Here is a 144,179-nt window from a genome sequence, read left to right on the forward strand (position 1 = left end):
GCGTGGATGCAGAGGCTCGACCTGGCCATGCGCGGCCTCGGCCACGCTGGGCGGCGAGGGGCGCGCGGGCTCGGGCGCGCGGGGCCCTGACGGGAGCGTGGGAGGCGGGGTCCCCGAGTGAGCCTGGGCGGCTCCCTCCCGCGGGGCAGCCCTTGCTGGGAAGTCCCCGGTCCCTCTCCGGGCCGCAGGGCTCGCGGCTGCTGAGTCAGGCTCGGCCGCGCTCCCGGCCAGCTCCCGCAGGCCGGGCCCCGGCCGCGCTTGCTCGGGTTCCTGGGGCCTGGGCCGGGCATAACCTGTGGGTCCCGCGTTAAACTTGCAGGTGCCCATGGCGTCCGACCGGCTGCTCAAGGTCAAGTACCAATGGGGCAGCGGCTGCGATGGCTTCCCCAACAAGCGTAGCTGCACGGAGCCCGAGGCCGAGCCCGAGCCCGCGGCTGCAGCCGCCGCTTCCTCCTCCTCCTCTTGCTCCTCCTCTTCCAGGGCTTCCCCGGCCTCTGTGGATGCCAAACCTCCCCCTCCTCCCGGCTCCAGCCGGCCAGGCAAGGGCAAGCCTACCTATGGGAGAGGGCCCCGCAGGCCTCCGGACGCGGAGGCCCATGGCAAGGAAGAGGTGACCCCCAAATACCACCTGGCTGGAAGTGTTCCGGCCCTCCTCGCCAACCCCACTGTTCTGATTCCTCAGGTGCGGGTGGGGCTAGCAGCCGCACCCTGCTAATCAAGAGGACAGGAGGCCTTATCTCTCCCATAGAAAGCCCTTCCCTATCTGGCAGCCCCTCCGCCAAAGAAATGTGCACCTTACGGGATGAAGCCTCCCACCGGAAGGTAGGTGACCAAAGAGAGGGGGGTCCCCGACACGTTCAATGAGCAAGAAGAAGGTTGAAAAGGGCCACACCTGGAGGCCCTTGGAGCCTCTCAGAGACTGGGTTCTAATTTCCTAGGGCCTTTAGAAGGAAGAAATGAAGAAAGAAAAAGTATTCATTTTATAGACCTTATCTGACACAGGTTAAGTGACTTGCCCAGGGTCACAGAGCTAGAAAGTACCTGATGCTGGGTTTGAACTCGGGTATTGCTGGCTCCAGGCCCAGCTGCTCTGTCCACTGGACCACTTAAGTTGAGCTTTCCCTTGAGAAAGGCCGGTACAGACTGGATACAGGGCTTGTTTGGGATCAGCTGGGCTGGAGAGGTGGGGAGGGGGGAGCATCAGCTCTTTATTTGTAAGTTATTGTTTGTTAGCATTTTGCTTTCTTAACTTTCTTGTGTTGTGAGGCATCTAGTTGCAGTAGATGGAGTGCTAAACCTAGAATCAGGAAACTATGAGTTCCAGTCTGGCCTCAGACAGTAGATGTGACCCTGGGCAAGTCTTTTAACTGCTGTCTGCCTCAGTTTTCTCATCTGTAAAATAGGAATAATAGTAATAGCACCAACCTCCCAGGGTTCTTGTGAGGATAAAATGAGGTAGTATTTGTAAAGTGTTTTACAAACCTTAAAATGCTTTATAAGTACTAGCTATTATTATATAAAATCTACACTGGACTGTTTACTCTGGGACCTCATAGTGTAGAGGTGTAACCTTCTGATCTGGATGGGACTGAACATGAGTAACACTACCACCTTGATTTTACTGCCTACCTCACTAGGTTGTTATCAAGTTTAAGCTTAATAGTTTTGGCCAGAGGCCCTCAGGCCTCATGCAGCAGCCCTCTACTCTCTGAAGTGTGGCCTGAACTAGAATAAAATATAATTAGGAAATATTTAACAAAATAAAAATACAATGAAACATAAATAATGTTATATTAAAAACTAAGTCATAATGCTGTCAGCATGGATCCTAGTTAAGTTTGACATCACTGATTTAGACTATTAGGGCCTTCCCTCTCTCTGATACTGGAAAGAGTAGAGGGTGGATTTAATAGGGATTGTTTCTCTTTTTTGTTAATGCAGATAATACAAATCTTTGGCATGGGTCCTCGGGGGTGCTTAATCCCTGTTCATTCCTTCCACCTCCATCTCCATTTGGTGTGGCCTGAACTACTCATTTTAAAATGATTGGGAACTGAAGAACTTGGTTAACCACATCCCATGTGCTGATCCCTTTCCTATCACAGCACCCTAACTGTGTGGCCACACTCCAGGATAGCCTTTGCCATAAAAAGTGGGAACAAGCAGGGAATCCAGAGAATACACCAACTGACCTTCCATTAATGAAAGGCCAGGTTGGAAAATTCTTTGGCTGGCTGACGAGGAGTTACTTCTGTGAGCCAACGCTGTCCCTCTGTCATCACTCCCACCGTCTGATCAGTCTTAGGTGATCAAAGTGATACAGAGAAAGTGGTTTCCTGCACTCTCAGGTACCAGCAAGAGACACTTGGAGCCGTAATGGTCCTTCAGAGACTCTTTTTGTGAAGTATCTCCAGGCACCCTCTTCTTCCTTTGCCCCGTTCAGCATCTTCTTGGTGCTCTCTTACCCTTTTAGATTGTTGTTCGTCCTTCATTCTCAGAGAGATCCAATGACGTCATGAGAGTGCTATCTTGACTCTTTTAGAGAGTGAGCTCCTTGATGTCAGGGACTGTCTTTTGCCTTTCTTTGTATATCTTAGCATATAGTAGGGGCAGCTAGGTGGCTTACTGGATAGACTACTGGGCCTGGAGTCAGGAAGACCTGAATTCAAATTTAGCCTCAGACATGCACTAGCTATGTGACCTGGGTAAGTCACTTAACCCTGTTTGACTCAATTTCCTCATCTGTCCAATGAGCTGGAGAAGGAAATAGCAAATCTCTCCAGTATCCTTGTCAGGAAAACCCCCAGTTGGGGTCATGAAGAGTTGGGCATGACTGAACAACAACAAAAGGTCCTTAATAAGTGTTTATTGACTGATGACCAGTTGTCGTAGATATTGCAGAATTAAGTCAGGTATGTGTTGAATTAGGTGTTTTCTTTTTTTTTCTTTTTTGGCAGTTGGGGTTAAGTGACTTGCCCAGGGTTACACAGTTGGTAAGTGTCAAATGTTTGGTGTGAGGCTGGATATGAACTCAGGTCCTCCTGACTCCAGGCCCAACGCTCTATCTACTGCCCACCTGAGTTTTATTGTCCTTGATTTCTCAGTTGACCCTTGGATACTTGCATTTATCTTCAGGACTAAATAATTAATTTTATATGATGCTTGTAAAGAAAGCATTTTATGAATCTTTTTAAAAAATAAGTTTTATTGATATCTTTTTTTAGCATCATCATAATTTCCTCCAATATCCATTATCCTCCCAGACAGTCATTTCATACAAGTAATATTTTTTAAAGACAAAAAAAGAGGAAAAAATCAGCATAACTGATAACAGCATACCTCTGAAAAAATATACAATTTCTACATTCACACATTGTTCTCTTGCCTTTGCAGACAGATAGGTGGACGTTTTCTCATTTCTCTTCTTTGCAGCCATGCTTATTCTTTGAATTTTGCAGCATTCACTTTGAATTGTTTTGTAGCTGTTCTTTCCATTTACATTGTTGTAGTCATTGTGTATGTTGTTTTCTTCACTGCCCTCCTTCACTCTGTATCAGTTCATTTAGATTCTTCTCATTCTTCTCTGTATTCAGTATGTTTGTCATTCCTTACAGTACAGTAATGATCAATTACATCCATGTACAATAGTTTGCTTAACCATTTCCCCAATTAGTAGGTATCTACTTTGTTTACAATTATTTGCTGCCACAAAAAGTGTTGCTATAAATATTTTGATGTAATATGAGGACTTTATTCTTATCAAATGGCCTCTTTGGTGTAGAAGAATCTCTTGGTCAAAAGGGTATGGGCAATTTAGTCACCTAATTGCATATTTCCAAATTGCTTTCCAAGGATTTTATGAATCTTAACCTAGTGAGGTAGGTAGTATTATTATTCCAATTTTACAGATGAGGAAACTGAGTCACAGAGCAGTGAAGTGACTTGCTGAGAGTTATACAGCTAGGTCAGTAGCAGTCAGAGCTGGAATTTACATCTCCGTGTGGATGACATTTTACATCTTCCAATCTACTTCCTCTCCTAAATTGTCTAAGCCTGTTAATGGCATCACCATCCTCTCATTTCTAGGCTTTAAACTTTGAAATGATTTTTGCTTTCTCCTTTTCCCCAATGTCATTAAAACATGGCTTCTTGCTTTGTGTCTTCCCAGGAAGTACTTGTACTTTAAGATAAATTTTTCCAACCAAAAGATTCTTTTAACTGGTGCAAATGTGTAATGTGTGGAGCAGGGAAGGTCTTTAATTTGCCAGTTGGCTCTTCTGGCCCTCTTTTCTCTCTTCCCCTAGCACACACCAAAAAGAACAGGAATCCAAAATTTGGCAACCCACTTCTTAGCTTAGTTGTCTCTTCCCTCTCCCTTCCACTCCTTTTTTTCTTTCCCCAATCCACCCCCAAAGTTACATGTCTGTGTTATTCAAATAGTAATCTAATTGGTCCTCCACCTCTGATGCACTCCATATGTTATCATTAGGTTTTTCAAGAGCAATTATTTTATCTTTTTATAGCTCAAAATCTTTATTAGCTCCCTATGGCTGCACAGCACTTAAATCTAATTCTCAGGCAAATCAAGACATCACCCTCATGATGTCATTGGGCTTCTTCCCGAATGAAGGATGAACAACAACAATTGTTGGTTGCTTATATTTTGTAAGACGTTTTGGTGTTTGGGACCTAGATTAAAAGAAATTAAAATTCTGTGTCCCAAAGAGATCATAAAAATGGGAAAAGGATCCACATGTACAAAAATCTTTATAGCAGCTCTTTGTGGTAGCAAAGAATTGGAAATTGAGGGGATGCCTGAACAAGTTGTAGTATATGAATGTAATGGAATACTATTGTACTGTAAGAAATGATGAATAGGCAGACTTCAGAAAAACCTGGAAAGGCATGTATGGACTGATGCTGAGTGAAGTGAGCAAAATCAGGAGAATGTTGTACACAATAACAGCCACATTGTGTGATGACTGACTTTGATAGACTTAGCCCTTCTTGGCAATGCTATGATCTAAGACAATTCCAAAATACTAAAGATGGAAAATGCTGTCCACCTCCAGAAAAAGAACTAGAGTCTGAATGCAGATCAAAGCATACTATTTTCTCTCTTTTGTTGTTTTTTTTCTCGTGGTTTTTCCCTGTAGTTCTGATTCTTCTTTACAACACGAATAATGTAAAAATGTGTTTAATATGATCGTGCATAAAAATTTAGAAAAATTTAAACTCACAATCTTACAGAAGTGAATGTTGACAACTAAAAATAAATTTTAAAAACTAAATTAAAATTTTTAAAATTTATTTGTTGTTTTTTCTTTTTTTTCAAAAAGCTGGGATAATTTACTTTTTGTCCTGTGCAAGTTTTCACTTATGATTTCTTGAAATATAGCTCTGAAAAAACAGGCTTTTAAAAAGCCCATTGTGTTTCAGATGGAGCTGTTTGACTATGCCTTTAAACTAAATCACTCTGGCTCTTATTGAATGGCCAGTAATAGCCCCCAACCCAAGCCTTTGTGGCTCATTGTTTAGGTTTTGATGGCTTAGATTTAGAATGAGTGTAAGTAGCAATTGTTTTCTATTCAGACTAGAAATTCTAAAGGTCTTCTCAGAATGATAATTTTAAAAAAAATTTTAAATTAAAAAAAATTATTTTTAGGCAATTTTGGGTTAAGTGACTTTTCCAGGGTCACACACCTAGTAAGTGTTAAGTGTTTGGTCTGAGGTGGAATTTGAACTCAGGTCCTCCGGACTTCAGGGCCGGTGCACTGTGCCACCTAGCTACCCGGGGATGATCATTTTACAGTGGTAAATTGGGCCATCTTTTGTTTCAGTTCTTACCTAACCCGTAGTCATCGAATGGGTGTTGCCTCAGATAAACTGAGGCTTGAGAAAGACCTAATTTAGAAAGGCCAAGGTCACCCACTGCATCCTGGGTCGTTGCCACTTGTTCTGACTTTTGTCTTGCCACTGAACTTTGATGACTCTGGAGGGAGAGAGTGAGGCTGGCAACTTTGCCCAGTTATTTCTTACAGTTAGATTGCAACAATAGATAATTGCCTAAGAATGTCTTTGACAGAAAGCATAGCATAAAGCAGTGCTTTAAATGCCAAACAGGACTTTTTATCACTGAAGCTTCTTAACCAAGACAGCGACATGGTCAAACCTGTACTTTAGGAAGATCAATTTGGCGTGTAGGGTAGAAGACCTTGGGGTTAGGAAGACAATCTGGGTTCAGATTCTTCATCTGATATTAGTTGTGGAATCATGATAGTAGTACCCTAGGAAACTCTGATGATAAGATACAGATAAGATGCTAATATGCACCAGAGCAGGGAGATTCCGTACCAAGGAGTTCCTTAGTGTGGAAGCTGCTGAACTCACAGGTTCCAAGAAAAAAAAAATTAAGAATTAAAAATGTAAGGCACCTCCTCTTCTATTATTTTTATATCTCCCCTGGTGGAGCCTAGAATCACGTTAACCAGGTGGTAGGTGATCAAAAAGTGTTTGTTGAAATGATGCCAAAGATTATTGGAGTTATAAACTGATCCAACCATTCTGGAGAGCAATTTGGAACTATGCCCAAAGGGCTATAAAACTGTACATACCCTTTGACCCAGCAATACCACTACTAGGTCTGAATCCTAAAGAGACCAAAGAAAAGGGGAAAAGACCTATATTTATAGCAGCTCTTTTTTTTTTTTGTGCTGACGAAGAATTGGAAATCAGGGGGATACCTATTAATTGGGGAATGGCTGAATGATTTGTGTTGGAATACTATTATGCTATTAGAAATGACAAGCAGGATAGTTTTAGAAAAACCCAGAAAGACTTATATGAACTGATGCAAAGTGAAGTGAGCAGAACCAAAAGAACATTGTACATAGTAACAGCAATACTGTAAGATGATCAACCGTGAATGAGTTAGCTATTCTCAGCAACACAATGATCCAAGATAATTCTGAAGGACTTTAGATGAAAAATATTATCCACCTCCAGAGAAAGAACTGATGGAGTCTAAATGCAGATCAAAATAAACTTTTATAAAACTTTATTTCCTTGGGTTCTTTTTTGGATCTCTTTTCTTTTGTAATATGGCTAATAAGAAATATGTTTTACATGACTGCACTTGTATAATCTATATCAAATTGGTTACTGCCTCAGGGATAGGGGAAGGTAGAAAGGGAGAGAGAGAAAGTTAAAATTGTTTTTACATGTAATTTGAAAAAATTACATAAAAGTTTAAAAAAAAGGAATGCCAAAGGAACAGAACTTTTTTCTCCTTCATTTGGAGATAGAGGTTATGTCAGGTGCAGTTGCTGGAGCCCTTAGGATTATTAGATGAAAAAGTGAGAACTACCAACGCTTGCCACTTTCTCTTGGCCCCCTCTATCTTCTTTTGTCTTCTTTAGATTTCATTTCAGTGGGGGGTATCACTTCTAGAGAAGAGGAAAAAAAATATGAACTTAAAGTTGGCCATGTAACATTTGATTTTAAAAACCAGTGGTGTCAAACTGAAATAGAAATGGATCCCTGAAGGTCACATCTTGACTTGGAAAGCCACAAGTTAACATTATCTGTGTTGTATTGTATTTTTATTTATTATGTTAGACATTTCCCAGTCACCTTTTAATCTGGTTCTGAAACACTCAGGAGTTTTGGGGACTGCAAATTTGACACCTCTGATGTACATTGTTCTATTAAGATCGACATCTACATTCTAGCAAAGTAGCATGCTCCTGGCTTGGCTGCACCATGGGTGAAATTCTTTTTTTTTTTTTTTTTTGCTTTTTGGTGACACAGTTGGGGTTAAGTGACTTGCCCAGGGTCACCTAGCTAATGAGTGTCATAGGCCGGATTTGAACTCTGATCCTCCTGACTCCGGGGCCAGTGTTGTATCCATTGCATCACCTAGCTGTCCCCATGGGTAAAGTTCTTTTGATAAGAATGCATTTTAGATTTTTTTTTCTTCTGTTGTGCAGGTTGATCCCAAGGATGACTCCTACAGCTCTGAGTTTCTAGCTGATGCCGAGAGTCAGAGTAGTTCTGTGGAGGAAGCAGGGGTGACCCAGAAGACGAAGAGGAAAGTCAAGGACCAGGGGTCCACGGTGATCTACCTGAAGGCCCTCCAGGGCATCCTGGGGAAATCCATACCAAGAAAGAAAAAGAAAGAGACTGCGAAGCCAGAGCAAAACCAAGATTCTAGCCCTAGAAGCAGAGCAGAGCCCGACAAGAAGAGTGTCATGGTTTCCTTTCCAGTTAAGGAAAAGCATCAGCACCTGCCGGACAGCAGCCAGGAGGAAGATGAAGTAGACAGAGGAAATGTCACTAGCGTAACAACGGTTAGGGACTCTCAAGGCAATTCAAGTGAAAATCCACCTGGTCACCCAAGGACTGTCGTGGAAAAAAGCACAGAGCCCCACTCAGAAGGCCAGAGGGTGAGTGGGACTCACATTGTGCATCCCCTGTCTGTTCTTTGATTAGCTGGTGATGGGTTTTTTTGAGTCTGGCATATTCAGTTCCACAAGCGTACTACTGTGTACTAGGTGTCAAGAAATAATACAAAGATAATAATGAAATAGTACTGCAAGGAACTTACATTCTGTTGGAGGAGAGGAGCAACATGCACACAGATAAATAAAACAAAATATGGACAAAATAAATATGATAGTATTTATATATATTTGGAAAGGGGGAGGGGTAGCAATTTGGGGAATCAGGAAAGGCTTGGGATAGCAGCTAGCAATTAAGCTGGGTCTTTCCAGAGCCAGAGGTGAGTAGGGAGAGCATTCTAAGCATGAGTGAGGGGGAAGGCCCTGTGGAAGATGGAGGCAGATAGAAGTGTCTTATTTGGGGTACAGCAAACAGGTCAGTCTGGCTAGATTGTAGAGTGCATAAGGGGTAACAATATTTTAATCTGGAAAGATAGGTGAATTGATGGGCCAAATTGTAAGTGCCAAACAGAATTTGTATTTTGCCATAGAGGCAAGGAGCCACTGAAGTTTCTTGAGTGGAATAGTGACATGGTCAGACATACTTTTTAAAAAAAATTTATTTATTTTTAGTTCTCAACATTCACTTGCACAAGATTTTGAGTTCCAAATTTTCTCCCCATCTCATTCCCCACTCCACCCCAAGATGGCTTACATTCTGAATACCCCTTTCCCTAATCTGCCCTCCCTTCTATCTCCCCCCCTTATTTTATCCCCTTCCCCTTTTATTTTCCTGTAGGGCAGGATAGCTTTCTATACCCCATTGTCTGTATGTCTTATTTCCCAGTTTCATGTGAAAACAGTTTTTAACATTTGTTTTTAAAACTTTGGGTTCCAAATTTTCTCCCTTCCCCTCCCCACCCACCCTTGTTGAGAAGGCAAGCAACTCGATACACAGGCTGTACATATGTGGTCATGCAAAACACTTCTATAGTAGTCATGTTGTGAAAAACTGACTATATTTCCCTTCATCTTATCCTGCCCCTGATTTATTCTGTTCTCTCTTTTCACCCTGTCCCTCCTCAGAAGTGTTTGTTTCTGATTACCAACTCCCCCAATCTTCCTTCCCCTCTATCATCCCCTTGCTGTCTTATCTCCTTCCCCCCTATTTTCTGGTAGGGTGAGATAGATTTCCATACGCAACTGAATGTGTATGTTATTCTTTCCTTAATCCAAAAACAATGAGAATAAGATTCACTCATTCCCTCTCACCTTCCCCATGTTCCCTCCACTATAAATGCCTTTTTTTGTCTGTTTTATGTGAGATAATTTACCCCATTCTACCTCTCCCTTTCTCCTTCTTCCAGTATAATCCTCTTTCACCTCTTAATTTTATTCTCCAAATATCACCCATTCATCTTCAACTCACCTTATGCTTTCTGTCTGTCTGTCTATCTATCTATCTGTCTATCTATACGTATAATTTTTTTCCCTCCAACTACTCTAATACTGACAAAGGTCTCATGAGTTACAAATATCATCTTTCCATGCAGTAATGTAAACAGTTCAACTTTATTAAGTCCCTTATGATTTCTCTTTCCCGTTTATCTCTTCGTGTTTCTTTTGAGTCTTATATTTGAAAATCAAATTTTCTATTCAGCTGTGGTCTTTTCATCAAGAATGCTTGAAAGTCCCCTATTTCACTGAGTGTCCATTTTGTCCACTGAAGGATTATACTCAGTTTTTTTTTAGGCAACTGGGGTTAAGTGACTTGCCCAGGGTCACACAGCTAGTAAGTGTCAAGTGTTTGGTCTGAGGCTGGATTTGAACTCAGGTCCTCCTGACTTTAGGGCTGGTGCTCTATCCACTGCGCCACCTAACTGCCCCTCTGCTCAGTTTTGCTGGGAAGGTGATTCTTGACTGTAATCCTATTTCCTTTTCTCTCCAGAATATCATATTCCAAGTCTCTTAATGTAGAAGCTGCTAAATCTTATGTTATCCTAATTGTGTTTCCACAATACTTGAATTGTTTCTTTCTGCCTGCTTGCGATATTTTCTCTTTGACCTGGGAACTCTGGAATTTGGCTAAAATATTCCTAGGAGTTTTCCTTTGAGGATCTCTTTCAGTAGGTGATCAGTGGATTCTTTTAATTTCTATTTTGCCCTCTGGTTCTAAAATATCAGGGCAGTAATTTCTTGAAAGATGATGTCTAGGCTCTTTTTTTTTAAATCATGGCTTTCAGATTAGTCCAATAATTTTTAAATTCTCTCTCCTGGATCTGTTTTCCAGGTTGGTTGTTTTTCCAGTGAGCTATTTCACATTGTTTTCTGTTTTTTGGTTCTTTTGGATTTGTTTTACAGTGTCTTGATTTCTCATAAAGTCACTAGCTTCCAATTGCTCCATTCTAATTTTTAAGTATTTTCTTCAGTGAGCTTTTGGACTTCCTTTTCCATTTGGCCAGTTCTGCTTTTTAAGGCATTCTTCTCCTCATTGGCTTTTTGGCCCTCTTTTGCCATTTGGGTTAGGCTATTTTTTAAGGTGTTATTTTCTTTGGTATTTTTTTGGGTCTCCTTTAGTAAGCTGTTGACTTGTTCTTCATGATTTTCTTGCACCACTTTCGTTTCTCTTCCCAGTTTTTCCTCTGCTTCTCTTACTGGCTTCTCAGAATCCTTTTTGAGCTCTTCTATGGCCTGGGACTGATTCATATTTTTCTTGGAGCCTTTGGATGTAGGAACTTTGACTTTGTTGTCTTTTTCTGGTTGTATGTTTTACTCTTCTTTGTCACCAAAGAAAGATTCCATGGTCTGACTTTTTTTGCACAGTTTGATCATGTTTCTAGCCAATTACTTGAGTTTTAAACTCTGTTAAGGTAGGGGTCTGCTTACAGTGTGGAGAATGTACTGTCCCAAGCTTTGGGGGTTTTGTGCAGCTGTTTTCAGAGAGGCTTCTAGGGACCTGTAAATTTTCCATTCTTCCAAGGTGGGGAGATCAAGGGCGAAGTGTTTATTCCTTTCCTGCCCTGTACTCTGGTCTATGAGTGACCACAAGCACTCTTTTCTGCCTTGGAACTGTGAGGAGTATTCTCTTTTCACCACCACTGCAAGCTCCACCATGCCAGCGCTCCTCCTTGCCCCAGGATCGCCTCCCAGAACTGTGACCCAGATCCAAGCACTTAAAAAGCAAGAGAATCCTGCTTCAGTACCAGCAAAGAGATCCCTGTAATCCCCCTCTGATCAGCCACTCGATTCCCCCTCTGAGGGCCAAGCTCTGAAACAGCTGCTGCTCTGGGGCCGTGTCAGGACCAGGGCTGAGACTGAGCTTCTCTCTCACTGAGGTCATAGACTTTTCCTACTGACTTTCTAAGTTGTCTTTGGCATTTGTGGGTTGAGAAGTCTGGAAAGTGCCACAGCTGCCTGTGATTCAGTCCCCTGAGGCCCGCTCCAGGTTTGCCAAGGCCTGGTTTTTGCCTGCATGCCCATGCTGAACTGCATTCCTTTCCCAGGCCAGCATGATAGACCTTTCCAATCAACCATCCAGGTTGTCTTGGGCTAAAAATTTGTTTTACTCTGTCTTTTTGTGGGTTCTGATGCTCTAGAATTTGTTTGGAGCCATTTTTCACAGGTGTTTGGAGAGGTTTGGGGGAGAGCTCAAGCAAGTCACTGCTTTTACTTGGCTATCTTGACTCTGCATGCCCGCACCCCCCCCCCACCTATACTTTTTAGGAATATGAATTTGGCAGTCATGTGGAGAATGGAATGGAGTGGGGAGAGGTTGGGCACAGGGCGATCAGTTGAAAGACAATTGCAAGAGTCCAGGCAGTGAGGATCTGAATTATGGTAGTTGTAGTATAGGTGGAGAAAAGGCAATGAATGCAAGTGATATTGTAGAGTTAGGACCAGTTAGACTTGGTAACTGAGTATGGAGAGTGAGGGAGAGAGGGAAGAAACAGGGTTGATTTCTAGATTCTAAACTGAGATGACAGGAACAATGGTGGTACCTTTGACAGAAGGAGGAAAGTGAGGAAGAAGATTGGAAAAGGGGAGGGGTTTGGGGGAAAGATAATGAACTCTGTTTGGGACACGTTGAGTGTGATTCCTATGTTCCAGAATGTTGTGGAGGCTGTTGGAGAGGCCAGTCTGGAACGTGGGAGAAGTGAGGACTGTGAGTTATCTGCATGCAGATGATAGGTGAATGCATGGGAAGTGACGAAATCATTGAGAGAGAAGACAAGAGGCCAGGATAGAGCTCTGAGTTATACCTATACCCTAGGGAATAGGACATAGGAATCCTAAGAAAAGAAAAGAAAAAGGAAACTGATAAGTATGGGTTAGACAGGCAGGAGAATCATGACAGCAATGTCAAAAGCCAAGGAGAAGAGAAGAGAATATTCAGAAGGGAAAGGGGTGGTCAAAGGTGCCAGATGCTACAGAGAGGCCAAGAAGGATGGAGACAAGGGAAAAGGCCACTGGGTCTCATTCAGTCATGGTTCTAGAGAGAGCAGTTTTAGTGTGCTAGTAGGGAAGCCATATTGCAGTTGAGGAGAGGGAGGTGAGAAGGTAGGGGTGATGAGTGTACGCCAGAGGTGTCAAACAGGAGTGTAGCCAGAACCAGATTAAAATGTAATTGGGAAATATTTAACAAAATGAATTAAAATACATAAAGTATAGATGATATTGCATTTTAAGACCAAGTTAATATACAGCCCTCAAAGGTTTTTATTCCTATTTGAATTTGACACCACTGGTGTAGACTGATTATTTTAGCAATCTTACGCTCATGTCCTAGGACTCCAGGGTGCAGATTCGTCTTTTTTCAATACATCTGGCCACAGTAATCCATGTACATCTATTAAGTGCTATGTTAGGCATCTTGCTGCTGTGATTAAAGTTGGTTTATTTAGCTTTCTTACCTTTGAGGTCTATTTAAAGTTTTACATTTGATCTATTTCCAAGTCTTCCTCAGCCTGTCTGACTAGAGCGAAAACAGCCATGTTTATTAATGACTAGAGACAAACTGGTGTAGTTGGAAAGTTTTCTGACTTCTAGGAGTCAGAAAACCTGGGTTTGATCCCCAGCCCTGCCCCTTCTAGCTATATGACAAATCATTTTCCTCTCTGACCTCAGTTTTTTAGTCTGTGAAATGGGGGTAATACCCTCCCTGTCACTCTCACTTAATTGTTGTGAGGCTCAAATGTGGTAACGTATAGAAAAAATGCTCTTCACATTTAATGGCTAGATCAATGTAAATTTATTTATGTATTATATTATTATACAGTTATTATGTAATATATTATTATGTCTGGAGGAAATAATGTGTTGCTTTTGGCACAATGCTTGGCTCGTAGTAGGTGCTTAATGAATGTTTATTGATCAATTGCTCTGAGTCATTAGGAAGTAAGTTGAAATATTCACAACAAATTATTTAACCTTATTTGTTGTATTTGTACATTAAAAAACAAACATACATTATGGAGAACTGTTCCTTGAGATGGGTACTGTATGCTGTTGGCCATCTCCAGTGGTCTTGAGCTGTGTCTTGCCCCTGGATTCAGATGACTCTGGAGGAGAAAGTGAAACTTGTGACTTTGCACAGCCCCTCCCTTAAATCCAGTTCACTTGCAAGTCATGGTATTACACTCCTGAGGTCATGGTCTTCTTGAGCGTAAAAGACAGACAACGAGTTCTTACCCTTCTTTCCTCCTCCCCCCATACTCTTCAGTCCAATGACACTGGACTCCTTGCTGTTCTTGAATAAGACACTCCATCTCCCAACTTGGGGCATTTTCACTAGCTGGCCTCCAGGCATGGAATGCTTTTCTCCCTCATATCCACCTCCTGGTTTCTCTGGCTGCCTTCAAGTCCCAGTTAAAATCCTACTTTCTACAAAAGGCCCGTCCTGATCCCTCTTAATTCCAGTGTTTTCCCTCTTTACTATCTCCAATTTATCCTGTATATTTGACATATATCTCCCCCACTGGACTGTGAGCTCAGTGCCTAGCACATAGTAGGTGCTTAATAAATATTTATTGACTGAATGACATATGAGACTCTTGTAGAACGCCTGACATTTAGTGAAAGAAGGTTTACTTAGCCACATCAGGGAAACAGTACTCAACAAAGACACATTATTGTTTCGTTTAACTTTCCTGTTTCATTGTTAGGCATCTGGATTGTCAGTTTTAAGCTTGAGGGAGGAATTTCTCTGTGTGCTGGCTTTTTATATTTAGGCCACTAGGAAACTATGTAAGTGGCCTGAGCCTTAGTCCCCTGTATCAGTCAGGTCTGAAAGATGCTTTCAATACCTTTTAAGTAAAAACCAGCCTGGACCACATGACATTTACTGCTCCTGCCATACTCCCCTTCATTTACAACTCCCTTCTAGTCCAGTTAGCCTGCTAATTGATCCTCATACCTAACATCCTATCTCCTGCTTGCATGCCTTTGCTTGTCCCTGGAATTCTCTTCTTTCCCCTTGCTTCCTTCAAAACACATCTTGGTGCCACCTGCTTCACTAGGGCATTCCTGATTTCTCTCAAGGATTAGCATTTTCTTCCTTCTAAACATAGCTTTGGATTTTCTTATCTGTGTTCACATAGCTTTTCATTAGAATGTAAGTAAGCTTCTTTAGGGAAGGGACTTTATTTTTGTCTTTGTATTTCCAGTGCATAGTACAGTGCCTTGAACTTAGGTGCTTAATACATCTTTGTCGAATTAAATCAAGTTTCTAATCTCTGTAAAGAGTTACCATCAAAAAGGATAGTTATGAAGATTCATTCATTTGTGGCAAGCATGGTGCTAGTCAGGACTTGGCTGCAGGTTTAATCCCAGGTCTGGCAGATTAGCTCTGCTCAGTTTTATGGGCATAGACTGTACGTGTAAGTCCGGCCAGCTGTTTGGGAATTGCTAGCTGGGGCAGAAGATGAAGGACAGCCTTCATTTTTGTCCCGTATGCAAGAGGGACTTGGTGACCGAGAATGTGAATGGTTCAGTCACAGAGCTGTTCTCTTTAATTATGGTCTGTAGCACAGTAACAGCTACATTGTGTGATGATCAACCATGATAGACTTAGCTCTTCTCAGCAATACAACGTTCCAAGACAATTCCAAAAGACTTGTGATGGAAAATGCTATCCACATCCAGAGAAAGAACTATGGAGTCTGAATGCAGATTGAAGCAGATTATTTTCACTTTTCTGTGTGTGTGATTTTTTTCCCCCTTTTGTTCTGTTTTATAACGTGACTAATGTGGGAGTGTGTTTAACATGATTGTACATGTATAACCTATATCAATTTGCTTGCCATCTTAGGGAAGGAGAAGGAGAGGAGGGAGGGGAAGGATAGAGGGAGAAAATTTTGGAACTCAAAATCTTAGAAAAAATGAATGTTTAAAACTATCTTTACATGTAATTGGAAAAAAAATACTATTTGTGTTATAGTCTGTAGCATTATCTTCATACGTGAAAGATAATTCATTGTATCCATGATTATATCTTTTGTCTTCCACAGCCTAAAGAGAGGGAGGTGGTGATAGAAAATCCTTCTTCAGAAAGTGACTGGTCAGATATGGAAGATATTTCCACCGTCGGGTTCTCCCAAGAGGATTCTGTTTCTTTGAACATCTCTGTAGTTTCAGAGCCTTCATCCTCCACCACTGATTTTGTCATGTACCCAGCTCACTTGTATGGCAGCCCTTGGCGTGACTATGCCAACCACTGGGTCGGCAGTTCCAAGCCTTTCTGTTATCCCTCCACCAACAGCATTGGTGATGCTTCGAACATGGTGGGAAGTAATAAGAGCCAACTCAGTGATGGCTCTGCTGAGGGTGCTAACAGCAAGCCCAGCAATACCTCCAAGTACTCGGAAGTGGCGGAAGGCAAGACCCTCAAGTCTTCTTCACTTCATTCTTCTCAGATATGGGAAGAGGAAAAGGTGAGGCAGAAAAGAACATTCCGTGAAGAGGCGCCTCGTTTTTCTCGAGAGCGTACAAATTCATCATACCGGGGAAGTAGGGGAAGCCACGGTTCAGTGGGCTTCATTGACACCCACTGTCACTTAGACATGCTTTATTCCAAGTTGTCCTTCCAAGGCACTTTTTCAAAGTTTAGAAGGATTTATAGCAGCTCCTTCCCAAAGGAATTCCAGGGTTGCATCGCTGACTTCTGTGACCCTAGTACCCTGACAGATTACCTATGGGAGGATCTATTGAAAGAGGACCTTGTCTGGGGGGCATTTGGTTGTCACCCTCATTTTTCCCGATACTACAATGAACGTCAAGAAAGAAACCTCCTTCAGGCTTTGAGGCATCCCAAGGCTGTTGCATTTGGAGAAATGGGACTGGATTATTCTTATAAATGTACTTCCCCTGTCTCAGATCAGCGAAAGGTAAGGAGGTGCTTCCCCCCCCCATTTTAGTAAGCCTTTACTGAATTATGATAATAACTGTGCTATTTTTATCTAGTGCTCTAAAGTTTACGAAGCACTTTACATGCATTATCTCATCTGACCCTCACAACAACCCTTTGCTGTATTTACTACAAATGTTTATATCCCCACAATACGCAGCCAGTTGTGTTGTTAAACACAAATTAAATCCAGGCCCTCCCTCTGACATCAAATTCAGGGCTCTTCCTACTAAACCCCACTGCCTCTGGAGTTTAGTTGCCATTCTCATAAACCATCTTGATGTTGTGCGTCCACTCGTTTTAGCCTGCTAGCTGCTCATTTCCTTTGGGGAGAAAAGAGATTGGGTAAGAAGGGGAGATACTGACAACACAGATTACCTCCGAGTTATACTCTAAACTGATGTATCAGCTTATGGTTTCATCTATTAGAGGCCTGGCAAACTATAGAATTGAAAAACCTAGTCATATTTTTTTTTCCTTTGGAGGTGAATTAAATTGCTGAAAGTTACTCTTTATTTACAATTCTTTATTTTAAGAAAAAAATATTAACACATTTAATACTTGAAATGACTGTGCTTTTTTTAATGTGGAGGTATTCCGCTTGTAATGAATTACAGAGATGGAAGGGACCCTTTAAGATCTCTCCTAGTTAGTTTCTTATGATAGTAATAACTAACATGTTGATAGCATCTTAACATTTGCCAAGTGCTTTACATCTCTTATTTCATTTTGTCCTCACAACAGTATTGTGAAGTAAGTGTTATGGGTTATATTATTTCTGTTTAACAGATTAGGAAGCTGAGGCAGAATTTGAATCTGTGCTTTTCCCACTACTCTGAGTCTAGGCGGCACTTGAGGTCAGGAGCACCTGAGTTCAAATGTGGCCTCAGACACTTACTAGCTCTGTGATCCTGGGCAAGTTACTTAACCTCCATTTCCCTCAGTTTCCTCAACTGTAGAATGGGAATAATAATTGTGCCTACCTTCCAGGGTTTTTGTGGGCAGAAAATGAGGTATTTGTAAAGAACTTAGCATAGGGCCTGTTACACAGTAGGTGCTGTAGAAATGCTAGCGTTATTTATTCACTTATTATTGTACCACACTGCTTCTCACATTGTACATATGAAGAAACTGAAGCTCAGAGCAAGGGGGTGGTTTGCTTGAGATCAGATTTAATGACAGCTGGGAAGAGAACCTGCCTCCTCAGCCCAATGTTTTTTCTGTTACACCATACTGCCCCTTGTTCTTTTTTTAAAAATAATTTTTATTGATATTTTCTGTTTCTTACATCACAATAGTAGCCATGTATCACTCCCCCTCCCAGAGAACTATCCTGTAAAACAAATAGTATTTTTTAAAGAGGAGAAAAAATCAGCACAATTGATCAGTACTTTGAAAAAGTCTGAAAACATGTAATGTGGGGGGCGGGACCTCCCCCCTCCACGAAGGGTTAGGTTGAAAGAGTCTCCTCATGTCTCCTCATTGAAGTCCTGCTTGATCTTTAACTTGTCACATTCACTTTTGATTTGTTCGTGTGTGGTTGCTCTTTCCATTTCTGTTGGTGTAGCCGCTGTGTATGTTGATTTCTTGCCTCTGCTTCCTTCACTCTGTATAAGTTCATATAGATTGCTTCTCTGTGTTTATCACATTCATCAGTTCTTACCGTACAACAGCATCCCATTGCATTCATGTGCCACTCTGTTTAGCTGTTCCCCGATTAATGGGCATCTACTTTATTTCCAATTCTTTGCTACCACAAAAAGTGCTGCTGTGACTATTTTGGAGTATGGGGGATTTTATCTTATTGATAGATTCCTTGGGGTGTCTGCCCAGTGGAGCTATTTGGAGTCTCTGGTTCAAAGGGTATAGACATTTTAGTCACTTTATTTGCATAATTCCAACAAAATTGTTGTATCATGTCACAGTCCTCCAATGTATTAGCGTGCCAATCATTCCACAACCCCTCCAACACTGACTGGTGCCATTTTTGGGGGGATCATTTTTGCCAATTTGCAGGGTGTGAGGTAAAACCCCAGGGTTGTTTTGATTTGCATTTCTCTTATTAGTGGTTTGGAGCATTCTTTCATGTGATTGTGAATAGTTTGCAGTTCTTCTTTTGAGAACTGTTGGTTCCAACCATTTATCTGTTGGAGAATGGCTACATTGATTTCTTTTGTTTTTATGCTCACTGCACTTTGCATCGCTGTTTTGCTTGGTTCCAGCTGCATGGAGCAAGCTCTTCACTTCTAATCTCAACACAGCCCTGTTGCTTACTCAAGCCTTGCCTGACACCACCCTCCCTCAGCCTCTTTGCTCCTCTGTTAGGAGGCCTCAGGGCAGAATACCAAACTCTTTCCCAACAGAGAGCAGAAACTGGACTCTTCAGCTTGCTCCACTCTGCATCTTCTGCCCTTCCTGGTTTTAACTCCATGGAACAAGATGCCCATCTGGGAACCCCCTGGTCCGTCCAGCCTTTTTCCTCTTCCTTTTTTGTGTGTTCTCTCTCTCTCTGTTAAATTGTAAGCTTTTTGAGAACAGGGACTATCTCTCCTTTTATTAATTGTATCTCCAGCACACTTAGCACAGTATCTGGCAGCACAGTATATGAACTCAATAAATGTTTATTGGATTATATCACTTTTGTTTCCAGATATATCCTTCCTCCACTCAGAGAGCCACCTTCTTTTTAATTAATTTTTTTCAATTGTCAAGCATTTTTTTCTTTTCCCACATCCTTCCATCCCCCCCCACCCCAAGAAAAAGATAAAACAAAACCCTTGTAAGAAATAAACACAGTCAAGCAAATTCCTGTGTCAGCCATGTCCAAAATGTGTATCTCATTCAGCACCTTTTGTTGGGGGGGGGGTTCGGCAGTTTAGAATTCCTCATCTTCATTCCTCTGGAATCATGATTGTTCTTTCAGTTTTTAAGTCTTTCAGAATTGTTCATTTTCTACAGTTTTGATGTTATAATATAAATTATTTTTTCTAGTTCTGTTAGAACTACTAGTTCATCAGTCCGTACAAGTCTTTCTAGGTTTCTCTAAAAAGATCTTTCTTCATTTGTTACAATTCCATTACACCCATATGTCATAATTTGTTCAGCTGTTCCTCAGTGTATGGGCACCTCTTTACTTTCCAGTTCTTTGTCATTACAAAAAGAGCTGCCGTCAATGTTTTTGTACATATAGGACTTTTCCCTTTCTTTGATCTTGGGATACAGGCTTAGTAGTGGTATGGTTGTGTCAAAGGCTATGCACTATTAATACCTTTTTGGGCATGGTTCCAAATTGCTTTCCAGAAGGGCTGTACTTATCCACCAACTCATGTACCTATTTTCTTGCAGCCCCTCCAGCATTTATTATTTTCCTTTTTGTCAACTTTGCCGTCAGATAATTGTGAGATGGAACCTTAGAGTTGCTTTAAAGGTCATTTTGCCAGTTGTTGGTGATGGGGAGCATTTTCTCACATGGTTATAAATTGCATTTTTTCTATTGAAAACTGCCTCTTCATATCTTCATATCTTTTGACCATTTGTGAATGCTTATTCTTAAAAATTTGAATAAATTTCTTGGAAATGAAACATTTATCAGAGAAATTGAAAAGATTTCTTTCCCCCAGTTAGCTGTTTCCTTTATAATCCTAGCAGCATTGGATTTGTTGGTGTGAAAGCTTTGTAAGTTTATGTAATCAGAATCGTCTTGTTTTCTCTTCTGGGATCTTCTCTGTTCCTTGTTTGGTCACCAACTCTTTCCCTAACCACAGATCTGTGAAATTCAAACAAATTCATTTGTTTATGACGTGACATCATATGTATCTAAATCACTATCCATTTGGAGCTCAACTTGGCATATGGTGTGAGGTGTCATTTTAAACCTAATTTCTGTCAGACTACTGTACGCTTTTCCCAGAAGTTTTTGGTAAATAGTGAATCTTTGCTCCAGTAGCTGGGGCCTACTAATTTATCCCTTTATCTTTCAGCCTGTACCAGATTGTTTTGATGATTACTGCTTTGAGTTCTCAGTTTGAGATCTGATATTGTTAGGATCCATTGCTGCCTACTTTTTTTCATTATTTCCCTCAAGATTCTTGACCTTTTCCTTCTTTGGATGAATTTTATATCCCCCCCCCCATTTTTTGGGATTATTATTCATTTTCCATTGGGCTGCTTTCATGAATTTCATGATCTCCAGAAACTCATTTTGCCAGAGGTCAATCCTGAAACTCATACGTCCTCAGCACTTCCTACCCTTAGGGACCCTCCCTCCCTCTTGGAGGGAAGGCAGGAGTTGGTAGAGGGTGTTCATCTTGGAGCACCTCTCAGATCCTCCGTCTGAAGGAGGCATCGAAGGCATTCACCTCATCACTTCCCCGGCTGGCTGTTCTCCTGGACTTCATGATTTCCAGAAACACATCATCTTCTTTTTTTCTTTTTCTTTTTTCTTTCCAGAAACACATCATCTTGCAAGGTGTTATCAATTCTAACATGCCTCCGCAGATTATTATTACCCAGCTCAGCTGCCAGACTTCATCTTGCCTCCCCCACCCCTTCCTTTTTAGCTTCTTTTTAATGTGTTGTCTTCTCCCATTAGATTGTGAATTCCTTGAGGGTAGGGACTGTCTTATACATTTCTTTACACCCCCAGCATTAGCACAATGCCTGGTACATAATAGGTGCTTAATAAATGTTTATTAACTGCCCCTGACACCAGATCTATAAAGTAATCTTTTAGTGGTTTCCGTCTCTTTTCTTTTTCTTTCTTTTCTTTTCTTTTCTTTTTTTTTTTTTTGGTGAGGCAGTTAGGGTTAAGTGACTTGCCCATAGTCACACAACTAGTGAGTGTTATGTGTCTGAGGCTGGATTCGATCTAAGGTCCTCCTGGGTCGGTGCTCCATCCAGTTTGCCACCTAGTGCCCCTCCATCTCTTTTAAAGAAGAATAAAAAAGAAAGGAGAAGGGGAAGGCAGTTCAGCAAATTCAACCTACATATCAGTGATCTGACTGTGTATGAAACATTCCCCCCAACCCCTGCTGCAAAAGAAGGTGTATTTTCCTGTCTTTTTGCTGGTGCTAAGCTTGGTTAGTCTAATGACAGAATGTTCGGTCTAATTATTTATTTTGGTGATTCACTGGCATTGTTTTGTACTCATTGTGTTCATTGTTTTCCTGGTTCTGTTTACTTCCCTCCATATATGTACATTGTAGTTACGTGGATAGGCCACAATTTGTTTAGCCATTTCTCAGTCAGGGGCGTGCTTTCATTCTTAATTTTAGTTGTTTTTTTTTTAAAGCTCCTGAGTACTAACCAAAGCTTTGATTCCAGTAATGAAAACATGTTTGTGTGTATTTGTGTGTTGTATTACTTTTTTTTAATCAAATGCACTAAAATCTGGCTGGTAATCAATACATTGTAGTCCTGGCTGTGTTGTAAAGGTGTAGCAGATTTGTGTTAGATGGATCAAATGTCCTGAAATAGCTTCTACATCTTGCTTTTTATCTTTCAGGTATTTGAAAGGCAATTGCAGCTGGCTGTAGCTTTGAAGAAGCCCTTGGTAATACATTGCCGAGAAGCAGATGAAGATTTACTCTCAATCATGAAGAAATTTGTGCCTACTGACTATAAAATTCATAGGTAATGACCTATTAGGAACCCTGGAACTGTTTTACAGCGAACAGGGAGCAGGCCTGAAATTGGGGAACTTCAGATCAAAGTTCTCTTGAGAACATTTGGAGTTTCCAGATGTTTTGGAACTTAGGGTAAGGCTGTGGAGTCGAGCTACAGAAGAATTCATTCTTGACCATCACATCTGTGGTACAACAGGGAAGTATTAGTTCTTGCAAGAAATACTTTAGCACGTTCAAAGGAAACTGAAAAAATGTTATTTTTCTGTCACCCATTTCCTCTGTTTTTCAGTTGACAAGTTAATTTCCCTTTTCAAACAATCTGTTTTTGATAAGAAACAGGTCCAAGGTTCTCTCTATAGGACCAAAACCATTAAAAGCAGGGAGGAAGAACACCTCCGGGTTTGAGCATAGTTTTCTTTTTCTTCTAGTCCAGTCCAATTTGTGCTGAGTGAAAAGTGTCCAGGACCTTTTGAGTCACAGATGGTCCTGGAAGTGATTTTTTTGTGTGGCTGGCTCTCTAGAGAAAGGCATGCCAATCTCTGACTAATCTGGAGTGGTTTTAACCCTTTCTTTTGGAAAAACTTACTTTGCTAACAGATAGCAAGAAGGTAAAACCTAGTGAAATGTTATGGCATTGAATAGAAAACTGCAGCTAGAGGTTCGAATTTAGATTAGTCATTGCTCTCTGGATCAAAATGGGGTAAGGTAGGCTTATGTGCTGATGAGACTAGAGTCCAGATATTTCCTCTGTCCTTCAAAGAGCAACTAGTCTCTGGTATAGGTGATCTCTCTCAGAGAGACAGAGCCTCTCAAAGGCTTTAGCCAAGCTGAGGTATAAGCAAGTGCCTTGAACAGACCTAAAGTCTAATTAAGGAAGGGTTAATAGAAAGGCAGAAAGGAAAGGAAGGGGTATGTCGGGATATGGAGCAGTGTTAAAGAGGACCGTTAATAATTGTTGTGGGTGTCCTTGGCATCCCCTCCATCATTTGTCCTTCCCTGCTCTTAGTTCCTGGTTGTACAAAGAGAAGCCCAGAACATTGTGACAGAGCCCGTGCGGGTGAGAAGATTGAGCGGCACTTTCTTTTTTTCTTTCTCCCAAAGGCACTGCTTCACTGGTAGCTATTCCGTCATCGAGCCCCTGTTGAAGCACTTTCCCAACCTCTCGGTGGGATTCACAGCACTTGTGACCTATTCTTCTGCCTGGGAAGCCAGGGAAGCATTGAGACAGATACCCTTAGAGAGGATCATCGTGGAAACGGACGCTCCCTACTTCCTCCCTCGTCAGGTAAGGCTGTCTGTAGGGGATGAGGGGTGGGAGATGGTGGAATCTGATTCAGGGCCTTCGATTACCAAGTTAGTTGTGTCTGGGGGAGGTGTGTTTGGAATGTGGTCATACCCCACAAGGGCAGCAGAGTTAGAGCCCAAGTGACCTCTCAGGACCCCACTCTGGGACCTTGCAGATCTTTCCTTTCTGTTGCTCTGCAGAACCAGAAGGCCTAGGGGGAGGAGAAGATGACGGGCAACCACTCTCTTCCCTTCCACCCACCTCCTGCTGCAGGCAGTGCAAAGTCCTACCCTGTAAAGGGTAGTCCAAGGAAACATGGGACCCTGCCTGTCACCCCGAGCCCCACATGACCTAGGACTCTCCCTGCACCTGCAGGTAAAGGGGTCTCTAAAGGGCAATCCCAAAGAGATCCTTGCTGGGGAAGGGGCATGGTTGGGGGTGGGGGTGGATGGGAATTTTATATTACTTGAATGATTCAGAAAACAAATGGTTGTTCTAAACCCTTGATGTCTTCCAGGTCCCCAAGAGCCTTTGCCAGTATGCCCACCCAGGTCTGGCCCTCCACACAGTTCGAGAGATTGCTAAGGTCAAAGGTGAGCCACTCTCCCAGACCTTGGCCACCTTGCGACAGAATACCAGCCGCCTTTACAGCCTTTAAGGGAAGGCAGAGGACGTTAGGGTTTTCATAAATCTACAACAAACTGTATTTTCTTAAATTTTTGACTGCATTTTTTTCCAGTACAGAGAATGTAAACATAGGATTACCCTTTAAGTCAGATTTGCCTTGAGGTGAACTTTTTGGTGGTTTACAACCTTCTTCCTCTTTCCCTCACACCTTTCCTGGAGATCCAACCATAGGGCACATACATGTCCCGCGGCCTGAGGCCAGCATAGAGGGTGCTTGGACTGTGAAGGGGACATCTGGAGAACCTGACGTGGTATTGTAAAGGAGGGAAGGAAGTTTTCTTAGAAGTCTCTTCACAGGCCCTTTGCTCCTGGGTGGATGAGAAACTCATTCAGAGGATAAACAGGAAGCTAGTGTGCTAGCTGGAACGTGCCTGAGGGGAAGGGAAAGTTGGGGTACCTGAGGGTGCAGAGAAGGTTGCTGAACTGAATCTCCACAAACTGTAGTCTGTGGTTAAACAGCATAAAGTTTTTCAATAAAGTCATCTTCCTAAGCAGGCATATATGGGTAATGTCACTAATTTTCTCTTTAAAACACACCTTAATAGGAACATCCTTCTGTAGGAAATTAACTATAAACTACTGTTTAGAGATTTGTGTCCTCATACAATTATATTGACATGCCATTGAGATTGTCCTCAGAGAGGATGCCACTTTTTGGCCTCATTTGTGTTTGAGTTGCTATGTTTGGCTCTTCTTCTCTTTGGCTCAATTACTAAGCAACAGAATGGTACACAGATGGCCAGCAGTGATTATTTTGACTGGTAGATACCTGGAGGACACCCCACAGAGGGTTTGCATGGGAGGAGGGTATTCCCTGACCCACAAGAAAACCCAAGGGCGAGTTTTGGGTAAATTTTAAAATGGTTGAGTTCAGTTCTCCACAGTGCCTGTCTATTGGTATCACTTTGGATTGCCCTGGCCTCCAATTCCCCCCTTTTTCTTGGACCATTGGACTACTACTGAGGACCAAGTACAGCTTCCACAGTTGTCTGTGACAACTGCATTTTGTTCTCAAGTTGAGTGGTGAATAACTTCTCCAGGTGTTTGTTTCTTTTCAGTGTTTTTCCCATGTGAAACAAAACAGACCAGCTGTCTTTTAAGCATGGAAGATATACTGAAGCCCGCTGTGTTTCCCTAAATCTTTTCCTTGTGTCAACATCTTTTCCATCTCTGTGTTAGACTGTGAGCCTATCGGGCCAGTGATGGTGTAATTCTGTGTTCTGTATTGTGTCTGGCCCCATCGTTTGGTGTTTTTTTAGGGCGTACTCATAATTGGCTCCCTGAAGTCAATATGACGGAGGGTTGTGTCTTGTCCTCTCTAAATTTAGAAGGATCTTTGATCTAGACCCTTCTTCACCAAACAGATGGGCTGGCCTGAGTGCTCTGTTTCTTAAAAGAAAGTTCATCTTAGTTGCAAATATCTAGATTTCACTTTGTTTCTGAGGTCTAAGAAGATGAGTGTTTTTGTGAGCTAAAAATGTTGTTGGTTTTTTTTTTTTAAAATTCTCATATCTGCTGTTTCCTCATCCTGTGCATGTGATGTTGCAGTCTGGTGCATTCACCACTGTTAGGAGACCTAGGTCGTATTGCCAGGTCTGGCAGCTCACTGTACCATTCATTAACTGCTCTGTGCCTCATTTTTTCCCATGTGGGAAATTGGAGGCAATCCTGATCCTCCTGCACAGGATTTGGGAGCTAGCTAACTCTGTTTTAAAGTGCTTTTATTGTCACCCATGTGAACTGCGAATACTAAGTACTAATCTCTACCAGATGTGAACTCAGTTTCACTTTCTACTTAGCACTATAAATGAATTGCTGCCTAGACCTGAAATGAAATGAAAAAATCCTGGTTGAGAGGATTAAAACAATGAAATGAGTGGAAGTTGGCAATCCCATGCATGACCTCCTTCGGGAAAAGGTGCTATGTAGACTTCAGGATTATTGTTTTACAAATCCTGTTCAGTGTCAATCGGTTATTTGAGGTTGACGATAATTGGCAGTATTTTCAACCCTGCTTTTGGAAAGGCCTGTCTCTCAGCTGTGCCACCAGAAGGTCCACCAAGTTTCCTGGTTCACTCTTTGGGAAAATAAAGTGATTCTTAAGCTATCTTCCTAGTTTTCCATGTTTGTTTTGGCGCTCTGTAAGTGGTGTCAGTGATGTGCAGAGATTGATGCCTGGCTTTATCACCTTGGGATGGAGTGGATGATGTAGAATTTCATAGGATGTAGAGCTGGAAAGAACCTTTGGAGCAGGAGTTCTTAGTACTTGGGTAGTCTGGTGAAACCTACGGTCCTCTTATACATGCATAAAGTAATATACATAGGATTACAAAGGAAGCCAATTATATTGAAAGTGACAAAAATTATTTTTCTTTATTTTTACAAAAATGTGTTTTTTGAAAAGTTCACAGACCCCAGGTTAAGAGCCCCTGTCTGGAAAATCATCCAAGTTCTTCACTTTACTGAGGAAGAAACTGAAGCCAAGAGGTTAAGTGGAGTATCAGGGCACACGCAGGAAGGAGAGGCGGGCGTGGCTTTCTCTTTCTGTGTCACATTTACATTACTGAAGCAAGATCATGAGGCATCCTAATTAGAATTTTAGCTGAGCCTGAGCAGGGAGAAGAAGCATTAATGATAGTTTGTTCTACAGTAGTAAGGCACTAAAGATAATCCTCTTCCCTGGACATCTGTCGAAGCCGGGCAGATTCACGCCCATCTGAGATGGTGTAGGAGGAACATAATGGACAGAGCATAGCTCCCATCTTCACCCAGGCGGTGCCCTCTTTCCTACTCAGGTGATGTTGATGGAGAACATTTTTGCCAAGAGTATTTGTAGCCCTGTCGATGCCTCCTGGAAAGTACGGTAAGGACATTTTTAAAAAAGGATGCTTGGAATTATTGGTATCTCATCGATGTCAGTGTCAAAGCTGAAAGAGCCCTTAGAGATAATTGAATCCAACAACCTCATTTTATGATAAGAAAAGAATTTTAGAGAGGTATTAGTTTGCCCAAGGTTACATGGATAGAAATTGGAATGGGAACAGGACTTGAACCCACGTCTCTTAATTTCCCCAGTGCTAGTGGCCTTAAACAGCTTATTTTATAAAATGCTTTGGTTTATCATCTGAAATTAATTCTCCTGGACTGTCCCTATTGGTTATGAAGAGGAAAAGAAACAGGGAGAAAGCTCTAGGGCACTAGGCATTCTTCCCCAGAGATGGCTTTATAACTGTCAAGCGAAGTAGGGCATTGCTTTTGGGAATATCAAGGACTCATCTGTTCAAGGGCTGCAGTCATCCACACTGCCTTAGGCTTGACAAAGCACTGTTGAGGTGGTCTGTGTAAGGTGAGGAAATTGAGCTTCTTAGCTTGCTTGCTTGGTGGCAGAACTGGGGCATAAGCCCAGGATATTCTGCTTCCTGAGTCAAGTGTGCTTTCTACCATAGCAGACTGTCTCTCCATCATCACTTAGCGGTTTTACTGGCTTGATGTGTGGCTCCTATTTTAGTAGATCTGTGTCTGTGAGTCCTTAATCATAAAACAGCCTCTGGTTTGGGGCTTTTATTATCGTTGATTAGATAGCCTTAGGATTTAGAGCTGGACAAGACCATGGAAGTCATCAAATCCAAGCCTGTGGTTTTATGGATGGCAGAACTTAGGTCTAGAGAAGGGAAGGGGCTTGCCTAGTGGCAGGTGATGGAACTCAAACCCAGGTACTCTGCCCCCAGTTCCAGTTATTTATACATTGTCCTACACATCACACTCTCAGCACCACTTCTGGGCTACTTGACTCAGGTCCCAACACACTAGACAGACACTTAGGGCATCCTGGGTCCTGGATAAGTATACGATTGGGTACTTGTCACCCAAATTGGTACTAGGTGCAGAGATGTCCTTAAGCATAGGTAAATGGTTGACTGTCCACCTCAGTATCAAGGAAGGGGCCTTCACATATCTTCTTCCTCCATCTGTTAGGATCTGTTAAATTCTTTCAAAGGGTTCAAAGTCATTCCACAATGATAAGACTTAAAATGCAAATACCTCTGAGAGAGGGAACTTGGCAGCTCATCTTCCACATAACTATGATGAAATAGATTTAAAAAAATTTTTTTTAAATTTTTACTGAGAGTAGGAAGGCAGGTGTTGATCAATTGCTAAGGTGCAACAGAAGACAACAGAACAAAGAAGGTCTGAGAACCTGGCCTCTTTCTTACCCACACTGGATGGTTATGTGGGAAAATATCATTAGAAAAGAGTTTCTTAGACTTGGGGCTAAGAATATGGATTTGGAGCCACTGAGGTATATACCAGGCTGCTCCACAACATGGTGGCTCCTGTCGCTTCATTCACCTTATATAATCAATACCAGGCTGGGGTCTTCAGGAAGACCTATACTTGTGTATGGTAGCAGTAGAGCGCTAGACTGAGTCAGGATGACTAGAGTTCAAATCCAATTTCAGACACTAATTGTGTGACCCTGCACAGGTCATATAATCTTTGTGAACTTGAGTTTCCTTGTCTATAAAATGAAGATAATAATTGTACCTACAGGGTTGTTGTGAGGATCAAATGAGATAGTGTTTGTAAAGCACTTGCAAATCTTAAAGTACTATAGAAATGCTAATTGTTATTATTAAAGACCTGTGGCTTATGCTAGGGTCCTTTCCAGAGTGGGATCTGTCTGCCTTCATCAGAGGCAAAATCTTTTCACACCCCCTAGACCAAAGTACTATTTGGAGATTCTGTGCTCCATAGAATTCAAGTTATGAAGGTACGAAGTTAGTGCTATTTATCAGGGTCAAAGGTTTTGAAATCTAAGTTTGTCTTTGAGCTCTTTCTCTCTTCCTCTTCCCCATTTATTTCATCATGGACAAGTACTCTGTACAAGTTTCTCCTTTGGTGGTCCACCCTCTCTTAAGTGCCCCAGTCTTCTGTCCTGGCTTCTCATCCCATATAAATCTGTCCTTCAGTCCTTGATTTAATCTTAAATACTCAAATGCTGTGATGTCATCAATTTGGAAGTTCCCTCCAGAGTCAATGATTGCAACCCCATTGTGTCTGCCCTTCCTATGTGATTGGCTTATCCATGTCCTCCCAAAAGTTCAACGTAGTCCTTCACCTTTTGGAACGGAGAGGGTATGAATGGAGCATTCACAAATTCCATTTGTTACCCTGCCCTTCCCACATGAGCACTCAGTCGTTACTTCTGTTGCATAATTCTGTGATGACCTCTTTGACTTCTGTTCTGTGTTCCTCAGTGTTACTTGTTGCAGCCTGCTCCCTCCCACCACCAAACTATTACCTTCGGTGATATTAACATTGAAGTATAAATGTAGACACCTTCAAGATACCATTTTTTTTTGAACAGTGATGAGGTCCTTAAGTTACAGGTCGAATAGGCAACATCCTGTGAATAGGGAGGATATGTTTTGGGCTCCTGAAAATCACACCACCTGGAAGATACCTATGTGAGGGTCTATATTGCTGCTCCTATTTACATAGTATTTAAAGGCTAAGAAAATGTTTCCCTCAGAATCCTGGGAAAGTAGATCAAGCAAGTATTATCCCTATTTTTAAAAAACGGGAGGTGGGGCTCAGACTCCTTCTACCACAAAGGGTGGAAACTCCTTCACAACTGATTTTTAGTTTATAATCTTGAGAGTTGACTAGGGCATTGCAGTTAAGTGGCTATCCCTGGTCACCAGATAGAGGACTTCAGTCTACGTCTTCTTGACTCCAAGTCTGCCTCTACCCACTATACCATATTGCCTCACCATTTAACAAAATTAAGTGAGGCTAATAGAGGAGATAATGGGCAGGGACTTACCACTAGTAAGTGTATGAGCTGGGATTCAAACCCAGGTTTCTCCTGACTCCCAAGTTCAGTGCTCTTTGCAGTATAACATGTAAGGCAGAGAGCTGGGAGGGCATTGGAAGGAGGGAGAGAGAGGGAACATAGACTCTTACAGTTCCCTTAAAATCCGATCACATATGTGGCCTACCTGGCCCCTGAGGTTAAGGGTAAAGCTGATGGCTATTGAACAGCAAAGCTCACTGGCCATCAAGTTCAATATCAGAAAAGTCTCAGTATGAGTTGTGATTTCCTGCCAGAAGATATAGAGGGAATAGGAAAGTAACAGTGAACTAGGGTAGATCAATTCTTTTCTCATTGACTTCCATATTAAGCCAGACAAATTTGTAGTCATCCACTGTGGTCTGGTGGGCTGTGACATCAGAAAGACTTTCTCTTCAGCTATGGCTTTTCCACTAATGAGTAATCTAGAAACAAGCCCTTCTCTGCATTTTGGAGAGTTCTGATATTTAAAAGAACCCCACCCAGAGGGAATCCTTTGTGAAGAGACTCTCCACCCTTTGAATAGCCAGCCCTTAATTTGTCAGTTTTAAAGAATTTGGATTTTGTCTGGTTTTCACTGACTAGGCACTTGTCCCTCGTGGAATATGTCTTCCTGATGCTATTGGCCAATGCTCAAGTTCTTTTCCAAGAATGTTACAGAATGCTTCTGGGATGAAATAAGTTCCCCTTTTGTGGTCTCAGGCTACAGTGAGAATTTTATTTTTCTCCCCGGCGTACAATTAATACACAGATAGGGGAAATTGTCAGGGAAGCAAATTTGAATGCAAGACATGGGATGATGCATGTTGGTTAGAAAAATGTGTGGGCTCATCTCTTCAGGGTGTCAGTTTTCTCCTGTATTTCCTGAAAAAGGAAGAGAAAGTAAGGTTAGTTCAAATGAAAATTCCCATGTGTAATTCTGCTTGCTGATGCCATTGAAAAAACAAACAAAACAGAAGGCACCAGTAATAGCTAGCCTTTACAGAGTATTGTAAAGTTGGGAAAACACTTTCCACTTTATCTCATATGATCCTCACTACAACCCTGGAGAAAGGCACTATTGTTATTCCCACTTTACATAGGAGGAAATGAAGGTTAGGAGAGCTTAAGTGATTTGCCCGGGGTTACACAACTACTAAGTGTTTGAGTTAGGATTTGAATTCCCGTCTTCCTCACCCTGAAACCCAGTGTTCTTATTTACTTTACCACCTGGCTGCTTAGATTGGAGAAGGCTAATAATGCTCATTTTTGGAGTCAGCTGACCCATCAGCAAATAACCATTGAGTGAATCACTGTCATTTGTTGAGTTCTTTAAGGTTGGAGAAGTGCTATGTGAATGATTTTATCACAACAACCCTTCCTACAGATGAGGAAAGTGAGGTAGGCAGAGATTAAGTTATTTGTTCAGGATTACAGTGTTGTAAATCAAATTTGACCTCAGATCTTTCTGACTCCAATTCCTGTCTTCTTTCCATTGCATCTTCTGTCTGCCCCAAGAACTTTCACAGCCATTGTCAGATTGCTTAGCAAAGTAATGAGCTCTTAATCACCGGACACATTGGGGTGGGGGAGGTTGGATGGCTAGCATTTGATGGAATATCATAGAGAAGATTCTTGCACTGAGTAAGACGTTGGACTGGTTGACCTCCAGGGTCACCTTGGAGCTATGATTTTATCATTCCTGAGTACTGATTTACCAACAAAAAGTCCCAAAACTGGGCCAGAAGAGGAAAAGCCAACTATGAGTTATCCAAATGGCTTTGGGTTATCATAGCTTTATAAATGCTATTATGATGTTGGTATTAATATAAATGAATTTAAGCTATTTTTAGATTAAGAACTGGATATGTCATTTGATTGGTAAAGGAACGCCAGGATGGGGGAGTTCTTACCAATCACGCCTACAATTTATAGTCAGAAAGCTGTCTAGACCCCAGGAGATTGTGACCTGTTCCCTTAGACTGTCAGTATGTGTGAGAGTTGGGATCTGCACCCTGATCTTCCTGGCTCTGAGATACCCTATCTTCTCTTCCACACTACCTCTTGAGCAGCTAGTCTCATCAACTCTAGTTATTATCTTTATTAAATACCCCAGAAATCCACTCAATCTGACTTAAGGTTAAGTTGGAGTCTTTGGTAGCAATAACTGACTTAGCTAGACTTAAACTATTTATCTCAGTTTCCTCATCTGTAAAAGGGGAATAATAATCACATGCCCTCCCTTCCAATCTCACTGGGCTGTTGTGAGGATGAAGGGATATAATGGAAAGTAAAGTATAAAGGCATATCAGAAATTGTTACTGGTACAGTTGGCTTGGGAATGGAGCTGTAATGAGGCTTCTACTGGGAGGAAGTGCCCTCTGCTGGCAGTGGGGAGAGAGTCTAATCCCATCACACTTTTCTCTCCTACTCCCTCTCAGCTCCTCAAACAGGCAGCCTCCAGGGGCTGGGGAAGGTAACATTATCCCCAGGGAGTAAGAAGGCAAGAGCTGTCCCAACTCAGAATTTTTCACCACTGGTCACATAGACATCCATGGGGGATTTTCTCTAAAAGTTCCCTATTACATAATGGCATAGGCACCCTTTACCTGTAAACTTGAGGGGTTTCAGACCAGACCTGGCCGAAGTGCTGAAATGATGAGGCCAGAGAAGTTGGGAATGGGGAGACGTGCACCTCTGAAGAATAAGACTTACCTACATTACAGTTTTGGTGAGAGTTATACCTGGCCCAAACTGTTCTTAAAATGAGAACCCCACCAGAAGAAGCTTAATAGCTAGCATTTTAGACAGCACTGTAAGGTTTGCAAAAACTTTTACATATGTAATCTCATTTGATTCTCAGGGTAGGCTTGACTACCTTGAATGAGAGATGATCTTCTCTACAAGACCCTTGTCTTAGTGGACAAGAGCAGATTTCTGTCTGGCATTTGAGCACTTGCATAGACTGGTGGCGCCCTGCTTTCGTAGCCTAATACTTTCTTCCTTGAATTCTACTTTAGCTACACTGAACTACTTACTCTGCACCCCAACACACCTTGGGCATTTTCCCTTTCCCCTGCCTTTGCTCACACTGTTTCCTATGCTGAGTACCCTCCCAGCCCCAATTTGCCTGTCAAATTCCTAGCTCTTCTGTAAAGCCCAGCCAACTCATATGCCATCTCCTTCACGAAATTTTCTCTGATCAATGACAACTTCCCTTTGCAGACTTTGTACTTTTGTAGTGCATTTGTTAGGTAGGTATTGTGTGTGTGTCATAATTTTCTGTGTAATGGGGGTCTGACCATTGAAGGCCCAGCTCTCAAAGAATATCTGTGCGAGCTCTTAAATGGAGGGTTGAACCCCTCCATTCCACCATCGTGAACTTCCAGAAGGGGTCTTCCCCTCGGTCAAACCCTTTCTTCCCCCTTCTCCTTATATATGCTTGTCTTATCCCCTCTATTGGCCTATAAACTTTGTGAGGGAAAGGGAAAATGTCTTTCCCAAAGCTTCTCTCATGCCCTGAGGCTAGCATAGTGTTTTGTACTCAGTAGGAACTTAATAAATAAATATTTGAATGTTTACATGAATGACCAAGGGCTTCAGTTATCTTCACAGATATCCTGACCTCAGAGAGTTGCATTGGAGAATCTCTAAGAGTCTCTCCAGATCAAATGAGATCATATATGTAAGATGTTTGGCAAACCTGAAAGTCTAAGTAAATGGTAGTTGTTGTTATCATTATTGTTTTTATTATCCTATGTTTAAGAAATTACCTTGGTTCTCTTCCAAAAGGATCTCCTGTAGGACCTTTTCCAGGGTGCGCCCATATTGCTGATACTGAGCCTCTGCCACTTTAATCCCAATGTCAAAGGGAGCATTGAACTAAAGAAAGGAGCAACCCCCACCCACCCGCCCACCCAAAGTGGGATTAGAGACAAATGAGACTTTCCTTGTTGGCTATCTGTTTCCTTTAGGAAGATTTCAGCATAGAAAGACTCTTCAAAGCCATATTCTTTCCAAGATCACACTCACTGGGGGCCAGCTAGGTGGCACAGTGGATAGAGTACCGGCCCTGGAGTCAGGAGAACCTGAGTTCAAATCCGGCCTCAGATCAAACACTTGACACTTACTAGCTGTGTGACCCTGGGCAAGTCACTTAACCCCAACTGCCTGAAAATAAGAAAAAAAAAACTGACCCTAAGATCACACTCATTGGAGAAGGGAATATAGGCAGCCCAGGGACACAGGAGTCACTAACACTGGCGGTTGTTGCTAAAAAGTTTGGCCTCCTCCTTGGTCAAAGTTTGTCTTTGGGCTCAAAACAACTAAACTATTCTCCCTTTCTTTTGTCCCTTGGAGTTTACCCTAGGGCTTATTCCCCCAGACTTGCTTTCAGCACCAAGAATTTAGCTAATAATGGTTCAACTTGTCCACTCTCCCCCTTCTTCACCCCCCCCCCAGGGCCATTCAAATTGTCTCAGCAGACTCTGGAGGATAAATCTTCAAAACCCAAAGGAATAAATCTCTAATGGTGGAATTTCAGTCACTTCAATTAGAGATGGGAGATATATTTTAAAGTAGGAAATCCTGCCTAGTGCTTTTAAAATCTCACTGAATAGTTCTGTGGCCAGTCTTGGGAGCGTGTGTGTTGTGTGTGTATGTGTGTGTGTGTGTGTGTGTGTGTGTGTGTGTGTGTGTGTGTGTGTGGTCTTTGACACCTTTTCTTAACATTTCCTCTTTTCACTTTTCTCTTTGCTTATTTTTTTTTTAACTCCTTCCTCCCTTTTTCTCCTCTTTTTTTCTATCCTGACCCAAATTGCTTCTAATAGTTCACAGGATTGCTTACCCCTTTGGTATCCCTCTAGGCTAATGAGTATCCTGAGGGCCTGGTCTAGACTCCAGAACACTGAACAGAGAATCTGGCTTTATTACTGGTGACATTAGTCAAGTCATTGACTCTGTGACTCTTTTTCCAATTTTAAAATGGGAAAAAATAGTGCCCAATATTTTCTCCTTGCCAGCAATGTCAGGAGATGAATTAAAGCACCCAGTATAGCCTTTTTTTTTTTTTAAAGGAGGAGAAAAAACTCTACTTGTAGTTTTATCATAGAATTATAGGCTTGTTAGTTTTAGAGCTCTTCTGATAAAGACCTCCTAAATCAAATATGGGATAGGGCGGGAGTGGAGGTGCCTTATACTGAATGACCGAAGGACCAAGGTCTTGGACACCAGGTCTACACCAAATGCATCATGCTGCACTGATCTGCTATCTCTTGGGTGTTCCTCCTTATCTACTGTCTTGGGATGTAATTACTGAGCTGGTGTGTCATATAGGAGCTGGTTTGATTCCAGGGGTCCAGATCTCCTGTCTAACCTCCCTGCTGACTTCAATATCAGTTTCTTGATGTTTGGAGAGACAAGATCCACATCAGTGCTATCCTACCATTATCAGAGGACTCTGGAAGTTAGAAGTCCAAACAAAATGGCATTTATCTAGGCTAGCAAATTTATACATCTTGCTCCTCTAATTTCAGGGATTTGAAATCACAAAAATCACCATTCTCTGTTGAATTCTTCTGTACTCTTGTACATCTTGTTCATCCTTTTCCATTGTACCCTTTATCCCCACACCCAAGCCTGAAAATACTTCCCTTCATCCTTAATGTCTCCTTTTCATTTTCTATCTTGCATTCACAGAAACCAGGGGTTCCCTCTTGAAGACCAGTGTGTCCATGGTTAAACCCTACCATGCTGGTTGGCCCTTCTTTCATGTCCCCCAAGGAGGAGTTGGCATACTCCTTACTCCTCCATCGCTCCTTCAACACCTGGCAGCCTCTCTTCCTATGAGCTTTACTTCTCCCATTCAGATCCTTCTTGCCTACACTTGCTTACATCTAAGGCATTCTCCCTCTTCTCAAAGAGTTCAGTATTTGCATCAATTTTATCTCAACCTCTTCACTTTCACCTCAGCCCCCAGCTTCTTACTTGAGGAGCTTGTATACATGTTAAAGACTCCTCAAACACACTGGTCTCTGAATTAATCAACTTTCTCAATTCCCATGACCTAAACCTTTATTCTTGGTCATCCACAGGAATGATCAAACCTTAGATCTCACCACTATCTGAAACTGGGTTGCCCTCATTTTCAGATTCTGAGGTTCTTGTCTCTGATCGTAATCTCTTGTCCTTCCATCTCTTCCTCTGAGTCACTTTGAAATCTGATTGATTATTTCTGCACCCTCCAGCCTCTCTAGTCCATCAACAAATCCACCACCTCTGCTGTCGCCCTATTTTCCTCTCTATGTAGGTTTGACCTTATTCTCCACTTTTGATTCCTTTGCCTTTTTTGCAATTGCTGTTCACAACTGATCAACCTTCGATCATCTCCACCATCTGCCTTCTCTGCTCATCCTCCTGAGTGGCTAGAAGCTGGTGTCATAAAAAGTCACATCACTGTGATGGCTGAGTCTACTATAAATTAATTTTATTTCATCTCAATGGGGTCCATATTGCTACATGGCAAAATGTGCATTCTCCCTTGTTGATTCTCTATCCCATTCCTCTCTACCCCATGAATTGTCCAAACCTTCTCTCAAGGCCCTAGTGGTACTCAACATTTTCCTTGATTTGCTCACTTCCTATTTGAATGAGAAAATCAAGGCTAAAATCAAGGCTATCTATTGTAAGCTTCCTTAGCTCCCCTATTCCACTCATCAAAACTCCTCTGCATCCATTCTTTCATTCTTTGCTCCTTTTTCTAAGGAAGAGTTGGTCCTTTTGTTTGCCAAAGCCAACTCCTTTACCTATCCTCTCAATCCTACCCCCTCCAATCTCCTTCAGAGGTTTGCTGCATTATTCATTCTCTCTACCCTTCTTGAGACTCTACCTACCCGCTGACTCTTTCCCTCCTGCCTCCAAAAATGTTCCAGTCCACAGCATTCTAAAAAATCTTTATTTGACCTTGTCACCCACCCATCATCTCATATCTTCTCAGTCTTACTCCCAAATTTCTGGAAAGAATTTCTAATGGAGACAAATAGATTGCTGGCTAGCCCTACTCCCTTGCCACCCACTAATTTCTCTATCCCTCACAATCTAACTTTCCACCCTGTCACTCTCCTGAAATTTCTCTCCAAGATCTGTTCACCACAAAAATCTGTTCTCCATCCTTCTCCTCCTTGAACTCTCTGTAGCTTTTTATCTCACTGACCGTCCATTCGTCCTGGATCCTCCCTCAGCTTGGGTGACATTCCTCTCTCCTGCTTTTCCTTCTACTTGCCTGGCTGTTGCTTCTCAGTTTCCTTTGCTTAGTCACCATGACAAGCCTTCACCTGCTTCTTCAGTCTTTTTTTTCTCTCTCTACTGTCTCGGTGAGCTCATCTCCCACAATTTTTAAGTATCATCTCTATAGAGATGATTCCCAAATCTACATATCTAGCCCTAATATCTCTCCTATAGAGCTAACTGCCTACTGGATTCATCCATCCAGATGTCCCCTAGAATCTCAGACTCTATATATGAAATTGAGTTTACTATCTTCTCCCCTAAACCTATCCCTCTTTCTAAACTTCCCAATTTCTATTAAAAGCACTGCTATACACATAGTCCCCCAGATTTATATCCTTGGAGTTGTTCTTTACTCTTCCTTCTCCCTCGCTCTCCATAACCTCCCAGCTGCCAAGCCTTAGATCTCTCTCCATCTGTTAACATTCGTAATGTCTCCACTGGTACAGCCGCCACCTAATTCAGGTCAGCATTGCCTCCTTCCTGGACAACTGTAATACCCTCGTAATTGCTTCCAGTTTCTTCCCTAATTCGTCCTTTACACGTGGCTTAGAAGAGAATCTTCCATAGTTAAAGGGTCTGGTCATGTCATCCCCACCTGAAAAAACTTTAGGGGGCTCCTCATTGTCTTCAAGATAAAATACCAGCTCCTAAGCTTGGCGTTTATGACGTCCTTCACGTACTGGTTCCCATCTACTTTGCCAGACTCATTTCAAACTACTTTTCCTTTCAAATTCTATGTTCCAGCTAACTGGACAGCTGTTTCCTGAAGCCCTGCCCATACATGAGACCATAAGTGGTCTCTTGGACTAGACTGTCTCTTCATTTTCATCTCTTAGACACTTTGCTTTCTTGAAGCCTGAGTTCAGATACCACCTCCTCCTTGGAGCCTTCCCTAATCTCTCCAGTTGTTAATTTTCTGTCTCCCAAAACTATGTACTATGCTTCTGTGTTTGATGGATCTCCCACCTCCAAAACCCATCTTCCAGTAGCGTGTAAGCTCTTCGAAGGCAGGAGCTAATTCATTTTTTTGGTCTTTGTATTATCAGTGAATAGCATAGTGCCTTGTACATAGAAGGCCTTTAATCAGCATTTCCCAACTTGAGCTAAACTGCTTTTAGAGCTAGCTGGAAGGGGCCTCAAGAGATCATCTGACCCAACCACTCGCCTTCAGGCAGTAGAAAAAGTGGAGTGACCTGCTCAAGGTTATACTAATGATGACAGCCAGGACTGGAACACAGGTCTGAATTGTGATGAACTGCTTTCTGTCCTTGGGTAGGACAAGGCCTGATGTCCCTTCTAGCCCTCTTATTATTCAGGTTAAATAATTTCATTTGTTCCACCTCCAATTGGTTTGCAAAAAGCAACTGAATGAAAAAGAAATACTGCTGACTTTAAGTATCAGGAGATTGGGATTCTAGTCCCACTCTGCCACTGACTCTGTGTGACCCTGGGCATGTCCCTTCCTATCTCTGGGCAGCAGCTTATAGATTAGATGACCTTTGAGGTCTTTTGACTCTGCCATCTTGTGTTTAGAGGCTACATTCTCACGTTGTGGTTAACAGATGATGATTAGACCACCTTCAAATGGAAAGAAAAATGCAATGGGCCCCTCTGGCAAATGACTTAGCATTTAGCTGGAGTCCATGGAAAGGGGCCAGATAAGTAGTGTTGTGCTGTACTGGAGAAAGAGAAGAGCACTAGGCTAGGAACCTGGAGATATGGGTTCTAGGCCTGGTTCTCCCGCTAAATCAAGGGGTGGATGACTATAGCTTGTAGTCTGGTGGCAGGGACCCACATAACTGAAAAAATAACTGTACTAGAAATCTGACTGCTGGTACCATGTATAAACGAACCCTTTCTTACCTTATGGATTGTACATGTTTGTGCATGTGGATTAAAGTTCACTTTTAAAGTGTCAAGAGCCGGAAGGGACCTTTGAGATCATCTAGTCCATCTTACATGTGGGGCAACCAAGTGGAAGAGCCAGGACTAGGAACCAGGTCTCTTGATTCACAATTCGACTATGCAATGCTATCCCTTTAACCTAGTCCCATTCTAATGTCTGGGCCCCCTAAGTAGACTGTATGGTACCTGAGAGCAGGGACTGGGTCATGTAATTCTATACTTACTGGTTATTGTGCCTGGTTATTGAATGATGGATGAGACACCTTTCTTCCTAATCAGTTTCTGCCTTCTCCTTCCTCTTACCCCCATCAGACTGTGTGGAAGCACCCACCTGGATTTCCAAACCCTTCTCTAATCCTTCTGGCTGGCTGGAAGAGTCTTCCACGTCACGGGGCTGAAGTTTGACAGGTGGCTTTCTGGATTCCTTCCGCTGTTGGAAAGACACAGAATGTTTCCTTCAGGGAGTGAGCCCCTCTGAAATCTCTCCCTTGTGTTTCTTTGTGGGTGGAGTCGGGTGAGGGGTTTGGGAGAATTTTGAGAAGGGCCCAGAGAGGTTACGTGCCTTGAACACAGTCACACAGTTACAACAGCAGAGCTGAGATTAGAATCCAGAACCTAGACAGCAGCCCTTTGTGGGTGAATGGAGGAGGATGGGTACTGGCCTGGATCTTTGGGTGCTCCGGGCTTAGGAAGCTGGAGCCCGCTGAGGCCACATCAATCCACAGCATGCTGAGGAGGAGTAGGCTGCAGATGACCACCTTGGGGAGCATCTTCTCCGATGGGACAGGAAGCAGCCAGGGCCTGAATAGAGAAAGGCAGGAAGACAACCCCTCCTTCCCGCCCTGGCTAAGAGATTAGCTATGTTCCACTGTATGACTCTGCTCAGTGGGCAGTGGGCCTGGTCCCTGGTGCCTGATACTCTTGGCCCCTCTCATCTCTCCTTCCCCTACTTCTGTGTTCTCAGGCTACTTTCTGCCTGATTTCTTTTAGCTGTATTGTATAACCTATGTCCCTAGAGAGATTTTCAACGAACGATGGATTTAAATCCAGAAGGGACCTCAGAGGTGATCAATCTGATCATCTTCCCCTCTCCTAATTTTTTTCTCCCCCCACCCTTCATTTTGCAAATGAAGAAACTGATGCTCAGGAAACTTAGGTAAATTGCCTAAATCAATCTATGAAAGTATTCCTAGCAAGGCTATTACATTGGCAACCTCAGAGATGGAATTCGAATCCAGGTTTCCTCAGTCCAGAGCCAATACTCCTTGCACTGGACCATGGTATGACTGATATTGAAGCTGGAGGGAAAATTTCTTTTTTGTTTTTTCCTGTCTTACACAGTAATTTCTCTATCTTATGACTTCACCTTCCAGTCTTTAATAACAACAACAAAAATTATAGCTAACATTTATATAGCACCTACTATATGCCAGGAATTGTGCTAGGTACTTTACAATTATCCCATTTGATCCTCACAACAAACCTGGGTCATAGGTACTATTATTATCCCCATTTTACAGATGAGGAAACTGAGGCAAACAGAGGTTAAATAGCTTGCCCAGGATCTCAGAGCTAGTGTCTGAGGTCACATTTGAATTCAGGTCTTCCTGATTCTAGGCCCCAGGGCTCTGTGCACTATGGTGCCACCTTTTTACTGAGTATGTGTTGGGAGCCTTGTGTGTTCCCAGATCAATACTGGGGAGTATTAGGATATTAGAATTGTTGTCAATAGTCATAATACTAGGATGCAGCAAAAGCAGTTGTTAGGGGAAGTTTTATATCTCTAAATGCTTACATGAACAAAATAGAAAAAGAGGAGATCAATGAATTGGGCATACAACTAAAAAAACTAGAAAAAGAACAAATTAAAAATCCTCAATTAAACACCAAATTAGAATTATTGAAAACCAAAGGAAAAATTAAGAAAATTGAAATTAAGAAAACTATTGAACTAATAAATAAAACTAAGAGCTGGTTTTATGAAAAAAACAATTAACTAGATAAACCTTTGGTTAATTTAATTAAAAAAAAGAAAGAAGAAAACCAAATTACTGGTATCAAGAATGAAAAGGGTGAAGCTACCACCAAGGAAGAGGAAATTAAAACAATAATTAGGAACTATTTTGTCCACTATTTTGCCCAACTGTATGGCAATAAATTTGACAATCTTAGTGAAATAGATAAATATTTACAAAAATATAAATTGCTCAGATTAACAGAAAAGGAAGTAAAATACTTAAATAACCCCATCTCAGAAAAAGAAATTGAACAAGCCACTGATGAACTCCCTAGGAAAAAATCTCCAGGGCCAGATGGATTTACAAGCAAATTCTATCAAACATTTAAAGAACAATAGTAATAATACTAGCTATTATTTCTAAAGCACTTAAAAGTTTACAAAGAACTTTGCGTGTGTAAACTAATTGGAAGTAGGAATGGTTTCATTTTTTGGACTTGTATCCTCAGCACATAGCCCAGCACCTGGAAAGGCTTAATAAATGCTTATTGGTTAATTTAAAGAAAGAATATTTGGGGCCTTTCAGAGAGCTTATGGCCTGCTTGAGGAGACAAGGCTAATTCCCATGAGATATTAATGTGAATAGCCTCATAATCAGAGAAAGATCTTTTGAGCTGGAAAGGATGCAGAGATTTATAGAATGTCGGAGGAGGAGTGAGCAGAGTGATTGCACCCCAGTCAGAGCCTGTTTTAACTAAAGCAGGGCAGCCCTATGTCAAACACCTCCCTTCCCATCAGAGTCTTCTGACTCTGGGGAGGAGAGTGAGAGTTTGGGACTCTGGTGGCCCAGGATATGAGGTGGGAGTGTGTTTGGGGGTGGAGGGGTTGCTGAAGGGATGTTGTTCAGCCGCGCCAAAGATAATCTTGGGCAGTGGGGCAGTGCAATTCCTGGGCAGCCCAGTGAGGAGAGGCATGTGGGTCTGGGGTACCCTGGACCACTTTCCAAACAGGAAAAGAGTTCATTTGGCATATTCTTCCCTGAGAGAGGGGTTACTCTGGGACTTCCAGGCATAGAGATTGGGCTGGTCTGGGGAACAGGATGGGGTAGCAGCTACATGGCCTAGAAGTGCTCTCTGATATCATAATCTATGTCCCCCTCCTCCTCCACCCAAAAAACCACCTGGATTTGCCCTGGATACCAGGATTCCTGGTGATGGCTTTGCATCTTGTCCCCACACCAATCTCTATTTTATAGGTCAGGAAATTCCCAGGACAGGGAAGCAGTTTGCTCATGGTCTGTGCAGTGAATTAAATCTGCAAAGAAATAAGCACATAGGTAAACTGATCAAGGAATCTTTTTAGAATGGAATTCATACCTGGAGGATCTCACAGACGACTTGACCACCTTCTGTTCCAGGCTCTTATATAGTGAGTAGAGTTTGTTCTAAGCCAACACTCCGCCTCACCCCCCCCCAAAACAGGCTGGTTTGCAGAGATGTTTCATGCACCCTGGAAACAACGTGCTGATGTCACCTTGATGGAAATCAAAACAAGGGAGGTCAGAAGGTCTGGAGGAATTACAGGGTTGGTTTGGGGTGGGAAGCATGTTCCAGCTGTCACCAGAAAGCAGAAGGACAGACATACCATCCATCCCTGGGAATGAGGACATCTAGGCCTACTCTTCTCTGGGTCTTAGTTTCTCCATCCATCCATCCATCCATCCGTCGGTCAAATCATTTAATAATGCTTTGTGCCAGGTATAATGCTAAGAAAGGCAAAAACACAGTCTGCTCTCAAGGAGCTCACGTTCTACTGCAGGAGAGAACGCATAACTATGTACAGACAAAATATAGATAGAGTAAATGGAAAAAAATCTGAGAGGGAAGGCACTAGCATTGAGGAGACCCAGGAAGGGTCTCTTGCAGAAGGTGGGATTTGAGCTTTCTTGAAGGAAGCTGAGGAAAGCGAGGAGGCAGAGGTAAAGAGGCAAAACATTCCCAACATAGAGGACAGCCAGGGAAAAGATGCAGAGGTGGAGTTGGGAGTGTTGGGTGTGAGAAGCAAGGAAGCCAGTGGGGCGGGATGGAATCTGATGGAAGAGTCTGGGGGCTGGGACAGGATGAGTGGAGGACACTAAAGTATGAGAAGATTGGAAAGGAGGGAAGAGGCGAGGTTGAAAGGACTTTAAAAGCCGAAAAGAGGCTTTTATATCTGATCCTGGAGGTAATTGGGAGCCTTTGGAGTTTACTGCGTAGGAAGTGACAGAATCAGACATGCATATGAGGAAGATCACTTTGGCAGCTGAGTGGACAATGGATGGAGAGGGGAGAGAATTGAGGAAGGGAGACCAACCAGCAGGCTTGTCTGTGCATGCACCAGCATCTGCAAAGTGAGGAGGGCTTAGATAGGTGTCAAAGGGAAGAATTTATACATCTGGACAACTTCCCTATCTCTCAAGTTTTTTTAATTGCATTCTTAAGTTAGTATAGTTTCCATTTTTCTCTTTAGTGTTGAAAAGCTATTTTTTTTTTTGTTTTTGGTGATGAGGCAATTGGGGTTAAGTGACTTGCCCAGGGTCACACAGCTAGTAAGTGTCTGAGGCTGGATTTGAACTCAGGTCCTTGTGACTCCAAAGCTAGAGCTCTATCCACTGCCCCACCTAGCTGCCCCTGAAAAGCTATTAATAATGACAACAACGACAATAGTAACCAACATTTATACAGTACTTTATAAATATTACCTCATTTTATTCTCACAGCAACCCAGGGAGCTAGGTGCTGTTATTATTATCCTCGCTTATGATCCCCATTTGGATCACATAGCTCTGGGGTGTCTGAGGCTGGACTTGAACTCAGATCTTCATCTATGGCTGCCGAATGATACTGGTATTTGGAAAGTGCTATGGAAAGAATCCGAGGTCTCATATGCTTATAAAAAGCAGGACCATGGTACTACTTTGTTGAATGCATCAGGATTGTCACCATCTTTATTCTGCCATTACTGGCTTTAGAGTTAGAGCTGGGTTCAAATTTGACTTTTGCTGTTTACTACCTGTTCGGCTTTGGGTAGGGCAGGTGTGTCTGAACGATTGATTTGGTAGCAGGGTGCATTAGAGTGGGGAGAAGCTGGAAGAGGAGGAGGCCACTGCAAATGTCCAAGGACCTATGGGAGGAGGGGGTGCCACTGTGATCGAAAGGTCATTGTGACACTGTGAGCTAGGTTGAACTTATACGATGTCAGAATTGGAAGTGACTTTAGACGTCATTTAATCAAGGGCCATTTATGGAGCCCTCATTTCATGGAGGGGGAAACTGAGGCTCAGAGAAAGGAACTAACTGGGCCAAGGTCTGCTAGTGGCATACGTGGAAGTGGTGGGATTTGAATACAGGTCTTCTAAGTCTGTCCCGTGTGGCCATGTGAAGGCTGTCAGGAAGTAAGGGGTGAAACCTGCAAAGGTTTCCATAGGCTGGAAGAGGGTGGTCTGAATTGGCATTGAAATGCCACTCTCTCCCAATATTTCTCCTACCCACCTGCCTTGGTGCCTGAAATGTCAATCACTCCGAGTACTGAGTCTCTACTCTCTGCTGTCTGCCCCTGCTTCTACCCCCCATCACGCCAGGGTTCAGCGTGACAAGCCAGAGCAAATGCCCTGTGCCTCACTTGGTACTAACAACATCCCATTTCATTATTGTAGGACCTAGGAAAGTGGGGCCCTAATTAACTAGCTTCCCAACCCCCGTGGCAGGACAACTCCCACCTCCTACTCTGCTTCTCCTTGTGATTCAGAACCACAGAATTTTTGAGTTGGAAGGGACAAGATGGTACCTGAGGAAGCCATCTTATCCAGCCTGTAACTGAACAAGAATCCCTCTTACAATGTGCCAGCGAGTGACCATCAGCTTGAAGATCCCCAGTGAAGGGGAGCATCCCATTGCCCTTGGGGATTGCCCTCATGGCATCACCCCCACTTGTCTCTTTGCAGGTTTCACTCATTGCTCTTGGCTCTGCTCTCTGGGGCTAAAATTCACTATATTGAGGTGAGACTCCATTCCCAGGGTTAACCTTTTCCCACACCCTCATTCCTATTCACCTCAGCCCCTTTTTAGGAGGCAGCTAGGTGGTGTAGTGGGTGGGTGCCAAGAAGATCTTGGCAGTTCAAATCCTGCATTCAGACACTTACTGGCTGTGTGACCCTGGGCAAGTCACTTAATCTCTCTTCAGCCTCAGTTTGGTCAGCCGCAAAATGAGGATAATAAGAGAACCTACCTCCCAAGGTAGGTAAGGATAAAAGAACATGAGACAATATTAAAAAATGCTTTGCAAGTCTTGAAGTGCTATATAAATGCTACCTAATTAGTATTATCCAATGGCTTTTTCACAATGCTCATTCACCCTTTACCTTTGACATGGCTGAGCATCTCCTCTTCCTCCCGGATACCATCTCTCCCCTTGGCTTTCATGACACCATTGTCTTCTGGTTCTCTTCCTACCTGTCTGATTACTCCTCAGTCTCATTTGCTGTTTCCTTATTCATCTTTTTTTTTTTTAAGGCAGTGGGGTTAAGTGACTTGCCCAGGGTCACACAGGTAGTAAGTGTCAAGTATTTGGTCTGAGGCTGGATTTGAACTCAGGTCCTCCTGACATGAGGGCCGGTGCTCTTTCCACTGCGCCACCTAGCTGTCCCCATCTCTGTTCTTCTAACTGAGAGTGTCCCCTAGAGCTCTGTCCTGATCCTCCTCTTCTTTCTCTCCACCCTTTCTCGGTGGTCTCATCAGCGCTTATGGGTTCAATGATCTCTTCTATGAAGGTGATATGTAGGTCTCTGTATATCTAATCCTGATGTCTTTCCTGTACTCTCATATTGCATCTACAGCTGACGGATGGACATTTCCATGTGGATGTCCCATAAACATCTAAAACTCAGCATATCCAAAACAGAACTATTATCTTTCCCCCTAAACCCATCTCTTCTCCTAACTTTCTTATTTTTTTTTCAAGGTTACTACATTCCCTTCTTTCTATGCCAACCCTTCTACCCAAATTAAACAGAATGATTCTTCCCTTTCTGGCAGACTATCTTTACTCCGGGTGTGCCCTCTCCCCAGCACCCCTGTCCTGCCCTTTCCTGGAATCTTCCATGCTTGCAGAGTGGATGGCCTCAATAGCTCCATGTCTGTGACATCAGAGATGGAAAACCATTCAGAATCAGAGAATCACAGCCCAGACCGAGTGAGACCCCACTGAACTCTATGAAGCCTTCAGTCTTGGCATGTGGGCACTTCAGTCTCAGCTCTTTATTTCCGTCTTTGGAAATGGTGGGAGAAAGGCTTATTGAAGACACCTACCAGAACATGCCTCTTAGGGGACTTGAATGTAAGGTGTACCCATACAGGCACAAGTATTTCACTGCTTCAGATTGATGATCTTACCTGTGTGCCCAATCTCCTTTTGCCCACCTCATCATAAAGCCTTGCTGTTCTTAACCATTATGGACCATCTGGAATCAAGTGATGGTTCTACATAGAGTTGACCTTCCGAGACCTGGTATAGGAATGATCTTATTTCCCTAGGCTAGATTAAGAAGGTGCCAGGGTGGCTGGCAGGGAGTGGGGCCAGAGCACACATCTTCTGGTATCTTTTTTTGGGGTGGGGTATAAATGTGTATGTCTATGGATTCTTTCTATAAGTACTGGAGTTAGAGCAGCTAAAGGTAACTATGACTTCCCTGACATCCTGAATTTGACATCCTTCCTTGGGGCTGCTGTGGTGTGGAGTTAGCAAAGAACTTAGGCACTGTCCCTTACTCCACCTTTGACCAGGACTAGGAGCTGTGACTAGCTGGGTGGGCTCTCCCAGGACCATTGTTGACTTTCACCTTCCTCCTAAAAGGCCTAAAGGTCACGACCAAGGTCCAATGACTCAGCTCAAATTTTAACCTTCCAGAGGTATTGTAGTTAAGTGTCGGGAGAGGTGGGTTCAAATCCTGCCTCTGACGTGATGACCATAATAGCATAGACAAATTACAACCTCTTTGAGTCATAGTTTACTCATCTGTGAAACAAAAGTACTAGCACCTACCATATAAGGTCTTCATATGAGGTTACATGAAAGTGTTTTGTCAACCTTAAGAGTGCCTACCAATATCAGGTATTTTTATTATTCCCACTCTTGGTGACTGAGACATAGGAATATTCTTTACCTGAACCTTTATTTCCTTTCCCTTTTACCCTCTTGCTCCTGGGTATCTTGCTTTAGGCCTTGAGACATCCCTTGTATGAAGTTGAGATGCCCCAAATACAAGCCTGTTGCTTTCAGCATTAATTGGCCCATGGCCTCCTTATGGAAAAAAAAAAAACCCACCACCAAAAAACAAAACCAAAAAAGTCTCCAAATGACTTCAACAGACTGGGATCCACCTTTATTAATAACATCATATGCTGATATGTTCCCTTGTGTCCACTCACACAAACACCCCCTTCACTCAGGACCTTGTCACCTCTCACCAGGACAACTTCAATAACCTCCTGTCACAGTGAATATCCTACCTTTTCTCCCAGCTTGAAGTCTATCCCCTCCAATTTGTCCTCTCCACAACTGCCAATCCATCCATTCTTCAATCAATAAACATCACTTAGTGCCAGGTACTGTTTCGTGCTTAGAATGTGCTCCCCCATCATCTGAGTCTTTCAGAATCCTATTCCTACAAGCACAAACCCCAAACTATCCTTGAGAATTCAGTACACAAACAGTCCTGGATCCTGAGCATTATCACAAATAAAGCTGTTGCCCCTAATTGCCCAGATTTAATACTAATCTATAAACATTCAAGAGAAACATTTCTAACAGATGTTAACATGGTGAATACTCAAAATCTCCAAACAACCTTGAACTAAAAGCTTAAGAAACATAGTCATCAAGAAGAGGAAATCAAAACCAGGAACAGGATGGGGGTATGTGTCATCCCTGTTGACCCATCTGCTGAGGGGTTGTCCCAAAGACATTGAACCACCTCAAGACGACCTTCCATCCAATACTTTTATTCAGTGACAGAAAGCATTTGTGTTATCCGACTGCACAGTAGAATGTTAAATGGAAAAAAGAATACTCTGAGGATAGGGACCTGTCGCAGGACTGTTTCTATCTGAACTTCACATCAAAATAAGAAAAAAGAGGGGGCAGCTAGGTGGCGAAGTGGATAGAGCACTGACCCTGGAGTCAGGAGGACCTGAGTTCAAATTTGACCTCAGACACTTACTAGCTGTGTGACCCTGGGCAAGTCCCCAATTGCCTCACCTAAAAAAAAGAAGAAAGATAATAATAAAAGCTCATATTTACACAGGACTCTGTAAGCTTTACATCTGTAATTTCATCTGATCTTTTTTAGCATCCTAAGAGCTAGTATTATTCCTATTTTTTCAGGCCTAGGCACGCACAGCTAACAGGTTTTCAGTTTCCTTGGCTGGAGAATAGGGACAATAATGTACCACCTCCTTTGTATGGTTTTTGGTTATTATAATCCAATACTTATGCAAATACTGGGACATGTAAAGTGACATTCATCCTTATCATTGTCTGTTAACATCTTATTTCAGATTAGTTTATCAGATCACCCAGTTCTCCAACTGAGCTCTGAGGAAATGGGGCACAAAGTGGGTACTTGGAAGAATGTGAAAGACCTGGACCATGCATCGCTGTTGGGCATACTGAAGAGTCCTGCAAGAGCTGTCAAAGATTGGGACTCAGAAACCAGGACCTAGGATGATGTATGGGGAGGTTGCTGAAAGAGAGGAAGGTTGGGGAAAGAGGGCTGGAGGAAGTGGTAAGACAACCTTTGCTCACATGTCAATTTGCCTAGGGCCAACTGTAGGCCAGAAGCAGGTGTACTATGGGAAAGAGGCATTCTAAGGCCTCTGCTTTATCTGTGGTAACTGTCCCCCAGCTGGGGAATGAATCCATCCTCTCTAATCATAGCACAAATCTCCCCAGCGGCCAACCACCAGTGTTGATTTTAGATAAACACCAACCACTTTCTCTTAATGGAAAGGAAATGTTTATACAAGAATCTGCCCTAGTCACAGGTCCCATCAAATCTGTGGTGAGGTGGTTAGGCAGCCAGAGAGAGGAAATACCAGCAAAGAGCTTACTTACCTTCCCAGGCTGCGATAAGGAAAGGATTGAGAAGCTGCCTGGCTCTTACTACAATTTTCTTTCAAGGCGATACTTTATAAAAAATACCCAACTTCTCCCTCAATGTAATTTCTGAGGCTGGGCTAGATTTGAGTTGAGAAATACAGCTGAATCTTACTGATTCAGACCATTTGAGAGGCAGATCAGTGAGGATGAATGGAAAGTCTAAATTATTGCATATTCTTTCAAGAAATGAAGCTTCATTACTTAAGTATTTTTGTTGCTATTCTGAACTGACAAAGACCAAATAAAATACACTTTTCCATAAGCAAAGTGGAACAAAGAGGATTATATATGAATCTGTGAATCTCTTTTAAATTGAACTTGCTTTTATTTTAAAGTCTATGTAATAACTTCAACATAAAAACTTTCAAAGTTCTCTTGCTGGTGTTTCCTTCTTGTTTTCTTTCTCTCACTTAAAATAATACTTTAATGACTCTCTTTTATTTGTGCTAACCTAACATAAACCTCTTTCTCTTTCCCACCTACCTATTCTCTGCCCTTGACCCAAAGGAAAACAAACCCTTGTAACAAGTGTGCATAGCCAAGCAAAACAAACTCGCCCGTTGCAAAGTCCAAAAATGTGAACTTCATTCTGCACAGTGAATCCATCAGTCACTTTCTCTGTCAGCAGGGGATTAATGAGCTTCTTCCTCAGTCCTCTGGGCTTGTGATTGGTCACTGAACTGATCAGAATTCTTAAGTATTTCAAGGCTGGTTTTTTTTTTTAACAGTGTTGTTACAGTGTGCATTTTTGGAGTTTTGCTCAACTCAGGTGGCATTGGTTCATGTAAGTCTTCTTGGATTTCACTGAAACCAATCCTTTTGTCATTTTTTAATATCCATTTCTATGCCACGGCTTGTCTAGCTGTCCCTAGGTCTTTGCTCTAACAAAAGGAACTTCATTTCTTTTAAGTCTGGATAATAACCAGAAGGTGGTTGGTTAACAACCTGTTTGCAAGTCTGTCAAGGGCATAGCTCTTCTATTCCATTTCGTGTGTGTGTGTGTGTGTGTGTGTGTGTGTGTGTGTGTGTATGTGTGTCTCCCTTAGAGCCTGGCACAGGGCCCTACACAGAGTTAATGTTCAATAAATCTTTGGTGACTTATAAGACACTTATAAATACTTGTTGACTTAACTTCTTAATTCGTGCCCAATAGAAGTCCTTAGAAACTAATAGGTGAGACTGATTTGTAGTCTCTGGGTTAGCTAAACACCAGCCCCTGGAGCAATGGATCTGGGTGTGGATTCTTCCTTTGGGTGGTGAAGAATGCACCAAGTCTCTTACAGAGTCTCTGGATCCTTGCTAGTTGAGGGGGTTGGTCTGGGTGTGTGTGATTCTCTAACGTGGAAATCTCTTCCTATTAGAAAGGGCAGGGTCTGCGAGTTCACATTTGTCCTATCTCAGACACTACCTCAGTGTCTTTGTCTTGTACAGGGACTGTATCTGTACACTGTATGGTTATATAGGTCTCTCTGAAGGTCTCAGTGTCCTCTAGCACTGCTGCTGTCTCTCTTTTTAATCCCAAGAGACAGCTCAGCTGTATATAATTCATCCACCCTAAAGAGTTAACCTGGTGCTATTGCAACCTGGGAGCTGTAAGCATGGCTCAATAATAGAACAAAGGCCGCATTATGGTGAAATGAAGACTGGACAAGAAAACTTTACAACTTGACAGGAAACAGTCAAGAAAGGAGGGACGTGCGCACAATAGTGATTAAATTGTTTGTGTATAAATGAGGCAATGAGATCCATAGTCATAAAAAGAGATCACTTCAACAATCCACACAGGAGAAAGATTGTCTCAGCTGTGACATGCAAGCAGACAGGCAACCTACTGAGTTGTTAGTTTTTTCCTTGATTGACATTCCCTATGGACAATAAGCTAGGCTCAGAATAGAATATGATGAAGAGATCATGTTGAATCACATTTAGAAAACTATGATTTGATTTTAAAAATCCCCGACTGATCCCTGCTGCCAAAGCTCATCTTTTAAAAACCAGTATTCTCCCAAGGAGGTTGTGAATTATGGAATACTAGGATCTCTCAAAGAATGAAAATTGTCTGGGGCAAGAAACTGATGACATTAGGGGCACAAGCAATGTTTTCATCATTGCTGCCCATCAAAGGCAAGGGATTCAGAAGAGAACAGATGGTCATTATGCCAACAAGCATTGATTAAGCACCTACAATGTGCCAGGCACAGTGCTATGCATTGGGGTTAGGATGTAAAGAAAGGCAAAGACCTGGTTCCTGCTCTTGAGGAGCTCACATTCTAATGGAAGAGACAACATGCAAATAACCATGTAAATATGAGATACATACAATATAAATGGAAGTTAGTCTCAGAGGGAAGGCACTAGAAGCTGAGTGGGAAAGGACCAAGAAAGGCTTCTTCTAGAAGGCGAACTTTGAGCCAGGGAAGCTGGGAGTGGGAGATAAGGGAGAATGAAGGACACTCAGTGAAAATGCATGGAGTCAGGAGATGAGTGCCGTTTTCAAAGAACAGCAAGTTTACCTCCTGTAATTCTACCCATCCCATGTTTAGTCCGTCCTCATGCTATTTTATGGGAAATAGTAAGCTCCTCCCACTCTTCCCTCATTTCTTCACCCCCTTTTCTTCTCTTAAAACCAACAAAACAGAGCAGCCTCATTCCCCAATGCACCATTTGTATTGTTTATCTCCTGTGATCCTTGGAGATATCAGGATTTTTAAAGGACACAGTTTCTTCTCCTCAGTTAGCATGCAATCTGTTTAGCCTCTTCCAATAGTTCAGAGGCATTTACTTCAAAGGAGATTTTTTTTTTAAGGCAATTGGGGTTAAGTAACTTGCCCAGGGTCACACAGCTAGTAAGTGTCAAGTATTTGGTCTGAGACCAGATTTAAACTCAGGTCCTCCTGACTTCGGGGCCGGTGTTCTATCCACTGTGCTACCTAGCTGTGCCCTGCAAATGAGATATTTTTAGAGTGCTTAATACAGTGCCTGGAAATGTAGGAGGTACTTAATAAATGCTTATTTCCTCCCCTTTCCCCCCTTCACCTTCTAGGTTTCTCTTTCCTGCAGCATTTGCATTTCAAAATATCTGATCAGCTTTTACCTTTTCACCAGGAATGCTTGAAACTCTTGTATTCTATAAAAGCCCATTTCCTCTGTATAGGGTGATACTCAGTGGTTTGTTTTTAAGGTAAATTACTCTTGGTTGTAAGCCTTTATCTTTAGCCCTTTGGAACATTGTATTCCAAATTTTTCTTTCAAGTAGCTGCTAGTAAGTCTTGTGTGATCCTGACTGGTTCCTTTGTCCTTGAACTAATTTTTTTTCCTGGCTGCTTGCAATATTTTTTTTCCCGACTTGTGTAACATGTGTGTTGTGCTTCGCATAAGCCCATTCAATATATTAAGTGTGTGGGGTGGCCACCCATGCACCTCATACCTCTCTCATGAGTGTGTGACCACCTACTCACCTTCTAGGATGGCTCACTACCACCTGCCTTTACACTAGCTGGTCTAAGTTTATGGATAGGAACTATCATCACAAGGTTATAATACAACTCTCTTGAAGTCTTGGAGATAATCCTGTTGTGGAGGAATATACTTCTCCTACTCACTGTTTTAGCTCTTGGGCTTCCACTTACATAAAACAAGCCACTCACAATGATGACACATTTAGATTGTGTGTGTGTGTGTGGTAATTGGGGTTAAGTGACTTACCCAGGGTCACACAGCTAATAAGTGTCAAGTCTTTGGTCTGAGGCTAGATTTGAACTCAGGTCCTCCTGACTCCAGGGCTGTTGCACCACCTAACTGCCCCAATGCATTTAATTCTTAAACATAACCATTTGCTTAGCAATAAGGCAAAAGAAGTAACGATAACATCACAGGTATTCAAATATTAAAATAAATACAGAAATAATAAATACATCACAATTAACATGATTTAGGTCACATTCTTCTATCATTGCACTAAGTATCTGTTGGGAAAAGTGGACACACTCAGAACCTGCTAAGGAGTCACATGAAGAAAACCCATATGTTCAAGGTAACTCACAAATCTGAAGCTATAGACAGCTTTTTCCTTCTTCCTAGGAGCAGTCCCTAACAGTCTCTTGGTAAATGTAGTTTCTGTATTGAACAGATGCTTCCACTGATAAGCTGAGTTGATCCACGTTGTCTTTGACAAATACATAACTAGTCCATCCATGGAGCGAATTCTCTATTTTTCTGTTTCTAAGCTATTTCTTTGCTCAGCTGGATTTACTCCTGCCAGCACCATGTAGCAATGTTATGCTTCTGTTATGCCCCTGACAGAGGTTCCAGGGGGATGTTGGAAATCATGCTGGTCCTAGGTCTCCTGCACAGCACACCCCCGGTCCAGGCACTGAGTGTGTCTTGTTTCCTCTCTCCTACTGTGGATTCCAGTGCTCCAGGGAGTGCCAGGCTGTGCCTCCCTGCACAGTGACCTATGGGAGATGGTTTTCTGTCTGACCAAGACCAAGTCTGGGATCTGGCTTCTGGCACTGGATTATTAGAATTGGCCCTGATTGTGGTGGCCTTGTTCAGAGGGCTGGCTGGCTTCGCGTCCATTTGTAGAGTTCTTATTGGCTCCCCTCCCTTCCACTAGTTTTGTGGTGTGGGTACCAAAGTTTGTGTTAATTTCCTCGGCACCATTGTTTTGGCACCACTGGCACCATTGTCTTGCCTCTAGTGGCTTTTTTTTTTATGCATTTACTTAAGCTGGCATTCCTGGTTTGACCCCTGGAGCAGACTTCATTGTGTTTTGGCAGGCTGCCTGTGCAGTTATGGACTGGATGAAGTGATTTATTTGTTTCTTTCTGATTTTTGGTCTTTCTGGGTCTGTTTTCAGATATTTTTTAAGTTTTAGAGAATTTAAGTTTTTTAAGTTTTAGAGAATTGAGTTTCTTTACAACTTTTAATGTCACCAAAAGCATAGCTAATAGTTTTTGGATTTGTCTTAATTTGTCTTAATGATAATTTCATCCCTCAACAGGTGAAGGAATTAACAAAGGATAATACTCTTCTGGATCTGATTCTCATCAACAAGGCATTGTTTGCTTGTTGTTTGCTGGAATGGAAGTGATGGGATCTTTGTAGGGAAGTGACTTCTTTGCTTGAGAGTTTGTGATTAAAGAGAAGAGAGTCAGAGTTTGACATATACCCTTTATTTTTTTTTCAGTCTTTTTTTTATCAATTTATTTTGATTTATCAACAATCACTTCCATATGCTTTTGAGTTGAAAATTTTTCTCCCTCTTCCTCCCCCCCACCTTCTCCAAGACGGCACACAATCTGATACAGGCTTTACATTTACATACCCATTAAACATATTTTCACATTAGTGAAGTTGTAAGTAAAAATTAAAACCAATAGGAGGAACCATCAGGAAGATGAAACAAAACTCAACAGAAGGTAAAAATAAGTGATAGCAATTCGACTTCCATAGTTCTTTCTTTGGATGTGGACAGCATTTTCCATCACGAGGCTTCTGGAGATGTCTTAGATCCTCGTAATGCTGAGAAGGGTTCAGTTAAACAATCTTAGTCATTGCATAATGTGGCTGTTATTGTGTACAAAGTCCTCTTGGTTCTGCTCACTTCACTCAGCATACCCTTTATTTTTGGAGAGAAGATTTCAAAGTGCTCAGAGAAAGGATAGGGGGATCCTATAGCTTAAAATCCCACAGGGGAGGTCAGCCCTGAAGGGTATGAAACATGCATGAATATGATGCTGAAGAGAGGAAGAAAAAACATTAGGAAGAGAAGAGCTGTCTAAAGAAGCCAATGTAGATGCACAGGGCATGCCCTGATGAACTTCAGAACTTAAACAATCAAGCATGCAGGCAATCTGTTTTTTCTCTCAGGTAAGTGCCACAGACATTGTGTTAGCTGCTCCAGCAGCTAAAGAGATACAAAGACAAAAATGAAATAAGCCCTTCTTTCAAGGAGTTGATATTTTACTGGCAAAGAGGGAAGAAGAAGGAAAGAATCCTTTATTAAGTACCTACTATGTGCGCAGTACTGTCTTAAGCATTTTATTTTTTTGGTGAGGCAGTTGGGGTTCAGTGTCTGAGGGTGGATTTGAACTCTGGTCCTCCTGACTCCAGGCTTGTGCTCTGTGCACCATGACACCCTCTAGCTGCCTTAGCTTTTTTTTTTTTAGGTTGGATTTCCTTACCTTGTCCAGGCTGGAGCCATAGCAGCTGCTGCCTGGCCCAATCAATCCTCCTGTTCATTGACAAGGAAGCTTTGACTTGCTCTGTTTCCAGCGTGGGCCAGTTTGACTCTCCTTAGGTAGCCTGCGGTCCAGCTGCAGTGAGGGGCTCGCCATATCTATGCCAGACTTATTTAGAACATCTGACCATCATTAGCTTGCTACCCAGACTCCTCAGGAGCGGGAATCACAGGGGTGTGCCACCAGGCTGAAAAACTCAGCTTTTTAAAAGTGGTCTCCAGGAGACAGAAATGAGGGCAGATAAAAGGGGGATACAAAAGCCTGGTATGGCATCAGATTTGGAGTGAGGTGACAGACGCTGATGTTTGTTGCCTGTGTGGCCTCAGGCAGATGGCTTGATCTGCCTGCCTCAGTTTCCTCATCTGTAAGGCAGAGGATGGACTAGATGGTCCCTGAGCTCAAGCTCTAGCTCCCACCGACATCCTTAGAGCTGCATTACTCAGAATTCTTTTCTTCCATCTTTCCCCATCCTCCTCCCTCGCCTCTTGAGATCAGAGCTTCTCTGGATTCTTGCCCTTAAATTATGAGAGAGCCAAGGCCCTCCTAGACTGGTCGTGAGACAAGCAAGGTGGAATTCAGGAGCACAGTCTCTTCTTGGGTCCTTTTCAACTCAACATTCTGCAGTTCCATGCAAAGAACCTGAAAGACCTAGGTCTGGGCGTAAGTGGGGCATAAGTGGGCCGTAGAATGTGGCAGATGGACGACTCATCCCAGGATTGTGGAAAGCATGCTAGGTTTGGAGTCTGAGTACTTGAGTTCAAATCTCACCTCTGCTACCTGTCTGATCTTGGGCATATCACTGGATTTCCCTGGGCCTCAGTTTTCTTTCCTGTAAAATGTGTCATTTGGACTAGATGGCCTATAAGAGAAGCTAGGTGGTGCCATAGTGCACAGAGTGCTGAGCCTGGAGTCAGGAAGACTCATCTTCCTGAGTTCAAATCCAGCCTCAGACACTTATTAGCTGTGTGATCCTGGGCAAGTCACTTAACCCTGTTTATCTCAGTTTCCTCATCTGTAAAATGAGCTGGAGAAGAAAATAGCAAACCACAACAGTATCTCTGTCAAGAAAACACCAGAAGGGGTCACAAAGAGTTGGAAATGACTGAAAAATGATTAAACAACAACTAAACTAAACAACTAAATAATAACTAAAAGACCTATAAAGACCCTTCTAGCTCTAAGTCTGTAATCTTTTGTATGATTGGAAGTATGGCTTTAAATGAACAAATGAAAGAGGCCAAAGGCCTAACCCCCAGGGGTGGGGAGCTTGTGGCCTTGAGGCCCTTTCCCCAACCCTGGCATAACCCTTGACAGTGTGAAGACTTTTCCTCAAGAAGAAAGTTGGGAGGTGGCAAACATGGAAATCCTCAACAATCCTAACAAACGAATGAAATGACTGTTCTTGCAGATCGAAGCTGCTGCTGGCTACCCTGCAGGACTACTTTCTGGACCAGATGTTTGAGTAAAGTCAGACCATTGACTTGTTGCTATGCGATCAGAGTTTGAGCCCTGGCTCTGACTTGGGTCTCGGTTCTTTCATTTGCAAAATGAGAGTTGAGTTAGATGACCCCTCGGGTCCTTTTCAGCCCCAAGAATCCCAAGTCGTCTAGACCCAGGGTCAGGGTCCTTTTGAACAAGAGTGCTTTTTTTTAAAAATAAATTTATTTTTAGTTTTCAACATTCACTTCCATAAGCTTGAGTTTTAAATTTTCTCCCCCTCCCTCCCCAAGATGGCGCGCCATCTGACATAGGCTCTCCATATACATTCCTATTAAGCCTATTTTCACATTAGTTGTGTTGTAAGGATGAATTAGAACCAATGGGAGGAACTGCAAGAAAGAAGAAACAAAACAAAACAGAAGAAAAAAAAGAGCAAATAGCATGCTTCGATCTGCATTCAGACTCCATAGTTTTTTCTCTGGATATGGATAACATTTTCCATCATGAGACTTTTGGAGATGTCTTAAATCCTTGCATTACTGAGAAGGGCTAAGTCTATCAAAGTCAGTCATTGCAAAATGTGGCTGTTACTGTATACAACGTTCTGCTGGTTCTGATCACTTCACTCAGCATCCGTCCACACAAGTCTTTCCAGGTTTTTCTGAAGTCTGCCTGCTCATCATTTCTTATAGCAAAATAGTATTCCATTACATTCATATACCACAACTTGTTCAGCCATTCCCTGACTGATGGGCATCCCCTCAATTTCCAATTCTTTGCCACCACAGAAAGAGCTGCTATAAATATTTTTGTACATGTGGGTAGTCTTTTTCCCATTTTTATGATCTCTTTGAGATACAGCCCTAGAAATGCTATTGCTGGGTCAAAGGATATGCAAATTTTTATAGTCTTTTGGGCATAGTTCCAAATTGCTCTCCAAAATGGTAGGATCAGCTCACAACTCCACCAACAATGCATTAGTGTTCCAATTTTCCCACATCTTCTCCAACATTTATCATTTTCCTGTTTTGTCATGTTGGCCAATCTGATAGGTGTGATGTGGTACCTCAGAGTTGTTTTGATTTGCATTTCTCTAATCCATAGTGATTTAGAGCATTTTTTCATATGATTATAGATAGCTTTAATTTCCTTATCCGAAAACTGCCTGTTCATATCCTTTGACCATTTATCAATTGGGGAATGAAGACTGTGCTTTGTAACAAGGAAGGAAGTGATGTTTCATCATGCTCAGTAATCCACCAAAATTGGGAGTCCCCCAGACAAGCTGAAGGCATTTCTCAAATGAGGCAATTATGAGTAAACTGATCTGTAAACCTGTATGAAACCAGAGAGAACTGAGAAGGATCTTAGAAACCACCTAGTCCCCTCTACTTCTCCAGCAAGTGGTCATGCGGTCTCCTTAAGGCAAAAAGGGATTTCTTCTTTGTTCCTCCTCTGCCCCTTGACCCTTCTCCAAATTTTCCCTCCACTCTCACTGCTCCTGGGATGGATCTCCTCACTTCTCCAGGCCCCCTTAGAGCCCTGGGCACCGAAGAGCAGCTCCCTCACTGTCCTGCAGTTATTCTATGGCCAGACATGGCTTCCAAGGCCAGAAGCTCTGATGGTGTGTGTGTGTGTGTGTGTGTGTGTGTGTGTGTGTGTGTGTGTGTGTGTGTCTAAGAGCCATATTACCCAGAACCCTTTTTCTTTCATCTTAGAGTAAGGGTTAGAAGAAATAAACTCTGAGTAACATTCCTCTTAGAATGCCAGTTGGAATTATATTGGGAGGGTCTGCTTAGAGACCACAGAGGTTAATTCCTCCATCTTAGAGATGAGGAAACGAAAGTACAGAGATGAGGCTATTTGTGCAAGGTCAGAAAGGCAGCAAGTGAGCACCAGAACCTGGATTTGGACCCAGGTGACCTCACTCCAAACCTGATGCTGAGGACCACGGATTTAGAGTTAGAAGTGGATCCCAGATGCCATCTAGTCCAATTTAATAGATGAGGAAACTGAGGCCCAAGGGAAGTGTTGGGAATTGCCCAGGGTCACATAGGTGGTAAGTGGCAGAATCAGGATTTGAACCCAGGCTCTCTGACTCCAGAGCAAGGCCTTTTCCCATTGTACCATGCATGTACATGACCAGTGACTTCTGGTATGAATTGTTTCCTAGGTGGAGCTGGTAAGAATGACTTGTCATTCTGGAAACTCTACCTGGTGGTCTGGCTTCCTGAGAATTTCCCAAGGCGGAACTAGGGAAACACACATGGCATTGTTTCAAAATAGAACAGGGAGGTAGCTGCCCAACATACTGAGTGTGAGCAAAACTCTCAGCATCTCTGCCTCTTCTTTAAGACTTACCTTAAAAAAGATTTTTGGCAGTTAGTTATATTTCAATCCAATTGGTTTCCTCTGTAAGCCTATGGGTTTTAGGCATTTAAACACTGTGCTGACATGTATGAACTATATTGGATTGCTTATCATCTCAGGGAAGAGGGAGGGATAGAATTTGGAACTCAAAACTATAAAAAGAAGCTAAAAAATGTCTTAACATGTAATTGTGGAAAAATAAAACATAATTTTAAAAAACCCTGCTGTTTTGAGAAGGGGTCCATAGGGTTCACCCAAGGGTATCCATAGGCCCGAGGGGTCCATGATACCAGAAATGCTCTGAGACTGCTGAAGGCAAGGCAGTTGTTGCTGATCTGCACAGGAAGAGGGAGTTTCCTCACATGGGAATGTCCAGTGCTGATGAAATGATAGGTCCTAGTTTCTGAATAAAAAATGTTAAAAAGGAGAAAATTCTAGGCCATTTTGCTCCTCAGACTGATCTCATTCAGCCTCCGGGGTCAGGGTATTTGGTTCCTCCTTCAAAGATGGTCATTGTCACATCCCTTTTTTTTTTTTTTAAGGATGAGCCATTGTAGAGCAAAGAACAGTAAAGCAGGCAGTTAGCACCACAAAGCAAATGGTTATGAGTTGTCAAGTTGCAAGTTCTCATTTTATCAGTTCCCCCCAGAAGGACACCTAAGCACAGTTTCACGTCTGAGTTAAATTTTATTTGATCAGGACTAGTGGTGGAGCCGTGGGGGCCTTGCATTCCCATCAATTCCACCTGGTTAGTGGCCTAGGCTCCAGGGTTCTGTCCAGACTGCTGCTCTGTGGGAAGGGGCCTGTGAACAGTAAGTACCATGTTACAGTTGGATTGTCCACACAGAAGTTTGGAGAGTCCGTGCACATGCCTCCCTCTTCTCCCAATCACCCACTTAGTTCATTTTAGCCTCAGATTGTAGTTAAGAAGATAACTGTGGGAATTAAGTGAATCACACAGACTCCATCTTGTGACTCGAATCTGAAATTAGCTCAGTTCCCTTTCTATTCAATCATGGGTCTAGTCCAGTTTCTGTCTTAACTGTGAGAAAACTTGACTGTACTGTTTGATAACTCGCCCTGTGGCTGGGAAGCTGGACCACCCCTACCTGCTGCTTAGAGGCCCTTAATAAAGGACCCAGATTATGCTAACCAGAACCTAGTCAGATCCAAAGATTGATGCAGAGTTTTCTCATAATTATACATCTCAAGCAGCCTGTATGTCTTACCTGAAAACTGGCCCTGTACTAGTCGGTCAGTTACTGTTCCTTTGTTCCTTTCATTGAAAACGAACACTTGTGAAGTGGGACCCTTCTTTCTGATTTCAGGAAATTGCCCCTGTCCACTCTCCCCCTACCAACTCGGAAAGCCTCTCATCTTTCTTCCAATTATAAATCAGATTACCTAATCTTGTATCCTGGTTTATATCCTGTTTCTTTTAATGCATAAAAATTCATCCTCCCTTGTATTTGGAATCCAGTGCTAAGCTGAGGAGGCCTGGTCCCAATTTGTTACGCCATGAATTGCTTAATAAATCCACATGCTCGGGAGCTTGAACGTTTGTTTCCTCGGTTATTTCAGATTTCATCTGTCACATAACTTATGGGAAGTGGAATGGACTGGGAATAATTTCAGATTGGTTTAATTCACTTTGTATTATAGACTAGGGTGTATAAAATACTTCAAAAGATCCACCATCTCATTGGCCACCTCCACTGATAGGGACCAGAGCCTCCCCACCAGCAATGAGCCCCCCTCTCCCCGTAGGTAGGAAGGCTGGTTCCTCTATGGCGGCTGCTCTTGTGGGGGCCTGTAATGGGGGCCTTCTCAGCCGGGTGGGCTTGCCCGATGTTACATTCTGCTACGTGATTATGGAGAAACCAGGATGACTTCAGCAGCATCAGACACCAGAGGATTCGAGTGGAAAACAAGTCAGGAAGCTCTCCTGCTGGCTGCCTCAGAGCCCCTGAGAACAATCACAAGATTCCAACGGACGGCGTCAGCACAGAGGCCAGGAGAACATGCTGGGGGCGTGCCTGTGCTCTGGCCGTGCGGCTGGCAGGGGTGCTTAGAGCTGGTAGGTATCAATGTAGACGTAGTCAGATGATGTTGGCTCCCTCTGACCCTTATTTGCAATGTGAAAAACTCTTTATTATGACCACTTAGGAAGCATCTGTATTGTAGTAGAAAGACCTGCCTTAGAGTCAGAAGTACTGGGTTCTAGTCAATCTCTGTCACTTATTAGCCATGTGACCATGGGCAAGTCACTAAGCCTCAGTTTCCTTATCTGTAAAATGGAGATAATTATTTGCAAAAGCTCATTGAGGGAAATTACATTGAACTTACAACACATTTGATAACTTTAAAGCATTTTGTTAAGTGTGAGTTATTATATGGGTTACGGTCTAATGGCTAGATTATGATGTTACTCAAAGCCAAGGAATGGGTTTTAGCCTCCTGTATCCCACTGAGCACCAAGCAAAGGGCTGGACATTGAATAAGTGGCTCTACCAATACGTGGCTAGCTCACAGCTTTTGACCGACTCTAGGACACAGCAAAGTGGAGTTATCATCCCACGCCCTATGCTTTTGGGGTAAGTGGTGGAGGTGGTGCATCCTCTTGGAGGAGCAAGGGGAGAATGACAATAGATGAAATGTCCTTAAAAAGGCTCCAGAGAGTGACTCTGTCCTCTCCTCTTGGGATCAGGACATTAGGGCAGCACAGTACATGGCAAAGAGCATAGGATTTAAGGATGGGAAGACCTGCTTTTGGATCCTCATGTTTCCTCACCGTGAGACCTCAGGCAAAGCACTTTATCTCCTTGAGCTCAAATTCCTTACCTCTAAAAATAGAAATGAGAATCCCAGAAAAGATGCTGGATGTGGAAGTCTTTTGTAAAATCTACATTGATAACCAAAAGTAAAGAATTATTGACTTTATTCAATTACTTTGAAAACAACCCCACCCCCAACACAAACCCCAAATTCAAGGGGGTACACAAAAGTAGCTGATAAAAAAAATATCTTAAAATGAACAACTCTGAAGACCATTTGTAATAATTTTTCTTGAACTGTAAGTGTTCTGAATCTGTCAAGTTAACTTAGAGACCATACTGAATCATTTTAAGGCAGATGATCAATACTGTGGTGCATCTATTCGTAGGAACACGTAATCTTACTGAATTCGGAATCATCTCATTTCCTTTCCCAGTTTGGGAAAAACCTGTTCATCAGCTGACCCAGATGTAGTAGTTTCAGAGTCCTGGCTGCAGACAGCTGTCCCCTGGCTCCACGGCTAGCTGATTCCTTGGTGGGTCTGCCCTGCTGGCACTAACGTGGTCACTGCTCATTTTGCTGGCCCTCTGTGATAGCAGACACTGAACCTTGACCTTTGTTGACATCACTGATACACATCCACTGTCCATCAACCGATTCCTTCCACAGAGTAACCTGAAAGCAAAAGGTTTCATTATCATAAGGTAAAGAGTTTTAAAAAACCATTCAAAATGCAGCATTGACAGCTCTTTTCGTGGTGGCAAAGAATCGGAAATTGAGAGGATGCCCATCAATTGGGGGATGGCTGAACAAGTTGTGGTATATGAATGTGATGGAATTCTGTTGTGCTATAAGAAATGATGAACAGGCAGACTTCAGAAAAACCTGAAAAGACTTGTATGGTCTGATGCTGACTGAAGTGAGCAGAACCAGGAGAACATTGTATACAGTAACAGCCACATCGTGTGATGACTAATATTGATAGACTTAGCCCTTCTTAGCAATGCAAGGATCTAAGACATCTCCAGAGGCCTTGTGATGGAAAATGTCATCCACATACAAAGAAAGAACCATGAAGTTTGAATGCAGATCGAAGCACACTATTTGCTGTTTTTTTTCCTTCTGTTTGTTTCCTCTTTCTGGTGGTTCCTCCTATTGGTTCTAATTCTTCCTTACAACATCATTAATGTGAAAATATGTTTAATAGGAATGTATATGTATAGCCTATATCAGACTGCGTACCATCTTGGGGGGGGGAGAAATTTAAAACTCAAAAGCTTATGGAAGTGATTGTATTTTTAAAATTTTATTAATTTATTCTGATTTATCAACAATCACTTCCATATGCTTTTGAGTTGAAAATTTTTCTCCCCCTTCTTCCCCCGCACCCTCCCCAAGACAATCTGATATAGGCTTTACATTTACATATGTAAGTGATTGTTGATAAATCAAAATAAATTAATAAAAAAAATGCAGCCTTGAAGATTTTCTTCAGACAAGGTGTATCTCATGTGTATGTAAAAACTCTTTAAGATGCCATGAGGGATACAAGTACAGAAATGGTTCTGTCCAAAGCTCTGCTGAGTACTGAGTGAATGCATTAAACAGGAAGCCGTATACCAAACATGTCATGGAAGGTATCTTATGAGGGGAAGTGGTTGGACCCTCTAGCTGCAGGGCTTCAGATCGGTAATGAGCTGCATGTAATGGCCAATAAGAGGACTCTCTACTGATGACGGCAAGCTTCTCTAAAGGTTCCTCCTCTTTACAGAGGATGCTGCACCACCTGGCATATTACAAAGCTGCTTCAATGAAATAGAGAGTACTTTGAAAGATACAGGTTTAACTATCCACGATGGAAAAAAAAAAGCATATTAGATGATGACATTGCTTAGTCAGCATATAAAATATATATTATATATAATATATAAAAACATAACAATGGCTGACACATAACGCTTTAAAGTTTATAAAGTGAGACACAGTGGCTAGAGTCCTGGGCCTGGAGTCAAGATGTCCCAAGTTCAAATCCAGCCTCAGACACTTGCTAGCTGTGTGATCCTTGGCAAGTCATTAAACCTCTGTCTGCCTCAGTGCCCGGCACACAGTAGGTACAACACAAATGCTTAATCTCTTGCCTTCCCTAGTTTATACACATTATCTCACTTGGTTCTCACAATCCATTTGTGAGGTAGCTACTGCCGACCCCTTAACCATACTGTGAGTTACAGGAGGGTGGAGACTGCCTCATCTCAGCTCTTTACTTCTCTTGGCAACGGGCACGTTAAGGACGTCTGCACAGGGCAGTGGGGAGGGGGTGGGTCCCTCCACTTCCCTCAGTCACAAGACCCGACTCTAGCCCCACCTTGGCCACACACTGGCTGTAGAAGCATTGGCAAGGTCTCTGACTCCTCAGGGCCTTGGGCAACTTTCTACCTCAGGAAAGGGCCCATCTGCTTTGGTGGGAGTTTCCCCATGTTGATGAAGTAATAGGCATGGTTCAGCCTCTCTGCTCTCACCTCAAATCCCTACTCTTCATCTTAGAGGAGGGTTTCAGATGTATAATGAATGACAGAGGGATGTATTGGATTTAGAAAGTGATCCAATGCTCAATTACAAACAGCTCACCGTTGCAAAAGTCCATTTCTTTAAAACAAATACACTTTTGGTAACACTATCTGACCATAAATTGTGGAAAATCACAGCCTCATGTACTTCTAGGGGAGAAAGGCCCTGCGTCCACCTAATCCAACCCACAGTTGTACAGCATGCCTGACCAGTGGTCTTTACTATAAGAGGCAGGCCACTTCTCTTGCCAATAGCTCTAATTGTCAGCAAGTTTTTCCTTCTATCAAACCCATGACAAATAACAGGGGCAAAGAGAGAGGCACAGTGAGTGAGTCTGCGGATGTGAACACAAACACTGTGCTGAAGAACCAATGCCATTCCATCGTCACCTGGATCAAAGGACCCGAGGGATGCCTCTGGCTCTGGCTGGTTCTCTAGTGGAGGATTTTTTTGGAAAACAAGGATAAGCACCACATGGCACAACAAAGTATGAATACAGGGTATGGGATCCATTTGGTGGAGGAAGTAAAGAAAATAAGGAAACTACAGATCTTTCAAAATAACTTAATCCCAAAGAAATGCAACCTAAGGTTTCTGTTCCTTTTTCTACTTAGTGGGAGGGAAGTGCCCTACAGCAGCAGTGTCAAAGAGAAACAGGGGACACGATACCATACAGATGGATCCTCGTGGGCTGCACATTGAGTTGGAAAACCATCTATTCACGATATGTTTTGCTGCATATTTATTTTGTCAAATATTTCCCAATTGCATTTTAATCTGGTTAAGTTCAGGTTGCCATGAAAACTCCTTCTCTTTCAGTTTCTACTTTTCTCATGAAGTTTTTTCTGACCAATTATCTTTCCTTGTTATGAGTTCATAGCATTTATTTCCTGGATCACTTTTCAGGGGAGAGTTTGTTCAGTGCTTTATAGACTGGGATGTTTTGCATCAACAGGCAAGTAAAGGGGGCTAAAAAAAGATGACCATTAAAATAATTTATTTAGCATATCACAGAGTGCTTGGTGATCTCTCTGAGGTAAAGAACGTAAAGCTCAGAAAGGACTTGCACTACACCATCAAGTCCAGGAGTTCTTAACCTTTCCTGCATCATGGATTTCTTTGTTAGAAAAATGTCTTTAAATTCATAAAAATACACAGAAACCAACTATATTGAAATAGTTATCAAAATACTGAAAAAAAAAGTTTATGGAGCTCTTGACTCTAAGTGATAAGGTCCTGTTATTTAACTTTTCACACAAGTATGTCTTGTTTCACTCCAAGAGCTTTGCCCCTAAGCTCCTAGCTCTCTCTCGTTACCATCTGCCATCACTCTGTTCCCCAGGCTCACAAGTGCTAAGCCCCCTTACTCCTTCCCTTCCCTCACTCTCCCATTTCTCATCAGTTGCCAAGTTTTGTGGATACTGCCTCTAAAGCACGTTTCACATCCATGTGCTCTCCAGCCACCTGCTAGCTCAGGCCCTTAGCACATTTCCCCTGGATTATCGCTATCGCCTCCTCCTTTGTTTCTCTTGCCACAACTTTCTGCCCTCCCCCATCCATTCTCCACAGTAGTCAACCTAAAATTCCTACGGCACAGGTCTGATCATGTCATGCACGGAAGCTGCTCCACAGGCTCCCTCTTGTCTCTCAGCCATGAGATGGACTCCTCTGTTAGGCATTTAAAAGCCCCTGTAGCCAGGCTCTCCCCCTCCCCCCCTGCCCCATACAGCTGGGCTGGGCACCTGCTGTTTTCCGGGCTTTTTGTTCAAGTCTCTTCTTCCTCCCTCCCTGGCACCTTCTGGGATCCCTAGCTCCCTGCAAGGCTCAGTTAAAGAGCCTTTCCCGCTTACTCTACTTGTTAATGCTCTTCCTTTAAAGTGACTTTTGAGGTTTTGTATTTACTCACCTGGGGAAATGCTGCTTCTCCTGCCCCCCCCCCCCGCCCCAGCCGCAGGTTCTGTCAACTTTTTGTCTGTTTCCTCAGCTCAAATCTGTGTACACAGTAGTACCTGATACATGCTTGCTGAATGTAATCAAGCACATGCAGGAACACATGCACAGGGAAGGAAGCAGAACCAAGAAAACAATGTTTCACAATGATGTCTTCCTGAAACCTAGAGTGTGTGTTCTCCCAGCCCTCCTCCTACTTAGTAATCCTATCCTGTACCTGTTTCCATCTTTGTGTCCCCAGGGACAATGTCTAATACACAGAAGTGGCTTAATAACTGCTTGTATGACTCCGTGAAGTGACTCGCAAAGGCTGTCCACAAAGGTCTGTCCATCTCTAGCCCTCAGCCTTGGGGTGTCTGCAGACCAGCTCAATCTGTACCAGGCGGCATGAAAGATGGACTGGAGCCGGGGAGAGAAGGGAGCCAGGGAGGCTCTTGAGGAGGCAACAGCAGTTGTGCAGGCTTGTGGTGCTGAAAGCCTGTTCTAGGGAAGGGAGGGGAGGGGAGGGGAGAGACACGTCAACTGTCTGATACAGAACTAGTGAGAACCACGAGAGAAGAGAAGGACTGATAACAACCGGGGCCTGACCACTGGGAGCACCTGTGTCCAGAACAAAGAAGCAGAGATAATGAGCCAAGAGATCCTCATGGTGGAGATGGATGGTGAGAGCTCAGGAGAGAAGCCAGGGCTGCCCAGGCGTAGGATCATTTGCTGGCCACGAGAGCTGATATGATCGCCAGGGAGAGACTATGCACGAAGCCCTGTACTAAGTACCAGGGACACAAGCACAAGCCATCAAGCCTCTCCCCACTCTTTGTGGAGCTCACTCGGGGGCTGGAAAGTGACAAGAGAGAAAGAAAGAGGCCAAGGACAGAGTGTGAAGACATACCTACCTTGTAAAAAGAAAAGGACCAAGTGTGAGAGGCAGGAGGACAGCCAGGGGAGGGTGGTGTTTATAAAGCCCCAGGTAGAGAGGCCATCCACAGGAGGGCATGGTCAGCAGTGCCAAATGCTACAGAGGTCCAGGACGGCAAGGATTTCAAGGATGCAGATTTTTTAAAATAACTTTTTCCCAACAAAACTTATTTTAAAAGATCACTTGGTTTTTAAGATGAATGTTCCTATATTTCCGTAACAGCTAGTTTCTGTAATAGACGTCACCCTGATTCTGAGGTTTGGCCCAGGTGAAGACCTATTTCTTCCACAAAGCCTGCCCCAATTTTTCTGGCCTGCAGAGACATCATGCTATTCAGATCTAGAGAGGTCCATCAGCAGCACACATGCTAGCACAAAATCATAGCCTCTCTTATGTTAATCTAATTGCTTCATGTATGTATAAGCTTGATGGGCAGGAAGCATGTCACATTGTAGATATAATAACACTTCTGTGTCCCCCCCACCTTGGGTACAAAGGATGTACTCAAGACTTTAATCAATATAAAAATTTGCCTTCTTAGTGTCTGGGAACATTTAAAAAATCTTAAAACTCATTAAAAAAATGCTACCCCCCCTTCTTTCTTTCCTTTTTTTTTTCAAATCATTGTCTTATTTAAAATGAAAACGGGTCATGCATGCCCCCCCCTTCCTACCTTCCCCCTTTCTTGCTCCCAAGCTAGACAGAATGAATAAACAAGCAAACAAACAACAACAACAACAAAAACAAACAAGCCAGACAGAATAAAAAAGCCAAATCTTGATCGGAAGAAGACCAACGCTGCCCTCTAGTGGTCAGAATACAGATCACTCATTCTTGGAGGAGGAAGACATTAATTTCCATTTAGGTTTTTGTTTGTTCAAAATCTTTTTTGAACGCAGATCAGGATGACAAGATGGAAATAGCTGATGCGAGAAGGGCTGTAGGAAGACAGGCAACTATAAAACATTATTAGTGGAGCCGTGCTTTGGTCTAATCATTCTGGAAAATAATTCAGGATAATGCAAGAAAAGTGTCTAAATTGTTCAGACCTCAAAGACAGAAAGGCCTCATATATACCTAAATACTCACTGTGGCAGTTTTTTTTTTGTGGCAGCAAAAAAACAAAACAAAAAACCCCCTAGAAACAAAGTGGGTGCTCACTGATTACACGGTTGCACTGGTAAGAGGTATAATGGAATATTATTGAGACAGAAGAAATGGCAAATGTGCAGAATTCAGAGAACTACGGGAAAGCTTATACGAACTGAGACAGAATGAGTTAAGCAGAAAAGGGAGAACAATATACATTGTGACAATACTCAAAGAAAACCAGACTCTGGGTAGGTGTAATGACCAATCTTCGACCTCTCTCCTTCCATGGGGGCTAGTTGTGGGTGTTGGCAGGAGATGACACTGGGTGCAGAATGCTGAATATTTATGTGTGTGTGTGGGATTGTGAAATGACTGTGATGTGAAAACAAAAGGCATCAATAACTTTATTCTGAAAGAATATCTGATGTCTCCTTATCCCCCAATTGTGAGGCTTTTCACTCCAAGAACTGAAGGGTTTCAAATGAAAGAGAACACTTACTTTGTTGTCTCCTCCTGAAACAGCCAGGATGTTGGCTGTGATAGACCAGCTTACATGCCACACAACATCATTGAACTTATGCAGTAATCTGGGAGACCATGTATTTCCAGAAGCATCATCGCAGGTCCAGATGAACACTCGACCATCCTAGAAAAAAGTGCAGTCAGCAATGGTTCCTTGGGGCTCAGGGGACAGTGGAAACCTTTAGGAGGCCTGTGCTGGGTGTCTGTAGCCCCCCTCATAGTATGACTAGCAAAGGCTTTCCCTGGGGCTACTGCCTCATTTTCCTTAGGAACTTAAATTTAAAAGTACAGGAAACAAAACACAACCTTTTACGTCCACACTCCAAATCAGTTTCACATAATGAAAATGGGAGTTTTCACGCCACCAAATTAGACTTTTTTGCTCTTAGGCTCCAGGCCCAACCTCCCTCCCACTGCCCCAAAGAGAGCTCTCCCTTCAGATGGGGTTACACGAGCTTACTTTCTCCGGTTACCCTATTTTTTCCTTTGTTCTAATGACTCCACTTTTCCTTGGTCCATTCTGCTAACTCTAAGTTTGTACAGACCAAAGACTTGGACAAATCTATCCTCTCATATCTGCTAAATCCCTTCTACTCTCTTTGATAATTTTTCATGAGAATTTCCCCAGCTGACTGAGTTTAACTCTCTAGCATTTATTAGGTGTCTACGACATGCCCTGGGCAGACACCAAGGATACAATGACTAAAGTGAGACGTGTATTTCGTTTCAAACTGAGGACAAGAAGAGAAAGGACAAAAAAGAAGCAACACATTAATTCTACGTTCTCGAGGAAGCACTGACTATGGCTGACCATGTCTCCAGCAGGTGGGCTAACAACCACTGAAGACAGTGCCATTTTCCTGTCTGTCACGCTGCTGCTGGTTTTGTTAACTGCTCGTTTTCCCAGGCAGACTGAAGCCTGCTCTATGTGTCCCTATTGTCTTTGGCCTCCAAAGCTGCACAATTCCTTTCTCTGGTTCACAGTGAGTCTCAGAAGCGGGTCTCACAAAAGATGAGGCCACAGCTTTGTCTGATTATCCTGTTTGTCACCTCAAAGACTAATCACTTGGCCGCCCTTCTTCATATGCTGGGGCTCACCTGGGAGCAGCTGGCAATGGTGCTTGTCGGCAGGCCGATGGAAGGGGCCCACGCAACGTCTCGGACCCAGTCACTGTGGGCTTCCAGCTTCTGATCCTCCTTCCACTGACCATCCTCCTCCTCCCTAAAGAACAGACGGACAAGAAAGGGAGGAAAGCAGCTCATAGCCGGCTGTCTTTTATCAAAGTGAATAATGATGATCCTCAGTACTGGGCTGTTTGGATAATGGGAATGTCCCTTAAACCAATACACCACAAATCGAATTCTGAGCAACCACTTGGGGGATGGCGAGCTCTTTATTCTTTTGGGCATCAAGGTGGCCCAGTAGATAAGAACACTGGATCCGGATCTCAGGGAGACATAAGTCCAAATCCTGACTCTGATATCCAATGACTGTGTGACTCTGGGCGAGTCATTTGACCTGTATGCCTCAGTTTTGTCATCTGTAAAATGGGGACAGTAAGGCCATCTACCTTCTAGGGTGGCTGTGAGGCTCAAATGAGCTATCACATATAAAGCACTTTGCAATCCTTAAAGAGGTATACAGATTATGTTTTTATTATTTAGGTTTTTTTTCCTCTCAGTCTGTTGAAATCTACTTAATATGACCAACAGTATCCTGTAAAAAGGTTGCCTCTAAGGACAGTTCACTTGCCCCCATGTATTCTGAGGGTGGGACTCCAGCTGAACAATAAAGGGCTATTACCAAACGTGCACGATGACGTAGAGAGATCAGTTTCAGAACTCCCTGACACAGCAGAGGCTTTGAGGGAAGATATTCTGGAGACACAATGAAGAGGCAAAGGAACCAGCCTTATTCAACGTGAGTTGGCAACGCTAGCTGGTATCTGGGGGAGCAGCAAGGACTCTGTGTCTAAGACAACTAAAGGCCCACGTGCCCCGGAGGGCCCACCTACTTCCACAGCTTGACCAGGTTGTCACAGCCGCCTGAGGCAAACTTCTTGATGTAGTTTGGCTTCTGTCCAGACGGCTGGTCTACCAGGCTCCCAGGTATGACGGCAGGAGCCCAACTCACAGCATTGCAGCCAATCTGAACAGAGAAGGAAACAAGATGCTACTTGGCTTTCTACCCCACAGATTAACAGGACAGGTTCACTTGCAAGGAAGATGTGGGGCACAGGCTTTCCTGAAGTTCCACAAGCCAGTTATACGAGGTCATCCAACACAATGAACGTTTATTTAGTGCCTATTACTGTGCAAGGCACTATGGTGGGGGCTCCAGACATAAAGACAAAAATAAGAACCGGCCCCACCCCCAGCTAGCTTATACACTACACCTCAACATAGTGGCTGAGGGAGGACAGAGCACAAACAACGAGGGGGATCAGGAAAGGCTTCCTGTAGGAGGTGGCACCTGAGTTAAGTCTGGAGTTAAGCTAGGGATTCTAAAGGCGTGGAGAGGGAATCAAAGCATAGGGAAAATTTATCCTGGGCTCTCTAGAATTTTCTAAATGGACTACTCAGGAGAGAAGAAATGGCTGAGCCCTGATAGCAAGACTCCCAGGGCTCTTTTACATAACATGCAAGGCTTGAAGCAGATTTAGGAATCTGCAAAGAAACTGTCTAGGCTTTTAGCCACCTGCTTTAAGATTTCGGCTGAGCTGGTGTTAGTTGTATTTGGGGTATTGAAAATCTGGAACTGACACGTTCCATTCTCTTTGTCTTTCACTAGCTTTATGGCCTATTACTCTCTGGACAGTGATCAAAGGTCACGAACAGGCAGTTTTCAACTCAACAACCTTACGAAAGACTGCATCAAATCAACAATTTAAAGAGAAATGAGAATGAGAACAACCCTGGGGCTTCACTGCCTTCCCATCTGATTGGCAAAGATGACAAAGATCAGAATGCTAAGATTTGGTGAGGCTGTGGAAAGACAGGTCGCACTGTAAACTGGTCTAATCATTACGGAAAAAAAATCTGGAATTACACCAAAAAAGTTATTCAAGTGTACATACTCAAGTATGTTGGCACTTTCTTACCAGGACCACACATCTATTCCTACAAAGTCAAAGATGGAGGGAGAAGTTTCATCTATACAGAAACAGTTATAGCATCTCTTTTGACTTCAGAAGTCTGATCAATGCAGTGAACTATTGTGACTTCAGATGGTGAAGTATCACTCTTCCTACTTCTTCACAGAAAGATGGTGGCCATGAGTATAGAATGAGGAAAAATTTCCAAATGTGGCCAATGTGTGGATCTGTTTTTCTCAAATGTACATATTTGTTAAAAGGAAAAGTTCTATGAGGGCTGGGGAGAAGGACAGCACAGTCACTGAGGTATATAAAAAACCATTAATAAAACATATAAAAAGAAAAAAAACTGTTCCCCTGCTTGCTTGCTTTAGTTTTAATGCTCTGGAGTAGAGGGAAACGAATTCCCCAAGATCGTCATGGCCAAATTGAAAATTGCCAGCCTATGGCAGTGCTTCAAAGATGCCCCATGGATGAGTAGCTACTGCCACATCCCCGCCCCTGCCACTTGGGAGAGCGGTGTTAACTAATCTTCACGACCCAGGCCAAGTCAGCACCATATGCCACCCAGCCTATAACGGGTACTATGCCTCTCCGCCTCCTCCAGCATGCAAGAATGACAAATTTTTATCAAGTTGGCACCTGATACCCTCAGTCTCCTAGATAAGCTCAGTGTGAAAATGACATCTCTTTCGGCCGAGGACAAGGCTGACCTTGGGTTAAGTCAATTATTTCTCTAGGACCTGGGGTGCCCCCTGCTAGTCTGGAGGGGGCAAGAACCGCAAACTGCTTGAAACTGCCTGTGATGAAACCACTGCCCGATGTACAGGACTTACAGTGTGGGCGTTGTTGATCTTCTTCACTTCCCACTGCCCCTCGCCGCCATAGCTTAGCAGGGAGATGGCCCCGTCAGAGCTGCCACAGGCAAGAAGAAACCCATAGTCATGGGGGGCCCAGCACACTGAGTTCACTGTTGGAAAAACATCGATAGAGAGGAATGAAGAGTGTCCCACGAAGGAGAGAGAAGCAGGGAGGGTTCACTCTAGGCATTAGGAGGAGCTGACGAATGGGAAGTTTTTCTAGCAATGGGACAGACTTGAGAGAAGGCAACCAAATGCCAGTGAGAGGGAGGCATGTGAGTAAAAAGAGAGAAAATCAAGATGAGGGGCTGGAGGAAGAGCAATGTTTCAGACATACGAACGTCACATAATGACACACTTCTTGATGCATATTTTCTCATCAGACCATGTCATACCTGAAGAGTCATGTCCCGTGTACTCATATGTTTTTTCCCATGTGCCATTTTCTTCTTTCCAGATGATGACTTTCCGGTCATAGGAGCAGGAGGCTAAGATGTTTCCATACATAGGATGAGCCCAGGCCACTTGCCACACGGGGCCTTCATGACTATAAGAAAGCCCAAAGATTTATAAACTGCCAAATAAGGGTTTGGGAAGGCGTCTCACAAACAGACAGATTAAAAAATGGCTTGCCAAGGTGCACAGTACAGCAGGAAAGAACACTGCATCGGGACCACAGTTTCAAGGCTGAAAAAGACCTCAGTAGTGGTCTAGTCCAACCCCTTCACTTTACCGATGAGGAACCTAAGGCCTGATGAGGTTCATTCAGCCCCCGCCCAAGGTGACCAAAAAGCTGGGCTCTGAATCGAGGTGCTGCCATTTGGAACACAGGCAGCAGGGAAGCCCTTCTGCTCGCAGAGACTTAGTTTCCTAACCTGTAATATGGGAGTGGGCCCAGGGTAGATCAGACTAGCCAGTTCTATTCTATAGCTCTATTATTGGCTGAGACAACAGCTAAGGACAAAACTGTACAGGTAATGACAGAAACAATGGCTTTTCCCAAAATGTCCATTGCTAGGTAGAATCATGGCATTCAGAGCTAGAAGGGGCTCTAGGGATAATCTTGCCCATGGCTTTTGACCTATGGATTCAGATGCGAATCGAGTGTTATTTGTTATTAGCTCCAACAAAACAAACATTATGGATAATGAGTTTTTCAGATATATGTAGATGCCATTATAATTAATAAAATAGGAATTAATTTTAAAGTATTACCAAATTAATAGAAGCCTCACTGAACACTAACAGTATAACTTTCATATAAGGGGGTGCAACATTTTTTAAAGTTATAAATGGGTAAAGGGCAAGGAGCAAGGGACTGAGAATCAGAGGCCCTGGATCCTCTCCTGACCTCAGTTTTCCTCATCTATAAAATGGGAGGGGGTTTGGCTTAGACGACCTTTGAGTTCTAAATCTATGATCTTATGTGTCTGCTTAAAAGAGGCTAGGAACAACTGATCTAGTCCATTCCATTTAATTTACAGATGAGGAGACAGAAGCCCCAAAATATGCTGACTTGCTCAAGATCTCACACAGGTATTAAGGGGTAGAGATGGGACTAAAATCCATGTTTCTTGCTTCCCAGTAGACAGCAGTACAACAGAGCAGTCACACCATTCTCCTAGAATCCCAGGTTTGTAACTTGTATCATCTATGATTCTTTCTCTCCGTTATTCCTTCTCCCCACATATCTAACTGGTTGCAACATCTTGTCCGCTATATTCCATACCTCTCCTATCCATCCCCTTTTCTCCACCCTAATAAGGCTCTCATCACTTCTTACCTGGCCCATAATAATAACAATCTCCCAACTGGCGTCTGTTTTTAGTCTCTCTTCTCCAACTCATCCTATACACAGCTGGCAAAATCATACTCCTGAGGTCTGACCATGCTACTCACTTATTTAAAAATCTTCAGTGGCTCTCCATCTTGGATAAAACGTAAAGTCCTGGCCCTGGCATTTAAAGTCTTCCACAATTGGCTCCAACAGATGGCAGCCTTTTTTCATATTACTTCTCTCCATAGGACAGATGTTCCTGAGCAACTTTCTGTTCACTAAACTTGGCCTTATACCCTGATTCCATGCCACGCCTTTGCACACAAAAGGCTGTCTCTGATGTCTGGGATACAATCTGCCCTCACCTGTGCTCCTTAGAACCCATCCTTTCCTTCCAGCCTCATTCCAGGTATCTTCTCTGTGAAGCCTTCTCCACCCCTCCTGCTTGTTAGCGCTCTCTCCCTCTTCTGTCTTGTCTTTACTTATCAGTATATATGTTGTGTCTAAAGCCCTCTTGGGCAGACTTTCATTTCTGTCTTTGTACATGTCTTATTGAGCTGGACTGCCACAATGTCTCCTGGGCTCCACTGCTTTGGCCCAAAGAGAGGCTAACTTCATCATCGTCAGTCTCTATTTTCTCCTGTACCAGACAGTTTCAAATCCCAAGCAGCTGTTCTCCCTTTGGTTTACTGGGCTAATAGCTTGACCTGAGCCACAGTAAAAGAACTGATAATTAAACTATGACTAGATTTATTTCTACTACCTTTGATGTTCCTATTGGTGCTGAACTGAATATGGAAGAATTACTGTTGACGCTTTTCTAAGTACAGGTATAAATATCAACTCAATGTAGGGAAGAGTAGAGAATTTACAAGATCTGGTCCTAGCAATCTATTGACGGTACTTCTTTGTTTTGCTTGTATTTTTGAAAAATCACGAACTTAGCATTTCAGTTACAATTCTGGAAACCAAGAACCCTCCTGTTTCCCCTCTTCAACTGTCTGAAGGCACATTATCTAATCTCTTTGTGCCTCATTTACCCCAATTGATTAACTCCTGCTTTAGGAATCAGGGATTATGGATATTATTCCAAGGAAGCTGTTTCCTTTAAAGAGTTTCAGCCAATGCTGGAATCACTTTGGGCAAAACAAGGCTTTTAATAGCAGAGATATGCTCTATAGGATAATGGCCTCCTCTCCATCCTCTCTGATAAACACATAAGATTCTGATCAAGTCTAGATTGTTATTTCATTTTCCAAAGTCTATTATATAAGATCCGAGCAGCAAAATCTTTTTGTCCCCCCAGAATTTTCTCAGTGTTCGACATACTCACCCCCTCAGGTCAGCAATGAGAATTTGACCCCCATTCCGCACATCAAAGATTTTGACAGATCTATCTGATGAGCAGGTGGCCAAGCGGGTGCCATAATAGTCCATCTGGGCATCATGCTGAATATGGAACAGAGAAATCAGGAGATCTGTAGACTGTGGAGGCTCACACCCATTGTTACTAAGGCAGAGATTTTAAATTAAAAAAAAAAACCAAAAAACAAAAACACTGCTCCAGCCAATTTAGTCCCAGAGAAATCTGAAGAAAGGAAGTCAGTTTATACTATATGAAAGATTATACATCGTGTTCTCCAATATAAAATGTTCTTTTTAAAGTGAGAAATAAGTTAAAGACACAGCTAGTATTAAATACTTAAAGTCCCTTTACACCTTGTCAACTGAATACATAGATGCATTTTCTTAGTGTGTATCATGACCCCACCACAGGTAAGCTCCTGGAGGGCAGAGATCTTGTCTCATTCACTTCTGTATCACTAGTGTCTATATCTAGCATACAAGGCATAAATTCGAAATGCATAATAAAAGGTTAATGAATCTGAAAGGCAGGCTAGAACCGTTCTTTTATTTCTTCTTCCCACAGTCTTAACCACTCAAAAGCTTTTGTTGTTCCTTTCCCATAAAATATTTCAGACACCTTTACCACATATACTGGCTACGCTGTTGACCATAGGAATTTCAAGCAACTCTCTGCTTCCTGTAATAACTAGGTTTATTAGACTAATTGAGCTTATTTATTTTATACTAACATACAGCCCCATTTACTTTCCAATTTCCTATCAAAGCCGGACCATAGGAAGTTACTAAACTATTCAAGGAAAGTATTTGGATTCTTCTGCAGGAGATAAAGGCCCAACCCTTTACTTCCCTCAGGTTCTGGCCAAATCTAGATCTCTAAGTCTTAGGACTGTATTTTCTCTTTTCTAACAGTTGCATTACAGCCTTTGTAGACCCTGAATAGGTAGCATCACAGCCAACAAAACAACCGAGGATGTGAAATACTTTCAGCAGAAGGTTTAGAAAAAGAAAAGCCAGCTGCCAATTGCTGTGTGGCCCAAAAGAAAAAGCTGCTGAACATGAAGATGGAAAGTAACACCTGCCTCTATACCAGGAGTTCTTTACCTGGGATCTCTAAGCTTTCAACTGTAATTCAGTAAAACTGGTTTCCTTTGTAATCTTGCATATTTCATTTTATGCATTTGAGAGCATTATTTTGAGAAGGGGTCCCTATGCTTCTTTACCAAATTGCTGCCAAAGGGGACCATGACACGAAAAGGGTTAAGGCTTCCTACTCTATGCTGATACGACAGCCTCTCAAACAATGGGAGCATTTCTGAAGAGGACTCTAAGAAAGGCGGGATGTGGTCTTTTAATGGCTAAATACTAGAGTTTGGCGAATTCTCAAAAAAACCCCCCCAAAATCCATTCTGATTCATAAACTAACACATCAAAACTGCAGAATTAAAAATAAAAACTCTGCCATCCCACAGGAATGTCAATTTCAGATTTGCTTTAAGTAATTATTAAATGGAATACTCACAATCATGTCCTCATGGGAGGTATCCACAGTGTTAATGACTGACACCTGAAACCAAAGATTACATTAAATTAATAATGGCAATTATAAAGCAACCTCCTCAGGAATCTGATCCATTATTTCCATCTAATGTTCCTCTATCCTTTCAAAATTTTCTCAACATAAACATCAACAATTATAGTCTATGGTCACTTCCAACATCATTAAGCTTCTGTAGCACTTTCTGTACAAATTGGATTAGACCTCCCTTATTTTCCAATCTTGGGCCACAATCCTCCTGGGGCTGCTACTTAACATACATTTCTGACTGAATGAAGTCATCCATCTAACATTGGTGGCATATCTGTGTGCTAAATAGTTTGTAGAGCAAATCTGGATTATGACGACCATAAGATGTACGGGGATATGATGCTATTGCCATAGTTTTCTGCCTTCGTAAATTCCATCCATTATTCAAGGCCCAACTGAAGACCTTACCCCTTCTAGGCAGCCTTCTCTGGCCACACTCACAGAAAAGGTACTTTGGCCTCCTTTGAATTCCAAGGGCACTTTTTGTCTCTTATAGAGGTTGTGACATCTTGCCTTATGTGTGTGTTAGCCTGTAGCTGTCAGCATTCTCCTCATTTTGTAATTACTTTGTGTTTTATATTTGCCTACCTACATGCATGCTGTTTCCCCTTCCCTTCAAAAGAAGGTATGTTCCAAGGGGGCAGCAACTTTTTTCCTTTTTGTCTTTTTATCTTTAGTTCAGAAAAATACCAGGCCACAGCAAGTTCTTAATAAATGCTTCCTGAATTGAATGGGATTTTGCACTTGCCTACAAATTCTTTGCGGGCAGGGACTGCATTTTGTAACCACAAAGTATTATGTATATAGCAATTATTGCTAATAATTGACTACCAATACGAATACCTGAAGCAATGAAGTATACTAAAATTATATGAAAAGAGCAAAATTATATATTTAGGTGTGATATGGATATTTCTTATAACTTCATCCAGAAAAACATTTAGTATTCTTTATTCGAGAACAGCGAAGGCAGGGAGTGGATACAGGGGTAGGATATAAGCAAAGTCTATTATAGCACCAAGTAGCTGAATGGAGTGAATATATTTTTACCAAATTAAAAAAAAATCAGAACTAGGGACCACTATGGAACAAATAAAATAGATATTCTACATGATGAATTGTCTTGGCTCTGGGCTTTCTCTTCTGGCTATTCCTCCATGTGGGAATGCTCTCCTTCCTCTGCTTTTACTACTGACCTTCCTGGCTTGCTTTAAGTCCCAACTAAAATTCCTTCTCCAAACCTCTCCTAATTCTAGTGCCTCCCCTCTGTTAATTATTTCTTATTTATTCTGTATATGGTTTGCTGTTTGCAGGTTGTCTCCCCCATTAGACTGAATTACTTGAAGGCAAGGTACATACATCTTTTGCCTCGTTGTATCCCCAGCACTTAGCATAGTACCTTGTACAAAGAAGGCACTTAATAAATGTTTATTGATTGATTATCAAAATAGTTGTAAAGGAAAAAAATACAATTTGAAATGTAGCTACATTAATGGAAGACTCACAATGAGTTATTAAGGTTAAATTATGGATGCTCACACTTTATTCTCAACCTTTGTAGCATAATTGAATGAAGAGAGAACAAGGACCACCTTCCCACTAAAAGTAAGAGCAGGAAACCAACCTCAGAGGTAAAACATTCGTCGGGATGAATTGTGGCTTGGTATCAGCATAGCAATTTGCACACAGAGTCTAAAAGACGATTTGCTTCCTAGCTCAATCACTTGTCTGGACTTTGATAAACACCCCGGGGCAGGGTTTACTCATAAAAGATGGAGCCTAAGCAATGAACTTAAGACTTAAAGAAGAGAATCATAGATTAGAGCTACAGGTGACTTTAGAGACCAGGCTGGACTGCTCAGAATCACACCCCAAGTTAAGCCTCAACCAGAACCCAGGCTTCCGGACTGCAAGTTCAACGTTATTTTCGGGGCACTATATGCCTCTATTTTCCACTATAAATGATTTTTCCCTTATCACCTATGGTGCTTCAACTTGGGCTCCGGACAGGGCGTCCCAAAAATCTCGGTGTTGTTTTAAGTTATTAAAGCTTTAGGTTGCACTAGGACTTTCGGGACATCCTGTCTAATTCATATTCACTGAACCTTAAACCGTATATGAACCCTCCCCTTAAGTGCTCAGACTGCTCCCATAGAAGAAGCTCCGGACTTAGTTTCTGGGCTAAAAGCTCCATTGTCGCATTGCCTATCGGCGGCCTATCGTGGTTTCTCTCCCCCTCCCCAGAAATCTCGGGGCACGTTTTTGCCTCTCCTGGACTGTTGACACGTTTGCTCCCTCCCCAGGATGGCCTCAAGCCTTCTGAGGACCCGAACTGGGGTGTTTTCTTCGGGTCTTCGCAGCCCCAAAGCCCGGTCCACAGTAAGTGCTTCACGGAGGAATGAATAGCCACGTCTCTGCCCCACCCGGGGCAGGCCCCGGCGCCTTATCTCGTCCAGACCCCTCGGTTTACACCGGAACAAGCAAGGGTCAGGGGACTGTAGCCCGGCTGGACCCGAGCAGAGGCCGCCGCCCCGGGAGGGGGGCACGGTTACTAGTCGCTCCCGTTCTCGGACGGGGGCAGGAGCCAGGTCGGCTGGGCCTGTCGCCCCACCGGCTCCGGGCAGGGCCAGCGGGTCTCCTCACACTCCGGCGGGGCGTCCGGCCCCCTGTCCCGGGGGGTGGGGTGAGGGAAGCAGCGGCCTGCGGACCCGTCCTCTGCCTCCCGCCCCTCCACCCGCTCCCCACCCCGGGTCCGCGCTGGGGGCTCCACAGCTGGACTCGCAGAGCAGAGGGCTCTTACCATGGCGGCGGCGGCGGCGGCGGCGGTTCTCGGGCTCGGACGTGGCAGCTCCTCCCGCGGCGGCGACGGAGGCACCCAGGACGGGTCACTTCCGGTGCCTCTGTCAGAGCGCAGAGGCAGATCCGAGCTTGTCCACCACAGAGAAGCTTCCGGAGGGGAAACGCAGCCATCGTACAAAGGTTCCGAGGCATCTTAAGTCGGCGCACCCCCCCCCCCCCCCCCCCGCAAAAACTTTGACACGTGCCCCGGGGCTGGAGCATCTTGACTCGTCTCTATCTTATGGGATAATAGACTTAGAGCCGAGGAGTGCACCTTAGATAGAGGTCATGGAATCATGGACTTAGATGTGAGGAGAGAACCTTAGAGGTCATAGAATCATGGATTTAGAGCTGAGGAGGGAATCTTAGAGGTCAGGGGCTCATGGAGCCAGAGCTGAGGAGGTATCTTAATGTCCATCGAGTCCATCCTTCTGATTTTATAGGAGAGGAAACAGGTTCAGAGAGATTAAGGGACTTGCCCAGAGTCACACAGCTAATAAGTGCCTGAGTCAGGATTTGAGCTCAGGTCTTCCAGACTCTATTCCAGGGCTCATTGCATTACATTCTGCCCCTACCCGAATTTTAGCCATCCTTGGTCCTGACACCATACCTTCTAAGAGCCCTGTACCAGTGGCTCACGTGCGGCAGGTACCTGAGCTTAGGGCTGTGCTTGCTATAGAGGGAATGGACAACGTGCTGGCCAAGGACGCCTTTGTTCAATCCTCACAGTACTGTTTACTACCTGTGTGACCTTAGGTGACTGACAGCCTTTCCCCATCTGTGAAGTGGAAATAAGAAAATTTGTGCTATGTACTTTACAGAGCTGTGAGGAAAACCAAAGCCTGTATAAATACGTGATTGGGTAATAAAGCCTTGTCTATGAGGAAAACCAAAATCTATATAAATATGTGATTGGGTAATCAACCCTTGTCTAATTGAACTGAGCTATTGATACTGACACCCAGTGAGTTTATGTCTTAGTGCCTGTCTGCTTTCTTTTCCACATCTTCCAACCAGAATGCTCTCAATTCCTGCTCCTTTTTTTTTTTTTAAATCCTCAAACCTAGTTTAATAGGAGCTGGAACTTAGAGATTATCTATTCCAACCCCCCTCATTTTACAGATAAAGAAATTGAGAACCAAATTGAGAAATTGAGGGGGAAGGAATTTACCCAAAGTCATATATCTGTTAAGAGGCAGAGCCAAGATTCAAACCTAGGCCTTTTTATGTAAAATCCTACATGATTTCATCTACAATATAGTGTCTTCTCCTTTTCTTCTCTTTCTCTTCTTTTTTCCTTTCTTCCAAATTCTTTCTTTCCTGGCCTACTCGTTCCACTGTGTTAAGTTACTGGAGGTCAAGACTTTGTGTTATTCACTGTGGACAGAGTGCCAGGCATTGTGCCATACCCACAGGTAACTTTCACAGAGGTACTGAATGTCTCAGCTGAGCTAGTTTCGCATGTTTCCTGTCTTTGAGGGGCATCAACTCTCAAGTAACAGGAGCATATTATTAATCAGTCAGTGCAGGTTGGGGCTAGAGGAGATGATGTAAGATACAAAAAAGGGAGAGAAAAGGAAATTAGGGAGAAAGATAAGAAAAAAAGGGAGGATCATAGAATTTTAGGGCTAGAAGGGACCTTTCACAGCATGTGGTCTAGTTCGTGTGTTGTGTGGGTGGAGGCTCCACCTTCCCTTAGAACATCATGACAAGTAAGGCAGTATTTAGCCAGGATAGTATACTGGAATTAGAGTCAGGAGGATTTGGGTTAAAATCCTAGCTCTGACACTTACTAACTTTGGGACCCTGGGAAAATCACTTAATCAGTCAGATCCAGTTTCTTCATCTATAAGTTAACAATAGTATAATACCTACCTATCAGGGTTATTATTAAGGGTCAAATGAGATATTGTAAGTAAAGCACTTTGTTGTCATTGCTATTATTACTGTTATAATTTTACTATGGGATCCTCCAGCCTCAGCTTAAACACCATTAAGATATTTGGGGATTCTCAGCAGTATCACACTCAAATAGAAATGGATCTATGGCCTCATATTGACTTAGAAAACCACAAATTAGCATTATATATGTTGAATTGTATTTTTATTTATTTTGTTAAATATTTCCCAATTACATTTTAACTTTGTTTTCATTGTAATTGGGAGTTGGGCCATGAGTTTGATACCTCTGCTCTAGTCTTTTGCCTCACTGAAGCCATTCTCAATTTAGTGAACTACCTTCACCTGAAATTGACAAGTGAAAAAATCCTAGGACCTTGGAAATACTGGGCCACTACATTAGGCTATAAAATGAATGAATAGTTAATAGGCAGTGAAGGAAGAGGTATGTGTGTATATGTGTATACATGTGTTGGGGTGGAGTTGGAAAAGGAGACCAAGATCGAGAGGCCAAGAGCATCTGAGAGAAGAGATTATGCCTTGAGAGGAAATAGGTTTTGGGAGAAGAAACCAGACCATGCAGAAGGAGAAAGTTCTTGAAGAGGAACACGAGGTAGGAGGAAGGAAATACAAGGCCTTGAGATTGGAGATCCTAATTTGAGCGAGGTCCTGGGAGAGGTGAGAAGTCCCCTCCTCTTCCCCCCCCAAAAGAGAATAATCCTAAATCAATATAATAGGCAGGAGATGAAGGACTGTAATAATGAAGGCATCGTAGCTGTTTCAAACTAGGCTCCATTGTGTGCTTGAACCACGGTCCAGGTCTGGTCCTCAGCCTTGAAGCTGCAGAAACTTGATTTCATCAGCCAAGACTGATCAGGCTCTAGAGAGTTGAATCTCGCCAATCCAAACTCAGAAAGAGACTTAGAACCCCGAATGACGATGGACTCATTTACTGATTAATGGGATACATATCTGGCCTGGGAACTCGGGTTAGTCATTTGTAAAGAGTGCCCTTTTCCTAGTGGGCAAGTCCCGTCAGGAAACAAAACTATAGGCGAGAAATCTATCCAGAGAATTTCCTACAGAATTAGGCCAGAGGAATTCAGATGTCTTTAAACATGGTACAGTAGAAATAATAGCGGATTTAGAGTCAGAAGACCTGGCTTTAAATTCTAGATCTGCCACTTAATGCCCTTGTGAACTAGGGCCAAATCATTGAAACTCTTTGGACCTCAGTTCCCTCATTTTAAAATAAGGGGGTTAGATTAGATGGCCTCTATGGTCCCGTGTAGCTAGAAACCTATGATCTACGTTTCAATCATGCTAGGTAGTGTGATGACTAGGTTAGCTAGGTGGTGCAGTGGATAGAGCACCAGGCCTGGAGTCAGGAAGACCCATCTTCCTGAGTTCAAATCTGGTCTCAGTCACTTAGTAGTTGTGTGACCCTGGGCAAGTCACTTAAAACCTTGTTTGCCTCAGTTTTCTCATCTGTAAAATGAGCTGGAGAGTGAAATGGCAAATCCCTCCAGTATCTTCCAGGAAAACTTCAAATAGGGTTGCAAAGAGTTGGGCATGACTGAAACGACTGAACAACAGCAGCAAAAGTCAGATGAATTGCTTTCTCCAGTGTAAAGTCTACTGCTCTAGAATCTGCACGTGCTTCCCTGGACAGGACTGGAGATCTTTCCAAATCTCCAACTCTCTTCTGAGATTCCATAAAACAAGGACTCTGCTTGCCCTTTTCTTTACAACTGTGGGACCAGAACATACCATGGTTCAGGTGAATTTTCATTTTGTGAGAAGACTGACTTGGGTCTCAAGTGAAGGGGAAGGAGTAGGTAAGATGTTTGGAGGCACAGTGCTGGTAGTTTGTCATTCTACTTCGGGGGCCTCAGCATCCTTGAATGGATAGGCATCCACATCCCCTTACTTATTGCTTCAATCTCTCTGTCATGGGGGAAAGCTCAGCCATAATTCTTTTTAAAACTTCTTCATGCCTCAGGTACTCTAAGATTCCTATGGACCTGCATGAAATTCTGACCTTCTTCCTTAAGCTGATTTTGGAGCTGCAGAGAGACAATGTGAAAGGAGAACAGAAAGCCAGGGAAGCTGAAGGCATGTGATGGTGGAATGTGATGACATGGGGCAAGGTAAAGAGAATGGCCAGAAAGAGGGCTAACATGCTAACGTGAGTGTGGGGATGGGCAGAGCTCAGTCTGGTTGTCAGTAGCCTGGAGAATTTCCTTACTAATTTATTTATTTTTAGTTTTCAACATTCACTTCCACAAGACTTTGAATTCTAAATTTTCTCCCCTTCTCGTCCCTCCTCCCATCCCAAGACAGCCTGCATCCTGAATACCCCTTTCCCTAATCTGTCCTCCCTTCTATCACCACCCCCCTTCTCTTATTCCTCTTCCCTTTCTGTTTTCCTGTAGGGCAGGATAGATTTCTATACCTCATTGCCTGTATATCTTATTTCCCAGTTGCATGTAAAAACAATTTTTAACATTTGTTTTTAAAACTTTGGGTTCTAAATTCTCTCCCTTCCTCTCTCCCCACCCACCCTTATTGAGAAGGCAAGCAACTCGATACAGGTTATACATGTGTAGTCATGCAAAACACTACCATAGGAGTCATGTTGTGAAAAACTAACATTCAGGGGCAGCTAAGTGGCACAGTGGATAGAGGACCCGAGTTCAAATGCCTGGAGAATTTCCTTTCACCTATTTAATGGGATTTGACTTGCAGTGTTAGAAACCTTTCTCAATGTTTCCTCCCCCAAATCTAAAGTTTCCTAGTCAAGTGACTGATAAACTAATTAATGATAAAGTGTTAATGACTGGTAATGGATTATTATGTTAACCAGTTCCCAATACCTTAAAATTTCAGGCTATGATTGGAGAAATTTGGGGCAGAGTGACATATTGCTGTTAAGTTATCCCCTGTCATCTTCCTTCTCTGCATGGGGCCAACCCTGTATGGCATTCTCTAAAGTCTCTTCTAGTCTCTCTTTATTTACATTAAACATTAAAGTGGAGTCAGTAAAAAAAAAACAAACAAGCAAACAAAACCCAGTGACTTTTAATCTTCCCAACCTCACTTGATGGCTGTTTCTTCATTGCTATATTCTTTTGCCAATTAATTTTTGTATCTTGAATCCATAAAGAGAAAAATATTGGGAACAAGCAACGACTTTTGGCATCTTCCCTTTTCCCCTTCTTCATTTTTAGCTTTCATTCCCCCAGGATAGCATCTAATTATTTTTTGAATAATCATGTCTCATGGGTTCTTAGGAAATTTGAGAAGTTTGCTTCCCTATTATGTATTCCAAATTAGTTTCTCTTCAGTTTTTGTGCAGTTTTTTTCTGGTCTCTTCATCTCAGGCTAAAATTAGTTCCATGAATTGAGTGCTAAACTCTTCAGGATTTCATTCTCTTCAATTAACTTCCCTTAGAACTCTCCTTGGCTTTGTAAATGAGGTCTTAGCTGATTATCAGGCCCTTGTATTGCCCTTTGGTGCCTGTGATGGCTTTAGTCCTAAGGCCTTGGGGTAGCTGTGTTGAGGTCTGTGTTTTAACGCACTCATCTTCCAGGATAGATTCTCACCCAAAGCAACCATATTTTCCCGCTGTAACATCTAGAGACATTGACTCCCTGGAAAAGCTATCCGAAGGTCAAGATACAATCTGAGTCTACGGTCTACTCAAAACCACAGTAAAAAGCCCCCACTGATAGGTTTCCTTTTAATAGTTAACCAGAGGATGCAATTAGTTCAAAGCAAGGGCATTTCGTGAATTAGCATAGTAAGAAAAGTAGCAATAGAATGTTCTCTCTATAAATCTGGGGCACCTGGTCCCACAAATACTATCTGTTGAAAGACTGGATACACACAGGGATCAAATAGGGACACATATGTAGGGAATGGGGCCAGGGCATAAACATGGAGGGGTAGCTCCTGCCTTTGATACTACCAAGGTCCATAGGTAGTAAATGGTAGAGTTGACTACAAATCTAGCACAATTTCTATTGCACCAGGCCACCTACATCTTTCAGGAGTTCCTGTTGTCTGGGTCAATCAGTCAATGGTCAATCAACAAGTGTACATCCTATGTGCCAGGCACTGTGCTAAGCACTAGGGATACAAAGAAAGGCAAAAGACAGTCCCTTCTCTCAAGGAGCGCACAGTCAAGTGGTATTTAGGCTCCCGGATTCTGAGAATTTTGAAGGACTTTGTGAAATAGAAAATGATTAGTTTACATTTTCTATGGGAATTCACACAGCAGTTTACAACTTCTTATTTGGTCTACAGGCCAAAGACACTGTGAGCTTACTTGGTGAACTTGCCTTAGATCAGTCATCCCTCTGCTGGAGATCATTAGAAGCTGAGATGGTTTGAATCAAATCAGGATTTATGGTCCCTTTTGCCTCACCAGGAATGAGCTAAAAGAGACCAAGAGATCTGCATGCCAATCTGGGAACATCTTCTTCATTCCTACCTAGGATGATGCCCAATACTCTCTTGTCATGGTTGGTTGTATTCCCCTAAAATGCTGGCCTCACATATAGGCAAAGTAGACAGTTGCCTACTTGGTATGACTTCAGGGGAGCCAGAGAGGATCCCCATCTGAAAAATGACACCTTTCTGCTGGTTTACTGACATGGTTGAAGAGAAAGTACCCCGGGTCAGGGAGTCCCCACTATAATCTAGGCCCTTATCATAATGTCCCTGAACTATTACAGAAATCTCCTAATTGGTCTCCCTCCCTCCAATTCCCTTTTCCAATCCATCCTTCATACAGCTACCAAAATAATAATCCTAAAGCATAGGTGTAACCTTGATATGACCTTGCTCATGGGACTTCAGGAGCTCTTTCTGCTCTTATGTAAACTCTAAATTCTTCTGTTTGACATTTAGAGTCCTTCACAGTCTGTCCCTAGCCTGTCTTAACAGATGGCTCTTATAACCCAGCAAAGCATGTGGCATATAGCTGATGCTTAATAAATGCTTATTGACTGATCGACATTACTCCCCTAACAGGCTGTGTTCCAGGCAGACTGGCTTACTTTCTCTCTCTCATTTCTGTTCCTTTACACAGGCTGGAATGCCCTCCTAGCTCACTTTTGTCTCATGGGATCTCTAGCTTTCCAGGCCTTTTCTGATCCTCCCAGTTAGTGCCTCATCCCTATATTCTTTTGTATTTATATTAATATATATATATATATATAGATATAGATATTAGTATATATGTATTTTTTAAAGTAGCAGAATCTAGATTTTTAAATTAATTTATTTTGATTTATCAACAATCACTTCCATAAGCTTTTGAGTTTTAAATTTTTCTCCCCTTTCTTCCCCACCTCCCTCCCAAGACAGCATGCAATCTGATATAGGCTATACATATATATTCCTATTAAACATATTTTCACATTAGTGATGTTGTAAGTAAGAATTAGAACCAATAGGAGGAGCCACCAGAAAGAGGAAACAAAATACAACAGAAGAAAAAAATAGCAAATAGTGTGCTTTGATCTGCATTCAAACTCCATAGTTCTTCCTTTGGATGTGGATAGCATTTTCCATCATGAGGACTTTGGAGATGTCTTAGATCCTCGTATTTCTGAGAAGGGCTAAGTCTATCAATATTAGTCATCGCACAATGTGGGCATTACTGTGTACAGTGTTCTACTTGTTCTGCTCACTTCACTCAGCATCAGTCCATACAAGTTTTTTCAGGTTTTTCTGAAGTCTGCCTGCTCATCATTTCTTACAGCACAATAGTATTCCATTACATTCATATACCACAACTTGTTCAGCCGGTCCCCAGTTGATGGGCATCCTCTCAATTTCCAATTCTTTGCTACCACAAAAAGAGCTGCTATTAATATTTTTGTGTATGTGAGTCCTTTTCCCATTTGTATGATCTCTTTGGGATACAGCCCTAGAAGTGCTATTGCTGGGTCAAGGGGTATGCACATTTTTATAGCCCTTTGGGCATAGTTCCAAATTGCTCTCCAAAATGGTTGGATCAGTTCACAACTCCACCAACAATGCATTAGTGGTCCAATTTTCCCACATCTTCTCCAACATTTGTCATTTTCCTGTTTTGTTATGTTAGCCAATCTGACAGGTGTGATGCTGTACCTCAGAGTTGTTTTGATTTGCATTTCTCTAATCAATAGTGATTTAGAGCATTTTTTCACATGACTATAGATTGCTTTAATTTCTTCATCTGAGAACTGCCTGTTCATATCCTTCGACCATTTATTAATTGGGGAATGACTTGTATTCTTTTAAATTTGACTAAATTCTCTATGTATTTTAGAAATGAGGCCCTTATCAGAGACACTGATTATAAAAATTCTTTCCCAATTTTCTACTTTCCTTCTAATCTTGGTTGCATTGGCTTTGTTTGTGCAAAAACTTTTCAATTTAATATAATCAAAGTTATCCATTTTGCATTTTGTAATGTTCTCTATCTCCTGTTTGGTCATATTAGTATATATTTTAAATATACATTTAGCACCTCCCTCCCTTGTCCCCCAGCATATAAGCTCCCTGAGAGCAGGGGCCACTTTGTTTTTATGTTTGTATCTTCAGTACCTAGCACAGTCATTGGCTCATAATAAACACTTAATAAATACTTGTTGAATTCAGTTGAATTGAGTCAGGAAACTAGAGTTCTGGTCTACCTCTGCTACTTACTAGGTATGTGACCTTGAGGAGAAACTTCACCGAATTTCACTTTCCTCATCTGTAAAAGGATAGATGACCTCTCTCTCTCTCTCTCTCTCTCTCTCTCTCTCTCTCTCTCTCTCTCTCTCTCTCTCTCTCTGTCTCTCTCTCTGTCTCTCTGTCTCTCTCTGTCTCTCTCTGTCTGTCTCTCTCTCTCTCTCTCTGTCTCTCTCTCTGTCTCTCTCTGTCTCTCTCTCTCTCTGTCTCTCTCTCTCTCTTTTATTTTTTTGGCAATTGGGGTTAAGTGACTTGCCCAGGGTCACACAGCTGGTATGTGTCAAGTGTTTGGTCTGAGGCTGGATTTGGATGACCTCTATTTCTAAAATCCTATGATTCTGTGATACTTAAAATGTCATAATTAGATCTTTGTTTATTTGGTTTAATATATCAGGTTACCCTCAAAATGAACATATTTTTGGGTGGAGTTGCACTCTGTGAACCAGCACTCGCCAGCATAGTAATCATTTCCATCTTAGTGTGCATTGGTTCATCAGAGCTGTTCCTGAGTGCAGGTCATAATAGGGAAGGAAGATGGTTTATGAAGGCTCCTGGTGGTTGTGTGGGGGAGATAAAAGGGAACACTCTTCAGGAGGTAGAAAAAAGGCAAATGGAGAGACTGGGATTCTGGAAGCCAACTATACTTTCATGATGATTTTGCCCTAGTCTGTACCATTCTTCTATTTGTCTACTTTAGCTATTTTTACATTTCACCACAATTCCTTAAATAGTAGGTGTATGAAGTTTCCTGGTTAAAATTTAAAAGAAAGTGTTATTTGGACCTTCAAAGGAAGTATCTTATCACTTCTAGCCAGTTACTTAAACTCTCTGGGCCTCAGTTTACTCATCGATAAAATGAGGGGATTGGACTAGATGAGAACTAACATCTCTTCAGCTCTAAATTAATCAATTAGCATATGGATTCTCAATTATATAACGCTTTAAGGTTTACCAAGTTCTTTAATCATAACAACTACCCAGTGGGGTTGGTAGTGTACATGTTCTTATCCCCATTTCACAGATGAGTAAATAGCTACTGAAAAGTTTGGTGACTTGCCCAGCCCAGTCATACAGCTATTAAGTGTTAGAATCAGAATTTGAACCCAGGTCTCCTTGTCTAGCATCCTTTTCCACTACACTATACTTATTCTTTGCATTTGCCTTTATCTGTCAGAGTCTCAGTTTTCTCATCTGTAAAATGAAGACATTAGACCAGAGAATTTCTAAGGTCCCTTCTAAATCCTATGATTTTAAGTCCAGGCTTGAGGATTTAGTTTATAAACATCATCAGGTAAGAACCTGCTGAAATAATTGCTCATGAACGTCTCAGAAAATGTGCATCTGTGTGATGGGTGAAGATGGGGCCTGTTTCTGCTTTCTTGACATAGCAGCAGAGATCTCAGAAAGCACCATCACTTGGTGGCAGGCTTTTACCATGTTTATAGACATGGATTTGCTTCATTATATTAACCTGGCTCCAAAATCTAGTCCTTGACAGGTGACTTCTGGGTTCACCCATCTTCTTTTCAGTGTCTCCCTCTCTGCCTATTTGGTTATCCTTTTGTGGTTTCCCACTGGCTCCCTGGTGCCCCATCTCACAGGGTGTGTATTTTGATACATCACCAATTCCTGGGCAGGCCTCATGCTCTGACCCTTTCCTTCCTATCTTTCCCTCTTAAGATATTACTATTCTCTGGTATCGAGTTTAATGATGTCATAAGGAGGAGTACCATATATTAGAAAGACCATTAGCTTATGAATCAGGATACCAGGGTTCCAATCCTAGGCTTATCATGAATTGCCTGTATGACTTTGGGCAAATCCTTTCACCCCTGAGCCTCAGTTTCTTTATCTGTAAAATGAACAAATAGTTGGACAGCGTACAGGGTTATTTAGGATTTGCTGAATTCATTTGTGTTGGGTTACAAAGTATAATCTCTGTCATAAGTGTCAGTGTTTTAACAGGGAACAGAGGCATATTAAGCCAACTAAATGAAGCCCTACTTAATTTAACAAAATTAAAAGATGAGACTTTTGGCTTTGAAGATATCTCTGTGTAAGGCTTGGATGTCCCCACTGACACTACATTGATCCTGTCTCCTTGGACAGGGTCTAGAGGGTACCCTTTTCCTGAATACACAAGTAGTCTACTGATACCACTTCAGAGGTGACTGGTTGGTTGAGTCATGGGTACAATGCGTGAATAACACCATGAAGAATAAAAAAGAAAGAGGAAGAAATAGAATAGTTCAGCAAAATGAACTAACCCGTCAACTGAGTCTCATGTTACCCTCCCGCCCCCACTTCTCCAAAGTTGGAAGGCAGGGAATACATTTCACATCTCATCTTCAGGACTAAGTTTGGTCATTATAATCAAGCAGTATTCTGTTTTTTCTTTCCATTTTCACTGTGTATATTGTTATTTTTCATCAGTTCATATAAGTCTTCCCATGCTTCTTGGTGTTATTTATATTCATGATTTTTTTTTAATGGCACCGCCATGTGCCATTATATTCATGCACTGAATCCCCCCCAGATGAGGTTATCTTCCAAGCCAGTTACCCTAAGGCGCTATACTTCTGTTTCAGAGGGGCTGCAATAGATCAAGCTATTTTGGAAACTCCTATATGGGGATTGTTTTGGGGTCAGTTTATGATCCCCTTGAGAAAAACAGTCTCAGTTTATAGGGCCTATTGCAACCCTGTTTGCTAGGCGAGGCTCCAAATGACCCCTGTCTAAAAATCCCTGCTTGAAGATTTGCTGCCTTTGAGTATGTTCAAAGTGCTACAGGCAGCTTCCAAAGAGAAGCTTCCCATTATTCATGACATGGTGGGCAGTGGCATCCTGATGGGATAAGGGTGTGGCCTTCTAAGGTGGGGATACTTTGAAGGGGATGCACTTATTTGGATGGATTGGTTTTAATATGTTTGTTGAATAATCATTTGTAGTAACATTTTGTTACTTGGTACAAGATAAGATTTTAAAAAATTAGGTATTGTTTTGATACATTTTCTAGTTATATCAAAGTTCTGACTATACTTCCTCCATCTATAGATCCTCCTTTCAACAAAGAAAAACAGTTAAGTAAAACCAACCATCACAGTGATTATGTCTAATTGCATGCAGCATTCTGTATTTGTAGTTTCCCACTTCTCTACTGAAAATGAACTAATTTTTTTAAAAAATGAAATGACAGTGCTAAAGGGAAAAAAATGGAAAAGAAATGAGAGCTATGGAAGAAGGAACTGAAAAGGGAATTAACAGTTTGGCAGAAGAGATACAAAATCTTGCCCAAGCAACAGATTCCTTGAAAATGAAAAACCAAAGACTCTATCAGACAAGAAGAAATATTAAAACAAAGTTAAAAGACTGAAAAAAAAGTAGAAAAAAATGTAAGGTTTCTCATAGCAAAAACAACCGACCTGGAAAACAGATTTAAGTAGAACAAATTTAAGGACTTTCAGGACTACCTGAGAGCCATGACCAAAAAAAAAAAAAAGATCCTACATATCATACTTTTTTTTTTTTGGTGAGGCAATTGGGGGTAAGTGACTTGCCCAGGGTCACACAGCTAGTTAAGTGTCAAGTGTCTGAGGTCAGATTTGAACTCAGGTCTTCCTGACTCCAAGGCTGGAGCTCTATGCACTGCGCCACGTACACATCATACTTGAAGAAATCTTAAAAGAAAACTGTCCAGATCTCTTACAACCAGAAAGCGAGGCAGAAGTAGAAAGAAACTACTGGTTTACCTCCTGAAAAAAAACCCCAAATGAAAACTCCCAGGAACATTATAACCAAAATCCAGAGTCCCCAGTTTAAAAAAATGCTGCAAGTAGCCAGAAAGAAAGAATTCAGGTACTTAGGAGCCACAGTCAAGTTCACACATGATTTAGCTGCTACCATTATAATGGAGCCCAAAATCTTATAATATGATATTCCAGAAGGTAAAGGATATAGGCTTATAGCCTATATCTTACCCAGCAAAACTGAATATAATTACATAAAAGATTTCCAAGCATTCCCAACAAAAAACTAGAGCTATGTCGAAACTTTGAAGTTCAAAAACAAGAGGCAAGAGAAACATAAAATGGTAGACACAAAGAAGTAATCATAAATTATAGACAAAGATAAACTGCTTATATTCTCTATGTATTTATATTTGGGAGATGACATATGTGTCCCTTTTGAATACTGTCATCATCAGGGGTCTCTTAGGTCTTTATGACCTAAAGAAAAGAGAGGTGAATACACTGAAGTGGGGGGAGGAAGAGAAAGGAATGTCAAGGGGAATTATCTTACATAATCTGGGTATACAAGTGGAAGTCTATAAAAATAAGGAGAAAGTGGGGAGTGACTGATAATTGAACTTCACTATCATCTAAAGTTAGGAAGAATACATACATAATTGAGTATAGAAATATATTTCACTTAATAGAGAAATGGAGGGGAAAGGGAAAAGGGAAAAAGGAAATTAGAGGAGGGTAGATTAAGGGAAAGATTAGTTCTAAGCAAAAAAAAAATCTAACTAAGGTGATACACAAATATTTTTAACTCTTTTTTGAGGTGGCAAGAATGGGAATTCATTGGGCCCATTCATTGGGCACACCTTTAGGTGATTGAACAAATTATAGTAAGAAATGAATCAATCAATAAACATTTATTAAGTGCCTGATATGTGCCAGGCACTGCCCTAAGTGCAATGGATACAAAAAGAGGCAAAAGATGGTCCCTGCCCTTAAAGAGCTTACAATCTAATGGGGGAGAAAACATGCAAACAAATATATACAAACCAAGCTATATGCAGGATAAATAAGAATAAAAATTAACAGGGAAAGCAAAATAAGTACGAGATATAGGAAAAGGCTTCCTGTAAAAGATTTTAGTTGGGACTTCAAGGAAGCCAAAGAAGTCAGTAGTCAGAGTTGAAGAGGGTGAGCATTCCAGGCATGGGGGACACCCCGAGAAAATGCCTGGAATCTAGAGGTGGAGTATCTTGGTGGAACGACCAGGAGGCCAGCGTCCCTTGATTGAAGAGTACATGGTAAGGAGTAAAGTATAAGAAGACTAGAAGAGTAGAGGGGCCTAGGTTACAAAGGTCTTTGAAGGCCAAACAAAGCATTTTGTATTTTATTCTGGACGTGAGAGGGAGCCGCTGGAGTAGGAATAGGGATGGTGGTAATGTGTCTGAACCTGTGCTTTAGGAATATCACTTTGGTGGCTGAATGGAGGGTGGATTGGAGTAGGGAGAGACTTGAGGCAGGCAGACCCACTGGCAGGCCGTTGCCATAATCCCAGCGAGCGGAGGAGAACGAGTGAAGGTGCAGCCAGAACTGGAAAGAGTGGCCAGGGAGCCATGTCATCTGGGGGAGCCAGGTTTCAGTAATAGCTAGTAGATGGAAGGAGTGGTAGATGAAGAGATTTAGGATGAAGGGAAGTTTGTTGCTGCTTATAGAACAGGCATTTCAGAGGGCACAGTGGACGTGCTGGGTGGTGTTTATTTGAAGTTTTGGAGGGGGAGGGTTGAGGTAGATGGGGAGAAGGTGTTGGGGGTTGGGGAATGGGGTTTGCATAATGATCTGGGGGGCTCAGAATTGCAGGGATGTGAAGGGTATGACCAGGTGTGAGTGGAGGGGGCCATAATTGAGTGGATGACCTCATTCTTCCTCGTGAGGGTTAGGAAGGTCATGGAGGCTGGAGACTGGACTGGGGGCAAGTGTGGCATGAGGTGGGAGGCACATGGTCAGGTGGTCAGGTGGACATCCTGCTACACTACTCCTCCCCTTCTGAAGCATGGAGATTAAGCAGGAAGAGAACATGGCAGGAGATGGAAGTGTAACCTACATTCTGGGAGGAAGATGTCCTCTCTCTTCTACCTCAAGGGACACGCATCCCAGCTGGAAGATCAGGCTGGGCGGAGAGGGTGAAGTTACGTTTTCCTGCATGGATAGATGACTCTCAGGCCCACTGCCTTGCCACCTTCCATCAGGGGACACGCTGTGCCAAGGAAGAGATGGAAGGCGTGAGGTGAAATGATGAAGGAACTGGTTTCAGAGAAGCCTGGGAAGATTTGTACAAACTAATGCAAAATGAAGCAAATAGAACCAGGAGAATGATTTATACAGTGACAACAATCTGTAAAAAACAGCTTTGAAAGACTTATCACTCTGATTAGCAACATTTATAAAGGGCCTACTATGTTCCAGGCACTGTGGGAAGCACTTTTTTTTTTTAACAAATATTATCTCCTTTGATCTTCACTACAACCTTGGGAGGTTGTGCTCTATCTACTTCACCACTTAGTTGCCTCTGAGCTCTGGGCCTGGAGTCAGGAAGAACTGAGTTCAAATTCCACCTTAGATACTTACTAGTTGTGTAACCCTGGGCAAGTTACTTAAAACAAAAGAACTCTGCCTCAGTTTCCTCAACTGTAAAATGGAGATAATAACAACTCCCTCCCATGGTTGTGCTTAACACATGTTTATTTCCTTCCTTCCTTCCTTATCTGTGTATACTTTGCTTCCTCCCAGTAGAATGTAAGCTCTTTGTGTTCAGGAACTGTTTTGTTTCTGTCTTCGTATCTACTTTCCCTAGAACAAGGCCTGGCATTTAGAAGGAGCTTAGTAAAACACTTATCAAAGTGTGCTGAACTGAACTGGATTGAATTGCTGTCTCTTTATGTCTTCCCTGCCCTGCTCCCTCCCCAGCTGTGTCCAGGATTCCAACCTCAATGTCTTGAGGATGCTTCTATTTCCAGGTTCGGCTTAGAGTTAAGAAAAACAAATCAGCTTTTTTTTTTTCCTGTGGCTTTTTGAAAGTGAGTGTGTTCCTTAGGCATGGTGCCAGGTGGATGAGTATGGAAATCCTGGGTTGCTATAACAATAAAGTTTGCTATAATTTTCCCCAGAACAGTTGCTCCAGGAGCTCCTGTCAGCTGTTGATTCTTGCACATCCCTCGTGCAGAGCACTATATGCAGCATGTGCCCCATAGAGCAGTCTGAAGCCTAGCATTGGCCCAGCTCTTGAGGCTCCCCACCCCCTGCTCAGACTCTATTAGAAATCCAAACAGTCCCTTTCCCAAAATAACTACAACCAAACTCCTTAGTGTGGCATTCAAGGCCCTCTCCAATCTGGTCTCAACCTACCTTTTCAGCTCCATTTCTCACTGTACCCTTACATGCACTCAACTCCAACCAGACTGCTCTTCTCACCATCCCTTGAATACGTCTTAGACATTTCTGCTTTTGTTCACAGTAGTCTCTCTTTCCTGTCCTGCAATTGAACCCTATCATTCAATTCAATTCAACAGACTCTGGCAATTAAGTATCAATTATGCCCAAGGATCAGAAGATCATAGATTCAGGGCTGGATGGGACCTTAGAGGTCATCCAGTCTAACCCCCTCATTTTACAGATGAAGAAACTGAAGCATAGAGAGGTGAAGTGACTTGCTAAGGGTCACACAGTGGTAAGTGCCTGAGGCAGAATACAATCTCAGGTCTTTCTGATTTCAAGTCCCACACTCTATCCATTATGGGAAGAGAAAAGAGAGGGAAGGGAATAAGCATTTCTATAGCACCTACTATGTGTAGGCACAGTGCTAAGACTTTTTATAAATATCTCATTTGATCTTCACAACAACCCCAGAAGGCAGGTGCTATTACTGTCCCCGTTTTACTGTTGAAGAAACTGAGGCAAACAGAAGTTGTGACTTGTTCAGGGTCACACAGCTAGTAAATGTTTGAGGCTAGATGTAAATTCAGGTCTTCCTAACTCTAGGCCCAGCACTCTACCCACTGTTCCACCAGCTAACTCAGCCACCATGGCCTCAGGCCATGCTAGATATTGGGGACACAAAGTCAAACGCTTAATAGTCTCTGTTGCTCTGGGAGTTCCTAGCCATCAGCCATTAATTGTGGAGCATCCCCTGTGCTGAGCACCATCTGTACCCCATGGGCAATCTAAACAGTCAAGAAGCTTATTGGGGGAGCTTGTTATTGGACTTATTATTTCACTGGGGGAGGGTGTAACATGTACACAAATAAGGATAAGGTTAGTTGAAGATCATGGGGGAGGGAGAGGGAATCAGGGAAGACTTCGTGGAAGAGACAACATCTGAGCCACGTCTTGAAGGAAGACAGAGATTCTAAGAAGTAGACATTTGGAGGAAGGGCATTTCAGGAGGGGAAGTACAGAGCAGGGGTGGGGAGTAGTATTGTATAAAATTGGGTAGGTAGGGGCCAGAGCATGGAAGGTCTTATATACCAGGCTAAGGAGCCCTTATTTTGTCTTAGAGGCAATGGGTTTCTGAGCCTGGGGAATGTCACGGTCAGATTATTATGCTTTATGGCAGATGTGTAGAGCATAAATGGGAGAAGAAAGAGATGGGAAGGAGGGAGACCAATTAGGAGGCTAATTAATAATACTCCAAAGGAGAGGAGATGAGGATTTGAACTTAGGTGGTGACTGTGTGAATGAAGAGGAGGGAAGAAATGCACGACTTGGAAACTGATTGGATATGGGGGATGAGGGAGAGGGAAGAATGAAAGATGATGTTTGCAAACCTCAGTGACTGGGAGGATGGTGGTGCCCTCAGTGGAAATGGAGGAGTTTGGGGCAGTGGCATCTTTAGGGGAGAATAGAATGAGTCCAGTTTTTAGACATGTTGAGTTTGAGATGCCTATCTTACATAAAAGAAGAGGCATTTCTCAGCTGATAGTTGATGCAAGACTAGATCTCAGGAGAGAGATTCGACCTGAATAAACAGTTTGGGGAATCATCTGTGTCGAGGCGTTAATCAAACTGATGGAAATTGATGGAACTGCTGAGAGAGAGAAAAAAAGAAGAGAAGAGAACTCGGGTTAGCACTTTGGGGGAAACCCACACTTAGAAGGTGGGAGGTAGGTAGTGATCTAGCAAAGGAGCCAGAGAAGGCAGGTTGAGAGGAGTAGGCGGAGAGACTAGAGAGAACATTGTCATGGAAGCCAAGAGAGGATCCAGCAGGAGGGGCAGCATAGTTAACAGTGTCAGAAGTTGTAGGAAGGTCAGAGAAGATAGGGACTGAGAAAAGGCCGTTGGATTGACTAAGAAATCAGCAATAACCTTTGAGCGAGCAGTTTCAGCGGAGTGGCGGAAGCTAGATTGCAAGGGGCTGAGAAGAGAGTGGGTAGTGAGGAAGTGCAGGCAGTGAGTGTAGATGATTCTTTCTAGGAGTTTGAGAATAAAAAGGAAGAAAGATTTAAGGAATGCCTTGGTTTGTTAACTCTTATTTCGGTTTCTGTTAACATAGCAAGCAGACTCACTTTTGAATCCCCCAAAACACTGACTCAGGCCTAAAATATATAGACAGAGAGATAGATACAGAGATATAGATATAGCAATATGTAGCTATATAGAGATGAGATGTATAAAGATATATATTGAAGCCTTAATCATATATAATATATAATCATGCATATTACATACATACACATATATATGCGTGTGACCCCATTTGGCGTTTTCTTGGCAAAGGTGCTGGAGTGGTTTGCCATTTCCTTCTCCAGCTCATTTTATAGATGAGGAACTGAGGCAAACAGGGTTAAGTGACTTGTTCAGTGTCCCACAGCTAGTAAGTGTCTGAGGCTAGATTTGAACTCGAGTCTTCCTGACTCCAGGCTTGGCATTCTATCGACTGTGCCACCCAGCAGCTCTAGTCTATGTATATGCAGATGTTAATAATAATAGCTAATTAGTAATAATATAGCACTTTACATATGATATTTCATTTGATCTTCAAAACAATCCTGTAAAGTGGGTGCAATAATTATTATTCCCATCTTACAGATGAAGAAACTGAACCACATAGATGTTAAGTGACTTGCACAGAGTCATGAGACAAGATTCGAATTCATGTCTTTCTGACTCTAGGTTTGACTTCTGTCAGCTGCACACGAGTTGCCTAAATTGTTAGTGACCTATTTCCTCTAAATAAAATACCAGCTTCTCAGCTTGGCATTTAAAGCCCTCTGCAGTCTGCTTTCTGCCTACTTTTCTAGGTTCATTTCACATCACTCCCTTTTACAAATTATAAGTTTTAGTCAAAATGACGAACTTGCTGTTCCCAGACTCAGAATTGTCTCGTGCCTCAGTGTTGCTGCATAGGCCACACCCAAAGCCTGGAGGGTCCACCGTCCTTGGTAGCTGCCCCCAAGGCTCCATGGAGGGCCGCCTCCTATGGATGCCCTGGTGGAGTGTGAGGGCCTTAGGAACAGGGGCTATTTCTCACTTTCTATCTTTGTAGCTAGCCCAGCCCCTTGCCCCGACTGAGGAGCTCAACAAATTCTTGTTGAATTGAATTGTTGAATCAGTTGGGATTCTAGGTCAGGCATCAATCACATAGGCCAAGAGAATGGCCCTACCAGGCTGCTAGGAAGTTCTATTTTATAATCTTGAAAACTTGAAAACAAAATGTGGTAACATTTTGTTCTTTCAGACATAACAGTTTACCCATTTGTTAATACAATCCCCCTTGCCCCCGTAGGATATTAGAGCTGTGCAGAGTTATACCTAGGGTGGGGTAGCTGGGGCTTTGTTTTGCAAGCTCTGGTGCTTTCATGGGGCCACTAGTTCCTCCCTGCTGTGGCCTGGGGAGCTCTGCCACTGTGTCTCATGCATTTTGATCCTCTGTTGGACCGAGTGCCCCTGGAAGATTAGAGGGAAGGCAGCCCCAGAGGAGGGCTAGGAACCTGGTCACTGGTGACATAGGTGGAAGGAGCAGGGAAGGACGTGGCCCACCCATCCATTAGTGCATCTGAGTTTGTCCTGTCTCCCCTGCCATTCTTTGGTTGGGCACCTCTTCCTGTATTCTCTCCCTTATTGGGATTATCTCTAGTCTTCCCTTGCCCTCCTTTTTCCACTGTGCCCTCTGGAGCCCTCTCCTATTTTCAGGCTCCCCTTCATCTTGGATCACTTCCTCTCACCTTTCCTTCCACCTTTATTGCTTATTGCAACCTAAGTTTCTCCTGAAGCTCCGGCCTCTCTTGGCACCCTCTCCAAGGCTGGCTGCTCCTTGCCTCATATCCCATCAACTCTCAGGGCCAGGAGTTGGAGTTGAAATATTCCTTGCTCCCACTTTAAGATTCTTCTTCTGCCATCATCCCTCAGCAACCACTTCTCCTCCTTGAGAATTTGCTCTCTCCTGCCTGGATCCTTTTTCCTTGTGACATGGGTAACTCTAGGACACTGCTCTTCCCTTCCAATAATTTTAGCATCTGGACCGGTCTTCTCCTCCCCTCTGACTCTTACTCTCAGTATTCCAACCTCCTACTTCCTCATCTCCCCAGTAGAATAGAAATTCCCTGAGCTCTGGGACAATTTCACTTTTGTTTCTGTATCTTCAGTACCTTGCACAGTACCTGCATCACAGCTGGCCCTTAATGTCTGCTTATTGATTGATCAATTTCCTCATTCACCCCCAGGAGGCATGGCTGGCCTGGGCAATGAGAAGGCCCCTCTTGGGCCTCTGAGGCTGGAGCAGAGGAGACTTGTTCTAAAGTTCTAGAGGGGAAGATGTAACAGGCTCTGGAGGGACAAAGTAGGGGAGATGAGGGAGCTCACGCCAGTTAGTCTGATCTTCTCATTAAAATGGGAGGTGAGATCATCTGCTGAGAGAGAGGGGGTGGAGGTGGTTGGAGAGTTCTAGGTTTGGAACAGTTACTGTGAGGAGTGTGAGAGAGAGTGGATTGAGAGGGGAGAAGGGTTGATGGGAAGAAAACAGGTCCCAGTTGAGATTAAGGACATGAGTGTGGAGTGGGACTGGTTGGTATGACTGTATGGCTTGCAGCAGTGTGGAGCAGCTTGGGAGTAGGGGTAGAGAAGGAAACTCCCTGGGTGACCCTGGCCTCAGGCCTTTGCTTGTGTTGAGGAGGATGTGGCTTGCGCGGGTGCTCAGCTCTGGGAAATCTATGTGTGGTTAACTCAGTCCCTCCTGGAAGGCTGTCGTTGAACACAATTGTATCTGGGGTTGCCCTGATCAAGGAGTCTTTGCTGGTCTTAACATATGCAGGAGGGACTCTTTGTTGGAGGAGGGTTTTTAAGGCTGCTTTTTGAGCCTGGCAAAGCACTGATCCTTGTTAGGCCTTACCTTGGTGCAATGGAAAGTGAGCTGAACTCAGAGTCAGGAATCTGGGTCCTTCTGGACCAGATCCTCTGCCCCCAAGAGGGGCCAGGGAGGTATCATAGGAACTAGACTGTTAGCTTAGCTGACCCTGAGTGAATAAGGCTCATACGTATTCAGTCTTTCCAGTTAATTCGTCAAAAATTTAAGTGGGAAAGTTGACCGCCTTTGACCACCCAATGAGTATTGAGAAAAAAGTGCTTCTGGTAGAAACTCATAGAAAGTGTATTCCACTCTAAGAATCTCTGCCTCCTTGGAAGGCTGCAGTGAAGTTCCTTGTGTTGGAAGAGGATGAGGAGGACTAGAAAGAACACTGGACAGGGTGTCGGAAGGGTTAGCTAAGTGGCACCACAGTGCCCAGAGTGATGGGCCTCCTGGAGTCATGGAAGACCCGAGTTGTAATCTGGCCTCCAACACTTACTAGCTGTGTGAACCTTAAGTCACATAACTTGTTTGCCTCAGTTTCCTCATTTGTAAAATGGGTATAATAGTACCTACCTCCCAGGGTTGTTGTGAGGATAAAATGAGATAATTATTGTAAAGTGCTTTGCATAGTACACACAGTAGGTGCTATATAGATGTTGTTCTTCCTATTATTATAAGACCTGGGTTCAAGTCCTAGCTCTGCCATTACTTGTGGTGTCACCACGGTCAAGTCATGTCACCTCTATGAGTTTCAATTTACTCATCTGTAAAATGGGGATAATACTTTTACTTTCAGTTTCATAGGTTGGTTGTAAGGAAAGCTTGTTGGAAACTCTAAAGTATTATTATAAAAGCATGAGTTATTGTGACTGTAAAGTGTTGTGTGAACTGAGCTGTTATTATTATTATTATTATTATTAAGAAATTGTAAGTTGGCCCATCTGATGGTTAGAATCCATCTGGTCACATCAGCGTTAAGTGCCGACAGGTTCCCTGGGTTGGAGACCAGGTAGTTTTAAGGAAATTGTCCTAGTTTTGTAATTGGTTCCCAGGGCTCTCCTTGACGATTATTAAAATGCTGACACGAAATCTTACTGAGAAATTGCTCCAGGTCCTATATTTATCATTGGTTTCACTGTGACAAGCAGAGGCCTTTCCACAGAACGTCATCTCTGGTACGTTTGAAGGTCAGATAATTAATTTTCCTTAGCAAGCCTCAGATTTGCAGAGGGAAAAGGGACCCAAAGCACATTTGTGCCTCATTCACAAGGTACAAGTGTCTCTTGGTCAACAGGAACTCACATCCTAGAGTTCCTGATCTGAGGAGTTTGTGATTTAAGCTGTATGTTCATTCTACAGAAATCTTCCAAATTGGGGTGGGGAGCAGGGTAGTCACGGATGTATCTAGTGTCCAGATCTAGAGCTGGAAGGGGCTCTGAGTCCAAATCTCTCATTTTACAGAGAAGAAAACTGAAACCTTGTTCAAGGTCATAAGGAAGGAAGTAACGGAGGCAGGATGCTAACTCGCGTTTTGTGACTGAGTTCAGTATGCTTTTCATTGCACCAAGGCCTAATGAGGATCAATGCCTTCCTAGGTTCAACAGGACCTGATCTGTGGAGCAAAAAGCAGCCTTAAAGGCCCTTCTCCGACAGAGAGTCTCTCTTGCATATGTTAGCATCGTACAAGAGTCCTTGATCAAGGCAATCCCAGACACGGTTTTGTTCACCAGCAGCCATGCGGTTATTGATGTTAGGGAGATGTGTGCTTGACGAAGGTTTTCACTGCTGCTATAGCATATCCTGTTCAGAGTCCACATGGAAGAGGGATTCCCTACAGATGATGCCATTGATGGGCAAACCCAAGATCTCACCATGCCAGCAGTCCTGCTTTTAACCCACCACCTGCAGCCACCATCTAGGGGGGCAATCTTTGAGGAGAAGGGGCCCCAGCATTCTTGCTACCACCAGCGGCAGCAGCTATCATCCATGGGCAGGTAAATCCAAGGGCCCTTGTGAACAGCAGCACCTCCCAGACTATTGGCCCTGCTTCCAGCTTGGCCTCTGAGTAATAATCCAGGGAAGCAACCCTTGTGGAGGTGCCACCAGGCAATTTCCCCTGCAGGAGCCACAGTCCCCACCTCCTCGGCAGCCCAGGCTATGGAAGCTCTGGAAGAGAACGTTGCCGCTACCGAAGGGCCTTGGCACTGTCAACTGGCTCAACGTCAGAAACGGACACGGTGTTAGCGCTGCAAGCACTGCCACAAAGTCCGAGCTTCTTCTGCGGTCTTCTCCCCCCATTAGAACATGAGTCCCTTGAAGAAAGGGACTGCCTTTCTCTTCTACTTATATCACCGGAGCAGCCCGGTGCTTTGCACATAGTGAGCGCTTCCTAAATGCTTTTTCATTCATCCATTCGCAGTGTTCCTATTGGCAGACATCAAGTGTCATCGCAAATCAATTGACAATGGTTACTTCCAGCCCAGATATTAAAGGGCCTTTTCAATGGAATCCAGGGCCATTTGACAGAGAGTGGTCTACTGATCCCTGTGGGAGACGTCAGATGATGGAGAAATGTATATTGCACAGTTTATAACATACAGCTCAATGGCCCGCCCGGTGACTTAGCTGAGCAGTGACATTCAGCGAACAGACTGTGGACTTGGAGTCATGAAGACTTGAGTTCAAATCCCACCTTCAACACTTACCTGTGGTCCCTATCTCACAGGGTTATTGTGAGGTTCAAATGAGAAAATACACATAAAACACCCTGTAGACTTCAAGGTGCTGTTTTTCTCCTCTCTCCAAGCCATCTATATCCAATCCTCCAACCGCCAATACCTCTCCGTAGCAGAGGATCTTGACCTATTCTTCACTGAAAAAATTATGATCGTCTGTTACGAGTGCATTCTTCTCCTCAGTTTTATACTTTGTTGTCATTGAGTCATTTTTCCATTGTGTCCAACTCTTTGTGACCCTGTTTGGGGTTTTTTTTGGCAAAGATACTGGAGTGGTTTGTCATTTCCTTTTCTAGCTCATTTTACAGATGAGGAAATTGAGACAAAGAGGGTGAAGCGACTTGCCCAAGGTCACACAGCTAGTAAGTGTTTGAGGCCAGATTTGAACTCAGAAAGATGAGTCCTTCTGACTCCAGGCTAGCACTCTGTGCACTATAGCATCACATAGCTGATTTAAAGTTGTATGCTTTAAATCACTTCAAAATGACCCTCTACTCACTTTTCCTCCAGTCTCTTATGAAGAGGTAGCTCATCTCTTGCCAACAGTAATCTCTCTTCTTTTGCCTTTGATCCCATCCTCTCTCATCTCCTCTGGAAACTTCTCTTTTCAATTATCTTTCCCCCCCATTCTTTAACATGTTATTATTCACTGGATCCTTTTCTACTACTTACAAATGTGTCCCATAAATTACATCCCAGTCTTAAAGAATCATCATTAGCTCCTGCCATCCCCTCAGACCATTGTCCTATATGTCTCTTCCCTTTCACAGCCACACTCCCAGGAAGAACAATCTTTCAGAGTGTAGATTGAGACATATGTTTTTTGGACATGGACAATGTGGGAATTTGTTTTGCTTGGCTATTCATAGTTTTTAAAATTAAATTTTATAGTTTTCAATTAAGAAAAATCTACCTTCTCTCCCTCCTCTTTCTCCAATTGAAAAAGAAAAACAAACACCTTGTTATAAATGTAGACTATACATTAAATCAATTAAAGAGTTAGTTATATTTATTGCCTCATTTTCTCACCTCCCACTTCTCAAGCCCTTTCAATCTGGTTTCTGTCTCTACTTGACTGAAACTGCTCTTTCCAAGGTTACCAATGATTTCCTCTTTCTGTTGCTCTTAAAAATTTTTTTTTGGTCAGCTCAGAGGCAAAGTGGATAGAGTACCAGGCCTGGAGTCTGGAAGACTCATTTTCCTGAATTCAAATCCAGCCTCAGACACTTACTAGCTGTGTGACCCTGGGCAAGTCACAACAGTGTTTGCCTCAGTTTCTTCATCTGTAAAATGAGCTGAAGAAGGAAATGGTAAACCACTCCAGTATCTTTGCCAAGAAAACCTCTAATGCGGTCATGAAGAGTCAGACATGACTGAAAAATGCCCGAAGGACAACACAATTTTTATTGCTATCTTTTGTTTTTATGTCACCTACGTTTTCCCCCATAGTCCTCCCCATGCCCTCTCCCTTGGAGAAAGCCTTCTTAGTGTCATTAGAACTGAAAAGGGAACTTATATCCTCTACAACAAAGAAGGAAAAAAGAGAAAAAAAACATTCAGCAAAACTAATGAACACGTTTAAAAAGCCTGACATTAACTGCATCGTTCCACTGCTTTGGTTCCCCACCTCACCAAAAAGGGAGGTACCTTCTCCTGTCTTTTCTTCGGGGTGAAGCTTGGTCATCATAATTTCACCGTATTTAGTTTTGATTCTTTTGCTGTTATTATTGTTCTTTACATGGCTGTAATCATATAGATTATTGTCCTGGTTCTGTTTATTTCTTCATGAGTTCGAGTAAGGCTTCTCATGCTCTCTGAATTCTTAATATTAACCATTCCTTATGGTGCAGTAATATTCCATTACATTCACATACCTCAGCTTCTCTAGCCATTCCCCCATCAATGGGCATCTACTTTGTTCCCAGTTCTTTACGACCATCAAAAGTGCTGCTATAAATACTTTTGTTTTTTGAGGCCTTTCTTTTTATCATTGACCTTTTTGGGGTAACAGTGAAATCTTTGGGTTAAAGGTTATGGGCATTTTAGTCATTTTCCTTACATAAATTCCAAATTGCCTTACAAAAGAGTTGGAACAATGCATGCCTTTACCAACAGTGGATTAGAGTGCCCATCTTTCCACAACAATGACTATTCTCATCTTTAGTCATCTTTGTCTAAGATGTGGGGGTGAAATGTCGGAGTTGTTTGGATTTTATTTCTCTTGTTATTCATGATTTGTAACATTCTTTCCTATGTTTGTAATAGCTTGCACTTCTCCTGACTACTATCCCATGACCACTTACGTATTAGGGAATAGCTTTTGACCAGTGATCTCTTAATTGTCAAATCTGATAGCCTTTTCTCAGACCTCATCCTACCTGACCTCTCCGTAGTATTGGGCACTATCTACTACCACGTACCCCTGGATACTTTCTCCTCCTTTGATTTATGTGACATTGCTATCTTCAGGTTTTCCTCTGACATCTCTGATTGTTCCTTCTGTCTCCTTCCAGGATAATTGTCACCAGCGCTCTGCCACCTATATGTGGGCGTTGCCGAGGACTCTGCCTTAGACTCGATTCTCTTCTCCCTGTACAGCCTCTCTCAGTGATCTCACCAGCTCCCATGGGCTTAGTTATCCTGGCCTGAGTTTGTTCTGTGTCACCAGCTGCCCATTCGGCATCTCCAACCAGATGTTTTGCAGGAGTCTCAAAAGTTTTGCTGTCGTTGAGTTGTTTCAGTTGTGTCTGACTCTCTGTTATCCCATTTGGGATTTTCTTGGCAAAGATACTGGGATGGCTTTGCCATTTTCTTCTCCAGCTCATCTTACAGATGAGAAAACTGAGGCAAACAGGGTTAAATGCATTACTCAGGGTCATACAGCTAGTAAGTGTCTGAGGACGGATTTGAACTCAAGTCCTTCTGAGTCCAGGGGCTGGCACTCTATCCACTGTAATACCTAGCTGCCCCAAGATCTTTTCCCCAAACCCTCTCCTCTTTCAGTAGTGTGGGTTCTCAACTTCAGAATCATCCTCACCTTTTCCCTTTTCCTCACCTCTTAGAGTCTATCAGTTATAATGTCTTGTCAATTCTACTTCCACATTCCTTTCTCTCTACACATGAAGCCTGTGCCTTAGTTCAGACCCTCATCTGCACTCACCTGGGCTATTGCAATAATATCTTAATTGATTTCCCTGCTTCCAGTCTCTCTAATCCATTCTCTAAAAATTGCCAAAATTATCTTCCTAAAATATAGGTCTGACCATGTCATGCCCCTGTTCAGTAATCTTCAGTGGCTCCCTATTGCCATCAAAGATATAAGCAATAGAATCATGAAATGTTAGAACTGGAATGGACCTTAGAACCTGAGAAGAGGAAGGGGTCTTCAGAGTGACTTGGCCAAGGTCATGGAGGTAAGCTCAGAGCTGAGATTCCAACCCAGGTCTAATGATGCAGAGTCCACAGCTCCGTATTGCCTCTACTGTATGTCAGAGTTAAAATGCATGGACTCTCAACTGTAACCTGAGAGGAGGGGCTCCCAGTGGGGATCTGGATGTCACAGTGAGAGCCATTAAAACAGGAGTTTACCTGTGGGTATAAGCATGATACAGAGGGACAGTCATAAGCTAAGATACCTTCATCAACAGGAGGACATTTGGAACACTTCACTGTTGTCTTGAGCCGATGATCGCTCTGCTTTCTGAGAGAGGAAAGATGTTTTTTCTTTCCTTAAAAGCCTTGACTTTAACAGCAGTAGGGATGGGGTTGCTGCCTGGGAATGTGCCTGAGTTGGGGCCAGGGAGAAGAGATCACGCCCACTGCCATCCCTTCCTCAGTGGGAGCCGTGGCAAACTGGAGAGAGCCATAGTGGAGTAGCAGCTGTGTTGGAAAGCTTCTGGGTAATTGTCTGAGATCTACCAGGAGATCCCGATCTATTGGCTCCGACCTTTATCTGGAGCCCTGGATCTGGAGTCAGGACCTGCATTCAAATGCAGGTTATGGTACTTATTACTTGTGAGATCTTGGGTAGGTCACTGAATCTCTCTGGGCTGGTTTCCTCTTCTGCAAAATGATAGGAACTTTCCGGTTTTAAATTCTATAGCTCTGCTTTCAACTCTATACATTCCAGCTGTGGTGCTGAAACTGCGCTGTCATGATTAGTCCAGGACCAATCCCTCCCCCTTCTCTTAACATTCCCCTCAAGTCAAGTCAACAAGCGTTTATTAAGCATTTACTATGTGCCAGACACTGGGAATACATACACACGTGCACATATATGTACACATGTACACATGCGCATATATGTACATGTTGTATATATACACACATATACAAGAAGAACAACGGTCCCTGCCCTCACGGAGCTTATATTGGGGGTGGATGGTATGGAAATGGGGGGACGGGAAGACAACACATAAAAAGTAGCTGAGAAGCAGTGGGCAGGAGGGGGAAAGCACTGGTGTGAAGGTGAAGAGTCAGAAATAGAGCCGGGAGAGCGATGATGAACTGCTGACCTGAACCCTTCCTCAAAAGGGAGGTCCTGGAGGAACTCATCATTAGGAGAAGAGGTCTTTAGGGGTGGGAGAATGTTCTAGAAGGCCACAGGGGATGAGGACACTTTCAGGCTGAGAAAGCAGCCAAGGCATGAGGCAAAACCCAGAGAATCAGGAGCAGAACCAGGAAGGAATAAAGGATGGTAGCCTCCAAATGGAGGCTCCAGGAGGCCCTCACCAGGTCTGAAGCAACCAGGGTGAGGAGGCTGTGGCAGGACTAAGAGAACTCAGCCCATACTCCATAGACTGTCACAGAGGCCATATTTCCAAATTAAACCCTAACCCCACTGTGCTTTTCTGCTGCCTTAGGTGAGGCTCTGTTAGCTCTGACCTCAGAAATGAGCTTCTTTTTTCTCCTTGGTTTATTTGGGCACATTTCTGTCCCAATTACAGATCTGCCATCACCTGTGTCAGGGTGTAGCCATGTCATACCCAGAATAGTAAGAGACTGGATCATTCAGTCCTCAAGAAGAAAAAGCACAGAATGCCACAATTTCAGAGACAGAAGACACACGCTTTCCTCCTGGCTTGCCACCTTGCCTTTAATGTGGTCTTCTCCAGTTAAAATGTAATCTCCTTTTGAGGGCAGGGACTATTTTGCTTGTTTTTATTTGTATTCTCTGGACACAAGTTGTAGCACATAATAAACACTTTATAAATGCTCTTTCTATCTATTCATCTGTCTATCTGTCCATCCTTTATCATCTATCACAATCTGTATATCCTTTATTATCTATCTTTTATCTGTTTATCCTTTATTATCTATTTGAATGCCTCTCTGTTGTCTATCATCCACCTGCTTTGTTATCTCCTCTCTCTCTCTCTCTCTCTCTCTCACCTTTTCTTACTTGGGAAAGCCAAGGACTTGAAAACATTGGAAATAGCACTGGCTTTGGAATCAGAAGGCCTGGGTTTGAATCCTGTCTCTGTCATTTACTACCTTTGTGTCTTTGCACAAGTCATTTCATCTCCCTGGGCCTCAGTTTCCTCATCTGTAAGATAAAGGGATTGGTCTAGATAACGTCTAAGATTTCTTCCAGCTCTACATCTATGATCCTATGAATGCTAGTGCAAATGTCTTTCCATTTTGCCAAAACAACACAATTTATTTCCGTTTTCACTTTTTAATTGGTTCTAAGACCTTTTGTTGTTCCATCATATCAGACTCTTCATGACCCCGTTTGGGGTTTTCTTGGCAAAGATACTAGAGTGATTTGCCATTTCTTTTTCCTAAGACCTAGCGCAAGAGTACATAGTGCTTTGAGATATCAGCTCCTTACCACCTGCCTCCCCTCCCATCCCCTTCCTGACTGTGCTTCTGACTCTCTGGGTATAGTTCACACTATTCTGGACACCCTCCCCTAAGAATACTCCTTTAGGTACCCCTAGGTATGTTTCCTCTCCCCTTTGCTTCATGTTTCATCTCCATTTTGTGTGTTCTCTTTCCTCATTAGAATATAAGTTCCTTGTGGCCAGAGACTCTTTCTTTTCGCCTTTATTTGTCTGCCCGCTGTGTAGCACAGCAACACATAGTAAATAACAAATCCTTCTTGCCTTGCCTTGCTTACAAACAGCCTCCCTGCACTGAGTCCTGGGGGGATATCAATTTCAAATTCACCGTTTTGCCTCATAGATACAGACTCAGGTTCCTGTGTTAAAATATGGGTGAGGGGGGATGTCCCCACTGGGACATGGATCTCCTCAGGGTGGCTTTCTGCTCACGTTAGGTAAGTGGTCTGCTGTACCTTTGTATAGTCAGTTTATTTCACAAACCTACCAGGAAGCTGGTTCTGTCCTCAATTTGAATTAGGTAATACCCTGGAAGCATTTTCTAATAGAGACACCTCAATCTTACTGCTGGAAAAAAAATAGGCCTTTCAGATGCTAAAATTTCCCAAAGTTAGGAAATAGCATCGCTGATCCCAGAGGGGAAGTGAATTGTCCTGGGATGACCCCAATTGCCAGACAGCAGAAATGTAAGAGAGAGCCAGTCCTTGGTAAAACTGTGAAGGCCGGAGCAGATGTCTTTGGGGTCCCTGTGTTCTCTTTCTCTGCCCATCCCCTGCCCCTACACCCCTTTGAGTGGTCTTTCTTGCCAGGTTCCCAGGATTTCAAAGCTGTCCTTGTTTCTCCTTTAGAAGAAGAAAGAAACTGGTAAACAAGAATCCTAGAATGTGAGATCCAGAAGAGATCTGGGGGATCATCTGGTCTGCGGGTTCTTAACTTTCTATGGGTCAGGGACCCCTCTGACAGTCTGCTGAAGTTTATGGATTCCTTATCAATACAGTGTCGTTAAAGGGAGAAAATAAAATATGTAGCATTACAGAGGAAATCAATTACGTTGAAACAAAGTTATCAAAATAATAATAAAAAAAGTTCATGGACTCCAGGTAAAGAACCCTCAAATCTCATCCAACCTCCTAATTCTAATGGTAGAATTGGCATTTGTAGGGTCGCTTAAGCTTTGTAAAACACTGTGCGTATAGTGTTTCAACCGATCCTCACAATAATGGGAATTATACCCCCATTTTTCAGATGAAGAATTTCATCTGTAATTTCAGAGAGGCTGAGAACACTTCCCCATGACCATATTGCTAGTAAGTATTAGTGGCTGGACTTAGAGACATAGCATGATGAAACCTTCTAGCCCAACCTCCTCCTTTTATAGATAATAATAATAATAATGGATAGCATTTATGTAGTGCTTTGAGATTTGCAAAGTGCCTTACAAATATCTCATTTTATCTCTACAACAACCTTGGGTAGTAGGTGCTATTATTATCCTCATTTGACATATGAGTAAACTGAGGCAGACAGAAGCGGAGTGAGTTATCCTTTGGTTACATGGTTAGTAAGTGTTTGAGGCAATATTTGAACTCCAGGCCCAGGTTGCTCTATCCATTGCTCCACCCAGCTGCCTCTAGTATTGCTATTATTATTATTTTACAGATGAAGAAACTGAGGCCTATACAAGTTAAATGAGTTGCCCAAGGTCACACAGGTAGTAAGGAGGCATAGCCAGGAATCAGGATGACCTATCCAGAATTCTGTCCGTTGTACTAGGAGGAGACAACAGAGGCCCAAGAAAGGGAAGTGACTTGCTCAAGGTCACCCAGTGGTTTATTAGCAGAACCAGGCTTTGAATCCTGCTCTCCTAATGTTTAGAACAGTACTTTTTCCACTGTGCCACCCAGTACCTTTTGTAGATAGAACTGCTTGGACAGCTTCCTGCCCCAGGTGTCTGGGTTGAGTCAACAGCTTGGTTAATTTCCAAGAGTAAAAGGGCTAAGATGGGGAGGCTCCATTTATTGGCTGATGGCTGGAGGCTCAGAAAGGTAGAGCCCTTGTCTGGTGAGCTTATCCGCCTGTCTCCAGGGTGAATGAACCTAACAAAGAAGCAAGCATTACAAAACCCACTGTGTTTGTACCCTCATTGGCAAAGCCATCAAGATTTGAGAATTGCCCCGGATGGAAGGAAGATGGGCAACAGGGCTGACCCTGCACAAAATTGCAGTAGGGTTTCGATGTTCTAAAAATCTCCCATCCCCCTTTCAGTGCCTTTCTCCTCCCTTTTCGTGCTCCATTTCTTCCATGCCCATAAGAAAGGAATAAAAACATTTCCAGTAGAGTTCCACTATAGCCTGGTACACAGTAGGCACTTAATAAATGCTAGTTGGTTGATCCTCTTTGATCCCATGTTCCCTTCTGAGGTCCTTTCCTTTTGTGTATATTTCCATATTTGTTGTTGTTTTTATCATTATAGTATAATATAATAACAAAATATACAAATGCGTTAAATTATAGAATGTAAATATGTTAATATAACATATCATTATAATTATTGCCATTTACACGGTTCTAGAAACTTCATAAGTTGTTCTTGTTATGTTTTCTCTATTTAGCATCATGTCATATATATCCCTGTATTTGTTTGTACTCCACACCTTGTCTGTTCCTTTTGATTTGGCCCAAGCTTCTAGGTCAGGGGATCCCTGGTGGACATGAACCCCTGGGGAGTGTATGAGAAACTAATCAAGGAGTTGGTTATATGGACAATTTGATAAGTATATTGTCCTATTGAAATTAATCTCTTTATTTCATTTCTTATATGCATATGCATGATAAACTATAGAACCGATTTTCTTTCATATTGAAAGGCAAAAAGTCTTTTCCAGTCCTCCTAAATCTTAATGACTTTCCTCTGAGATTATCTCCAATTTATCTCATGTATATATCTTGCTTGTATATAGTTCTTTGCATGTTGTGTGTATATTAGATTGACTACCAAACTGAAGGGCCACAGAGCCATTGCGCTGACCTCATTGTTGTGTGCCTGTGAAACCTGAGTAGTATACCAGCAGCATGCCCCAAAACCGAATCATTTCCATTTCGATTGTTTTAGGAAGTTTCTGAAGATCACCTGGTAGGATAATGTACTGGACACTGAGGTCCTTTCTCAAACTAAGCTGCCAAACGTTCAAACTCTGCTTCAGAAAGCTCAACTCCGAAGGGCTGGCCGTGTTCTTTGAATGCAACATGTACGCTTGCCAAAAAGACTATTTTATGGAGAACTCGCACAGGATGTGTGTTCACGTGGTTTTTAGAAGAAACGATACAAAGACACTTTTAGGCTCTCTCTTAAGAACTTTGGAATTGCTTGTGTGACATGGGAGACACTGGCACAGGACCACTCAGCATGGTGTGCCCACATCAGAGAAGGTGCTGTGCTCCATGAGCAAAGCAGAATTGAAGTAGCTTAAAAGAAGAGCAAGATGCACAAATTAAGAGAATCTGCCCCAAGTGTCCACATGGACTATTTGTGCCCGGCCTGTGGTAGAGCATTCCAAGCTCGTATTGGTCTGGCCAACCACAATCAGACACACTGGAACTTGACTCCAGCATAGTGATGTCATTTTGGTCCTCTTCAGAAGGAAGGCCAACAGCCAACCAACCAGCCCTCATGTGACCTCCTTGAGAGCAGGGACTCTCTTCTGCCTTTTTTTGTTGTTTCCCTTGTGCTTAGCACACAGTAGGTACTGAATAGATACTTGCTGAAGTTTACTAAAAACCAAAAGGTATGGGAAACTTAAAAAGTCAGCAGCTCCTGCCCTAGATGTTGAACATGCTGGAAAAGGGGAAACAGCTATGTGTCTAACAGTGTGTGGGGGCACAGTGGCTGGTTATTATCGGGTCCCATTTAAGAAGTGTCTAGACTCTAGTCTTGGCCTATTGGTGTTGGGGGGGATGGAAAGGATGGGAGGGGCCAGAGGAGCAAGGGTGAGTGAGGGTGGTGTGGAGTAGGACTGGAAGGGATTGAGGGGATGGAAGGGTGGGGCAGGAGGAGAAGGAGAAAAAGAAACTTCCATCCTGGGTATAGGAAGGTGGTTGTTGTGGTAGGATGGCTCATGAGTTATGTAAGGTGGGTATGACTCAGGAAAAATGAATTGGTTTGACATTTGGAAAAGCTCAGTAGAAGCTGTGGAGTAGAAGGAGTGAGTCTGTATGGGGGAGAGAAGGAGCAAGATGAGGTCAGAAAAAGTGTGTGAAGGCTGAGGTTGGGCTGTCCCAGCGGACAAGGCGGACTTGATGTGAGTGTGGGTTTGGGTGTCAGGGGACTGTGCTGTCTTCTATGTCCTGATTCTTCCCCACTCCTATCCATTGTCACTGGTGTTGGGAAGCTGCTCTGTGGAACCTGGTCAGATGCTATATTGAGCTGAATCAAGAGTTCTGAGCTTCCTGAGCCTAGCAGGAGAGGACAAAATGTCAGGGGTGGGCTAGGAATCTATAAGTAGATGTAAACTTGGCCTCTGGAGTTCTTTCTATACTAAATGATTCATCAGTTATGATCTTTTGCAGGAAGACTGCATTTTCCACATACTCCTCATCAATGATCTAGCCTCCTTTCTAGTCCTGGGCCCTTTGGGCCTGCGTGATTATTTTTCAATTAACAAATATTTTTCTTGCTTTTTAAAAAAATTTCTTTCCTTGGTTGGTTTGGGTCCTCCCCATAACCCCATAGATCTGCTATCACCTGTATTAGGTTACAAACCACATAATAGCCAAAATAGGAAAAGACCAGCTGCCTTCCACTTCCCTCCACTATTGGGAAAAAAAGAAAAACTTCTACATAGTTGAAAATAAATTCCCACATTGGACATGTCCAAAAATCTATGTCTTTTGTGCTGCATCTAGTTGAATGTGCACCCCCTAGGGAGGAAGTAATTAAAGGCCAGTTAACTTAAGGGCCTAGAGAAAGAATGGGGAAGGGTGATGGAAAAAGAGAATGGTTCAAGTCAGGATCTGAGAGAGTAAATGGGAAACTGCGATGAGTCAGCATGAGTCTAGGAGGAAAATAAATCCAAAAGCTAGGCAGAAAATGGGAAAGAGCTTTCTGGGAAATGGGTCTAAAGTTGTGGAAGCCCCCGTGGAATTGAGGAGAATGTACTGCATAGGGAAGTAGTAGGTAGGCATTGCTGAGATAAGTTTATCTCAATTCAATTAAATATTTATTAAGTGCTTATGGTATGCAGAGTTCAAACTTTATAAATGTGTATAGAAGGCCGAAGGACTGGAAGTGAAGAAACGTGGGTCAGTCATGTGGTGAGAGAAGAATAACGATGGACAGCAAGTGCTCCATTGGTATCCACACATCACTGAGAAATTTAGAAGCAGGCTCCAACATGGCGGGTGGAGAACTGACAGGAAGACACAGATGAGAGTTGCATGGGATGATGACGGATGGATAGGTTGTGATCTGCACAGCCAGAGGGTGTGCTCCCAAGGAGATCACAGATCTATTGAAGGTGGATGCAGAGGGCTGTGCTAGATGCTGGTGAACTATAGAATTTAGATAAAACCCCACTGCTGCCTGCATGGAGCTTACTGTCTAGCAGCTCCTTTTCCCCTCTCCTAGACTTCTCTTCCTGGAGCTCATACTCCAGAGAGAACTTGGGGGAAAGGGAAAACTTTGAGAAGGGATGTGAGGCAGAAGAAAGCTAATAGCCTCTGCCATCCCTTTTCCCTCTGGTTTAGTTCATTCTTTACCATTGCTAGATTTGCACCATTTAGATCTTTTCCCCTTATGCCCCAGAATCTTCCCAGGAATCCACTATTGACTGTGTTGGATCTGGTCCAAAGGCCACTTCTCCTTCTGACCAGGGAGAAATGCCTGACTAGATTGGTTGAGATGCATGGACTATCTTATAGACTCATGGAATGTTGGAGCAGAAAGGGACCTTAGTGATCAAGTCCAACCTTCCTCTTTTTATATTTGCTCTTAGGTTTCTAGACCTACGCTGACACTTGGGAAGTATGTCCATTTCCGTCACTCCTTGCCTTACTCCATCAGCAGCTTCCTGGTCCTTGACTCCTATCTTGTGACCTTGCAGAACCTAGGGCTGATATGATAAGTTATTGCTCAGGCTGCCAGAAGGAAGAATAGCACCCAGTTTGAGCTGTCTTTCTACAATGTTAAAGCAACTGGTTGGTTTGGTTAATTCTGTGGAAAAATGAGTCACACCAAATTCAGTGGCATTACATGCCCCTACCCCTAAAACCCAAAACAAAAAACTTATCCTTTGAATTGTTTACCTGAGGCTGGGTGGTCACTGGAATTGGACCTGGGTATAAATTTTGGCTCTGCCTACTCACTAGAACTATGACCTTGGGCAAGTCACCTCTCTCTGGGCCTCAGTTTCTGTCTTTGTATAAATGAAGGGTGGAAGCTCCAAGTTTCTTTGCTTTCTTTTTGATGTCTCTATTGTTTCTATATAAATGTCTCTTTTTGTTTAAAAAAACATTTATTTATTTTTACAAGCATTTATTATCTCTCCCTTTCATTGTCCCTTGCCCGCCCGTCCATGTACAATAAAAAAAAAGGAAAATGAAAACCCTCATAACATATATGCATGATCCAGAAAAACAAATTCCCATATTGGCCATGTAGAGAAATATATAGACAAGATGTTTTGAATGGTCTCTTCTAATTTTAAATCTTATGAACTTACCAAACAAAGTAACTCCAAGCTATCAGAATGACATCCTAGAATAATCTGAAGGGGAAAAAGATAAGAACCAGGGCTTGTTTGGCAGTGGGAGGGGCTAGAGAACAGCCCCCCATAGCAGAGAGGGGGCTTGGGGAAGGTTCCATTGTAAGGTGTTCCCAGACCACCACTTTCTTTGGTAATACGGTTTAGTTAATTCCTTCTAGTTGTTCAAATGCATCAATCAATTAATGAGCATTTATTAAATGTATTTATGAGAGTTAGCATGGCATAGTAGATAAAGGGCTGGCCTTGGAGCTGGAAAGACTTAAGTTCAAGTCTTGCCTTTGACACATAATGACCGTGGGCATGTCACAAAGTCACAGTGTTCTAGAGAACTCTCTAAAAGCTTGGCATGTAGAAAACGTGCTCATCTTCATTGGTAGAACTTCCTCATCTGGAAGTTCCCAATATTGATTAAGTCGTTCCTTTTTTTTTTTTTTGGTGAGGCGATCGAGGTTAAGTGACTTGCCTAGGGTCACACAGCTAGTAAGTGTTAAGTGTATGAGGCTGAATCTGAACTCAGGTCCTCCTGACTCCAAGGCCAGAGCTCTATTCACTGCACCACCCAGCTGCTCCTCCAGTGTTTATTTCTATCCATTGTTCTAGCTTCTGGGGATATGATGACAAATATTCTCTAAGGAGGTGACAGGTACAGGTATGAGTATAGATAAGATAATTTTCTTGGTGGGTATCAGCAGCTGGAGGGATCAGGAAAAGCCTTCAGAAGGAGGTAAGATTTGACATTTGCCCCTCTCCAGCTGGTTCCAGTCAATGGAGATGACTCAAATGGATTGAGGGGCTGCATTCCTATCATAGGTATAATATGGATATGTAGGGCTCTCTGAATATATAGGTACAGATGGCATGGATAGATGTGATCCAGGTTTGGCCCACCTTTGTAAAGTAGGAGGAGGACCATGTATATACTACCAGCAACTTTGATGCAAGGGGAGAGAAGAGAGGAGGAGGAGGTAGAATCTAGGACCTAGGAATTTTAAGCCTGAAAGAGCGATGGGTGTATCTGGGTAGAACTGAATCGATCTGCCATCTTTCAACTATCTCTAGGGGCCTAGTTTTTAATGATTCAGAACACAAGTTGCTTCTCTGATTGCTCTTTAAGGGGAAGGGTAACCCTTAGCTTAAGCTTATCAGCTTAGCCCCTCCCAATCAAATGCTGGTTACACAAAAGGCTATTATAAATAGCAATGACAAGTAAACTCATTTATCTAAACAAACATGAAAGAGAATTTGGAGAAGTTCTACAGATTAGAATATACCTCCCCCCCCCACCCATGAGCAACTCATCTGTGAATAAGATAAGACCTCGGGTCAAACCAGGAGAAAGAGAAAGGTGTCACAATTGGGAGGTCCAATCTCAGCAGTCTCTAGGACCTTGGAAGTCAAGCTAAGACAGATTACATCAAGTCCAGCTATGGATTCAGAGGTTCTTATATTTTTCCCTGCCCAGTACAGAATCATCCTCAAGCTCAACTTGATGTTGCCTCCTGACATGGAGGTGGCCCTGGTTTCTTGAAGAGTATTGCAGGGAAAGCCTTTCTAGTTGATAGAATCTGCCTAAATTTGAATCTGAGTACAGTAATTTGAGATTGTGTCTGCTGTCTGAAGGGCAGTTTAAACAGCTAAATACATAGAGCTTTGCCATGGATAAGCTGGGTACCAGTTGATGAATCATTTGGCTCTGGCAACCCTTGGATCAAAACAAATATCCCTTAATTCTGTGTGTCCCTCTCCTGCAGTGGCAGAAAAGGGTGTTAAAGAGGATATTGTTTTTAGACTATATGCAGTTGGCATTTTAAATAGGAGCTTTTTCAGTGACAAATGAGTTGGCATACTACTAGAAGATATGAATCATATCAATATTGGCATTCTTGTCATAAATGGAATCAGGAGGTATAAGGAAGTTGTACCTAATGGAAGAATGAATAAGCAAATTACATTGTAATCCAATCAAGAAAGATCCTGAGTTCCACATTTGGCCTATCTAAATATTCTACTATATTGATTGGATACAAATAGATCTGATAGACAAAGGCTATATTGGCCCTGCCTGGCTTTTATTTTATTTTTTCTGTCCTGGTACTAGGAGGGATGAGAGCACATGTCCAAGAGAAGCCATTCCTTTCCAGATCTTTCAGCTGGAAATAAGTGACCTGGGGCACTTAGTGCAAATGGCATTTTATAATGAGGGATAGACAAAGACAAGCTGGTGAACTTCCAAAAGTCACCAATCTGAGATAAAGGAATTATCTTGTTTGCATGAACATGCCCATTCTATTCAAGTCAAGAGAAAGGTATATTCTGATTGGTAAAATATCTGAGTTGCTCTGTGGCCCCATTCTACAAATTAACACTAGTCCAAGTTGGCTGCTGCTACCAATGTAACTCCTTGGGACCTGAATCCTGACCAGCCTGTGTGATAGCTAGAGGACTTGGTAGAGTTGATTTTATTGTGTATCAAAAGGCATTATCAAACATAATTTCATGGACTCATATTGTACCCTCTCCCTTCTCCCTCTCAATCTGGTTTACTCTGGAAAACCTCATATCTAAGATGAGACAGTTGTGAATCAAAAGGGTCCCTAGCTCCTGTGCAAGAAATCATGGTAATAAATGCAGTTTTTACGTACAAGACAGCCTTCCTTTTACTCCATAGAAAATTCATAAAATGAAAAAGAGCTCATTAAGAAATGTAGAAAATACATAAAGGGATGCAATACCACACACAAACACAATTCTCTTCCCTCTCTAGTGGGTCTTCTTTTCTTTGCAGTCCTACAGTCTCTATGCTTCCCAAGATTCACAGTGCCACTTTGGTTTGGAATCCTCCTTTCCCTTCCTCCCCAAGAGAAATAGCCTTTGGATTAGCTAGACAGGCAATGCACCATTATCCTCTTATACCATCCCACAAAATCCTCTAAGGGCTTGGACACACCTATAATTTGGGGCTGCAAGAAAGGTATCCTCCTTCCTATTGCACTTCTATTGTCCAAAGAACTCATGGTAATAGTGGGGAGAAAAGTTCTTTATTGATTATGTATATGTATGTGGGTATATTTACTGATTGTGTATATGTGTATATTGGAGGAGCTGAGTGGTCCCCTCTGTCTGTGAGCTTTCTAGATCATTAACCTATGACCTTCTCTTTCAACTTCAGTCTTTCAGAAGGATAGACACACCTGTGACCTCACCATCACTCATAAGTACTCAACCATTTTGACTCAGAACGATGAAATTCCTCTGATCATGGCCAATCCCTCCATCTCTTCCTCAGTCTCATTCTCCCTGCCCCCTTTCCTTACCTTTTTTTTTTGAGACTTTTTCTCTCATCCAGTTGGAGGTACAACAGCTACTCACAGACCTGTTCCCAATACTGATGTGTATGGGAGCTTAACGTCCTCTGTTTTTTCTGCCCTGGTTCAGTTCACCTCTCCTTAAGCAGCCTAATGGCCTTCTACTTGTGGGGTCTCACCTTGGTAGTATTAGACTTAGGGGAGTACCCAGAATGCTACTAAAGCTCAGGATTCCCAAACTCAAGCGATTCACCAGTGTCAGCTTCCCTGAATAGTAGAAATTACAGATATTTGCTATGCCTGGCTCTGCCTCGCTATTAAACCTATTTACCCTCACCATGACTTGTACTCCCTCCATTCTTTCTTGTCTTCCAATCCACCTCCTTTGCTCTCGTCTCATGTACCTTCCTTCATAGTCATGACCCTATTATTAACCAGTTCAACTACATGCTGTTCATTCCTTTCCAGAACCTAACTTTGGTCTCTATATAAAGTCTTTCCTGATCTCTATCCTCACCTCTTCCCTCACCTAATTTTTTTTTTATTCTTTATCCACTCCCCCCCCCCACCTCCATTTAAGTCCTTAAGGGTATTCAAGGATTTTTTGGTAATTGTCTCCCCAGCCTGGCACAGAGCCTTATTCACTTAGTGCATGTTTGTTAAATAGAACTAAGACATTTCACAAAGAGATAAAGTGGTTTGTGCAGGGTCACATAGACAAGTGGCAGAGTCAGGCTTTGAACTGAGGATCTCTGACTCCAGATTCAACCCTTTCTCCTCCAAGGGTCAGCCCTTTCTCTCCCTCTATACCTTTACCTTGGGAATCTTATCAGCCCCCATGGGTTCAATTGTCCTCTCAATAAAGATGATTTCTATATCTATATTCCCAGACGTAGACTTTTTCCTGAGGTTCAGTCAAGCATTACCAATTGCCTGTTGGACATCTCTGCCTAGATATCCCTTGGACATCTCCAACTCAACATGCCCCAGTGGGAATTAATTTTCTTCCCTCCCTTCTCATCTTTAATCGCAGCCCTCCTTCAGATTCAGTTCATTCTGAACTTTAGCACTGTTGATACAGTGTTTACTTGTAAAGGATCATGACACACTTCTGTCTTTATCCTCTATTATCTGTCCTTGTTTCCATCTTCTAAACATGGCAGAGAAGGGGGTTGAACAAGATGAAATAGCAGTTCACCTGACATAGTGTTTTAGTGGACTACCAGCTCAATATGCGTTAATAATGTGATAACAAAAAATGTAATCTGAGGCTACATTAAGAGAGGCATGCTCTCTCTGGCTAGAGGGGTGATGGTTCCACTGCCCTCTACCTTAGTAAACCACAATTTGAGTATTGTGTTCAGATTCTGGACACGCCGTTGTACCAGTCACCCAAGTTCACAACCCAGGGGCCATTCTCGACACTTCATTCCCTTAACCCCTACATTAATCCCTTAACCTACACTTGGTTTGTTGATTTTTGTTACCTCCTCAGCATCTCCTACATCTATCTGCTCTCTATCACGCCACAACCACTGTAGTTCACGCCCTCATTACTTCTTGCTAGAATGATCACAATAGCTTCCAATTGGTCTTCTTGCCTCTGGTTACTCTCTTTTCCCACCCATCCTCCACACAACTACCAAACTGACAGTCCTAAAGCATAGGTCTGACCATGTCACTTCTGGGCTTGAGAAGCTTCACTGGCTCCCCTTTGCCTTCAAGATAAAACTTGTTTGGTATTTAAAGCCCTACATTGTCCATCCAGCCTCTCTTCCTAGGCTGAGGGCACATTCTTCACTCTCATCTTCCATACACTAGCCTATTTGCCATTCTCTGTACATGCAACTTCATGTCTTGCCTTTGCAGAGACTGTTCCTATACCTGGAGTGCTCTCCATCCTCACCTTCACCTCTTGGAACCCCTACCAAGGGGTTCCAGACAGCTCAAGCACCATCTCCTTCGAGAGGCGTTGCGTGATTCTCCCAGTAGTAAGTGTCTTTCCCATTGAATCCCCACTGAAATCACATTGTATTTATTCTGTAGGCTTCCTCTATTTACTTATCTGTGCACATGCTATATTCAGCCAGTAAAATATAGGCTTTTTGAGGGCAGAGACTGTTTTATTCTTGTCTTCGTATACCCAGCACAGTGCTTTGAATGTGGCAGGAACTGAATAAATGTTTGGAGACGAATTAATTGGTAAGTCGAAGAATGTCCGGAGAAGGGTAATAGGATGATGAACAGCTCTGCCATGATGCCATACGAGGATGGTCTGGAGGACTTGGTGAGATGTAGCCTGGGGAAGAAGACTTAGGGGGAACATGCTCCTGTTTTAATGTGTTTTCTCTGCTTGGCCCCAGAGAGCACAACTACAATGCATGGAAATTGCAAAGAAGTAGATTTAGGTTCAAGGTTAGGAAGAATTTTTGAATCAGTTCATCAACCAGCTTGTATTAAGTGCCTACTGTGTACCAGGCACTGTGCCTAGGAGCTAGGGAGACAAAAAGAAAAGAATCAAACAATTCCTACTTACAAAGATTTTATATTAGAATATAATAACATGCAACATAATATAATAATATATTTGAATGATAATAATCCCTACACTACTCTTACATCCCAGGTTGTTGTGGGGCTGCATCTCTTTGTAACTTGCCAAGCAATATAGTGATGTGCTCTTGTAGTCTTCTATAGTTCTCGAATTGCTTCATGTACTTCAGTCTTAGTAGCACCCCTTGCTGCAAAGTGGTATGTTCCATGATGCCAGAGATTGTGTCTTCTGTTTTGCCGCCATGGCTATCACAGAACTTGGCTTATGTTAGATGCTTAGGGAGAGGGAGGAAAAAGTGTTTGTTAAGCACCTACTGTGTGCCAGGCACTATACTTTCCAAATATTATCTCATTTGTCTTAGTGCTTAGTAAGTATTGGATGGCTTGACTCAATTGGAAGTCTGTGCTTCCATAGCACCTAAACAACTCAAGAATTCATTGGGGAAAAATAATTAATCCATAGCCAGTTGTTGGCTATGGTTTGGGCAAGAAACAGAAAAGGATAACTCTGATTCCCTTCAAAGGTATCTAAAGTGCTGTCCATTGGCTATCCAGGGAGTCATAACGGCAATGGCCAGACAAATCACTTAACCTCTCAGTGCCTTGGGCCATTCTCTAAGATTATAAATTAGGGAGGGGTTAGTTGCAACTAATTGCAATTCCATGCTGGCGGGGGATATTTCCTTATAGAGAGCTCACTGTACCAACAAGATCACAGGTTTCCACTAAGAAAATTAAAAAAAAAAGATAGAGGCAGCTAGGTGGTACAAGGGATAGAGCACCAGCCCTGGAGTCAGGAGGACCTGAGTTCAAATGTGACCTCAGATACTTGACACTTCTTAGCTGTGTGACCCTGGGCAAGTCACTTAATCCCAATTGCCTCACCACCCCCCCCCCAAAAAAAAAAAGAAAAGAAAAACAAATAAAAGCAAATGGTCACCAGGAAAATTTAGGTGACATCTGTCATCCTTCTCTTCATTTCTGGCTTCGGTCTCTTTACCATTGTTATTAATTAGTAGTATGGCACCAGCACCACGAGCACAATCAAGATAGATCTGAGAATTTCTGCCAGTTCAAACTTTGCGTAATACATGGTTTTTTTAAAGTTGAAATGTAAGCTTTGTGAACTAGAGAATGCTTTTTTAAAAGGTCAGCAAGGTTAGTCAATGTTTTATTTTCATGCATATTTATAAATGTTGAATTTCACTTTTCTGTTCTCGAAGTTTCCATGTGCTTGAAAACATGCATAATTCATCATCCTGCTCTTTTTTTGTAAGTGTAGAATAAATGAGCTGATTAAAAAATAATAAAAGGGGAGGTTGCTGGAGTTTCATGTCATGCATAGCCAGCAGTGGGGCTTTGCCTCTCTTGAAACACGAGAGCAAGGCTTCAGGGTATTCTGGGGCAGTGGAAAGAGCACTGGACTTGAAGTTGAGGGCCCTGAGTTTGAGTTTTGACTCTTTCACTTATTAGATGTGTGACCTTGGATAAGTAACTTTACTACTTTAAGATGCAGCACAATAGCGATAATCATCCTGGCACTGCCTGCCTCATAGGGTTGTGGTGTTGTAAGGGAAAAGTTTTGCAGGTTACAAAATGTTGCATAGATAATAGCAGCTAACATTTATATCATGATTTAAAGTTTGTAAAATGCTTTACAAATAGTATCTTGCTTATTCTTCACAACAACCTGGGGAGGTAGGTGCTATTATTATCTGAATTTTACAGATGAAGTAACTGAGACAGACAGAGGTTAAGTGACTTGCCCAGGGTCACACAGCTAGGAAGTGTCTGAGGCTGGATTTGAACTTAGGTGTTTATGACTCTAGGCTGAATGCTCTATCCACTGTGCCACCTAGCTGCCATGGTTAGTGTTTAAATGAGAAGAAATTCAAAGCAGAGATAGAACCACTGCTTGGAATAGATGAGATGAGAATAATGGATGACAGAGTCTGCTTTTAAAAAAGATCTTGACAGGTTTTAACATTGCCTCGAGTTTAATGAGATGAAATTGAATAGGAATAAATGTGAAGTCTCACACAAAGACTTACATAGTCTGGGCAGTGAGATGGCACAGTGGATAGAGTTGGATTTGGGGTCAGGAAGATCTGAATTCAAAGCCTGCCTCATTTACATACAAGCTGTGTTACCCTGGGCAAGTCACTTGACCTCCTTCATTCTCAGTTTTCTCATCTGTAAAATGGGAATAATAGCACCTGCTTCTCAGGATTGTTACAAGTAACAAATGAGATAACATATGTAAAGTGCTTTTCAAACCTTAAAGCGCTATATAAATGCTAGCTGGTTCTTACATGTGGTTTCAAAAATCCATTTTATAAGTCCAAGGTGGCAGCAGATTGTTATGAAAAAGATTTGAGGGGCAGCTAAGTGGCGCAGTGGATAGAGCACCAGCCATGGATTCAGGAGGACCTGAGTTCAAATTTGGCCTCAGACGCAGAACACTTACTAGATGTGTGACCCTGGGCAAGTCACTTAACCCCATTGCTTAGCCAAAAAAATAAATAAATAAATAAATAAATAAATAAAGAAAAAGAAAGAAAGAAAGAAAGAAAGAAAGAAAGAAAGAAAAGATTTTAATTCTTTGGTCAGTTACAAGCTCACTATATGTCTATGGTGTGATGTGGCAGCAGAGGAAGACAGTGTGATCTTTGGCTGTGCAAAGAGACAAAATGTCCAAGTTGGGGGATCATACATATCCAGATTATTGTGTTCAGTTCTGGGCACCACCTTTTAGGAAAGACATTGACAAATTACCGATTACGCAAAGGAAACCTTTCACAGCATAGTGAAGGTGATTGAATTCATGCTGCCAGAGAATGCATTAAAGAAACTGTCCAGCCTGGAGAAGGGAAGACAGCTCTCTGTCATTAAGAATGTCAAGGGCTATCATATGGGAAGGGGAATCTGACGTGGCTGCAGAAAGCAGAACTAGGGGTGAAAATTTACATCAGCTGTTAGGGGAAATTTCTTGATAATTAGAGCCATCCCAAATGCCTCTGCCTCTGGAAGTAGTATGATCCCCTCCCTTGAGACTCTGAGTGAAAGCTAGATGCTTATATTGAGTGGATCCTGCTGCCTTTCCTGCCCTCCACTCTCAAGCCAAGTGGAATGTAACATTTAGTCTCCTCTTAGCCACTGAATACACTCAGTAACAGGGTCTGTGGTGGGACTGGGCCCCACTGCCAACTTGTCAGCAGGTGGTGGACCTTGGGAAGAACAGCAGCAGGAAGGAGGATACCTCTCTCAGAACCCTCTGCAGGCAGAGCAATAAATGGGATGAGGGAAGAAGCTGGGACTCTTAGGACCATTCCTAAGACTGATGAGCCTGGAAAGTACCCTAAGAGGAATGGAATGGGAAAAGGTCCAGGGTATTAGAGAAGTGAGAAGGTGATTGGGGGGGGGGGTCTAGGGTACTGCCTGCCATATTGCCCCCAGACAGGGACCCTCCCCCCTTCTGTGCTGTCTTTCTCCATTAGAATGTAAGCTCCTTGAGCACAGGCACTATCCTGCTTGTTTGTATCTATATGCCAGCGCTTAGTGTACATTAAGTGTTTGATAAATACTCTACCTACCTAGCTACTTCTACTTCCCTCCTCTCTCTCTTTCTGTCTCTCATATCTATCTAAATATCTATCCATGTGTCTATCATCTAAATATCTATCCACCTATCATCTAAATATCTCTCTCTCTCTCTATCTCTGCCTGTGTACCTACTGATACAACTTGTACAAAAACAAGTAGCTATCACAGAACACAAAGTAATACAAAGTACTTTCAGGAAGGAGCCCATTTTACCTGTTGGGAGACTCAGGGAAGGAAGCTCTTAGGCAAGTAGCAGTGCCAGAGCTGGACTTTGAAGGAAGTTAGAGAATCCACGATGAGGCAGATATGAGGATGGAGGTCACTCCAGAAATGCAAAGATGTGCATCCATCTCCCCACCCCCTCCCAGTCAAGTCTTTTTTTTTTTCCATTTTAAACATTCCCAGTTCTTTCAACTGATCTCCATATGACATGGCCTTTCCTTATCCTGGCTGCCATTTCTTGAATTCTCTCCAATTTAGCAATGTCTTCAAACTGTGGTGTCCAGAACTGAACACAGTATCTCACATGAGGTCTGACAAGGCCGGAGTAAAGTGGGATTATCAATTCCCTATTCCTGGAAGCTCTGCCTCAGTTAATGTAACTCAAGATTTCATTAACATTTGTTGTTATTTTCACATCATACCGCTGACTCATCTGGAGCTTGCAGGCCATTAAAAACCCCAGATCTTTTTCAGAACAGCTGCTAACCATGCCTCTCCCATCATGTATGGTGAAGGTGGTGGGTTTTTTTTTTGTTTGTTTTGTTTTTGCTACCCAAGTACAAGACTTTACATTAATCCCTGTTGAATTTTACCTTAATAGATTTGGCCCAATATTCTAAGTGGTCAGGATTTCTTTGGATCCTGACTCCATCATCTAGTGTGTTAGCTTTTTCTTCCAGCTCTGTATAATTTGCAAATTGGTGACCCAGGTCCCAGGAACTTAATCTTCCCTTCCCCCACAGGATGAGTCACTTGGAGCCAAGTGCACCCACATCATTGCTGTAAATGTTAAAAAGCGCAGGGCCAAGTACAGATCCCTGTCACACTCTATTGGAGACCTCCTGCCATGGGGATATTATGCCATTAATTTTTGTTTTGAGTCAGGTCATACAGTCAGCTTGGAATCCATCCAGTTGCACAATTGTCTAATCTTAATTTCTACTTCTTCACAAGAATAGAATGAGATACTTTATTAAAATCCTCCTCATCTACTAGTTGAGTAAAGGAAATGAAATTTACCCCGAATTACCTGTTCTTGATGAAGTCTTGCTGGCTCTTTGAAATCACTCCTTCCTTTTCTAGATACTTGCTAAAGGTCTTTTTAATGAGCCCTTCTAGTACTTTTCCAGGAATCAAAGTCAAGTTCGCTGGGCTATAGTCTGAAGACTCTGTTCTCCTCCCTTTTTTTGAAAATCAAGACAGTTGTGGGGCAGCTAGGTGGTGCAGTGGATAGAGCACAGGCCCTGGATTCAGGAGGACCTGAGTTCAAATCTGACCTCAGACACATAACATTTACTAGCTGTGTGACCCTAGGCAAGTCACTTAACCCCATTGCCTAGCAAAAACAAAAAACAAAACGAAAATCAAGACAGTTGAATAAAGAAAGAAAATGAAATTCTGCTGTAAAACATGAAAATTATGGAAACCTCTATATGATTCTGTGGCTTTACTTCCAATTTGGGAATTGGCTCTTTCTGTCTCTGCCTCTGTCTCTCTCTCTCTTGTTGGAGGCAATCAGGGTTAAGTGACTTGCCTAGGGTCACACAGCTAGTAAGTGTCTCAGGCCGGATTTCTATTGAGATCCTCCTCACCCCATGGCAGGTGCTCTCCTCACTGTGCCACCTAGCTGCCCCCATAATTGGATCTTTCAATCTGACTGCCTTTCTGTTTCAGGTCATATCATGAACAATACATACTCTAGCGACACACAGTTTCCTTGTACAAACTAAATGACATTTGCTAAGAGCTGCTTCAAGGAGTGCTTGACCTAATCCCCACCTCCCCACGGAGGCCCAGACCATTTCCCAAAGTAGGAACTTCCTCCTGTCATATTTCCTTCTTCTCCTGCATGATGAAAAGAGTAGGAAAGGATTTATGCATCTGAGGCTCATTTTCAGGGATCGGGGATCAATAAACTGAGATAATGAAACTTTGTGGGAAAAAGGAGTTTACTTCACCAGCTGATAGAGCTCTTCAAAGCTGCTCGTCTGACTGAGTGCCTTGGAATCTGTCTACAATCTGAATCCTAAGCCCTGACTCCTGGTAGCCACAATAGGCATCTTGCATCTTTGCTTTGTACCTCAGTAAAAGATGTCTTTTGTATCTCTGGTTACAGCAGACAGAGGCTTGAATAACTCCTGTCATTGTGGTTGTACCAGAAAATATCAGTTTAAGCATAGCTGGGCAGGGAGATCAACCAGCAGGCTATCACAGCGATCCAGGTGAGAGGTGACAAAGACCTGAATTAAAGTTGTGTGAATAGAGGGGAGTGGTTGCCTATGAGAAACGTGGAAGTAGAAATGACAAGACTTGGCAACAAGTTGGATATATGGGGTGAATGGGAGTGAGGAGCTAAGGATGATGCCAGATGAAGAGTCTGGGTGACTGGAAGGAAGGTCTTGCCCTCAACTGTGAAGACGGTGGTGCTCTCAAGGGTAATAGGCAGTTTGGGAAGGTGGCAAAGTCTTAGGGAAAAGATAATGAGTTCTATTTTAGACATGTTGAGTTTGAGATTGCTGTGGGAAGTCCAAAAGGCAGATGCTTGACCGTAGTTCAGGAGAAAGACTAGGGCTGGATATATAGATCTGGAATCATCTGCATAGAAATGAGAATTGAACCATGGGAGATGATGAGTTCAAGATAGATAGAGGGAAAAGAGCCCACGAATGCATGGTTGGATGAATCCAACTAAACAAACAACTCTTTACAAATATTTGTAGGTTATTATTTGCCTTGGTACATGTAAAGGTTTGTCCTAACCCAAAAGCAATAAAGAAAAGAAAAAAAAGGTGAAGTTGAAAACAAACAACTAAAATATTTTTTAAAACACATAAAGAAAAAAGAAAAGAAAAACTTTTGTGTTCTTGGGCAAAGTCTGACTCCTTGAGCACATGGGGGAAGGGAAGGGAATAAGCCTTTTTATAGTACATATTATGTGCCAGGTACTGTGCTGAGTACTTTTACAAATATTATCTCATTTGGTGAGCATAGGGATCTCTCAAAAGGGCATGGGGACCTGTGGTTGACCAAGGTTACCCCTCACCTTCAGATAAGAAATCCAACTGCCTGGTGTGAAAGTTTCTCTAATTCAGAGGTTCTTGACCTTGTTATTATTATTATTATTAAAAATAATATTTTATTTTCCCCATAATTGCATGTTAAAATGATTTTAAACATTTGGTTTTTAAAAAAAGTTTTGTGTTCTGAATTCTATCCCTCCCTCTCTCTTTCCCTTCCCCTTCTCCAGATGGTAAGCAATCTGATATAGGTTATATATGTACAATCATGTAACACATTTCCATATTAATCATTTTGTACAAGAATCAAAAAACAAAGAAAAGGAAAAAGAAAGAGAAAGAAAGTGAAAAAAACAGTATATTTCAGTCTGTATTCAGACAATATCAGTTCTTTCTTTAGAGGCAAATAGTATTTTTTCATCATTAGTCATTTGGGATTGTCTTGGATCATTGTATTGCTGAGAATAGCTTAGTCATTCACAATTCTTCATCATACAATATTGCTGTTACTGCGTACAATGTTCTGCTCACTTTATTTTGCATCAGTTCATGTAAGTCTTTCCAGGTTTTCCCGAAATCATCATGCTTGTCATTTCTTTTAGCACAATAATATTCCATCACAATCATATACCACAACTTGTTCAACCATTCCCCAATTGATGGGCATCCCCTCAATTTCCAATTCTTAGCCACAACAAAAAGAGCTGCCATAAATATTTTTGTACAAGTAGGTCCTTCCCCGCCTCCCACCCCTTTAAATTTTTTTTTTGGGTTACAGACCTAGCAGTGGTTTTGCTGGATCAAAGGGTATGCACAGTTTTATAGCCCTTTGAGCATAGTTCCAAATTGCTCTCCAGAATGGTTAGATCAGTTCACAACTCCACCAACAAGGCATTAGTTTCTCATTTTTCCCACATCCTCTCCAACATTTATCATTTTCCTTTTTTATGATAGTAGCCAATCTGATAGGTATGAGGTGGTACCTCAGAGTTGTTTTAATTTGTTTTTCTTCAATCTATAGTGATTTAGAGCATTTTTTCATGTCTATAGAAAATTTTGGTTTCTTTGTCTGAAAACTGCTTATTCATATCCTTTGACCATTTATCAATTGGGGAATGACTTGTTTTCTTATAAATTTGACTCAGGTCTCTAGATAGTTGAGAAATGAGGCCTTTATCAGTGATCTGGGCTGTAAATTCCCCACCCCTCCAGTTTTCTGCTTTTCTTCTAATTTTATTTGCATTGGTTTTGTTTGTGCAAAACCTTTTCAGTTTTATATAATCAAAATGTGTGTCATGGACACCTTTGGTAGTTAGGTGTAACCTGTGGTTCCTTTCTCAGAATAATGATTTAAAAAAAAATTCAGAATGGAAGGAAATGCTAAATTTCAACTAGAGGCTAGTGAAAATGAACATTTTTTTTCCCATTCAAGTTCAAACATCTCCTGAAATTTGTCCAGATACCCCTTGGTCCACGGACCCAAGTTTGCATCCCCATTCTAATGAGTGCCTTTATCACAGACAACCTATAAATTTCTTCAATGCATCCCTGCAAAACCATAGGATGTTCTAAAAGAAGGTTTGGTCAAAACTTCTTTCATGGGTCCCTGCATTAGATATGGAACCCAGAATTTCTCCAAAGAATCCTTGCAACACAGAGAGCGTTTCTAAAGGAGGTCTGAAGCCATCCCGTGCTATGACAAGTGAGCTAGCTAAAAGAAATTCAATAAACTCAAGAAAAGCTTCAGAGATGTTTCCAAAAAGGTATTAAACAGTTAGGACTGACTACTTGGGGCTTCTAGGCATCAGAGAGACCTTATACTATAGACCAGAAGTCCATAGAGCTCATGGACAAGCTGTCTGAATTCTTGACAAAATAGAGTAAGCAATCTATGTTTGCTCAAGAGTGAAATTAGAAAAAAAATTAATGTAGGTAAGTCCCCGTTGGCTACATTGCTAGGCACCAATGTGCTAGTGATATGTCATCTATACTGTTGATATTGGTTCTTATGCTCATAATGGACACAGTAATACAATTGATATAGTAATGAAACGTTAACCATGCAAAAGTTATTTCAAAGCAACTGGTTTAACTTGCAAAGGGAACACATTGGGAAACTACCCAATTACAGTCTGAAAATAAGCAACTAACAAAAAATCATTTTCCCCCCTCCACTGTATCCCTGTAATAGTAGGGAATCAAAGATTCATAGGACACCCAAAATAAATCTCAGCTAAGTCCTCACAGGGTAACCCCACCTTTATTTCTAAGAAATATACCCTCTGCAACTCATACAACTAGGTTAGATGATATATGGGATAACTCCTACAAGTTCAAAATACCCTGAAGTTTTAAGTCTCCTAAAACTATAGCTTGCAAGCCCCTCTGGTGAATGTCCTTTATCTTAGTTAGCCAGAAGACACAATCAATAGAAGGCAAAGGCATTTTCTGAAATGGCTTATTAAGAAAGGTAGCAATATAGTATCTCCCTGATAAACCTGGATGACACTTTCCCATACACAGCATCAATGGGGGAGTGTAGACTCACATACAGGTCACAAATAGAGAGGCACAAACATAGGGGAGCTATGTGACTAAGGTGTGTATAAAGAAGAGGCAATTCATATCTGAAATGCTGTCTATATGTCTGTCTGAGGGGCGGTGTGCATAGTGGGGAAGTTCCCTCCCTCTCTCCCTCTTTCCTTCCTTCCTTCCTTCCTTCCTTCCTTCCTTCCTTCCTTCCTTCCTTCCTTCCTTCCTTCCTTCCTTCCTTCCTTCCTTCCTTCCTTCCTTCCTTCCTTCCTTCCGTCCTTCCTTCCTTCCCTTCTATTGTTGTAGACTGGCTCTCCCAGTCTTTTTGAGGCTGAGCCTGACCTCACTACTAATCCTTATGAGAGTTTTGACCTACTCCATTTCTGACTTGGCCTGGTTTGACCCTCTTTAGCCAGTCTGCTTCTAGGGGCTTGCCATATTGGTTGCCATACTTCACTTGGATGTATCTGTTGGCTTTAGCCCACTGCAGCTCAGAACTCTCCAGTTCAAACCAACCACTAGCCTGAATCTCCTCTAGGAGTGGGGATTATAGGAATGAACCATGCCCCACTGCAGGCAATTTCTAAAACTATGGGTTTCAGAAGTATTGTCCATCTGCATGGGTGGAAAGAATTTCACATAAAAGATCCCTATATTAAAGAAATCACAGATTTGGACCAAACATATTGAAATATGTAAATGGCAGGAGAATTTACCAAAAAATTAAAATTGGAATTTTATCACAGTTAAGTGATATATATTTTTGTACCTAGAAATCTTAAAAAAATCTCTACCCAATACTATGACTTTTATTCATTTTTTGGTTGGGCATATAAGAATTTTTAAAATAAATAATTGTATTTTTCCTCCTGCAGGAGGAACTCAGTAGCTTCTCTGGGACATACTCTAAACCCTCAGATGTTAATGGGAATATCACAATATTTTCTTCTAGCTAATTGCAAACTTGTTTATTTTAAATGTTCTCTTGGGGATTTACATTAAATTTATATACATAACTGCCCAAGTTATTTCCCCCCCTATAGTTCTAGTGCTTCCTCTCCTATAATCTTCAGGGATAGCTTCCTGTCCTCTTTGATTTCTTACATGGCTAGTGGCTCTAGGATGATACCTACCAATTGCTTTTGTGGCCCTGGGGGCTTGGCATCATTCTTTGCTGATTCGATGAATCCAGTTTGCAAAGTACTCCCTCACTATTCTGGTTAAAGTTTGGCTTTTCATCCTTCTATCCCAATTAGTGTTTTTCTCCAGTCAATTGCTCCCATCCTTTCCTAAAAAAACAGAAATAAAAAAAAATTTAAATATATACTTTTTCAACCTCCTTAGTCATTAATGCTGCCCTCTCCCCCCCCCATCTAATCTTCTAAGGGAACAAATTTTACATTTGGAGAGGGCTTTTTAAAATAATTTATGATGTTCTTTGCTGTTCATATCTCTGTTTAAACATTGGCTTTCTCATTCTTGTCTTGACCATGGAAGTTTTTCATTAATCAGTGATTAAAGAAACACTTTTTAAGTGCTTACACTTTGCTGAGTACTATGTGGTCATACTTTAGAAGTTATTAAAAGAGAGATTAATTAAAAGGGGATTAATTATGGAGTAATAAAAGGACAGCCTTGCTGCAGTGAGGACCCAGCTGAGACTGGATAACATGACTCTGCAAGGTACCCAATCAGGATGGTTGTGGGGCTCCCTCCGGCTTCATTTATTGGCTAGTGAGCAGGAGAAGAGGAGGCTGATGGGGGCAGTGATACTGTGCTGAGATTTGGCAAAAGAAAAGTGGCAATAAAACAAGGGACAAGAGATTCAGGGGCAGAGGCAAGCCTAAGGTTGAAATAGGTGACTTAACTATTGGGTTGAGGTTGAAGAAGGAGGACAATGACGTCAAAGCAGAGATAGCTAATGGTCTAAGAAAGTCTGGAGGAATTCCTCCAATGGAGGGATTAGAGGTCTTCATGTTTGGGAGGGGAAAAGGAGGTTATGGTCCAATGGGAAAATGTCCAAGTTTCTAATTAGGGAGGGGGAACACTTGTGGCTGATGGCAAGACCTAGTGTATAAACATCCCTATGTGGGGCTGAGGTGGAGTGAAATAAGTTGTGGAACTTAGGGAGGTTGAGAAAAAGGGAGTTTTGGGTAATTTGAGGGAGCCTCATAAATGAGTATTAAAGTCTCTCAGTATAAGGGCAAGAGTTGGTGAGCAGAGGTCGATGATGTAAATGGGGGGCAGCTAGGTGGCACAGTAGGTAGAGTACTGGCCTTGAAGTCAGGAGGACCTGAGTTCAAATCCGACCTCAGACCAAATACTTGCCATTTACTAGCTGTATGACCCTACTAGGCAAGTCATTTAACCCCAATTGCCTTAAAAAAAAAAAAAGAGAAACAAGGAGAATGACCTGGAGATGGACACATAGCAGCTGCCATAATTTGAATAATATAAAAGTATAAAGAACAAAGGGCAGCATGATGCAGTGGGCTAGAGTGATGGTCCTGGAATCAGAGAGGACCTAGGTTCAAATCACGCTTCTAACCTTTAATGGCTGTATGACGTTGGGCAAATCATTTCTCTGAGCCTCAGTTTCTTCATCTGTCAAATCTCACAGGACTGTGAAGATCGAAAGAGAGAATGTATGTAAAAGGCTTTGAAAACCTTAGAGGACTATATGAATGTTGGCTATTTTTGTTATTACTGAGAGAATGGCATAATACAACATGTAATTAAATGCTGGAACATGTGGGATCTGTGGGTTGGGAATGTAAGGAAAGGCTTTATGGAAGAAGAGGGAATTGAGATGGCTCTTGAAGAATGGGCAGAATTGAGATGATCAGGAAGAGAAGGGAAGACATGGAAGCCAGGAGAAACAGCCTAAGAAAAAGCACAGATGTGAGAATGAGTGAGTGAGTGTGGGTGGCGACGCAAATCATAAAAGATGAATGATGGGGAGGATTTTCTGTCAAGATGGCAAAGTGAAAAGCTCCAAAAGAGCCAAGTTGCTAAGATAATCCTGAAAAACAACAATAAAGACACCCAAGAGAAGAAAAATGACTTTACAAAAGCACATGGGTACAGTATGAGAATCTACCAAAATAGAAAATGAGCAAAGCAAGGAAGAGCACAGATCTGATTTAAAGAAAACAACCAAAATACTCCAGAGTAACCAAGGCACCTAAGTGGAAGAAGTAATACAGATGGAAAAAAGAACAATACAAGATGTCCCGAGAGACATTCTCAAGTGGGTAAATGACACTTCCAGAGAATCTGAGCAAGAATTAGCACTGACAAGAAAAACTGCAAGGGCACATAGACCTGCCTGTAATAGCTAAAGAAGTAAGCCAGCGGAGACAAGACGGGGCAGGTGATGGGGCACCTTCCTGATACTGCACTGAGGAGTCTGAACTTGATGTAACGATCAATACAAAGATTTTTTAGCCCTAAACTTTGACAGTAGACAGTTCTTGGCACCTACTGGAGTTTTAGGAAGATAACTGGGCAGCAGTAGATTTGAAGGAAGAGACCTGTATTCCTATGTGTGTTTAAAATAATGCCAACATTTTGTTAATTTGATAATCTTGGCCTGAAGTTTCCTTTTATTCTATCAATCAATCAATCAACCAGCATTTACTGAATGTCTACCCGATGTGCCAGGCACTCGGTTAGGTCCTATTGCTGTGCTTTGTCAATCTATTCCCTTTAGATGGATTGCTCCCCAAATGCATTCTGAAATTAATGAAAGATTCAACACGCAGTGGAGGAAAATTTGTTATGGTGTATGTGACTTCTTATGAATGTTGGACAATCTGCTTTGGTCTAGGCCAACGAGAATTTGCTAAGAACCTGCCATGTACAAACACTGTACTAGGTGCTGGGGATATAAAGACAAAATGAAAAAAAAAATAGTCCCTCAAGGAGCTTATATTTTACTCTGTTCATATGTGTTCACAGTGGAGTTGGGGTAGGGGAGTGTCAGGCAATGCAATATGTAAACAGGTAAGCAGATACATGATAACCAGAAATATTGAAAATAAGGATTAAAAAAAATGCACTGGGACAGGTTTTCTACCTGACTGTTTGTATCAATGAACCAGTATAGAGCTGGGTCCTTTGAGACCCTGTAAAGAAATGGGCTTTGACCATTGGAGCCTGAGTAATATCAAGGATGGCTTGGCTAATGTCCAGAATTCTCTGTCTTAGAATTCTTCAGATTTCAGCAGCTTGAGTCAGTAATCCCAATAATGGCTGGCCCTTAATGGTATTGACTGCATTTCTGGTTTTGGCTCTAACATGGACATCAATTTCGGGTCTGCATTGCTAAGAAAGGCACAGTGAGTGTATACATAATGCTTCTCCAAACTGAATCTTAACATCTAAATGATTAATGAGCACATGCTGGAAATAGTACCTGATTTTCCCAGTGCCTGTAGGATGCTTTAAAAAAATCTTTTTTCTTGCCTTTTCAGCAGTTTTAAGTATTATGCCAAGACTGAGATACAGGGTTTTTTTTTTTTATTGTTGCTGTTAGGGTATACCCATTACCTGTTATAAACAGATTTTCAGTGACTTGGGAACAGGTCTCCTGTATTTATATAAGCTTCATTTTTTTTCCCTGGTGGCTGTGAAAAGAGTTCTGGACTAAGAGACAGACCAGAATCTAGTATGCCTCATCGTAACTTTCTGCGTGACCTTGACAAATCACTTAAGTTCTCTGAACCCTACCTGCCTTAAAGGGCTGTTGCAATGATCAAATGAGATAATGTATATGAAAGCATCTTAAAAAGTTACAAAGCACTAGACAGATGCAATATTATTTGAATCATTATTGAGTCTGAAATTCCCTAGCACATAAAAATTGCATAGGGATAGCTATGTGCTTTAGTCTCATAAATGTGTCATAAGGAGATATAAATTAGCCTACTATCCCTCATTATATCTGATGCCCTGAGTAGATCACTTTGCTCAGTCATCATGACCGTACTATGTACCCAACATGGGCAAGTAACTCAACAGAAGACCTTAGGCCTGTGTGATTCTGGACAAGTCACTCTGTGAGATTCAGCATCTTCATCTGTAAAGTGAGGGGTCTGGACCAATTAGCCCTCAAGGTCCCTTCCAGCTCTGAATTCATGTGACTTCCTCTTCCAGTATCAGAAAGTGTCATAGTTGCTCACACATGTGGAACCAATGTTGAGACAGGAAGTGAGTATTCCCAGTGGCTGCAGATGTGTCTGTTCGTACCTATAAATGAGGCTGAAAGGTTGAGGAGGGGCCAAGCCAATGATATGAAGGACTAGGGCAGGGGTGGGGAACCTGCCACATGAAGCTACATGTGGCCCTCTAGGTCCTCAAGTGCAGATAGAGTCAGTCAAGGGGCCACACTCTGTGTAGGGGAGGACACAGGTGTTGCCTTAGGGCATGACACCAGAATCTGGGGGGCTAGATTGCATTGCAGCCTCTGCTTGTCCATGCCTTCTGTGTGCCTTTAATAAGTTTGTGGCTTCAGCCCTACCTTGGAGACTCTAGCTCTGGTACTGATTTGCTCATCACTCATTCCACTGATTATCACTTGACTTTAGCAACTGTCTGTTACTGATTGCCTGGGACTCCTGTGCCCTTGACTGCCTCTTTCTTGAAGCCCTGTATAGGTTTGCTCATGCTGGGTTTCCTCTCTCTGTGTGGCTAATTAGGGTAGCCTCTGTCCCTCAGATCACTCTCTGGGGATCTGCATCTTGACCAGAATAAGATCATTTCATATGGTAATTGCCTCTTCATTCCAAAAGCTGGCTCACACATCAGTCTGTGAACCGGCAACATACCCCTGCTGGGCATTTCTGGGTGAACAGAGACGTGAGCCCTGGGATGGGGGAATGATGTAACAGCCATCATTAATGTAGGATGATTGGGATTTTGCCTCAGGTTGCTGCTATGGTGGGGAGGTAGGGCCCACACTTCCTCCCTATGAAGGACTCTTCTCTCCACCTGGTCTAGAGTCCCCATGACTTCCATCTTCCACTTAGACTTACTGTCATGTCCATGGGCCCCTCCACAACCTGCTTCCTGCCATCTCTAACTGTTGCGCCTAGAATCCTGTCACTAGCATGTTTCTTTTGGGGGCTCATCTCACCTCATCCAGGGTGAGGGCCAGATTCTTTGGGGGACAGATTCACCTCTCTCCCAGCATGAAGACAGGGAGGCAGTGTGGCACAGTGGAAAGAACAATGGATTTGTAGACAAAGGATCTGGATTCAAATCTCCCCTTTGTCATTTTCTGCCTGTGTGATTTTGGGCAAATCCCTTCACCTATTTCAGCCTCAGTTTCTTCATCTGTAACATGATGGGGTTGGACTAGATGGCATCTGAGGTCCCTTCGAGGTCTAAATCTTATACTAATTGTGCCCACCTTTGTGGGCACACTGTGCTGCCCCTTCCCTCCCCATGTTGCCCTCTGCTTTGATCCTGCAATGTTTCTGACTCAGATAAAAAAAAATTCTAGTTTTGATTTGAGGGTTGTGTGTAGGGGGCAGTAATCAACTAGCACTCTAGGATTCTTGGGACATTGGTGCCCCTCTAACTACAAGACTACCCTGAAAGGAGAGGCTTAGACTCATTATTCTTATATGATTAGGCAGATTGAACACTGAAGTGCTTGTAATAGTAAGGGACCCCCTCCAGAGACCTGTTTTATTGCTCAGGATAGGAAGTGTTTGAGAATTGCAGACTCTTTCGGGAATCCAGAAATCACTTTTGGCTGAAACCATTCTCTCTTGTTTTCATAGCATCTTAAACTTGAAGGATTTAAAAGTACATCTCTAATTTGTCTCAAAGCATCCTGAGCCTCGCACCCAACGGCTTTTTAGGAGGGGGTATGTTCGAATTCACTTGGCAACACCTGCTAGCAACACCAAAGTAGGCTAATCCCTTACTTTGATAGGAGTATTTCTGTGATGCTTTAATGTTTGCAAATGCTGTCCTTCTATTTTCCCTCACTCCCATGATATGACTAGGCCACGTCTCTTCCAATCCTACATTTCCTGGATGATATTATTTTTAAAATGTATTTTTAAAGAAAAATTCTGAACTTAACACCTTCCCCTCTCCCAGCAAATGAATATTTCCATATACAAATATAATGGGAATCTGGCCCATTCATTCACAGACCCTATTGACTTGTTCTGCCACTTGGCTTCTGCAACCTCTCCATGTGGAGGAAGCCAGAGAGCTAAGTAGAACAGAAAAAGAGGGTTATATGTGACACTACAAATCTTTGTTACATACAGCTTACTTTTTTAGAAAAAGTAAGTAATAAATTCAACATGCTATTTGAAAAACTGTCCTGCTCATCTGTGTTTCCTTCTGAACTTCCTTCTGTTCTCTTCTGTATATTTCAAAAATGCTTTATTGCTCCTTTTCTTTCTTTCTTTCTCTTTTCTTCCTTCCTCCTTTGCCTTCCTTCTTTCCCTTCCTTCCTTTCTTTTTCTTTTCCTTCCTTCCTTTTCTCTCTTTCTTTCTTCCTTCCTCTCTCTCTCTCTCTCTCTCTCTCTCTCTCTCTCTCTCTCTCTCTCTCTCTCTCTTTCTCCCTTCCTTCCTTCCTTCCTTCCTTCCCTTCTTTCTTTCTTTTTCCCCAAATCCCCCACCACCAATGAGAAAAAGAAAAATCACAATCCTTAGGGAAGAAATAAGCATAGTCAAGCAATACAAATCCCCACAAGGGCCATGTCCAAAAATGTGCATCTCATTCTGCACCTTGAGTCCATTACTTTTCTGTTAGGAGGTGGAAAGCATGCTTCATCCCTGGATGTTATTCTTTATGTCACTTTTTGTATGTAGATCATCACTTGTAATATGCTGCAGCCTCCTTATGATGCTGCCCTCCAATGCATATCTCCATTGCCCTTTGAATCACTCCCAAATTTGCTTTTTTAGAAGGTGTGGTATTCTAAGGCTTGCAGTTATATAACATATACATATATGGATATACATAACACATACATATATGTATATACACTCACATATCCATATGTATGTGTATCTATAAATACACACATGCACATATATACAGACATCTACACGTTTGTGTATAAGTTTGTATGCATGCATGCATGCATGCATGTATTTTGGATCTAAGAACAGTTTAGGCTCATTAAAAGTGATGCATATTTTCTCAGATGCAATCCAGCCTTCTATCTTCCTCCTAACCAATTGTAGCTTCAACTCATTGTCTATCCATGTTTGATCCTGTCCTCAATATATATGTCTTGATGGACTAATTCAATGGATTAATCATTCACCTGTATGTTGTGACATCTGGACATTAGGCATTTCCCCATTCATTTGGTTTTTCCCTTGTAGAGGAAAGATCCTTCTTGCCTCAATGGTCAAAATTATTTTCCTCACCTTTTAGGCTCAGCTCCTGTCCCATTGCTCCTATGGAACCTTGACTACCTTAGCCCATTCTCTGGGGGCAGTATGGTGTAGTGGAAAGGGCACTGGCTTTGGAGTCAGATGACCTGGATTTGAAACTTAACTCTTCTCTTTGCTGCCTGTGTCATCTTGTTAAAGTCACTTCTCTTGTCTAGGCCTCCCTTTTCTCATCTCTAAATGATGGGATTTTTTATGAGTGCCATAGGTTTTATTTTTTCCCCCCACTTAATAGTACTTTATTTTTTCCAATTACATATAAATATAATTTTCAACATTCATTTTTATAAAACTCTGAGTTCTAATTTTTTCTTCTTCCTTCTGTCCCCTTCCCCCTCCCCAAGACAGCAAGAATTTAATTTATTTGTTTTTAGTTTTCAACATTCACTTCCACAAGATTCTCAGTTCCAAATTTTCTCACCATCTCGTCCCTCTTCCCACCCCAAGACAGTGCGCATTCTGAATACCCCTTCCCCTAATCTGCCCTCCCTTCTATCTCCTTCCCCTTCTCTTATCTCCTTCCCCTTCTGTTTTCTTGTAGGGCAGGATGGATTTCTATACCCCATTGCCTGTATATCTTATTTCACAGTTGCATGTGAAAACAATTTTTAACATTTGTTTTTAAAACTTTAGGTTCCAAATTTTTTTCCTCCCTCCATCCCTCCCCACCTACTCTAATTGAGAAGGCAAGCAACTTGATACAGGTTACACATGTGTAGTCATGCAAAACACTTCCATAGTAGTCATGCTATAGAAAACTATCTTTCCCTTCATCCTATTCCCCCCACATTTAATTCTCTCTTTTGACCCTGTCCCTCCTCAGAAGTGTTTGCTTCTGATTACCTCCTCCTCCAATCTGCCCTCCCTTCTATCATCCCCCTGATCTCTTATCCCCTTCCCCCCTATTTCCCCATGGGGTAAGATAGATTTCCATTCCCAATTGAGTGTGTATGTTATTCCCTTCTTAAGCCAAATCCTATGAGAGTAAAATTCACTCATTCCCTCTCACCTTTCCCCACTTCCCCTTTACTGTAAAAGCCTTTTCTTATCTGTTTTATGTGAGATAATTTACCCCATTCTACCTCTCCCTTTCTCCTTCTCCCAGTATAAGCCTCTCTCACCCCTTAATTTTATTCTCCAGATATCACTTCTTCATCTTCAACTCACCCTGTGCCCTCTATCTACCTATCTATAGATACATATAATTTTTTCCCTCCAACTACCCTAATACTGACAAAGGTCTCACAAGATACAAATAATGTTTTGTTGTTGTTGTTGTTGTAGGCTAGGCTAGACTTGGAGTCAGGAAGACCTGGTTTGCATCAGGTCTCCATAGCTATTGGCTAGTAAGTTGAAATATAAGTGGGTCACACTCTTTGAACCTTGAATTTTCTATCTGGAAAGTGGTGATAACAATGCCTGGATAATACAAAGTTTTTGTGAGGTCTAACACATGGTTGATATGCCTCCATTTCTTCTGTTCTTGCATTTTTCTCCTTGAGTGAAAATGGATTTTCCCTTATCTAAATCATGCTTGACCTTCAGAAGCTAGGCTTAAGACCCACAATTTTATTTTTTCCTTATTTTCTCACCTGCCTCTTCTTTTTTTTTTTTTTTTTAGACAATTGGAATAAACCTTAGCAATCATTTAGTATTTTAGTCCAAGTATCTATTGTGAAATCTTTAAATTTTTTTGATACCTCTGTATTGAAAGGTAGCATGGTGTACTTGATAAAGAGCTGGCCTTGGAACCAGGAAGACCTGGGTTCAAGTCCTGCTTTTGACATGCTGGTTGTATGAAAATCATGCCCTCTCAGGCAATACTATGAGACTATAAACTGCTGAGAATGTGCTGATCTACATTGGCAGAAGGAATTTCCTTACCCACGAATTCTCTAGAAAAATGAAATTGCAGGTCTAGTTCTTATTATTATTGTATCAGGCAGGATTATAAACAACTACCTGGAAGACCCCAAACTGGAGGGGATAAGCCAGTTGTATAAATTCAGGATTATCTGTTTTTATGTTTGGTGGGTCTATTCTTTCACCTTGATGAGTGACAGACTGAAAGTGAAATGGGTTTTGTCTGAGATGATAATAATGATGATGATGATGATGATAGCTAGCATTTATATAGTGTCTACTATGTGCTAAGTACTGTGCTAAGCACTCTACACATATTATGCCATTTGATTTTCACAACAGTCTGTGGAGGTGGGTGCTATTAATATCCTCACTTTATAGATGAGGTAATTGAGGCAATGAGAGGTTAAATTACTTCTCCAAGATCTCACAGCTAGTAAGTGTTCAAGGCTGGATTTGAACTCAGGTCTTCCTCACTCCAGGCCCTACCCACTCTTCCACCTAGCTGCCTAGAGAACTTAAATTTTGACACTTAAGTTCATTTAAATTATTAGATGTTTTCTTATGGCATTACTCTTTACTTATGTTGGTCTTCAGTGTCTTTTTAAACCATGATAATTCTATTTTAAAAATAATTTTTCTTTACACAGAAGAAAGCAGCAAAATAGTTAAGTAGTTCTGTTTTCTCTTTGTTCTCTGTTAATATTATACCATCTGCCATAATCAGTGGGCTTATTTTCACTTCTAGATAGATTCAAACATTTCTTAAAAAGTGATTCTTGTTGTCCTTAACATTTTTTTTGGTTCTCCCCTCAAATTCGCCTCTCTGCCAGCTAGTTGATGCAATTGTAGAAAGTAAAGGGCAGATAACAAAAGTTACCTGGCAATAATTTGCTAATGGAGTACAAAGATATGTCTATGCCCTGTCATTCCTTTATTGAGCATGAAGGAATTTTCTGATTGAATTGTAAGGACAACTGTCTATTGGCTAGGGAAAGATTGTCCCTGTCCCTGGATACCTTTTAAAAGCTGAGCCAGCCAAGCCCATAAAAGACAGTTGAGAGATTTCAAGGCATGCACTAGATGCACCCAGAAGGGAGCCAAAACCCATATTGTTTAAGAAGACAGACAGAAAGAGAAGACTTGTAGGCAAGAAATAGCTTCAAGGAGTGGCAGCAGAGAAGAGAGCTGACTATGGTCAAGAGAGAATTAGTCCTGGCAACTGAGAGTCAATCTGCAGCGAGGAACAGATCCTGGAAGCCCAGCAGAGCAATTTTTCTAGCAGAGGTACACAGGGAAGAACAACATGAGGAATCCATGAGAAGAGAAAAACATCGGAGCTTAGTGGAAGAATGAGTTGTCTGGTCCACATAAGTTTCCTGCATGGATGCCTCACCGCCGTTGAACTTTAAATTTCTGTTCACTGTCCTCATGGATACTGTGTATATTTGTGGGAAGGTGGACCCCAGGCTTATGGACGGAATGTTTTGTAGCTACTCTTCTGACTGTGCTATCTTATTAATTGGCATTGTTTTGGGCTAATCATTTCTACTGGCTGACTATTAAAAGAAAGCCCACTCATGTGGACTCATGAGCAATG

General features: G+C 42.4%; 3 protein-coding genes and 1 long non-coding RNA gene across 5 annotated transcripts; 2 read left to right on the plus strand and 2 right to left on the minus strand.

The window, feature by feature from the left end:
• The first annotated feature begins 297 nt into the window (after nucleotides 1-297).
• Nucleotides 298-26,542, plus strand: TATDN2 (TatD DNase domain containing 2). Its single transcript, XM_020981017.2, is given in 7 exon segments — nucleotides 298-620; nucleotides 623-822; nucleotides 7,989-8,444; nucleotides 15,944-16,819; nucleotides 22,343-22,470; nucleotides 23,565-23,748; nucleotides 24,266-26,542. Coding segments are annotated over 7 exon segments (2,280 nt in total). The 5' UTR covers nucleotides 298-325; the 3' UTR covers nucleotides 24,407-26,542.
• Nucleotides 26,543-27,009: 467 nt separating this feature from the next.
• Nucleotides 27,010-49,983, plus strand: LOC110204870 (uncharacterized). The gene is made up of 2 exons (XR_002323447.2): nucleotides 27,010-27,298; nucleotides 49,010-49,983. It is a non-coding gene; the product is annotated as an uncharacterized LOC110204870 (long non-coding RNA).
• On the minus strand, nucleotides 30,992-40,261 carry GHRL (ghrelin and obestatin prepropeptide). Its single transcript, XM_020981022.2, has 4 exons — nucleotides 40,123-40,261; nucleotides 39,792-39,890; nucleotides 34,042-34,150; nucleotides 30,992-31,153 (listed from the first exon to the last, which is right to left on the minus strand). The coding sequence occupies exons 1-4, from the start codon at nucleotides 40,228-40,230 to the stop codon at nucleotides 31,134-31,136; spliced, it is 336 nt and encodes a 111-aa protein (XP_020836681.1). The 5' UTR covers nucleotides 40,231-40,261; the 3' UTR covers nucleotides 30,992-31,133.
• Nucleotides 49,984-62,583: 12,600 nt separating the features above from the next.
• SEC13 (SEC13 homolog, nuclear pore and COPII component) lies at nucleotides 62,584-81,095 on the minus strand. Of its 2 annotated transcripts, none has more exons than XM_020981019.2 (9): nucleotides 80,971-81,095; nucleotides 78,105-78,149; nucleotides 76,551-76,666; nucleotides 73,836-73,987; nucleotides 73,417-73,550; nucleotides 71,501-71,634; nucleotides 70,584-70,707; nucleotides 69,463-69,609; nucleotides 62,584-63,112 (listed from the first exon to the last, which is right to left on the minus strand). In XM_020981019.2, exons 1-9 carry the CDS (start codon nucleotides 80,971-80,973, stop codon nucleotides 63,002-63,004), a joined length of 966 nt encoding a protein of 321 aa, XP_020836678.1. In that variant the 5' UTR covers nucleotides 80,974-81,095; the 3' UTR covers nucleotides 62,584-63,001. The 2 variants fall into 2 exon arrangements, with proteins under 2 accessions (XP_020836678.1, XP_020836677.1); XM_020981018.2 differs by lacking the exon at nucleotides 62,584-63,112 and adding an exon at nucleotides 65,986-67,438.
• Nucleotides 81,096-144,179: the final 63,084 nt, after the last annotated feature.

This window comes from Phascolarctos cinereus, unplaced genomic scaffold (assembly GCF_003287225.1).
Source record: "Phascolarctos cinereus isolate Bilbo 61053 unplaced genomic scaffold, phaCin_HiC Scaffold_4;HRSCAF=312, whole genome shotgun sequence".
Lineage (NCBI taxonomy): Eukaryota > Metazoa > Chordata > Mammalia > Diprotodontia > Phascolarctidae > Phascolarctos > Phascolarctos cinereus.

What these genes read in the sequence shown, in the direction of transcription:
- GHRL (XM_020981022.2), bottom strand. Translation starts at nt 40,230, where the DNA reads ATGCTCCCCAAGGTGGTCATCTGCAGCCTACTCCTCCTCAGCATGCTG. An exon ending in CGGAGCACCCAAAGATCCAG is followed by an intron (nt 39,891 to 40,122) that starts GCCAGTACCCAT and finishes TCTTTCCAACAG; the next exon opens with CGGAAGGAATCCAGAAAGCC. An exon ending in CCTTTTGGAAGAGAACCAAG is followed by an intron (nt 31,154 to 34,041) that starts GTAATTTCTTAA and finishes TTCCTTTTTCAG; the next exon opens with GAAATACAGGAGAAAACTGA.
- SEC13 (XM_020981018.2), bottom strand. An exon ending in CCTCCCATGAGGACATGATT is followed by an intron (nt 76,667 to 78,104) that starts GTGAGTATTCCA and finishes TTCCATATTCAG; the next exon opens with CATGATGCCCAGATGGACTA. An exon ending in CTCATTGCTGACCTGAGGGG is followed by an intron (nt 73,988 to 76,550) that starts GTGAGTATGTCG and finishes GCTTTCTTATAG; the next exon opens with TCATGAAGGCCCCGTGTGGC.